Raw genomic sequence first — 144179 nt, 5'->3', positions numbered from 1 at the left:
ACTCTTCTTCTTCCTCCATGGCCTCTTCCAGTGCTCTGTCCTCAGAACCAGCGGTGCTCCGTAGGCGTTCCAGGGGCTACACAAGTATGCAGGCAAAACGATGCCATGCCGTGCTTGCGCTGGTTTGTTTGGGGGACAGGAGCCACACTGGGGCGGATGTTTTGTCAGCTCTGCAGGGGCAGGCCGAGAGGTGGTTGACGCCACGCCAGCTTCAGCCAGGAATGGTGGTTTGCGACAATGGCACCAACCTCCTCTCCGCCCTCCGACAGGGACAACTGACCCATGTGCCCTGTGTAGCTCACGTCCTTAACCTGGTGGTGCAGCGGTTCTTGGGCAGGTACCCCGGCTTACATGATGTCCTGAAGCAGGCCAGGAAAGTCTGTCTGCATTTCCGCCGATCATTTAATGCCTGTGCTCGGCTGGCTGAGCTCCAAAAGGAGTTGAACCTGCCCAAGAACCGCCTTATATGTGACATGCCCACCAGATGGAACTCAACATTGGCCATGCTGCAGCGGCTGCACACACAGCAGAGGGCCATCAATGAGTACCTGTGCGACTACGGCACCAGGACAGGGTCAGGGGAGCTCGGTTTTTTCTCACCATGCCAGTGGGGCATGATCAGGGATGCATGCACTGTCCTGTCACCGTTTGAGGAGGCCACAAGGATGGTGAGCAGTGACAGTGCATGCATCAGTGACACTGTACCTCTTGTCCACCTCTTGGAGCATACGCTGCGTGGAATAATGGACAGGGCACTTGAGGCAGAACAGAGGCAGGAAGAGGAGGACTTCCTTGCCTCTCAAGGCCCCCTTTATCCAGACAGTGTTCCTGCTGTGCCATCCATCACACAGGAAGAGGATGAGGAGGAGGAAGAGGAGGAGGAGGATGATTGTGTCAGCATGGAGGTGGAGGCTGGCACTCAGCATCAGCATCAGCAGCAGCAGCAGCAGCAGTCTTATAGGGATGATTTACAGTCCCAAGAAACACGTGGACTTGTACGTGGCTGGGAGGAGGTAGCTGCGGATCATGTTGTCCTTAGTGACCCAGAGGACTCCGGACCGAATGCCTCAGCTAACCTACGCTGCATGGCCTCCCTGATCCTGCAAAGCCTGCGGAAGGATCCTCGTATTCTTCGGATCAAGGAGAGGGACCATTACTGGCTGGCCACTCTCCTTGATCCACGGTACAAGGGTAAGGTTGCCGACCTTATCTTGCCATCGCAGAGGGAGCAGAGGATGAGACATCTCCGGGAGGCCTTGCAGAAAGCTCTGTTCAATGCGTTCCCAGAGACTGGGAGGTTACAAACTCCTGGTCCTGGACAACGTGTTGCTGAGGCATCGGTCAGAAGGAGCGGTGGAGAAGGTGGCCGTCTGACTGATGCTTTCAGACAATTTTTTAGTCCGCAGCCCCAAGGTATGATTGGTTCCAGCACCCATCGCCAGCGTCTAATTTACATGGTGCAGGAATACCTAGGGGCAAGGTCAGACTTGGACACCTTTCCCACCGAAAATCCTCTGGCTTACTGGGTCTTGAGGATGGATCACTGGCCAGAGCTTGCACAGTATGCAATTGAGCTACTGGCCTGTCCTGCATCCAGCGTTCTTTCGGAACGCACCTTCAGTGCTGCTGGTGGCTTTGTTACCGATCACAGGGTGCGCCTGTCCACCGAATCAGTTGATCGACTGACCTTCATCAAGATGAATCAGTCTTGGATCACCCACAGCTACCAAGCACCTGAAGCTGATGTAACCGAATAATTTTTTTTGAAATACCACATCCCTTCAAGACTGCCTATGCTGATGCTGAGTGACTGTCCTGTTATGTTGATTGTCTATCCTCTTCCTCCTCCGCTGATATGTTGGAAGAACATTTTTGGTTCTGGGTGATGCCAGCAGCCCAATTTTTCTGCCCCTGTTTAACAGGGGCGTTTAATTACAATTTTTGATGCAATGCTTTGCAGCAGGGCTAATTCCTGCAATAAAACTAGAGTATATGGCAGAGGTTGCAGTGTGGTGGCACCAGCACCAGTGCCTAAGGCCCAATTTTTCTGCCCCTGTTTAACAGGGACATGTAATTACAATTCTTGATATAATATTTCAGAGGAGGGCCCCTTCCTGTGCCCACCCAGAGTAACGGTGAGGACTTATAGTGTTGTGGCACCAGCACCACAACCACCAAAGGTCAATTTTTCTACCACTGTTCAACAATGGCATGTAATTACAATTCTTGATATAATCGTTCACAGCAGGGCGCTCCAGCGCCCACCAAGAGTCACTTTGAGGGCTTACAATGTTGTGGCAAAACCAACACCTTGTTCCGCCATTTCTGCAGAGCATATAGGGCAGGCCCCTACTTTCAAACATCCAATTTACAAACATCTCCTACTTGCAAACGGAAGGAGACAACAGCAAGTGAGATGAAAAAAGATGTACGACAAAACAAATTATACATGGGTGATAACCCTTCCCTATGTTTTCCAAAAAGCTTTAAAATAGTTTTTTTGACTGGAGCTACACAATGTACCAGTTGAAAATTACAAACAGATTCAACTTAACACAACAAACCTACACAGTCCCTGTCTTGTTTGCACCGCCTGTATACTGCTGTTCTGAGTATATAGGGCCTGGGGGCCACACGCATTTCCTTTTTTTAATATGGGTACAGGGTTCCCCTTAATATGCGTACAAGACCCAAATAGGCTGGTAATGGGCAGGGAGGGCTACCCATGCCATTTTTCTCAATGATTTTCAACCATATTGCAGGAACCAGATATAACATTAAAACCGCAAGCAGTTTTAAATGGTGTTATTTCCGTTTAATGTCATTTTGTGCAGGGACTGTTCTAAACACGGGAAACACGTGGCACTTCACAGGCATACTACAGACACCCCCCAGGCACCATATTTAAAGGAATATTTCACTTTTTTTTTTCACTTTAATCGTCATTAAAATCAGTGCTCCCGCCAAAACAGCCGTTTTTAAAACTTTTTTTTGCATTGACCCATGTCCCCTGAGGCAGGAGTCAGGTCCCCAAACCCTTTTTAGGACAGTATCTTGCATATTAGCCGTTAAAATTAGCACTCTCCATTTCGAACGTTCGAGTCCCATAGACTTCAATGGGGTTCTAACGTTCGTAACGAACGCGGGGTCCGTTCGAAAGTTCTGGTGCGAACCGAACCGGGGGGTGTTCGGCTCATCCCTAGTCCCTGTTGGAGGGCGGAGAGGAGGTTGGTGCCATTGTCGCAAACCACCATTCCTGGCTTAAGCTGGCATGGCGTCAACCACCTCTCGGCCTGCCCCTGCAGAGCTGACAAAACATCCGCCCCAGTGTGGCTCCTGTCCCCCAAACAAACCAGCGCAAGCACGGCATGGCATCGTTTTGCCTGCGTACTTGCGTAGCCCCTGGAACGCCTACGGAGCAACGCTGGTTCTGAGGAAAGAGCACTGGAAGAGGCCATGGAGGAAGAAGAAGAGGAGGGGGTGGAGGAGAGAGGTGTGTCACAACCAATAGTAGCATTTTGGAGGCGTGGTGGCGGAACAACCTCCAACACTACTGCACCTTGTCCTGCATCCTTCCCAGCTGCCAGAAGAGTGACCCAATGGGCCGTGAAAGACAGATAACGTTCCTGTCCATGCCTGCTGGACCATGAGTCAGCGGTAATATGCACCTTACCGCTGACCGCCCTGTCCAGCGAGGCAAGGACATTGCCTTCCACATGCCGGTAGAGAGCCGGAATCGCCTTCCGTGAGAAAAAGTGGCATTTGGGGACCTGCCACTGAGGAACCGCACATTGTACAAACTCACGGAAGGGGGCCGAGTCTACCAACTGAAAAGGCAGCAGTTGAAGTGCTAGCAATTTAGCCAAGCTAGCATTCAACCGCTGGGCATGTGGATGGCTGGGAGTGAACTTCTTTCGCCGGTCCAGCAGCTGGGGCAGAGACATTTGCCTGCTATAATCGGACGTGGGTGTACTGCTAGCAGAGTGCCCAGAAGCACTTGGCTGTGACACACCTAATTCTACACCTTCATTCCTCTCAGAGCAGGTTTCAGAGAGGACTGAAGGTCTAGTGGGGTTGGAGATGCCAGCTGATGAGGAGCAAGGAGAGGTCCGCTTTATTCTTTGGTGTGGGTCTTTGCGGTACGCTTGCCAATGAGCTGCATGGCAGGTCAACATATGTCTGGTCAAGCATGTGGTGCCCAAGCGGCTGATGTTTTGGCCACACGAGATACGCTTGAGACATATGTTGCAAATAGCAGCGGTGCAATCTGATGTACTCGTTTCAAAAAAGGCCCACACCAAAGAACTTTTAGAAAATAACGCGCAGAGGCAGCGCCCTGCACAGGCGGAGCTCTGCGGTGTGATTCAGTCGGTGTGCTGCCCCTAACCTGGCCCCCGGAGGGCATCCTGCCTCGTTGGACATGTGCCTCCTCCTCCTCCTCTCTCCTACCAGGCACCCACGTGGAGTCAGTGCCCACATCATCCCCTCCCTCTTCATCGCTGGAGCAAACCTGGCAGTATGCTGCAGCTTGTGGAACATGACTGCCAGATTGCTGTCCTTCTTGAGCATCCCCTCTCTCTGCATTCACGCTACTGCCTTCCTCTAGCTGAGTATCATCATCAGAGCCTACAAAACACTGGGCATCCTCCTGGAGCATGTACCCAACACTGGGTGTTGGGTATGCAATACAAAATGCTCCACTAAATAAACACCCACCAGAGTCAATATGCTATCTAATAGCCTATAGACATATAAACTATGAAAACTAATGAAATCACTGATGATAATTTGTAATGAAGATATATACCTAAGAGTCATTAATAAAGGCATTAATATCCCACTCCACATTCATTCTGAAAGGGGAGTAGGACTGGAGCTCATAGATCCAGAATGTCCCTAAACGTGAAACACCTCTGGTCATAGCTACAGAGGGACATACTTATCTATAGCAAGAAATTGTGAAGTGCGCATGCGCGAGGCTTCCAAGATGGCCGCGATCATCTAAAGCTCCGCTACCTCGCGGAACGACGGAACCCCTACCGCACGACACGGCTACCCTTCCGCTTCCCGAGCTATAGGGGCGGACTCCCGAAGTGTTGGGGCACATTTCTGAATGACCGGTGGACTGGCTAAACGCAATCTGGGCCCGCTGTTCGCTTCATTGGACGTGAGGGAGAAATCCAAGATGGCCACCGCAGCACAGCTCCTGTCTCAGGATCACAGATCCGCAAGCACAGTGGATTTCAGGTCAGATACAGACTTTCCTCCTCTCCACGCCACCCCAGGCAACCCCAGGGGTCTCCCCAAGGAAGCCACACCGTCCCCGGCCTCCACGGTCTCTCTGCTGGAACGCACCATCCAGGAGTTCTCCCCCTCCCCAGCGGGGACCTACAGGGTTACCCAGGCCGCCATGGCCCCCCACGAGGCTGCTCATGCAGACCCAGTCTCCCACATGGATGCCCTGTTTGGCAAATTCTCTGAACTATTAGAGAGGGGCCTCTCCCAAACTGCCTTGCAAATCACGGGGGAATTGAAAGCTGATTTTATTAACCTAGGCTCCCGGATCGAAACGATCGAACATAAAATGGAGGATACCATAGCCAGATCCATCCAAAACTCCAGGCACATTTACTCAGTACAGGAGCAATTGGACATAGCCATGGCCCGTATAGATGACCTCGAAAATAGGTCACGCAGATATAACGTCAGAATTCGCGGGCTTCCAGAATCAATAACTGATGTGTCCAGGGCGGTGCAAGACCTCATTCAACAGCTAATCCCTGACATCCCAGCTACTAAGCTTGAACTTGACCGGGTCCATAGAACCCTCGGCCCCCCTAGGAAGGATGGCACCCCGCGAGATGTTCTGGCCAAGCCACATCACTTCTCGGTGAAAGAAGAAGTTATGAAGAGAGCCAGATCCCTGCAACACGTCAATTACCAGGGTCACCAGGTTCAGATCTTTGCGGACCTCTCCCCCTCCACTATACAGAGACGGAGAGCTCTAAAACCCCTCTTGCTTGCAATGTCACAGAAAGACATAAAATACAAATGGGCATTCCCATTTGCGGTCAGGTTCACGGACAAAGGGAAGTCTTTTGCCTTCTCCACTTTCCCCGAGGGGGAAAAGCTCCTCACCAGGCTGAAAATCATTTCTCAAGAAGCCGACATGGACACTTCTAACCCTAGCCAAGGATCCAACAAACGACCCACTCCTAACAGCCCACAATCCCCGTTGTGGACCTCCGGAAAGAGCCAAGAAGGTCAAGGATAATGCACCCACCTGAGCAACTTCCAGTCCCATTTTCAGACTCTCCATTCTGTGCCTGACCGTCCGAGGTCCTGGAGAGGGCCGGAGGACTGCTCCCCAAACATTGAAAGTTTGGCCCTCCAACCCTTTTTGCCCTCCCCTTGCCTAGGACTTGTGCTACCCTTGTGCTACCCTTCTCCCCATTGCCTCCAATATTCCGGGACGCTATGCAGTACTTCGTCCATCTACTGGACAGCCCGTAACCCCTCATATTTTTTTACATCCCCTCGCAATGGGCCCTAAGGTTGCTTTGAGGATTTCCCAGGGGGCTGCATTCCACAGCACCCCCCCTGGATATACCATCCTACCTTATGCCTAAAGAACAGCATTCATTGTTTAGCCCCAGTGTCTTCTAGACATTATGTTTAGCCGTGCCTCAAGAAAAATTCCTTTTTTTGTGTATTGCTGCTTATATGTTATTGCTATTTAAAGTTGATTTCACAGCTCGGGTAGTTACCCGACTAGGGGTCCCCAGTTCCGCGAGGGACCACATGTGTAACTCTCCCTCCCTCGGCCTATCCCAGGCGTCTGAGGGTCGGGACTTCTGACCTTATGGGTCGGTTGTCTTCATTGTTTTTTCTTGGGATTTCGGGGGGTGTCTCCTGCCCTGATCTCCTCTTTCTCTTCTCAGGAACCCTTTCTTTCCTTGCCCTTTCTCCCCCTCTCTCCCCCCTTGATGGTAAGCTACCCCCGTTGAATGTTTACATGACACTACTTTTTCTCTCCTCAGGTTGGGCTGAGCCAACCCAGTCGACATGGTATCCTGAGAGACAACCTCGGGCCACCGATCCCAATGCCCTTACCGAGAACCCCGCTATGGATTGGGTAAGTGAGGTCGCTTTCAGATGCTGGGCTCCCCCTCTGCTCCATGGCTGATCCACAGGCTGCTAGGCTTAAGATAGCCTCCCATAACATTCAGGGTCTTAATTCCCCCATCAAACGGAGAAAAGCCCTTGATTACTACAAATCCCTGAAACTAGATATAATTCTACTTCAGGAAACCCACCTTCCTATCCGGTATGGTCCCAAGTTCCTACATGCCCACTTCCCTCAGTTCTTCTTAGCCAACGCGGAATCCAAGACCAGGGGGGTAGCCATTTTGATTGCCAAAACATGCAAATTCAATAAAAGTTTTGAAAAAGCGGATCCGGAGGGCAGGTATTTACTTGTAAAGGGCACTGTGGGGGACCAACTTTACTCCTTGGTCTCCTACTACGCCCCGAACACGGGTCAGGCCAAATTCTTCGAATCCCTGCTGCGCACCTTAGCACCTCTTTTAGAGGGAACGGTTATTGTCGGAGGGGACTCTAACGTCGCCTTTGATCAAGGACTTGATAAATCCTCCCCCTCACGTTCCCGCTTAACCAGGCCCACGAAGGCAAGCTTACGGATCGCCAAATTGCTGCACGCTCATGGGTTATCCGATGTCTGGCGGGAATTAAACCCCACAAAGAGAGACTACACTCACTTCTCAGCGCCTCACCAATCATATGCACGCATAGACCACATACTTGTCCCCTCCTCGCTCCTTCCCAGGATGCTCAAAGCCTCCATCACTGACACAGTGATCTCGGATCACTCACTGGTAATTGTGACGGCCCTGGGGGGTTCGAGTGGGAGACACCCTAGGCATTGGAGGTTAAATGAATCCCTCCTTTCGGAGCCATCACGAGTTATGGATCTCGACAAAGCATTGCAGGAATATTTCTCTATTAATGCGACTACTGATGTCTCCCCCGAAACCCTGTGGGCGGCGCACAAAGCATATATTAGGGGAAAATTCATGCAATTAGGTTCTCAAATAAAACGGGAAAGGCAATCAACCATCCTGAAGCTAGAAGAGGAATACTCTAAACTCAGGGCTCTTCACAAAAAGGACCCCCTCCGCACCCCCACCTCCATACTAGACAAGACTCGCTTAGAACTCAATCTCGCCCTCACCACGAAAGCTGAAAAATCGGTTAGGTGGTCTGGCCACAAATTTTACTCACAGGCGGACAAAATAGGCACACTCCTGGCTAATAGACTCTCCCCTAGAACCAAGCTGAGCACCCTCCCTCGGATCAGAAGCGCAGGACTCCCGCCCACGTCTAATCCGGTCACAGTTCTGAATGCCTTTCAGAACTTTTACACCTCTCTCTACAGTAGCTCCCCACCTCCCAAAGATAACCTCCTTCCAAAGTTTTTGGAGGGACTTCCCATCCCGGCCTTATCGGACGTTCACAAACAAGTTATGGAAGCCCCCTTCCAGGCAGAGGAGATACTGGAAGTCATAAAGGCTCTTAAAAAAAGCTCCGCCCCTGGACCCGACGGTCTTTCGATCCCTTACTATAAAGCCTTTGCCAACACGCTAGCCCCTCACCTGGCCAATCTCGGTAATCATAAAGCTAATGGAGACCCCCTGGATCCCCACCTTAACACGGCGTATATCACGGTCATCCCCAAACCTGGCAAGAACTTGGAAGATGTCAGCAACTACAGACCGATTTCCCTTATTAATAATGATCTCAAAATTCTCACGAAAGTTATGGCCAATAGGTTAGCCTCCTTTATCGGACGCTACGTCCACAAGGACCAAGTTGGTTTTATCCCCGGCAGACAGGGACCTGATCAAATTCGGAGGGCGATTGATATTATCTCCATTTTGCAGTCTAATTGGGAAGGGGGACCCGGACAATCTGGCTTCCTCCTTTCCTTAGATATTCAGAAGGCTTTCGACTCGGTCTCATGGCAGTACATCTTCCAGCTCTTTGACAGGTGGGGATTTGGGGCTCGCTTCCTGGGCTTATTACGGGCCTTATACTCCCAGCCGAGGGCCCAAATTCGAATGCAGGGATACCTCTCTGAGCCAATTCCCATCACCAGGGGGACCAGACAGGGGTGCCCCCTGTCCCCCCTCATATTTGCAATAGCCATTGAAACACTGGCGATCGCAGTCCGCCACAATATGGACATTGGAGGTGTCCAATGCGGTAGTCAAACGCACAAATGTGGACTCTTCGCGGACGACATACTGTTGTTCCTCACTTCCCCCCTCACAACCCTGCCCAACTTATCCCGGGTATTGGACGACTTTGCCAAGGTCTCAGGCTTGAGGGTTAATTACTCCAAGTCTGTGGCGTTGAATATTTCTCTCCCCACCCACCAAGTCCTCTCACTCAAACAATCCTTTCCGTTCCAATGGAGTGACACTGCCATCCAATACTTGGGTATCTCCCTTACACCTAAAATAGAGATGTTGTATGCCCACAATTACCCCAAATTATACAGACAGCTGGAAACTGATCTCTCCTCATGGTCTAAACACGAACTATCCTGGCTTGGCCGGATTAACTCCATAAAAATGACCCTTCTCCCCAAAATCCTCTACTATTTTCGAGCCCTGCCAATACCAGTTCGGAAGGACCACCTTTGCTCTCTACAAAGCAAAATACTGAAATATATCTGGGGTAATAAGGGATACCGTCTACCGCAAAACACGCTCTTCCTGCACAGACGCAGGGGGGGGTTGGGTCTGCCTAACCTCCACAAATACTACCTTGCAGCTCGCCTAGCCCAACTCTCCTCGATCTACTCCAAATATGAGAAACCGGATTGGCAGTCCATAGAACGCTGTTCGGTACCCTCCTTTACACTAGATTTTCTATTATGGTGCCCGCCCAAAGCCAGGCCGCCCATCATGTCCCCATCCCTATCTCACTCCTGCGCCCTATGGGACGGTCTTCGCAAAGAGCCTTCCCTAGTCTCCACTTTAAGACCCCTTGCTCACATGTTCCGTAATCATGACTTCCCCCCTGGTCTGAACATTGAGGCCTTCAGATGGTGGTTGGACAAGGGACTATACCGGATAGGTCACTTTTTCAATTCCAGGGGTCCGATTTCCCTAGCTTATTGTATCGAACACTTAGAGCTACCAGACACAGAGAGGTTCCGCTTCCAACAAATATCTCACTTCTTGAACTCACTTTGGAAAAACAAACCCCTTCCTCCTCCCTTTACTGAATATGAAGCCTGGTGTGGTAGGATCGGGGAGCAGAGGGGTGGTATTTCAGTGATCTACGCGGCTCTCACTTCCCCAATGGGCAAATCCCCCTATATGACGGCTTGGGAATCTGATCTCCAGACCACTGGCAGTCTCGAAACCTGGCAGCTGGCCCTAGCCAGATCCTTTCGTGGGATCCAGAACACCTCACTAATGGAGGCTAGCATCAAATTGATAACCAGGTGGTACCTCACTCCAGTCAGGCTAGCCAAAATATATCCCACGGCTAACCCCTTATGTTTCAGGGGGTGCCAACTTCGTGGCTCCATGATCCACATCTGGTGGGAATGCCCTAGACTTCGTTCGTTCTGGACTAAAATCTTCAACTTGATTTACTTAGTCACAGGCTGCCGGGTTCCGAGAACTCCAGAGGTTGCGTTACTCAACACCCCGGTTCCTTTGATGTCTGGTAACATTCAGAAACTAACTTATTTTATCCTATTAGGAGCCAAAATTGCGATTGCCTCCGCATGGAAGCAACCCAAGCCCTCCTTCCTCGCAGTTAAGAGGAAGATATCGTGGATAATGTCCCAAGAAAAACTGTCAGGTATTCTGTCAGACACCACACCTAAATTCCGAAAGGTGTGGGACCCTTGGGCCCGTTACATGGGAATCTCTCTGCTGCCTGGGGTACCCCCAGGCTCTCCCCTAGTGACCAGACCTCACCCCTAAAGCGCCCTCTCTTACATTGAATGCGAAACATTCCCCCGCTATAACCTTCCACCCTTTCAGGACATAGCTTACCTCCCCTTACCCCTCTGTTCTCCTCTTCTCCTCCTCTTTTCTTTTCTCTGTCCTTCTAGTCGTTCTAAGTTTTTGGTTTGCTCAACAGAGCTGTAATTGACAGGTTCACCATACAGTCCAATTTAATGTTGCGGTACCCACTGCAGACGGTCCTCCAACTGCTTTATCCCTCTGAGAGGGAGGGGCCTGGGAGGATACTCCCCCATCCTGGCACAGCAAGTTCCCTATTAGGGGTGTCGGGATGGGGGCTCCTGGGAGCTACCCCTAATAGTTCTATTTGGTGGGCTCTCCCGGGGGGGTCACCCTCCGTTTACCTCTTTTTCATGTAGCCCCTCGATGAGGAAGGGCATGCCGACTGTACCCTTTTGATATTGTCTGTCTTTCACTAATGTCTCCTGTTTTCATTACTTACATTGTGACAGCAGGCCCTCCCTGCTGCAGTTAGTTTATGTACTGTTATACGTATGTAAGTGCCTTTACTATAAAATAAAATATTTTGAAAGTAAAGAAATTGTGAGCGAGCAGGGTTGTTGTTGTGAAACTCCTTATAATTCCTAGGGACAGTATGTTTGGAATCCCTACTTTTAATGAGAGCTATGTGTTCACCAACTCTCACCGAAAACATCCTGATTGTACGGCCTACATATTGTTTGCCGCAAGGGCAGGTTATCAGGTAAACGACATACTTAGTACAACAAGTACAGAATTGTTTAATCTTGTACTTCTTCTTAGTTACTGTTGATGTAAACCCCAAAGGTTTGCGTCTCCCTGAAGTGTTGTGTTGACACACAACACATTTCCTGCACGGAAAATAACCTATTAAATCAGGAAAGAAAGAGGGGCGGACAGGCAGGTTCACAATGTTTGGTGCAATACGATTTTGCAAAGAAGAAACCCTCTTAAAAATAATTTTAGCTTGTTCCGGTAATAGTGTGCCAAGAAGGTTATCGTTTTTAAGAACCTCCCAATGTCTGTTGACAATAGTTTTAATTTGTTTATGTTGTGTTGAAAATGTTGCCAGCATAACCCATTTAAAACTCTCATCTGGTTCTTGTTTAGACTTAACCACAAGTAGGGACTTCCTGTCCAGATTGGTGACTCTCTGAATTTCAGAATCTAATGACTTGTTGTCATACCCCTTATCCAGGAATCGCTGTCTTAAAATGTTGGCCTGCATGTTAAATGTGTCTGTATCAGTACAGTTTCGACGGAGCCTAAGGAACTGACTCCGTGAAACGGACCTCAGCCATGATTTGTGGTGGCAACTATCAATAGGGATGAAGCCGTTACGGTCTGTGGGTTTGAAATAAGTTTGAAACCTGAAATGGTTATCGACCATCTCTATTTCTAAGTCCAAAAAATGTATCTTACTCAAACTGGCCTCATATGATAGGGTAATACTCCTATCATTGGAATTGAGGAGTTTGAAAAAAGATCCGAGAGAGTCTATGGTGACACTCCATAGGAGGAGGATGTTTTCTATATACCTAGCCCAAAGAACCAATGATGGGTTCTGTTGGGCATAGATGACATCCTCCTCCCACTTAGCCATGAAAAGATTTGCAAGGCTCCGAGCGAATTTGGCCCCCATTGCTACCCCCTTTGTTGTAAATAATAACGTTCATTAAACCAAAAGTAACTATGCTTGGTAGCGATTTTCAAAAGTTCAATCAAATACTCGCATTGAACGGATGCCAGAGAGTGCTCAGGACCCAAAAAAGTGGCGGACAGCCTCTATGCCCCTCTCGTGCGGTATACATGTGTACAAGGACACCACATCTGCCGGGGCTATGATATAATTGTCCTGTACCTCAATATTTTCTAGTAGTCTAATGGTAGAACCCGTGTCCTTCAAATATGACAGAGTTTTTCTAACTAAAGACTGTAAATAAAAATCTATATAACGGCCTATACGTGATGTGACCGAGTTAATGCCACTCACTATAGATCATCCTGGGGGTTTCACCGGATCCTTGTGAATTTTGGGTAAATAATAAATGGTGGGGATTCGTGGAGCTATGGGTATCAAAAAAGTATTTTCTTTTTTATTTAAAATGTTAAGGTCATGACCCTTATTAACAAGGTCAACCAATTGTCTTTTATATAAACTGGTGGGGTTGTTGGGTAATTCTTTATATGTACCCGGTTCGCTGAGAATTCTGTACATTTCTAGTTCGTATTGTTCTTTGTCTAAAATGACAATACCGCCACCCTTATCCGCTGAACGTATGACCAGATCCTTTCGATCACACAAGGATCTGAGTCCAACATCCGAGACTGGCTGGCGGTGGATAGGTCTCTCTGGAAGTTTAGCCAAATCTTTAAGCACTAAATCTTTAAAGATCTTAACAGCTGGTGCAACTGGGATGGGGGGGGGGGGGGGGGGGGGTGAAAAGGTATGGATTAGACAGTCCAGAGTGGACAGCCCCTGATGTCCCAGCTTGGTAATTAGTTCAAAAAGGATTTTATACAAAGTACCTCTGGATATTGATATTCCGTACAAACTTGTGAACATCAATGAAGGTATTGAATTTGTTCAATTTTTTTGGGGGCGCATATTTAAGGCCTTTATCCAGGACCGATATCTCATCTCGGGTCAGTGATTTAGTGCTTAGATTAAAAACACCTTGCCCTGCTAAACTCTTTTTCTCTTTCCTCTTTGTATTCTCCTCCCCCCTCTGCACCCTCTCTTAGGTCTGGACTTGATTTTTTTATTGTATGCGGGCCCTTGTGAAAACCCTGATCAACATATGTATCTGAGTTACGCTGATTTTGTGTATAGGGATATGGCCCATACTTATTCCTCATAGATTCAAAACCACGTGTATCCATAAGTGGAGAAAATCTATTGTAAGTGGAGACCGGAGGTGCATTATGATATTGGAGTTCGGTATAGTATGAGTCAAAACTACCACAATCCCTTGATGGAGAGGGATAGTAGGGTTGGTTGTCATGATCACGTTGAAGGTGGGAGCCATTATAAGAATTGAGTGTGTATAAAGACTTCCGCGCTCTATGGGAAAAAAATAGGAGAGGGCGAGAATAGCAAATGAAAAAAAGCAGCAATCACTGAATGAGTTGTCTCTCACTGGTAAAAGTAAATAAATAAAGATGTGATGCGCTAATTACAAAACATTCAAATAGCCACAATAAAACTAAAATTGTGCAATTATAGAGCTGTATAAAGTGCAACCGTGCATAAATAAATCAGAGAATAACACTATACATATATAACAATGAACTATAGTGGAATTGCAAATGAACCATAAGGTGATTACCTAGTGCAAAAAAAAGTGACTCTATGTGCAAAAAACATGAATTTAACGTATATATTAAAATATAAGGTGTATGCACGTATTAAACGTGTAAAAAAATGAAGCCGAAAATATATATGTGCAAAGAAAAATAAATAAATATTAAATCCAAGTGACAATTGAGATTTGTATAAAATGTCCCATACACAATCAAATCAAAACGTGCAATTCGGTAGGCACACTCAATTAAACGTGCAATGTGCTGGGTAGTAAATCCATTCGTGGTGATCCGTGCAGGTAGTGTAAATGCTATGCAATTACCTCACTGCTGTGGGTAACACAGCAAAATTAATAATGGACACAAATCAAAACGTGCGATTCGGTAGACACACAAAATTAAACGTGCAACGTGCTGGGTAATAAATCCATCCGTGGTGATCCCTGTAGATAGTATTAATGCTATGCAATTACCTCACTGCTGTGGGTAACACAGCAAAAATTAGTAATGGACACCAAGATGATTGCAGGGATGGCTGTATAAACAAATTTCTTTGGGAGACTTCTTTTAGCTTCCTCATGGATGGTAGGTAGACTCAGGGGAATAAATCAGAGAAAACCGCCATAGTGTAGTTGTTTTAAAATATAACAATTTATTTAAAGAGTTTAAAACTACTCACAAGTGAAGAAAAAAAGTAGGCACATTTGACAGACAGCAAGCAAAACCGGATACGAACGTCACTTCCGGGTGTCCTACGCGTTACGTCGTCGAGACTTCAACTGGGATATTTTACCAGGGTACAGGAAGTGATTTATAGGTGTACTGGGCGGACCTACGCCGCCCATTTCATTAGCATACCATTGCACCGCTGTACACAGCGCAGCGATGCTAGTGGGGGCGGACTGAAATGGATATTTTGATGATAGGCAACTCCTATCCTCATATTGATTAGTGGTTCCAAATTAATAACTACTGCAGTAGGGAACAGACACAAAAGATACGCTCAGCATCTTTCCAAATAACCGTTCTCCTTTATTATGACGCATGTGAAGGCTTTTATACACATGATTACGTAGGTATCACATTAATATTACAATTGTACGTTTATGGTAACAAGGGGCGTTACATAGGCAGGCTTATTCTAATCAGAACTCGAAAGAATGCAAAACATGTACTGAAAACATTGTTAGTGCCGTGTGCACAGTGAGGGCATTGTGCAATACATATAAAATAGAATACAATTATATACAGAACCTACAAATTTCCATTACAGTCTCCTCTCTTTTGATCAATATTTTGATCACTAACCATACCTGCTATCACCTTTAACCTGGAACCTCCACACGCTTAGGTGGAGGTAATCCTGGCCAAAGAGGCAAAAACTCCATTGTGGAGAAAATAATAGCTGAGCAGCTTTTTTCATTACAAAACGACTTTTCACTGTGAAAAACAAATGATTGATAAGACATATTTACAGAGTACTGGCTGTGCACTCCTGTGGCCAGAATGGCCTTCTAGCTTAATTGCTGGTATGCTGACTTATCAGCATATGTAAACACATACAATTCTACATAAAATGGAAGAGGTACAAAAGACAAATATGACTTCAACATGGCTAAACTACTTTTCAAATATATATATCCCTTACAATTAAAGTAATTGAATCAAAAATTGCCCTAGACTGTGATCGCAAGAAGGAAACAAATCAAACACAGAGATTTCTTTCATTTAGTCATTTTTGCAGTGTCTGGTGTGGATCCAGGTCACTTTTCCTTCAAGTTTTGCAAAACTGTACATGAAATAGATGCTGTATTGAGTCTCCAAACATCTCCTTATATATAAATGTCTCTTAACAATCCACAAGTCAACTGGCTTTAGTTTTAGATCCTTCCAAACTTTTAGGATCTGGAATTGGGGAGAAAACACATAAATGAGTTTGTCAAAAAACTTAAAAGATCAGCAACATTCTCTGTGAGATCCGAATGGAGGACTTCAGCTGCTGAGACAAAATGTAAGAAAGTGAGTAACACACTCCCAAACCAATTCCCATAGGGAGAGAGTCCAACATCCCCCTACGGGCTTGATAAAATATAATAAAACATTCAGGCAAAAGTTTTCTAGTTTCTTACTCTACTTTGTCCGCTACATTATAGACAGTAGGGGGTGTAATAATAAAACCTCAAAACTTCTAGTAAGGACTCTCCTATAAAAATGATTTCCTCTGTTATTCTCTGTAGATTCTGCACTCTGTACTTAAAAACTACTTCTGATAACACTTTTTTACTGTGGCCTTTGCAGTAGCATTTGCCACTGGACATCCAGAAAACATGTCCATACAAACAAAATACATACTCGTAAGATCCTGACTCGGGCATCTGGATATATCTTTTTGTTATCTCTGGAAGGGATGTTCAGCTTTTGGTAACACCTTTGGTAACAGGTAAAACAAGAAGTGGTATGTTATAAAAACAACTGTGGAGAACCCTGGCACTATCCCACGCTCATTTACTAAGGCAGCCATAACTGCTTGTGACTGATGACACGGTCCACGTGTCAAGCTGAAGGGAAAAGAGTGTCTGGCAAACATAAATGATCACCTTTTCCAAAGTCCTGTTTCGTAAGAAGTTGCCCTCTGTGGACCACTTGTGCTTCTCGTTCTGGGGTCCTTAAAGTTGAATTATTAATCCCAGCTATACTGGGCCAGAACTAGGGTGGAATCTGTGAGTTGCACAGACCCAGCAAGTGTCCGGGGCTGTAAATGCAGCATCCTTAGAGTCGCCTGGTCTGCTTCCATATGTGAGTTTTTTCCTGTTAGTATGGCTACCTCAGCAAGAACCTGGAAGGCTGAAAACAGCCGATCAAATTAACTTGGCATGCTTGATTGGTTTACCTGCCGAAGTAAAAACAAACTTCTGGCCCTTCAAATGGAACCAAAAGCTCTCTATATCTTGACTATCTATATAAATATATACTCTTTTTATAGCTCACAGGTTTTTCTAAAACATGGAGCTCTGCTTCTTGAGATGGGGAAAAAGGATCCAATGACTCTGAATACAGGGAAACCTTCTGGGTGATAAACTTCATCCTCGGTATAAAACCAGGAATAACACTACAAAAAAGTAAATACTCGGGTCTTCAGGGAGTGTGTCCTGCACTGGGCTCACAGCAGCTGATTCCTACATCATCAATTTAACACATGTGCTTTTTCTTTGTCTCCAGCCTCCTCCAATAGAGGCAATAAGGTGGCTGGATTCAAATGTACTCATTTTTCATTGTTAGATTTGTACATAAACACACAAAACAAATTCATATTTTGAACCTTTCATTAGACAAACACTTAGCTATATATTTGCTGTGCAGAATGTCGGACTATTAAAAATTAAATATTCAACCAAAATAATATCTGTAACTTTGTCTAATAGCAACTTTGCATAAAGCTACAGCTCTGATACATCGGAGTGAACCCTTCATTACTGGGTCCAGCTTGCATAAATATAACAATGGCTTGTTTTCTATCATGCTGTTTGTGTAAGAACTCCTGTTTCATGTTTCAAAAAGACAACTTTTTCCTAGCAATATTATAATAAATGATAAGAATACCCTGCAGTCATGCAGAGATTTCCATAAACCCTAAGTATTCTTATACTTATACCCACTGCATTATAAGGAAAAGGGACACATCATTTCACAATCCACACATTCTGCTTTGGATTTCAAAAATAAAAATACATAAAAACAAAAGGACCAACAATATGTATGAAGGACCAGAAAGCACTCGGCCATCAAAAACTATAAACCAACTGGCTGCAGGCAGCAGCTATCCTAACAGGGTGTGTGGACTTGATGTGATGGGTCTGTTATATTTACATGTTATTATTACTCTCACATAATGGACCGCACATCAAGTTATTATCAGACTTTAAGATTTCATTTCTGTAGAAAAACTTCCTTATGTATCCCATTCATCTTGGCTTTGTTAAACATTATTGCAGCTGTATTCAAATTAACAACTTCATCTTAAACTTTTTTTCTTTCCACTCAATAAATGTAAAATTACAAAATTGTTATCTTAATCTAAACTAATTCCATTTTTACCAATTTTCCCATTAACCTGTATTTCATTTCCAACCAAAGGTTGTCTAAACCAGTTTCAATATATCTATATTTATTAATAAAATTGTTAAACTCATATTAATACTCATATGATAATTTCAATATCACACACTAATATATATACACAGATAAATGTCCTTAAAGGAGGACATATTACTTAATTTTACTCAATTTCTCTCTCTTTTTTTTAAATGCACTGTTTCCACTATCAAAAGATATTCAATTTGTGTAAGACATGGTTAATTTGTAACCTTCATGTTACCATGTTTGGAAAACAGATTCAAAAATAATTGTGATCACATTGTTTATCATTAGATTCGTTAACCCGGCACATTTTGTTATAAATGTTTTGTCTAAAAAACTGAAATTGGCATGGTGTCTTCCCAGCTTATCACCAACTCTCATCCCAGCTACATTCTTTGAGGAGAGCACAAAGGTGGGGGTCACATCTGCGTACATGACACAAGCGAGCGAACTAAAGGTTCCAGCATTCACAAACATACTCAAATATATCTCTAAAATTGCTTACATTATTCCCATTTGTACACAACACATGCATATCATTCTCTCGCTTTCTTTTAACGCTTTTTAATACTTCCTTGCTTACATGTCTGCTTTATTTTGTTCTGATATCCTTTGCATCCAATGTATTGTAATTCCATACTTCACATACTGTACCTTCTATGATCAGACGGGTAGCTATAGTGCTCATCCCATCTTCCCTCTCTGACAACATACAAAGCATTCTGTTTTAACTCTCATTACTGTTTCTTGACTTTACTAGTTGTAGTGCCTGACCCCAAATTCATCCCACAACTTAACATCAAAAAGTCCCTTTCTGTCTAGTGTTAATGTCACTCTTGATCCATCCTGCTCACATAAATAGCTGTTTCTCTAGCTGTATACTCTGCATGATTCTTTGTCCCTGCGGACTTTGGTGGTAACCCAGTTACCCTTTGTGGATCCCTGTCCACTTTAACCATTAATCTAGGGGCTCAGTATAGGCGGAACCGCACCTTCGGTTCATATATAGCGCTCCTCTTGCGCTGGGCATTTTTGAGGGTCTCTTACCCATCATTCCCTTACTTAATTTAATGCCCATAATGACTGGCCAGTCTTCTCTACATGTGCCTATACCCTCTTGCCTCTAAACTACTTTATGTAGCAGATGTACTACATTATACTCTGTGAACAGCACTATTCTTCTCTTTCTCTATAACACTCTGATGGACAGTAGACAGTGACAACATAACATATAACCACTAATCAATACAGTTCGATTAAGGGGAGTAAAATAGGTACCCTTTGTCCCGAAAATGCCTTACCGATCAAGGAAGTCTGATAACTCAAATGTAAGCAAAAGGCTTACCTCAGCCGGCTGATTATCAGAAATTCCCGGATCGTCTCAAGCTCCTTGTTTCGGATACTCAGGGTCACCTGATAACCCCTGCTGGGCTGGCTTCGCCACCTGAAATGGATATTTTGATGATAGGCAACTCCTATCCTCATATTGATTAGTGGTTCCAAATTAATAACTACTGCAGTAGGGAACAGACACAAAAGATACGCTCAGCATCTTTCCAAATAACCGTTCTCCTTTATTATGACGCATGTGAAGGCTTTTATACACATGATTACGTAGGTATCACATTAATATTACAATTGTACGTTTATGGTAACAAGGGGCGTTACATAGGCAGGCTTATTCTAATCAGAACTCGAAAGAATGCAAAACATGTACTGAAAACATTGTTAGTGCCGTGTGCACAGTGAGGGCATTGTGCAATACATATAAAATAGAATACAATTATATACAGAACCTACAAATTTCCATTACAGGACCAATACACAAAAGACAAGCTAAATGCCCTCCCATCTGGGAGTGAGTAACATATATGGGCAGCAGCGCAGAAAAGGGGAACGAATGAAGGGGCGGGGGGAGGGGGCGAAACGAGCGTTCTCCTTATTCAGTATACTGAAGCATGACTAAATATAAAATAATATCAGCTACACATAGTGCCGTACTGAAATTTAGAGCGTACTGACTATCGCTCTAATAATATAGAGCGATAGAGCACGCCCGGCGGCCATTTTGTTGGAGTTAATTTAAAATTATGCAAGTGGCCATATTTTTGGTGGTCAGACAGCATCTGGGGAGACAGTTTCATGTCAGCAGTAGCTGAAACCGAAGTTTTATGAGAAAAAACATGAAACCACAGCAAACAAAAAACTACACATCAAAAACTATTATATCCTGATAGATCAAGAAGGATGATGACTAATGAATAAGAAAATATCAAAATTATAAAAAATGTCCAGCTCGTATCTATAGGTAAAAATACAAGAAGGTGTGCATAGGCAGCTATATTGGAAAAACGAATAATAATTATTTAAAAAAGAAATATTTTTTTCAAAATATTTTGAAAAAAATATTTCTTTTTTAAATAATTATTATTCGTTTTTCCAATATAGCTGCCTATGCACACCTTCTTGTATTTTTACCTATAGATACGAGCTGGACATTTTTTATAATTTTGATATTTTCTTATTCATTAGTCATCATCCTTCTTGATCTATCAGGATATAATAGTTTTTGATGTGTAGTTTTTTGTTTGCTGTGGTTTCATGTTTTTTCTCATAAAACTTCGGTTTCAGCTACTGCTGACATGAAACTGTCTCCCCAGATGCTGTCTGACCACCAAAAATATGGCCACTTGCATAATTTTAAATTAACTCCAACAAAATGGCCGCCGGGCGTGCTCTATCGCTCTATATTATTAGAGCGATAGTCAGTACGCTCTAAATTTCAGTACGGCACTATGTGTAGCTGATATTATTTTATATTTGGTCATGCTTCAGTATACTGAATAAGGAGAACACTCGTTTCGCCCCCTCCCCCCGCCCCTTCATTCGTTCCCCTTTTCTGCGCTGCTGCCCATATATGTTACTCACTCCCAGATGGGAGGGCATTTAGCTTGTCTTTTGTGTATTGGTCCGCCCCCACTAGCATCGCTGCGCTGTGTACAGCGGTGCAATGGTATGCTAATGAAATGGGTGGCGTAGGTCCGCCCAGTACACCTATAAATCACTTCCTGTACCCTGGTAAAATATCCCAGTTGAAGTCTCGACGACGTAACGCGTAGGACACCCGGAAGTGACGTTCGTATCCGGTTTTGCTTGCTGTCTGTCAAATGTGCCTACTTTTTTTCTTCACTTGTGAGTAGTTTTAAACTCTTTAAATAAATTGTTATATTTTAAAACAACTACACTATGGCGGTTTTCTCTGATTTATTCCCCTGAGTCTACCTACCATCCATGAGGAAGCTAAAAGAAGTCTCCCAAAGAAATTTGTTTATACAGCCATCCCTGCAATCATCTTGGTGTCCATTACTAATTTTTGCTGTGTTACCCACAGCAGTGAGGTAATTGCATAGCATTAATACTATCTACACGGATCACCACGGATGGATTTATTACCCAGCACGTTGCACGTTTAATTTTGTGTGTCTACCGAATCGCACGTTTTGATTTGTGTCCATTATTAATTTTGCTGTGTTACCCACAGCAGTGAGGTAATTGCATAGCATTTACACTACCTGCACGGATCACCACGAATGGATTTACTACCCAGCACATTGCACGTTTAATTGAGTGTGCCTACCGAATTGCACGTTTTGATTTGATTGTGTATGGGACATTTTATACAAATCTCAATTGTCACTCGGATTTAATATTTATTTATTTTTCTTTGCACATATATATTTTCGGCTTCATTTTTTTACACGTTTAATACGTGCATACACCTTATATTTTAATATATACGTTAAATTCATGTTTTTTGCACATAGAGTCACTTTTTTTTTGCACTAGGTAATCACCTTATGGTTCATTTGCAATTCCACTTTAGTTCATTGTTATATATGTATAGTGTTATTCTCTGATTTATTTATGCACGGTTGCACTTTATACAGCTCTATAATTGCACAATTTTAGTTTTATTGTGGCTATTTGAATGTTTTGTAATTAGCGCATCACATCTTTATTTATTTACATTATAAGAATTACCTCTAAATTGGTCTCGTCCACCTCGCTTTCCCGATGATTGCCTGTACCTCTTGGGACATTTTTCGGGGTATGGGGGCTGTAATGACGTACCGATTGTGAACCCTGAGAGTCATTACTATATACATCATTCCTACCCTGGACTGCTCCACTATAAGAAAGTGGTGGTTTTAAACCTCCCTGTACTGGCTTAGAGCTAGAAGGAAATATAGACTCCGCGCCCCCAGGGGGAGTTGTGTCCATTGTGGGGGAGGTATTCAAAAGTTTTTGCCACCCAAAACCCGAACCTGCTTTATAGTCCCCTACATCCCTAGAGTACTTCTTTTGTTTCTTGTATTTTTGATCCCTATCCTTTCTCAAGGTGGTTTAACAGATTGGAGGAGAGGGATTTGTACTCAAAGGAATTTTTATGTGTCAAGAGTTTTTCTTTGAGTTCCTTAATTTCTTTATCTACAGAGAGTAGCCTACTTTGTGTATTTTTGAATTTGATATTATCACTTTTTTTGTAATTTTATTTGATATTTTTTTTAGTATATGCCACCAGTTCATTACGGTATCATTTCATGCACGTTTATAAGTCTGGGGGTCCTGACATGTTCTAACCAGATTATCATATTTAGCGCTACACTTTATATACCTATTTACTTTTAGAAACAAATGTATCTGTTTATTGTGTTAGCTGCTTGATTTTGCTTATTTAAGAGCTTTTAGGCAGTGCAGTTTTCTTTTGAGTGTATTTTTTTAAATACCTTTAACTCAGGGAGCAACAATTGACGAACACCCTCTGGCTCTTCAGAAGGGGCTCTCCGGTATATGACTCCATCTTCTAATCGCATTCGTTCCCACCCTCTATGGACTACTTTTACTCCCTCAATGGAACTATTCAACAGCATCTGAGGGTCTTAAATGGATAGGGACTTCTTCAAAAGCTTTCCCAACAGATTTTCCGGTTGGTCCCACCTCATATCTTTTCTTGGCAATTCTTGACTGCGCATTTGTGACAAATCACAATAATATTTGGGGACTCCAGCAGAGTGACTCCTACAGCTTCAGTTACAACCACTTCGATGTGCTTGTGTTCGAATCCCTGACACACAGCCAATACTCTTTCCAGAGGTAAATGGATCCAAATCTTTTGGCCAGCATTTTTGGTATGGGGTGTTAGAGGAAGGGCATCGGCATCCTGATTTCCCACTCCTGGTCAGTATTTCTGACTGAATCAAAACTCAGGCAAAGCGACCAGCCATCGATGTCCAGTGGTATCCAGCTTGGCAGTGGTTAATAGGTAAGTCAAAGGGTTATTATCACTCTTCACCACAAACGTGGCCTCGTACAGATAGTCACGTAGCTTATCTACCACTGCCCACTTGAGGGCCAAGAACTAAAATTTGTGTACAGGATAGTTTTTCTCAAGGGGGCTGCAACTCATATAAGCTACTGGATGGAGTCTTCCCTCCGACCCTTGATACAGCACTCCCCCAAGGCCATCTCTGCTAGCACCCACGTGCAACTCATAAGGCTTAGATGGGTACGCGTAGGCAAACACTGGTGCTTCCTCAAGGCTCCCCTTCAGTTGTTCAAAAGGACTTTCACACTTCACTGTCCATTGTTCCTGAATGAATTCCCATGACCTCCCTTTGGGGTTTTCTGCAGGTCCCCTTCCATCTGTTTTTGTAAGTGTTCATTCAACGGTCTAGCAAACTGTGGGAAGCTCTTCGCGAATATCCTATAATAGCAGCCGAACCCTAGAAACGACCTCAATTTAGTGACGTGCTCAGACGAGGGCCAAGAAGTAACGGCTTCCAACTTCCGAGGGTCAGTAGCTATCCCCTCTTCTGAAACTACATGCCCAAGATACGTAACTGAGGTCTGGTAGAACTGGCATTTTTCTAGCGACAGCTTCAGTCCCTTTGTGTGTAACCATTGGAAAACTTTCTCCAACCGAGCTTCATGCTCCTCCAATGTTCTGCCAAACATGATGATATCATCGAGGTACACTAGCACTTCCACCAAGTTCATATCCCCCACAGTGTTCTCCATCAGTCTATGGAAAGTGGTGGGGGCCTAAGCTAATCCTTGTGGCTTTCAGTCAAATTAGAAAAATCCTAGAGGGCTGATGAAGGGCGTTTTTTCTCGGTCATCTGGATGCATGGGTATCTGGTAGTATCCACACTATAGATCCAGCACACTGAACCACTTGGCCCCAAACAGACATTGCAGGGCCTTTTCTATGTGGGGGTAGTGTACTGGTCTGGGATAGTCCTTCGGTTCAAGGTTCGGTAGTCAATACACATCCAGAGTGACCCAGTCTTCTTTCTCAGTATCACAATTCGGGATGCATAAGGGCTAATGGACTCCTTAATGACCCCAGACTTCTTCAGCTCGGTCAGCTGGTCTCTAAGGTGACAGAAAGATCACACAAAGGGATCTGCCTGGCCCTTTCATGAAAAGGTTTGCCTTCAGTTAGCCAAATTTGATGTTGGGCAGTCCTGGCACAGCAAAGTCATCTTTGTAGAACATCTTCTCCCATTGGGCTAATTGGGCTTTAATCTTCTCCTCCCATCCTGAGGGTAGATTTGAGCAATTATTTTTTCCAAATTTTGCTAATTTTTTTTAATTATTCAGCTGTCAATGGGGAAGCCCATTGACAGTCGATGACTTCCCGTCCCTGCTCATTAACAACCAGTCGTTATTGCACCCTGAATGGGCAAAGCTTTTCCCAATCAGAGTGCAGAATGCACTGTGAAAATCTGGGTGTTTCCCAATATTCAGCCAGAACTCATGCCCGGGCCGAACCAAATCGCCCAACTCTAATCTCTACCACACTGTCCCTAACCAGAAGGAGCTCTATGCCTGCAATGCCCACTTCACAAAATGTGTGTCATTTTGTGTCACTAAAGATGGCTGCAGAGGTCACCCAGGGTTCCAGCGCCCAATCTGACATCTACTCCCCTGATGACACTGACGGAAGCTCCAGAGGGACAAAGTTCCCCATTCCTCCCTCCTGTACAGTGGCCATGATACAATGCCATCTACAGCCAGGAGGCCACATTGACCCGCCTTATGTACTAATGCATTCATCTTCTTTTTCCTTAACCACTTCAGCCCCGGACCATTTTGCTGGCCAAAGGCCAGACCACTTTTTGCGATTTGGCACTGCGTCGCTTTAACTGAAAATTGCGCGGTCGTGCGACATGGCTACCAAACAAAATTGACGTCCTTTTTTTCCCACAAATAGAGCTTTCTTTTGGTGGTATTTGATCACCCCTGCGGGATTTATTTTTTTGCGCTATAAACAAAAATAGAGCGACAATTTTGAAAAAAATGCATTCTTTTTTACTTTTTGTTATAACAAATATCCCCCAAAAATATATTAAAAAAACATTTTTTTCCCTCAGTTTAGGCCGATACGTATTCTTCTACATATTTTTGGTAAAAAAAAATTGCAATAAGCGATTATTGATAGGTTGCGCAAAAGTTATAGCGTTTACAAAATAGGGGACAGTTTTATGGCATTTTTATTAATATTTTTTTTTTACTAGTAATGGCGGCGATCAGCGATTTTTATTGGGACTGAGACATTATGGCGGACACATCGGACATTTTTGGGACCGTTGTCATTTATACAGCAATTACTGATATATAAATGCAGTGATTCCTGTGTAAATGACACTGGCAGTGAAGGGGTTAACCAGTGGGTGGCAGTGTAGGGGTTAAGTGTTCCTAGGGGTGTGTTACTAACTGTTGGGGGCTGGGCTTTCATTTAGTGAACACTGATCTCTGCTCCAATCACATGGAGCAGAGATCAGCGTCACTAGTTGCTAGGCAGAAGGGGGAGATGCTGTTTACAACGGCATCTCTCCGTTCAGCCGCCCTGTGAGATGATTGCGGGTATGCCCGTGGCGATCGAATCTGCGGAACCCGCGCCCGGACTCACAGGGGTCCCGACCAGCATGCGAGTGTGCCGCTGGCAGCGTGCTCACGATGGCAGGGCGGCATTAAAGATTGGACGTACCTGTACGCCAATATGCCTGCCCGTGCCATTCTGCCGATGTACGTCGGCGTGCGCTGGTCAGGAACTGGTTAAAGAAGACTTCAAGGTATAGCATTTTTTTTACATATCTTGGACCAATCTAATGATGCATATACCATACCAGTGGAATCCCTCTAGAATCTGGAAATCACTTTAGTAGACAACCCTACTGCAGTGATCTGCTCTAGCTTCTGCGTCTTGTACCAAGTGGCTGCCTTGCTGCATTGTAAACACAGGAGTTTCTGATATTACTGCCTCACCTGCCCACCTTATCCAATTAGAGAATGCTTTGCGAATGAAAATGCAATGCAAAACATTCTCTGAATGAGATCCTTGCTGTGTGGCTGACCACCTGTGTTTAGCATGCAGCTGGGAAGCCATTCAGCACAAAACCTAGAAATGAGTGCAGATCACAGTAATAGACACTGCTACTAAGTGATCTCTACAATAATTTGGGCCCTGTGCTTCAGCTTGTAGAGGTATGCCATGAGTATGGTATGTGCATTGGTATATTGGTCCAAGCTGCTATACTTGGAATTCTTTTGTTAAGACAAATTAAAACCAGTAATTGAGACTACTAATTCTTTGTTTTCTTCTTGCACAAGGATACATATCAGTAATTTTTTGGATTGGTAGTGTACACGTTTTCCTCCTCCCTTTTTCTGTGTCATGTACTACACAATAGAAAGTACCCAACCATCATTATTTTGACCCAAAGTTCAAGCCAGTGCCATTATTTTGCACAAAAGGCCATTCCGTGGTATGTGGAATGCCCTAAGGCAGCAGGAGGTAAAGGTGTAATATGAAGAGGAAGAGTGTTTGGGTGCTGAGGGTTAGGAGAAGTGTTGAGTGATGAAGATTAGGAGGAGAAGTGTTGGGTGATGAAGATTAGGAGGAGAAGTGTTGGAATTCTGGCAACAGCAGGGAATATAGTGGGACGTTTCAAGGGAGATATTTCACCTCTTCTTGATACAAGGGGAAAACTCTGGTAGATCTACTGCCATCATTCCAGAGGAAGCCCAAGTATAACAATTACTGTAATAAAACAAAAATGCAAAGTCATTACTGTTTCATGAGCGTAAATACAGAAAACATGGCAAAGCAGGTATTCACACACTTAAACATGTTTGCAGGTAAGGGACAAAGAAAAAAAAGGTTAGTAAAGACTTTTTTTATTTTACAGGCCTTGCTTACTTTACAGGGTCAGAACAATATAGAACAGTTATGTGCATTGTTAATGTGAGCAGAAATCATTAAATAAAAATAAAAATAAAAATTGGTACTACCTGTGCATTTCAATTGTATGATAATATTTAGCATTGATCCTTGCTGAATAGGAGTTTATTTTAAAGAAATTCTGTGTCTTGGTTTAGAGTTGTTAGAATATGAATAATAGAGGACTAAACTTAACAACTCAGAAATAAACTACCTGTACAAACAACTAAAAGTAGATAGAAGATGATGTCAGTATATTGAGAACAAAGAGAGATGTATGGTACTGAACTGTATAAAAGGAGGGGAGAGAAGCCATTTCATTGTATTGCCATTGTGATACCCATGCTGTAGAGGTCTGTGTCACAATGGAGAATTATAGGCTCTAATTAAAGAAGAACCCAGTGATCGGAGCTATGGGTGCATCATATATCTACATCTTCCAGTTCTGTGTGATCTTGCAATGTATGACACTCTGGAGATCAGGAATGCAGAGTCCGGCCTGTACCCTTCATTTTACTGATGTATCTGATGAGTTCCAATATTTTCAGGATGGAGATTTGATCATTGGAGGAGTGTTCACTGTGAGGTCAAAAGGAGAATATCAATATTCACCTGAAGAAAAGACATACAGGTATGTAACTTACTTGCTATGGAGAGGAAAAAGTGATCAGGGTGACAAAGAACAACAAATCGGAATTTACAAAATGATTGTAAGAAATACATGTGATGGAAATATTATAAGAATGTATATATTGGATATGAAATGTCTCTTCGTTTACATGCAAGCCAAGCTGAAAGTGTCAGGGGGTGGGCTACAGTGACAAACTATAACAGTGTCAGGGTGGTGGAGAAGTTGCTGGAAGAGTCTTTTCTTTAAAGCTGAAAAGTGTGGGGATTCCTCCATTGGCTCTGTTTGTGTGGATCTGTCATTTTTTATTTGTTGTAGCTAGGGTTGCACTGATACTAGCATCGGTATCGGTGTTGATATTGAGTATTTGCACAAGTATGGGTACTCATGCAAATTCACCAATACCTTAAACCAATACTTTCAGGCTCGGTTCTTTGAGCTGTCAGTGGGTCTCACCCTGTTGACAGTTGAAGTGTTAAGAAGTCTGGTAATTGGAGGTGTCAATTTTTTTTTTTTTAAAAGCAGCCGGCAATGTTTATTAACAACATGGCTCAGCCGCTGAAACACCAAAATAAAAAGAAACATTGTTCCTTTTTGTATCTTTCTGTTCCTTCATCTGCAGATCAAAGGGATTAACAAATGTTCCTCTGTTTAACCCATTATTAACCCTAAATTTGTTCTAATCAGCCTTAATTAACTCCCTATTCTCCTCCATTTAATTATTATTTCCTGCTTTTTTTTTGTTCACGTCTATTTTTTTTAAAACAATAAGCAATTAAAACTGTTTTCTTTGTTAGTGAATATTTTTACATTTTAAAAAATAAATTAGATTTTTTTTGCACTTTTTCAATGTGAAATGTGTAAATATATATATATATAAAATAAATTTACACATTTCACATTGAAAAAGTGCAAAAAAAATCTAATTTATTTTTTAATTTGTAAATAACTTTTCAATGCTTTGTACCATTGCTGACAGCTGAAGTGAAAAAAAAAATAAAAAAAATCATTTGCGGTGGGTATCAGGAATTGGTATCGGCAAGTACTAAAAAAAAAGTATCTGTACTCGTAAAAAAAAAATTGCTATCGGTGCATCCCTAGTTGTAACAGTGGTCACTTTACAGCTGTCCTTGGATGATTTTGGATGATTTTTGTTTCATTCATTGGGTAGATGGTGGGATCCTCCCTTTAGAGACATTGTATTCTGGAAACGAGACTCTTCACTGTCAGAACACTCTGACTTCTGTTCTACTAGGCCTCTGCCTTCAGAAAATATATTATGTTCTGGGGATTTAGGTAATTTTCTTTTTTTGTTTACAAACGATTTGTATTATGAAAAAGGTCAAGGTATAAAACAATTACAATGATGGAACAGGTACAAATACAAATGATTTTGACAGTGAATGTTGTACAGAAAGAGGAAAAGCGTTATGGTTGGTCAGGTAAGAGAAAAAAAGAGTTATAATCAGGTCAATCAAGAGTATTGTAGTGGAGGGAAGAAATAAATAAATAAAGAAATAAATAAAGACAATTACGTATATGTTAAGGAGGGGAGGCGAGAAAAAAAACACAAAACCGAAAATCACCCTTTTTTTTCCCCACCCTTTCATCTCTCCCATCACCTCCACCCCCCCTCCTAAATCGAAGAGGTGGTGTCCCAAAGAATCAATTTTTTTTGATAGAGGGGCATTGAATTATATAACGTGTGGTGAGTTATTTCAGAAAGTTTGATGTTATTCATGCGGTTGAGAATTTGTGGCCAAGGTACTGTAGTGGAGCGCCAATTAAAGGCTATGGCCCAATAAATAGAACTAAGGAATCTATGGATTAGCATTGTGTTAATATTTGGAATATCTTCTATAGGGAAAAACAGAAGACATATTTGAGGTGTAAGAGGAATCTTTCTGCCGGATATTTTTTCTACGATTAAAGTTTTGATCTTTAGCTCAATTTGGGGGGGAGGGGGGTGGGAGATGAGGGTCACCTAGAAAGGAAGCTGGGGGGAGTGTCAGAGAATATCTTGAATTTAGTGACTTGTCTGTTCAATAGTTGAAGGGTGTGAGTGATGATAAGGTTTAAGGGTCTTAATTTTTTGTGGTGGGATAGTCTTGGACCAAAGGAGTCCTTGTAGATTGTAGGGTAGGATAGATTCTTCCTCAAAACAGAGCCATGGGATTTGGAATGAAGGGGCATACCATTGTGCTGATTGAGTGAATCTGGCTGATAAATAATAAAGCCAAAGATTGGGAATGCTGAGGCCTCCTTTTATTTGGGGTTAAACATAAGAGAATAGTGAAATCTGGGTTTCTTGTTTATCCAAATAAATCTGTTAATTTCTCTCTGTAAAGAATCTAATGGTTTTTTTTTTTAGGTAGAATAAGAGGAAGGGATCTAAAGAAAAATAAAAGTTTAGGTAATATCATCATTTTTGTGGCCACTATTCTTGTTAAATCTTTTTATTGAATTTCAAGAGAAAAAAAAAAGGGAAGTTTACAGATCATAACGAGCATCATATCATGAGTATCGTAAATTAACAATATAGTTATAATCAGGTATTGATCACATAGATTAGGTATGTTATAAGTGAAAGTATAAGTAACATAGAGATTGTATACTATAATATTATAAGTACTGAACTAAATTAGGAACGAACTATATGAGAGAATTAATGAAATATGCCTCCAGACCACCTGTTCACCCCGAATGAGTTCAAGCTGTGAACAGGTGGGGGCAGATATAATTAAAAAGTAAAACTCTTTTCCTGGTTAACTTTAGCTCAGCACAACCAGTATTTAAAGAAAGTTTTGAAGAATAGACCCTCTAAAAGAGAGATCGATTCTCTATATTGATGAGAAATAAACTAACTTTTGAAATATAAAACATAAATAAAAGAAAAAAAGAAAAAAAGAAGAAGAGGGATAGAAAAGGAGGAAAAGAGAGAAGAAAAGGGATGAGATGAAAACTCTCGAGGTAGTGACCTGGTACATGACATAAATAAAAAGCACAACAGAGATACACAAGGATTTTATTGTGGGAACAGCAATGACTGGTCAAAATCAGAAGGAAAGAAATGTTTAACCCATGGTTGCCAAATCATGTGAAATTTGCGGCCACTATTCTATCTGAGAATGAAATCTGGTATGTTGACCAGAGTTTAAGTAGATTTTTAATACTGTTAAATAAGGGAGGGTAGTTTGCTTAGTATAATGTTTTATACAACGATGTAATCTGAATACCTAGATATCTAAATGAATCTGAGTTCCAATTAAATGAGAATTTGTCTTTAAGTGAAGATATTAAGTCTGGGGGAATATTGATTGGTAAAGCCGAGCACTTAGATAGGTTTACACCCAGGCCTGTCAGGTCATGAAAGATGTCAAGGGTTTTCGTTAGATTGGGTAGGGAGATGAGAGGGTCAGTTATAAATAGAAGAATGTCACCTGAATAAAGACTCAGTTGTATTCTCTGGATCCCCTAAGATATCCTTTAATGTCTAAGTTATTTCTAATAGCGCAGGCAAGGGGCTCTATCGCTAGGGTGAAAAGTAGAGTGGAGAGGGGGCAATCCTGTCCAGTGCCTTTGGTGAGTGGGAAAAAGTCAGAGTTGTTGCCTGGGAGTTTGATGCGTGTTTGCGGATTGTGATAAAGAGCCTTAAAGCCAAGTAAGAAATCATTGTTAATGCCATATTTGGGGAGTAGATTGTCAAGATATGAGCAGGAAATGCTAGCAAAAGCTTTGTGTATATCAAGGCTAAGTAGTAATGTGGATTTGGAATGTATATTGGAGTCTTGAATGATTTTTGAGGTCAGTCGTATGTTATCTGTTATTTGTCTGTTAGGAATGAAGCCTGTTTGGTCAGGATCAACTAATGGGGAGATAACCGCAGATAATCTGTCTGCCAAAATACGGCCAAATATTTTTAAATCGTTGTCAATAACTGATATTGGGCAGTAGTTTTGAGGGGTGGAGTGGTCCTTATTTGGTTTGGGAAGAAGGAACATGTTAGCTAAAAGCATTTTAGATGGGAAATGGCCGCCTTGTAAGATATTATTGTATAGTTTAGTAAGGTGTGGGGTAATAGTAGAGGCAAATTTTTTATAGCACGATGTAGAATAACCCTTCGATTTAGGTCATTTTCTAACCACAAATGCAGATTTCAAAATGTATGCAAAAAATAAAATAAATGTTCTAGATGGGACATAAAAACTCAGGAGGAAGTTTTTGGGGAAAGTGTGATGTGCGTTTTAATCCCGATTGTTCTGTTACCATTCTTAATAGTATCACACATACAATCTGTTCTGTTATTTGCTGTTTTTTTTTTACAAACTCCAGCACAGGGCACAATGAAGAGTTCATATACTAAAGTCCTGCCCCTGTCCCGTTTTTTCGGGAGCACTGATTTTAATGACGCTTAAAGTGAAAAAAAAAGTTAAATATTCCTTTAAATATTGTGCCTGGGGGTGTCTATAGAATGCCTGTGAAGTGGCACATGTTTCCCATGTTTAAAAAAGTCATTTAAAACTGCTTGCGGTTTTAATGTAATGTCTGGTTCTGGCAATACGGATGACAATCATTGAGAAAAATGGCATGGGTAGCCCCCCTGCCCATTACCAGCCCCTTTGGGTCTTGTACGGATATTAAGGGGAACCCCGTAGCCATATTAAAAAAGGGAAAGGCATGGGGCCCCCAGGCCCTATATACTCAGAACAGCAGTATACAGGCGGTGCAAACAAGACAGGGACTGTGTAGGTTTGTTGTGTTAGGAAGAATCTGTTTGTAATTTTGAAGTGGTACATTTTTGAAGTGTAGCTCCAGTCAAAAAATAAATTTTTAAGCTTTTTGGAAAACATAGGGAAGGGTTATCATCCCTGTATAATTTTTTTGCCATCCGTCTTTTTTCTTCTCATTTCCTGTTGTCTCCTTTCCATTTGCAAGTAGGAGACGTTTGTAAGTTGGATGTTTGAAAGTAGGGGCCTGCCCTATATGCTCTGGATAAATGTGGGCCTAAGGTGTTGGTGTTGCCACAACACTGTAAGCCCTCAAAGTGACTCTTGGTGGGTGCTGGAACGTCCTGCTGTGAACTATTATATCAAGAATTGTAATTACATGCAATTGTTGAACAGTGGTAGAAAAATTGGGCCTATGGTGGTGGTGGTGCTGGAGCCACAACACTGTAAGTCCTCACAGTTACTCTTGGTGGGTGCTGGAACGGGCCCTGCTGTGAAATATTATATCAATAATTGTAATTACATGCACCTGTTAAATAGGGGCTGAAAAATTGGGCCTTAGGCACTGGTGCCACAACACTGCAACACCTCACAGAAACTCTAATTGGAGTGCAGGAATGAGCCCTGCTGCAAAGTATTGCATCAAAAATTTTAATTACACGGCCCTGTTAAACAGAGGCTGAAAAATTGGGCCTTAGGCACTGGTGCTGGTGCCACGACACTGCAACCCCTCACAGATACTCTTCTTAATGTTTCTATACGTTGTGATGTGCACCGTAATAGTCCCCCTGATCGTTCCTCTATGTTGACATTTCTGGCTGGGGACCAGATCTTTCAAATACCTATTCCACTTTACGGTCAACACTGAGTACAAGGGGGTACCCTTTTCGTCTAGAGGAAAAGAGATTTCATCTCCAAATATGGAAAGGTTTCTTCACAGTAAGATCTGTGAAAATGTGGAATAGACTCCCTCCAGAGGTGGTTCTGGCCAGCTCAGTAGATTGCTTTAAAAAAAAAAAAAAATTCAATTGACTCTATACAGCAATATACAATTTAAAAATATACAAAAAAACAGGCCCTTTGGATCTGGTATGGATTTTATGGGGAACCCCATGGCAAATAAACCCCTGCCCCTCAAAATCCATACCGAATCCTTATGCATGGGGGAGGATGAGTGAACGCCCCCACTCCTGAACCATACCAGGCCACATGTCCTCAACAAGGGGGGTGCTTTGGGGTGGGGGACTATGCACATTGTACTGTACTCGCTTTTGTTGCCAGCAGTTTAGACATTAATGGCTGTGTGTTGAGTTATTTTGCGGGAACAGCAAATTTACACTGTTATACAAGCTGTACACTCACTACTTTACATTGTAGAAAAGTGTTATTTCTTTAGTATTGTCACATGAAAAGATCTAATAAAATATTTAGAAAAATGTGATGGGTGTACTCACTTTTGTGAGACACTGTATATCTGTATAACACACAGATAACCTTATTTCTATCTGTCAAATTACTCTCTCCAAGAAGTCAATATGCAGTTCAGTTTGATCACCAATCCTCAGGAAAAATATCGCTGAATTAGAAAGAGTTCAGCTTTGGGCAAAACCAATAATAATAAGGATGGAGGGTCTCAGCTATGAGAATCTATTACATCGATTACAGTTATTCTCTCTGAAGAAGAAGCATTTAAGCCGGGATAAGATTACAATGTACAATGTAAAAATGTGAAATTCCCTCCCCCCAGGAAATGGCACCAGCTGAGGGTGACAACTTAAAAAAATTGAAGATGTCTTCTTAGGAAGAAGAATATACAGGGCTATGAGAATTGTTAGAGAATAAATATCATACATACATACTTGGGAAACTACATTGTCTATCCACTGTCAGCGTCACTTCTCATTTGTTTTGGTCTGAATGCAAATTCAGACAAATTTTTGGTTATTTTGAGATTCAGATGTCTCCTAATCTCCAAATGAAATATTAACAATTTTCATTAAAAAAACATTAAAATGTGTCTTGTTTATTAGTTTTCTAACAAATTCCAAAACAATTAGCATTTGGGTTGGTCAAAAAATGAACGATCGATTCAACTTCTGTTTAAAGAATAGCTGGTTGTTAAGCAGCGGGCCAGGAAGCCCCCCCCCCCCCCCACCATTAACAAACAATGACTCATCAACTGTCAGTGGGCTTTCCCACTGACAGCTTAAATGTAATAATAACAATGCCGGCAATACAAAAACGTAAAAAAAAAAACAACATGGAGGGAACCCCAATCCATATTAGGCCCTCCGGGTCTGTTATGGATTTTAAAGTGGTTGTAAACCCTTACAAACCACTTTGACCTACAGGTAAGTCTAGATTAAGGCTTACCTGTAGGTCCAAGAAATATCTCCTAAACCTATACGGTTTAGGAGATATTTGCCCAAAAGCAGGCACCGTAGACAGCGGCGCGCAGGCGCACTGAGCGCGGCATTCTCAACGACGGGCTCCCGTGCGCATCGCGGCTTCGCCGAATGACAGCGGCAGAGCTGCGAGACCCCAACAAAAAGATGGATGCGGCGGACTACAGGGGACAGCGGCGACTTCGCTGGCTGCTGTGTCAGGTAAGTGACACATAATGGGCTACTATGCGATGCATAGTAGTCCATTATGCTTTGCCTTTGCAGGGAATGAAAGAGGAAGTAAACTCATCAGGGTTTACTTCCTCTTTAAGGAGAACCCCATGCCAAAATGTAAAAAATAAATGGCGTGGGGTCCCCCCCAAATCCAGACCCTTATCTTATCATGCAGCCCGACAGCTCAGGAAAAGGGGGGATGAGTGAGCAGCCCCCCTCCTGAACCATATCCGGCCACATGCCCTCAACATGGGGGGTGCTTTGAGGTGGGGGTATGTTGTCAAACGTCGTGATTGACAATGGATCTACATCGGGGGACATTGTGTTTTTATTTATTTTTTACACTTTTTTTGGTGAATGAGTAGGGGTACAATGTACCCCTACTCATTCACCTGGGGGATTTGGGACTCCTTGTTAAAGGCGTCTTTCATATTTTGGGGGGTTTTAGGGGGAGCTCACATTTTTGTGTGGAGGTCCCTTTAAAACCTGTACTAGAATCAATGGGTCTGTTATATACAGTATATCCTGGGGAACCTCATGCTTTTTTTTTGTGAAGTACGCTCTTAAAATCCATGCAAGACTCAAATGGGTTCACTTTAATGCCTTCCCGCACAGCCTATTGTAAAATGATGGTGGGATGGGAGCACTGTTGTTCTGGGAGGACGTCATCTGATAACCTCCCAGGATTGAGCCTCACCTTGCATTGTTCTCACCCACTCCCTTTTTTTACACCCTCTTGCCTATTAGAGCAGAAAATTTGCATTTTCAGTTTAACTGGTTTCAATAAAGTTCACCTAACATCTGCTGAACTGAATATTGGAAGTTTGGCTGATCACTACCTGCCAGACCTATGCAGAATATACCAAAACAGTCCACATGTAGGTGTTCTGGATTTTTAAAGGCCACATGATTGGTTTAAACTTTCAGTGGTGAGACCTTAATTTACAGACCTGCTTTGTGAAACTTATAATTAACTCAACATTGTTTCTGCTGTTTTATTCATTCCCCAGAAAGCATTGCCCAAAAGCTTTTCCCTCTGTATTTAATGCTGATCACATGTATAAATATTTGTAAAACATTTGACATATCTGTATAGAAATTGTTAATTTACTGTTTTGGAAAAATCTTTTTGTAGGCCATCTTTCTGGTATTATGCAAACCTCCTAGCTTTCCTTTACACAATTGATAATATTAACCAGGATCCAGACATCTTACCCAATATCACTCTCGGCTTCCATCTATATGATTCATGGTTGGAACCCAGGAAGGGTGTACAGAGTGTTCTGCAGATCTTATCTGGACCAAATGGGACATTTCCTAATTATTCCTGTAAAGGACAAGGCAAGCTGGCTGGTGTTATTGGAGATCACCATTCATCCACTACAATCCCAATCGCCCAAATCCTTGGATTGTACAGATACACACAGGTGAGTGAAAAGTACTTGTATATTTGTAATAATATTCTAAGTCAACAGAGAAAAAAATATATACATTTTACAAAAACATGACAGTCCAACGGGAAATGTTGGCTGTGAAGTTGTTGGCGGAAAATCCAACCATGTGTACGCTCCATTGGACAATTGTTGTCTGAGCCCTTGTACACACGGTCGGACATTCTGACAACCAAATCCGTTGGATTTTGTCCGACGGATTTTGTCCAACGGATTTTGTCCGAAACTGTTGCATACACACGGTCGGACAAATTTGTCGGAAAATCCAATTGTACATAACGTGATGACGTTATTTCGTTACGACAGGACTACGTTCAGGCTAGTAGCCAATAGCTTTGGTCTAGGAATTTGATCTGAGCATGCATGGCACTTTGTCCGTCAGAGTAGGCTACACATGATCGGAGTATGTCCGATCGGAGCATTTTGTCAGAAATTTTTTTACAGACAAGTTGGAAAACTTGGTCCGTAGGATACTCCAACGGAAACATTCCGATGGAGACCACACACAGTCGGATTATCCGACAAAATGGTCCGATAGGACACATTCCATCGGAATCTCCATGTGTACAAGGGCTGAGTTTCCACCAACAAATGTTGGCTAGCATGTTCTCAAATTTTCCGCCAACAAATGTGCATTGTCAGCCTTTCTGATCGTGTGTACACAAGTCTGTCGGACAAACGTCCAAAGTACAAACACATATGCTCAGAAGCAGAAGTGGTCAGTCTTGTAAAACTAGCGTTCGTAATGGAGAATTAACATTTGTAATGTGACAAGTTAGAAATCTCCAAATGCAGTGCACAATTCTCTTCTTCTTTAATGGGATAATAATGAAGCTGCTTTACTGGTGATACTGATGGAGTTATTGAAAACAAATTTTCAAAGGCTTTTTTTTTCTAGTGATATCAAGAATGATATTATTATTATTTTTTTTATTATTTGTGCAAGTTACCACAGCACCATTACCCCGTAGTTTTCAAGAACAAAGATACCACTATGTTGGTGCCCCTTTTTAATTTTACATTGTATTTTTTAAAATGTAATTGCCTACTCCCAAACTAAAATACATAGCCAAGTATTATTCCCCCAAATTTTTCTATGGTGCATTAAAAAAAAAAAAAATTGGACATGCTGTCTGCAAATAGAACTTAACCAAAATGTGAATTCTATGCATCCAAAAATATAGAAAATATACCAAATCAAATCATTATTCAACCAAAAAAAATGTCAAAGCAATAACTCCAAGGCCAATAATAAATAACACATTATCTCCTCCGATTCCGCAACATGTCTGGTTGACAAATGGGCATTCAGGAACGAACTGAAAAGCACAAAATGAAAAACGTGAAAAGAAAAGAGCGAATCAACACTCACCAAATTCCACTAACATGAAATTAGCAGAAGGAGCCCAAAGGGTGGTGTTAAAGAGCTGACAAACCATGTAGTACATCTTGTACGTCACTATGTTCATAGTTGTTGGCCAACATTTGTGTGACCGCGTTTATGCAAGACAAGTTTGAGCCAACATCCTTCAGCCAAAATTCCACGGTTTTGTTGTCAGAAAGCATGATCGTGTGTGCGGGGCATAACAATTAAAGTTTTTGTAAATGCAAAGTCGGTCAGACAAATGAAGACACACCTAGCACAATCACTAAGGATTTTGTACCATTTTCCATCATTCGGCTTCATGCACATCAGTTAATCCGAAATAAAAAAGGTCTGCACCAGATGAAGGCTCCAGACAAATGACAGCTTCACCACCTCACGCCGCTAAATACATGAAAAGTTGGGGTCACCCGATTATGTCACTGGGTGACCCCACCCCTTGTTATGTCATCAGCCCAGCATGTCCCAGTCGATGACGTCACAAGGATGCAGGGCCAAACGGTGACGTCACCAAAGCACCTTATCCCCATGTTGAACCCTGGCCAGTGATTGTGGGGATCTGTGGGTGGAGGGCTTATTGGAATCTGGAAGCCCCCTTAAACAAAGGGGCCCCCAGATCCTTGTCCCCCATGTGAATGAGAATAGTAACCCTACTCATTCACCAAAAAAAAGTGTTGTGTAAATAAACACAGGGGGCAGTTTTTGATAAGGCCTTTATTAAAAACAAATAAAAAAACTGTCCCCAGGAGTAGTTCCAACGTCAATCACGATGAATGCTGACCCAAAAAAAGCCTGCAGCCGACAAAGGTTTCAAAAGACTGACAGCTCCGCCGCTAAAAAAATTAAAAGGCAGGGCCACTCAATGATATCACTGGGTGACTCCACCCCATGTGATGTCATCTGCCCAGCATGCCTTAGTCAATGACATCAACAGGGGTAGGGCCATACGGTGACATCACTAAATCACCTTGTCCCCATGTTGATGGGTACAAAGGGCCTTTTCCTTAAAACTCTGGCCGGTGGTTGTGGGGGCTGCAGGCAGAGGGCTTATCTGAACCTTGAAGCCCCCTTGAACAAGGAGGCCCCCAGGTCCCGTCCCCCCATGGGTATATAGTAAAAAATGGAGGGGCTATAAGGGGGCTATACAGTGATATCACCGGGTGCCCCTGCCCTTTAGTTTATTAGTGGTGAGAGATGGCAGAGCTGTCAGAGCCTTCATCGCATGAGAACCTTTTTTTGGAGGGGTTAGTGACCAGCGTTCATCGTGATTGATGATGGATCTACACTGGGGGACATAGTATTGTTTTTTTAGTACTTGTGAGAAACTGTGTGTTCTGTTTGTAACCCATACTCATTCACATAGGGGGTGCTGAATCTGTGGACCCTCTTGTTAATGGGGCTACCAGATCCGGATAAGTCCCCACCACATCCCCACAACCACTGGGCCAGGGCTGTGACGAAAAGGCCCTTGTCCTCATCAACATGGAGACTAGGTACTTGGGAGGGGAACCCCCTACTCCAAAGCACCCCCCCATGTTGAGGGAATGTGGCCTGGTATGGTTCAGGAGAGAGAACCCTCGCCCACCCCACCCCCTTTCCTGATCTGCCAAGCTGTATGCTTGAATAAGGGTTTGGTATGGATTTTGAGGGTACCCAACGCTGTTTTTTTTATTTTGGTGTGGGGTACCACACCTGAAGTGCATGCTATGGAATGGGAGGGACCCCGCTCTTTTTTTTTATTTTTTATTTTTATTGCTGGCATTATTTTTTTACATTCAGCTGTCAGCAGGGAGCACCAGAAACATAAAGTAGGCTTCAACTAGGCTTTAAGCAAAATGAATACAAAGCTGTGCTAGAGTTTGTAATTATAAATATAAATTACATCTTTATGCATATATACCGAGAGAAACGTAGTTTATCTTTTGCTGACTTATTTTTTAAAATGTGGGGAAACAGTTTTTTTTTTCTGGCAAGCCAGAATCAGTGATCCCAAAAAGCAGATCACAAGTAAAGCCAGGTTGATGTTGGTCTCCTGATTTGCATAGTTTTTCTGGGTATGGGTACTCAGGCTCTGGCTGCATTCTACAGTATATAGAAATAAATGTTTTACTGCCCCTGAAATGTATTTAGCTGATTTATTCTAAAAGATCAGTTGTATTTTTAAATATTTGTACAGTGCAGTCTCTAATTATAATTTTAGTGCCAAGTAGATATGAATGGAACTTTGAAATATAGTAATGTTATAGTTAATAGCCAGGGCCGGTGTGAGGATTGTTGTCTTCACAGGCAATAGCATTTTTGGTGCCCCCCCCCATCCTCCGCCCAACCCCTCTTCTGCACAATGCATACCCCATGTCCTCTGCTCTGACCATCCCACAGTGGAAGTCAGCAGAGAAATGGACAGTGGCAGTATGGCTGCGGACTTTGTCAGTAGAGCAGAGAACGGGGTCAAACGAACAATAGAACAATGGATGGTGTCAATAGGGCAGTGGACAGTATCAGTTGTTTTTACCTTTGTTAGTATTTTTTTTATTATTTTCAACAATTTTTTATCAGCCCTTAAAGGAGCTTTGGGGAAATATCACCAAGAAATTAGATTGAGGACAGAATCCCCAATCTCCATCACTGCACCCTTAGCTACAGGAATGAACAGGAAGAGCACATCCTCCCTGTTCATTCACAAACCAACCAATCACTCACGGTTTTCATTCAGAAATGGTAGGGGCCAGTATATTATGAATTTACCATACCCTTCCCCGTTCTACATCCTGAAGCAATCCTGTGCCGCAGCTGGTGGGAGAAGAGATGAAGCTGGCAGCGCTATGGGAGGGGTTACCAGGGGAGCACATACAGTAAGTAGCCCGGGCAGCAGAAGGATGTAGAACCTGGATATGAGGAGTGGGAGGGGAAGCATATAGTGGAACAGATCCCCTGTATTTTCCTCCAGCAGCCGCAGAATGACGACGGGACAGAAAGGAGGAGAAGCAGTCTTTCAGAGGCTGCAGGAGGAAAATGCAGAGATCTGTTCCAGTGAATGCTAAAGTGTAAAACTTAATGTGAAAAGAAGGCCTCATGGTCCCTTAGAGCACAGGCAGGATCACCATTGCGATCATCAAAGCTCCACCAGCTCCACTCCCCATTCTGATGCCCTAAAGCGGGGGTCTAAGTAGACTTATGCTGGTGTCAGCCCTGTTAATAACTAATCCTCCTCTTTTCAGATCAGCTATGGAGCCACCGATTACTCTTTAAGTGACAGACTCCTTTACCCACATGTGTTCAGGACCGTTCAGAATGATCATGTCTATTATTTAGCAATTTCCAAACTAGTGAAACATTTTGGCTGGAATTGGGTTGGAATACTTTTTTCAGACAATGATACCGGAGATAATGAAGTGCAAATTCTGAAGAGACATTTGACTTCCCAGGAGATTTGCGTGGCTTTTGAGAAAAGAATGACCATGAATACAATGGATCAGTGGACAGACACACTTAGTAAAGTGCAGTGTAAAGTTTTAATATTTTGTGGTTCCTTCACAAGCAATGCTCGGGAATACCTTAGTGAATACTCTCAGTTCAATAGAAACAATATGATTATCCTTCCCCCAGGCTGGATTACACATGAAATCGGGATGATAACCATTTTGATAAATTTTATAACAAGTTTGTCTTTAAAGTTGAATGATCCGCAAATTCTTATTGATGAAAGTTTGTTTGATGACAATCTAATGACAAGACATTCACAAATTGGACTGTTGCTGGATGATCTGATCATTACATTTTACAATATAACATCAACTCAAAATGGGAAAAATATTTATTTCCAAAACGTTACTATTTTTGGTCAGAGTTTCATAAAAGTCTTCTTTCCACATATTGAAGGAAGTATGCTTTGCGAAGAATCTGTAAGAGTGTATATTGCAGTAGAAACTATGGTTGAAGCTATACATTTTTTCAACAAGTTTAATCACCATTTTAATATTAACAGATTTAAGCAGGTAAAACAGTATAGTGCAATAGTCTGTAAATTATTTTTTAGAATTTTTTTGTATAGGAACATAAGAAGGTACTTTGACAAGGGATGAGCCGAACACCCCCTGGTTCGGTTCGCAGAAGAACGTGTGAACAGGCAAAAAAATTTGTTTGAACGCGCAAACACTGTTAAAGTCTATGGGACACAAACGGGAAAAATCAAAAGTGATAATTTTAAGCGTTATTATGCTTTCATTTCATTTCATAAAATGTGTTTGGGGACCCGGGTCCTGCCCCAGGGGACATAAATCAATGCAAAAAAAAGTTTTTTTGGAAGCAGTGATTTTAATAATGCTTAAAGTGAAACAATAAAAGTGAAATATTCCTTTAAATTTCGTACCTGGGGGGTGTCTATAGTATGCCTGTAAAGTGGCACATTTTTCCCATGTTTAGGACAGTCCCTGCACAAAAGGATATTTCTAAAGGAAAAAAAAAAGTCTATGAAAAAAACGGCATAGGGGAAGGTGTTATAGTCGAGTGAGGGATACTAACATAGTGAATTTGTATGTTGGTGGTGTCATTTGCAAGAAGGAGTGCATTTTGGAGATACTATGGAGATTAAGGTACCGTATATACTCGAGTATAAGCCGAGATTTTCAGCCTCTTTTTTGAGGCTGAAAGTGCCCCCCTCGGCTTATACTCGAGTCATCGCTGTCTGCCCGCTCGATCAGCGTGTCGAGCAGACAGACAGCGGCCATTCTATTCAAAAGCCGCGCCTCCGGCTCCGCCTTCGCCTGTGATAGGCGGAACACTGAATTTCCCAGCAGCCTGTGTTCCGCCTATCACGGACATCGTATCATCCTCGTACTACGGACGAGGATGATACGACATCTGTGATAGGCGGAACACAGGCTGCTGGGAAATTCAGTGTTCCGCCTATCACAGGCGAAGGCGGCGGCGCAGCTTTTGAACTTTACAATGGCCGCCGACGAAGAGGGCACGGGACGGCACGGCACGGGACGGGACGGGACGGGGGCAAGGCAAGGCACGACACGGGACGGATGCAAGGAGGCAAGGCACGGCACGGGACGGATGCAAGGAGGCAAGGCACGGCACGGGACGGAGGCAAGGAGGCAAGGCACGGGACGGAGGCTCGGGACAAAGGTAGGCTGGACACACACACACACACACACACACACACACACACACACACACACACACACACACACACACACACACATGGAGACACACACAGGGATGGATGGATGGAGACACACACACACAGGGATGGATGGATGGATGGATGGAGACACACACACACAGGGATGGATGGATGGATGGATGGAGACACACACACACAGGGATGGATGGATGGATGGACACACACACACACAGGGATGGATGGACGGACACACAGGGATGGACGGACACACAGGGATGGACGGACACACAGGGATGGACGGACACACAGGGATGGACGGACACACACACAGGGATGGACAGGCATGTCTCACCCTCGGCTTATACACGAGTCAATAAGTTTGCCAGTTTTTTTGGGGGTAAATTGGGGGCCTCGGCTTATATTCGGGTCGGCCTATACTCGAGTATATACGGTAACAAGATTTGGACAGTGTTTGGCTGTGGAATCAAAACGAGAGGTCAGAGTCCAGGATTACACCTAGCGTGCTGACATGAGGGGATGGACTAATGATTGTGTTATTTATCTCGAAGGAAAAGTTTGGAGAGGCGAGATGGTCGAAGGAAATATATACTTTTTTGGGGGATAACCAATGCCCAAACATGCACTGGTAATCCCCATACTCAAAAAACCCTCACTAGAGCCCACCTGTTTGAATAACTTAAGACCCATCTCCCTGCTCCCGTTTGAACGCCTTGTCCATGACCTCACGGACAATAAACTTCTCATCCCCTACAGTCTGGCTTCAGCCCATGACATTCTACTGAAACTGCCCCTACTAAAACTCGTCAATGACCTACTAACTGCTAAAACCAATGGCCACTACTCCATACTCATACATTTAGACCTCTCTGCTGCCTTTGACACAGTTGACCACCTACTTCTCCTCAGCAAATTACACTCCCTTGGCCTCCGTGATTCTGCTTTATCCTGGTTCTCCTCCTAGCTATCTCAGCGCACTTTCAGTGTCACTCACAACTCCATCTCCTCCACTCCCCTTCCTCTTTCTGTTGGGGTACCCCAAGGTTCTGTTCTTGGTCCTCTCCTATTCTCACTCAATACCTCTTTCCTGGACCAGTTGATAACCTCCATGGTTTCCAATACCACCTCTATGCCAATGACACCCAGATCTATCTCTTCACTTCTCAACTCATTCCCTCGATCTCCTCACGGATCTCAAACTTACTGAATGAAATATCGATATGGATGTCACACCACATCCTCAAACTCAATCTAAAACTGAGCTTGTTACATTTTCTCCTTCACGGTCCCCCCCCCCCTCCCCGTGACATCACCATTAATATCAACAACACAACCATTGGTCCCTCCACACATGCCAGGTCCTGGGTGTAATCCTTGACTCTGACCTCTCCTTCAGCCCCCATATCCAATCACTGGCTAAATCCTGCCGCCTTCACCTCTGCAACATCTGCAGAATTTGACCCTTCCTGACTAATGACACCACAAAGCAACTCGTTCACTCCTTGATTATTTCCCACCTTGACTACTGCAACTCTCTCCTTAATGGCCTGCAACTCTCTCCTTAATGGCCTAGCCTTAATCAGGCTATCTCCCTTCAGTCTATTATGAATTCTGCTGCAAGAGTAATACACCTCACTAACCGATTCATTGCTGCTCCTCTCTGCCAATCCCTTCATTGGCTTACCCTACCCCACCGTGTAAAATTCAAAATGCTAGCCATAACATACAAGTCCATTCACAACATTGCCTCCATCTACATCACCAACCTCATCTGCAGATATCGCCCAAATCGTCCCCTCTGCTCCTCCCAGGACCTCCTGCTCTCTAGCCCCCTTGTTACCTCCTCCCATGCTCGCCTTCAAGACTTCTCCAGAGCTTCTCCCATCCTCTGGAACTCCCTGCCCCAGTCTGTCCGATCAGCCCCTACCCTGTCCACCTTTAGGAGATCCCTGAAAACTCATTTATTCAGGGAAGCCTATCCCACACCCACCTAACTGTCCCCGAGCCACCCCCATCAAATCATTCTCTGCAGCTATTACCTTTTGTACCACCACTACACTTTAGAATGTAAGCTCTATGAGCAGGGCCCTCCTGTACCTTTTGTATTGAACTGTACTGTAATCATGTTGTCCCCCCTATACATTATAAAGACCTGTGTAAACTGTTGGCGCTATATAACTCGTGAATAATAATAATAATAATAATAATAATAATAATTTTGCAACTTTTAGCATCTGACCAAATCTGAGGGCTGCAAAGGGAATTGGTTCTGAGACTTCCCTCTGCCAGACTTTGTGATCTCATGTCTGAACAGGGAAAGGGTATAGATTTTATCATATTTTACTAAGTGCAGGTCCTACTTTGGCCGCTGTCTGAATAGTAGCTTCATTGGGGCCCCAAAAAACAAACTGTATCTTTTTAGTAGAAGAATTAAGTTGGCCGTATACCAGAGCAGGAATAGGCTTAACTTTGAGCTGTGAGTGATCCTATCAGCACCTTGACAAACTTCTACTGAAACATTAAAAAAGGTGAATGGCCAATTGTTCATGCATAGATTTCTCTACACCGAATCTGTACGGCTGGATATTGAATTCAGACAGCCAAAGAACGCACGTCTGTCGACTATAGTAGCTGTCATTGTAGATTCATCCATCCATGATGTTTAGAGTATAAATCTGTGCATGAATACAGAAGATAAAAGATTAGAGGATCCAGAATGTGGTATTTAGGTCTAACATAGAGGCTTTTACACTCCTGTATTGGCTGGCGGACATGTAGGGCCCTCTCAAACATAAACATTTTACACATTAAAGCATACACTTAAGAATTTGCACAAGCAACACATTGTTCAGAGAGAGACATGCATCCCTGTTATCTTGGAACAACTTATCAGACAGACCTCTAGATATCCAAATTCCTTATGTTTGATAGCAGGTTCTCAAAATTTCCACCAACAAAACTTTGTTGTCGGAAAGTCCGATCGTGTGTAAACAAGTCAGTCACACAAAAGTTTGCGCATGCTCGGAATCAAGCAGAAGGAGCCGCACTGGCTATTCGACTTCCTTTTTCTTGGCTCGTCATATGTGTTGTACGTCACTGTGTTCCCATGTTTGTAATTGTTGGCCAACATTTGTGTGACCGTGTGTATGCAAGACAAGTTTGAGCCAACAACCATCGAATAAAAATTCACTGTTTTGTTGGCGGAAAGATTAACTTGCTCCATGATCCACATACAGTAAAAGGTTTTCTAAGAACATTTTACACATTAAAGTTTACACTTAAGAATTTGCACAAGCAACATATTGGGGTTGATTTACTAAAACGGGAGAGTGTAAAATCTGGTGCACCTGTGCATGGTAGCCAATCAGTTTCTAAGTCCAGCTTCTTCAATTAAGCTTTGACCAAAAAAAATCAGAAGCTGGTGGGTTTCTATGCACAGCTGCCAGATTTTGCACTCTCCAATTTTAGTAAACCGACCCCATTGCTGTTTGCAGAACAAGAAGATTAACTGTTTCCATGTTACAAACAAAACGCGTTCTAAGAATCTAGAGAAGAGCCATGTGTTCTAACATCTTTCTTCAAAACAATCTAACATTAACTTTTGAGCACTGTAATGTTATTTAATCATTAGCAAAATACATAGAATTATACTTCTTTATCAGAACTTTTGTGATAGATAGATCTGCACATGTACAGGCATACCCCTCTTTTAAGTACAAAGTTTATTTACTAAAGCTGGAAAGTGCAAAATCAGGCTCACTTCTGCATAGAAACCAATGAGGTTCTAACCCCAGCTTGTTCAATTAAGCTTTGGTAATAAAACCTGGAAGCTCATTGGTTTCTATGCAGAAGTGAGCCTGATTTTGCACTTTCTAGCTTTAGTAAATAAACCCCGTTGTGTACTTAGAAATGGGTTATGCCTGTATTCACCCATATCATACAGTGCCTTGAGAAATTGTTTCTACCTCTTGAAATTTACCACATAATTTATCATGTTACTACCAAAAACTTACATTTATTTTTTATGTGATAAACAATACAAAGTGGCACGTAATTGTGAAGTGGAAGGAAAATCATAAATGTTTTTCAATTTTCTTTACAAATCTTTGAAAAGTGTGCATTCAGCCACCTTTACTCTGATACCCCTAACTAAAATCTAGTGGAACCAATTGCCTTCAGAAGTCACCTAATTAGTAATAGAATCCACCTGTGTGTAATTTAATCTCAGTATAAATACATATGTTCGGTGAAGACCTCATAGATTTTTTTTTTTTTAGAAAGCCTTAGTGAACCAACAGCATCATGAAGGCCAAGGAACACACCAGACAGGTCAGGGATAAAGTTGTGGGGAAGTTTAAAGCGGGGTTAGGTTATAAAAATAAACAAAAAACAAGCTTTGAATATCTCATGGATCACTGTTCAATCCATCATCCGAAAATGGAAAGAGTATGGCACAACTGCAAACCTACCAAGACATGGCCGTCCACCTAAACTGACAGGTCAGGAAAGGAGAGCATTCATCAGAGAAGAGCCACGAGGCCCATGGTAGCTCAAGTGGGGGAATCTGTCCACAGGGCAACTATGATGCCTCATACACACTATCAGTTTTTCTGCTGAGTTTTTCCTTCAGATTTACCAAAACCATATAATATGACATCAAACCTTAAAGAGGAAGTAAACCCTGATGAGTTTACTTCCTCTTTCATTCCCTGCAAAGGCAAAGCATAATGGACTACTATGCATCCCATAAGTGCCCATCAGTGCAGCCTCACCAGCGAATATCAATGAAGGAGAAAAATTATCCGATTGCAAAATTTTATAACAAACTATGAAACATGTTTGTTTTTTTTTTAAAAAAATCTGTCTTTTTTTGTTTGTTTAGCAAAAAAACAAAAACAAATGATGATTAAATACCACCAAAAGAAAGCTCCATTTGTGTGAAAACAATGATAGCAATTAATTTGGGTACAGTGTTGCATGACCGCGCAATTTTCATTCAAAGTGCGTCAACCCTGAAAAGCTAAAAATTGGTCTGGGCAGGAGGGGGGTTTAAGCGCCCAGTAAGTAAGTGGTTAATAAATAAAGTGATCTTTGTGATATCTTCAAAGTATAATTTACACACCGCTCCGTGCTCCGCATTCATTATTAGCACTTCACCAGAAATACGCGCTTCTTGAATTCTTCACTTGAATTTGTTGCACACGTTCACTAGTATGAAAGCATTGGTGGAAATTTGGAAATAATTTTTAGTGTACTGAATGATTGTTTTATTTTATCCATACAGCGCTGCAATTGTTTGATGCATGATGTATTGGGTTGGCGACGTTCAACGCAGCTGCAGTAAAATGTTGAAGTTTGTTTGCACGCTTTGCTTTATTTATCAATAAGTGCAAAGTATTTAAAGTAAATGCCTACATATGTAATATATATCTGTAATCATTTGCAAAGTTCATTAAAAAAAAAAAAAACAACAAAAAAAAAAAAAAAAAAACGTGTTATACTTACTGTGTAATGGGTTTTATTGCATCCTCTTCTTCTTGGGTCCCCCACAGGTGCTCTTGGCTCCTCCCCTTTGACCAGCACTCTGAATAGCAAGCCGATTACTATAGGAGCACTGGTGTGTGCTCGCTACTGAGCCCTCGCTCTATGTGTCCTTAAGACACATAGAGCCGTGACTTGCCCCCCCCCCCCCCCCCACTCTCTACTCATTGGCTCACTGGCTGTGACTAACAGCAATGGGAGTCAATGGAATCATGTACAAAAACTGTACTGCGTCGCTTTTATCCGACAAGTGTGCGTTGATGCAACTCTGTACCCAAACAAAATTGGCATCCTTTTTTTCCAACAAATAGAGCTTTATTGTGGTGGTATTTGATCACCTCTGCAGTTTTTATTTTTTGCGCTATAAATAAAAAAAAAGAGCGACAAGTTTGAAAAAAAAATATATATATTTTTTTTACTTTCTGTTATAAAACATACCCAATAAAAAAAAATTAAAAATCAAATATCTTCATTAATATAGGCCAATATGTATTCTGCTACATATTTCTGTTAAAAAAAAACAAAAAAACAATAAGCGTATATTGATTGGTTTGCACAAAATTTATCATGTCTACAAACTATGGGATATTTTTTGGCTTTTTTATTTTTACTAGTAACGGTGGTGATCATCGATTTTTTTAATGGGACTGCTATATTGCAGCGGACAGATCGGACAATAAAGCCCCGTACACACTATCAGATTGTCTGCTGAGTTTTTCCTTCAGATTTACCAAAACCATGTAGTGGAAGGATCTGCCTGATTGCATACACATTGAAACTCCTAAGGTTTGACCTCATATTACATGGTTTTGGTAAATCTGAAGGAAAAACTCAGCAGACAATCTGATAGTGTGTACCGGGCTTAAGTGATACTTTTTGGGAACCAGTGACACCAATACAGTGAACAGTGCTAAAAATGCACTCTCACTGTACTAATGACACTGGCAGGGAAGGGGTTAACATCAGAGGCGATAAAAGGGTTAAGTGTGCTCCTAGGGGGAGGGATTACTAACTGTGTGGGGGATGGCTTAACTGGAGGAAAAGAGATCTGGGTTTCTGCTTAGCAGAAACACAAGATCTCCATCTTGCTCTCTGACAGAACAGTGGTCTGCCGTGTGTACATCTCATCTGCCGGACCCTACTAATTGGCTCCCGCTGTGTCCAATCACATCGGGAGAGGGGTCGCGGGTGGCGCGCATCCCCAGACCCGGAAGAAGAGACAACGTACATGTACGTTGTTTTCCTGCAGCCGGGCAGCCCTGCTGCTGTAAATATGCGGCGGCCGCTCTGGAAGCAGTTAAAGTGGTATTAACCCCTTCCCGACCGTCTCCCATACATATATGGCAGCAGGTTGGCTCTCCTGCGGCTCTTTTAAGAGACATAGCAGGCGCGAATGCCGTCGGCCACCCGCGATCGTGGGCACGAGAGAAAGAATGGGGATAGAGAAAGAATGGGGATTTGCATATGTAAACACACAGATCCCTGTTTTGACAGGGGATGAGAGACAGATCATGTGTTCCTACTAAGAAGGAACAGCGATCTGGCTCCTTCTCTAGTCAGTCCCCTCCCCTCACAGTTAGAAACACCCCCCCAGGGAACACATTTGACCTCTTGATCGCCCCTTAGTTTTAACCTCTTCCCTACCAGTGATATTTATACAGTAATCAGTGCATTTTTATAGCATTGATCGCTGTATAATTGTCACTGGTCCCAAAAATGTTTCAAAAGTGTGCGATCTGTCCGCCGCAATGTTGCAGTCCCACTAAAAATCACAGCTCACCTCCATTACTAGTAAAAATGAAATAAATAATAAAAATGCCATGAATCTATTCCCTATTTTGAAGACGCTATAACTTTTGAGCAAACCAATCAATATAAGTTGCATTATTATTGGGGTATTTATTATAGAAAAATTAAAAAAAAATTTTTTCTAAATTATTGCTCTTTTTTTGTTTATAGCGCAAAAAATAAAAAGTGCAGAGGTGATCAAATACCACCAAAAGAAAGCTCTATTTATGGGGAAAAAAAGGACATCGGTTTTGTTTGGGTACAGTGGCACACGACTGAATAATTGTTTTTCAAAGTGACGCAGTCCCGTATCGCAAGAAATGGCCTGGTTATTAAATCTTTCTAGGACTGAAGTGGTTAAACCTAAAAGCAAAAACATAATATATTGCATCTTACCAATCATTAGATGTGGTGGCTGCATTACTTTTCTTTTCTTTGGCTTTTCCTCTCCTCTGTTTTCACCTGGAGATCTGGTCCTTAACACGCCTCCTCTATTAGAGCTCCTCCCACTTTGGTTGAAGGATCACAGGGGGTACATTTGGACAGCAGCATTGTCAGTATAGGGGGAGGGGAGTGTTAGATGATTTAGATACAGCAAAAAAATTAAAACCATTCTCCAGTGAATGAATTATAATCAGTTACAGCAAACTGTTTTTTTTTTCCTTTTGGGATAAAGGTTTTACATAAATATAAAAAGCTGGTCATTGTAAGCACCCCCTACCAGTGTTAAATGGTTTGCCCCATCTTTGTAAACTGATGCATTCTGCAGGAGAGCCTGTTCTATTGAAAAACAACAGGCTTACTGGCAGGATCACCAGATCATCACACCTAAGATTTTGTAAGCTGCAATATAAACATAAAACATATTTAAACAATGGAGTCTCAGCTTCACATATGGGTGTTACCTACATACAAATACAGCCTGCCTAGGAATGTCCACCCCTCCAGACTAATATCCATCGGGGCATTCTGATATGTACATACCTCCTCCCAAGAGACTTGAGGCACAGTGCTGTGATGTTTTAGGAAGCTATCTACCAATCTGCTAGTCCCTCCTACCAGCCATGATCTGCCTTCATTTCACAGAAAGCCACAGAGCCCCAGTGATGACATCAATGAATCAAAAATAAGGTACATAATAGACATGTGCACTGCTTAAAAATGTGTTCATTTTCGTTTTATTCGTTTTTTGTTTTTTTTCCGGAAATTCGAAAATTTGAAAAATTTGAAAATTTGTAATTCGTGAATTCCTTAATTAGAAAATTTAAAAATTCGTAATTCATAAATTAGAAAATTTGGAATTCATAATTTTCGTAAATTCTTAAATTCGAAAATGTGAAAATTTTAACATTTGGCAATTTGAAAATTTAAAATTCGTAAATTTGGAAATTCGAGAATTCCGAATTTGTAAATTCAGAAATTCAAAACTTTGAAATTCAGAAATTCGAAACTTTGGAATTCAGAAATTCGAAAAATTCGGAAATTTGAAAATTCGACAATTCGTAAATTTGGAAATTTCAAGAATTAGTAAATTTGAGAATCCGAAAATAAGAAAGGAAAATCTCAAAATTAGAAAGAACGAAAATCCAAAAATCCAAAAAATCTAAATGATAACTGACTAACTAACTAATAATAACTAACTATTAAATTATAGGTATTGGAATTTCCTTTCAAATTTGGCTGTTAGTGAATGTAACAAATACAAATTTATCTGAAGTTACGAGTTATCCAAAATAAAGAATGCTGCATCTAAACAAATGGAACAAAACGAAATAATAATAAATAGTAATACATTATTATTATTACTGTTTATATTTATTATTATTAATTTGTTACATTCCATTTGTTTAGGTAAGGCATTCATTATGACAGATAATTTATAACTTTGGATAAATATGTAACAGCCAAATTTTAAAGGAAATTGTAATACCTATAATTTAATAAGTTATTATAAGTTAGTTATTATTTCAGATTTTTGAGTTTTCATGTCTTTTAAATTTTCAGATTTTCATTCTTATTTTTAGATTTCCGAATTTCTGAATTTTAGAATTTCCAGATTTTCTGAATTTTTGAATTCTAAATTTCTGAATTTTTGAATTTTGAAAATTTGAAATTAAAAAATTCAGAAATTCAAATTTTCTCATTTCCAAATCCCCGAATTTCGAATTTCAGAATTTTCTCATTTCCAAATTCCTGAAATTACCAATTTCCAAATTTTAAACTTTTTGAAAATCCGTATTTCCAAATATTCGAATATTCGGAAATACGAAATTCTGAAATTCAAATTTTCGCACTTCCGAATCTACGAATTTCCAAAATTTGAATATATATCCACACTGTATATTACATTGATATAGGGAGATGGAGAAATAAGGGACAGCAACATATAAATTGTTTAAACTTCCGTTTTAACTTGTTTGAGGTTTTTCTGTTTCCTCCAGTTGCATAAATATGTGAAACAAATAAAAAATCCATATAAGACGGGAGACAGAATGACCTTGTTTGATGAAAACGGTGAATTTCCTTTCCACTACAAAATAGTAAATTGGGCGAAGTCTAATGGACGCTTAAGATCAGTCGATACTGATGTTGGTTGGTACACACCATGGGCTAAAGATGAAGACCAACTTCACATTGACCCCAACAAAATAACATGGGATGAAGACAACAATACGGTGAGGAGGAGAACCTGAGGCTCTCACTTTTCATGACATTGGCTGCCGAATGGACAGTTTTCTCACCAGATGTGTAACAATTATAGTCATTCAAAGACATTTCATAATGTTACCCATGAACTTTATTACTTCAAATATTATATTAGTCTCATCTGCCCTTCACATATAAGTATAAATAACACCATAAATTAACCACTTGCCCACTAGACACTTTTCACCCCTTCCTGCCCAGGTCATTTTTCAGCGCTGTCACATTTCAAATGAAAATTGCGTGGTCACGCTGCACTGTACCCATATATAGATGTTATCATATTTCTCATCCAATTTTTTTTTTTGGGTGGTATTTAACCAGTTCCCGACCAGCGCACGCCGATGTACGTCGGCAGAATGGCACGGGCAGGCAAATGGGTGTACCTGTACGTCCCTTTAAATTTGCCGCCCTGCCATCGGGAGCGCGCCGCCAGCGGCGCGCTCCAAATGCTGATCGGGACCCCCCGTGAGTCCGGTCGCGGGTCCCCCGGACTCGATCAACGCGGGCATACCCGCGATCATCTCACGGGGCAGCCGAATGAAGAAATGCGGTTGTAAACAGAATTTCTCCATTCTGACTAGCAACTAGTGACGCTGATCTCTGCTCCATGTGATTGGAGCAGAGATCAGTGTTCGCTAAATGAAAGCCCAGCCCCCAACAGTTAGTAACACACCCCTAGTAACACTTTACCCCTACACTGCCACCCACTGGTTAACCCCTTCACTGCTAGTGTCATTTACACAGGAATCACTGCATTTATATAGCAGTGATTGCGGTATAAATGACAATGGTCCCAAAAATGTGTCAAAAATGTCCGATGTGTCCGCCATAATGTCGCAGTCACAATAAAAATCGCTGATCACCGCCATTACTAGTAAAAAAAATTATTAATAAAAATGCCATAAAACTATCCCTATTTTGTAAACGCTATAACTTTTGCGTAAACCAATAAATAATCGCTTATTGCAATTTTTTTTACCAAAAATATGTAGAAGAATACGTATCGGCCTAAACTGAGGGAAAAAAATAGTTTTTTATATATTTTTGGGGGATATTTATTATAACAAAAAGTAAAAAATAATGCGTTTTTTTCAAAATTGACGCTCTATTTTTGTTTATAGCGCAAAAAATAAAAACCGCAGGGGTGATCAAATACCACCAAAAGAAAGCTCTGTTTGTGGGAAAAAAAAGGACGTCAATTTTGTTTGGGAGCCAAGTCGCATGTCAGTTAAAGCGACGCAGTGCCGAATCGCAAAAAGTGGTCTGGTCTTTGACCAGCAAAATGGTCCGGTCTGTAAGTGGTTAATCACCACTGGGGTTTTTATTTTTTGCTAAATAAACAAAAACATTTTTTTTTTTGGAATTTTTTTTGCAAACAGGTAATTTTACTCCGTCACTGATGTGCACTGATGAGGCTGCACTGATGGGCACTGATGGACACTGATATAGCGGCACTGGTATGCAGCACTGATGGGCACTGATAAAGGGGGCACTGATAAGTGACACTGATGAGGAGGCACTGATGGGCACTAATAGGCAGCACTGATGGACACTGATGAGGCGGCACTGATAAGTGACACTGAAGAGGAGGCACTGAAGGGCACTGATAGGCAGCACTGATGGGCACTGATGAGGTGGCACTGATGGGCACTGATAGGCAGCACTGATGGGCACTGATAGGCAGCACTGATGGGCACTGATAGGCAGAACTGATGGGCACTGATGAGGAAGCACTGATGGGAACTGATAGGCAGCACTGATGGGCACTGATAAGGTGGCACTGATGGGCACTGATAGGCAGCATGATAAGTGACAATGATGAGGAGGCACTGATTGGCACTGATTGGTAGGACTGATGGACACTGATTGGCAGCACTGATAAGTGACAATGATGAGGAGGCACTGATTGGCTCTGATTGGCAGCACAGATGGGCACTGATAGGCAGCACTGATTAGTGACACTGATGAGGAGACACTGATGGGCACTGACTGACAGCACTGATTGACAGCACTGATGGGCACTGATTGGCAGCACTGATGGGCAGTGATTGGCAGCACTCATGAGCATTGATTGGCATCCCTGATTACCAGTGCTGATGCCCCTTTAACACAAGACAGTTATTGGCTCTCTTCTACTCTCTTCACAATGTCAGCATGAGAAAAGAAAAGCCCATAACCAGCTTGTGTTTACATCCTGTGATCAGCTGTCATTGAACACAGGTGATCACTTGGAAAAGGGCTACTATGATTGGCCCTTTACCCTGATCTATGATCATCTGAGTCCCATGGACTCAGTGATCAAAGAGGACAATCCCAGGAGGTTGTCCATGGATGACCACCCAGCAAAGTAATCCTGCGCAGTAGTCATCTATAGTGTGGGCAGGATGTGGTTAAAAAATGAAAGTAAAGTATTTTTCGGGATTATTTCTTACTCTTACTCATAGACTATGGGGTTCCCCATGGGGAATAACTTCTGTCCCCCCAGGTTAAAATAATTAACATGTTTGTAAACCGTAAGAGTGAAATTCTCTTTTTTCCTTGTGTTTGCTCTATTAAATATACAATTGTAAACATTTTGTTATACCTGTTCAAATTACAAAATAAAAAATAAGGCAAGGCTGACACCAGTCTACAGAAAACAAATATTACACTTTCAAGTGCAAGTAAACCTGAAATACATATTATATATATATATATATATATATATATATATATATATATATATATATATTTTTTTTTTTTTATTTATTATTTTTAATATGTTAGGCATCACTATATCACTATTTTCGGTTTTCATTTTTTGGGAATCCTTTGCAATTTTTTACCCGGAGATCACACCAGTAGCAGCACTTCCTATAGCAGGCTGACAACACCAATCAACTTCCTCAATATTATCATCAGCATTGTAAGTCTGCCATGAGTTCTCCTCCAGTGTGAGGCGGTGGCTTAGTCTTGTCTAGTGATGGCCGAACGGTTCGCCCGGCGGTCGTTTCGCGGCGAATTTCCGACATTCGCGGTCCGCACGTTCGAACGCCTTTTTCCGTCGTTCGCCGCGGCGGACTTACGTGTTTAATGTATACAAGAACTTTAACCTTTGGTGACACGTTTATCATGTGATACAGGACAGCCAATTGAGACATGACAGCACATGGACACTTGTACATTCCCCCTAACCTATAAATACACCCGATCCGGTGGCCATTTTACATTCTTTCTTCTGTTACGATAGGGACAGGTTCCTGTGTGGAGTAGGGAGAGATAAACCACTAGCTATTTGGTACACAAAAGTTCTTTTCAGGACTGGTATAGGTGTTAGGTGTTGATAGGTTTGCTGTGCTGCTGATTCTTGCAGCAGCCTGAGTGTCTTTTGTTAGTTTAGAGAAAGGGAAAGGACGGTGTATGCTACAGGGACAGCCAGATTAGTCTTTCATCATCATCATCATCATCATCATCATTAGCTGTTACTATCAAGGTCCACAAAAGAGCTGTTCCAGTAACCACTAATCGTTCTCTTTTTTTGCCAATTTGTATAGGGACAGGAAGGAAGCAGTGTTGTCAGGCAGTGAGGGTAATTTTAAAGACTTGCTGTTATTATTAGTTCCACAAAGGTTCTTTTCAGGACTGGTATCAGTGGTACAGTAATAGGCTTGTACATGTATAATATTCTTTCTTCCAAATATAGAAAGGATATTATACTTGACTGCTGCCCTTCTGCTGCAGTCTGCTAAACATTCACAACTCACTTGTTCCACAAAAGTTCTTATAAGGACTGGTAACTTGGTATAGGGTGCTACGGTACATAGGCTTGAGTGCGGTACAGTCTGCTGTTCTGTAAGGACCGCTATCGGTCCACAATAGATAGGGTTGACGTGCACCACTGCTGACCGCTCACCTATACTGCAGCAGTCCTTCAGCGGTATAGGGACTGACGTACAGTCTGCTAATCACTAACACACAACCTGCTTGTTCCACAAAAGTTCTTATAAGGACTGGTAACTTGGTATAGGGTGCTACGGTACATAGGCTTGAGTGCGGTACAGTCTGCTGTTCTGTAAGGACCGCTATCGGTCCACAATAGATAGGGTTGACGTGCACCACTGCTGACCGCTGCCCTATACTGCAGCAGTCCTTCAGCGGTATAGGGACTGACGTACAGTCTGCTAAACACTAATACACAACCTGCTTGGTCCACAAAAGTTCTTATAAGGACTGGTAACTTGGTATAGGGTGCTACGGTACATAGGCTTGAGTGCGGTACAGTCTGCTGTTCTGTAAGGACCGCTATCGGTCCACAATAGATAGGGTTGACGTGCACCACTGCTGACCGCTCACCTATACTGCAGCAGTCCTTCAGCGGTATAGGGACTGACGTACAGTCTGCTAATCACTAACACACAACCTGCTTGTTCCACAAAAGTTCTTATAAGGACTGGTAACTTGGTATAGGGTGCTACGGTACATAGGCTTGAGTGCGGTACAGTCTGCTGTTCTGTAAGGACCGCTATCGGTCCACAATAGATAGGGTTGACGTGCACCACTGCTGACCGCTGCCCTATACTGCAGCAGTCCTTCAGCGGTATAGGGACTGACGTACAGTCTGCTAATCACTAACACACAACCTGCTTGTTCCACAAAAGTTCTTATAAGGACTGGTAACTTGGTATAGGGTGCTACGGTACATAGGCTTGAGTGCGGTACAGTCTGCTGTTCTGTAAGGACCGCTATCGGTCCACAATAGATAGGGTTGACGTGCACCACTGCTGACCGCTGCCCTATACTGCAGCAGTCCTTCAGCGGTATAGGGACTGACGTACAGTCTGCTAAACACTAATACACAACCTGCTTGGTCCACAAAAGTTCTTATAAGGACTGGTAACTTGGTATAGGGTGCTACGGTACATAGGCTTGAGTGCGGTACAGTCTGCTGTTCTGTAAGGACCGCTATAGGTCCACAATAGATAGGGTTGACGTGCACCACTGCTGACCGCTCACCTATACTGCAGCAGTCCTTCAGCGGTATAGGGACTGACGTACAGTCTGCTAATCACTAACACACAACCTGCTTGTTCCACAAAAGTTCTTATAAGGACTGGTAACTTGGTATAGGGTGCTACGGTACATAGGCTTGAGTGCGGTACAGTCTGCTGTTCTGTAAGGACCGCTATCGGTCCACAATAGATAGGGTTGACGTGCACCACTGCTGACCGCTGCCCTATACTGCAGCAGTCCTTCATCGGTATAGGGACTAAGAGTTTTGTCACAGGGTCATTTAAAAAATGACAGGCAGAGGAAGAGGCAGGCCCTTCCGCAGGGGTGGTAGGGGTAGGGCAGGAGCAACAGGCTTGAGCCAAAGTGGGAAGTTGCAGAAGGTGCGTTCAATTACTTTAAAGGATGCACCAGACTTGGTTGAGTGGCTCGCTCAGCCTTACTCTTCTGCACCCTCCTCATCCTCTCGATCTGCACCCTCTTCTTCACTCTCTGCTATGTGCACCCCCAAAGACACTACCACCAACAACACGACCACCACCACCACCACCACATACCTTCCGCTTGAGTCACTGGAATTATTTTCCGATCCATATCAAGAGGACATTTCTGATGCGCAGCCACTCTTGGTATTGGATCAGGAAGAGGAGGTAGCAACAAGCGCTACTCAGCAGTCTGACGCCAGTACCCAGATCAGCCCAAGGAGGAGGTTGGTCCCCGGTGTTGCTGCCTACTCCGAGATCTCTACTTATAGCGGTGGGGAAGGTGACGTTGATGATGACGTGTCTAGTGATGTCACGTGGGTGCCCACAAGAGAGGAAGAGGAGGGGAGTTCAGAGGGAGATATGGACCAGCAGATAGGGAGGAGAAGCAGCAATGACTTACATTGCACAGCAGGGACAAAGCAGACTGCAAATGTATCAGGAGCGAGTCATCGACCATGTACGGTCACATCTGGCGCTCCCAGGACACCGGCACATGGCTCCGCAGTGTGGGCTTTTTTTAACGTGTCCGCTGCTGACAATAGCGTTGCCATCTGCAATCTTTGCAGTCAACGCGTTAGTCGCGGTAAGCCCAATACTCACCTAGGGACGACCGCCTTAAGAAGGCACATGAGCAGCCATCACCGAGCCCAGTGGGAGCAACGGAACACACAAAGCCACACTGCAGGCTCTCACCGTCCAGCCTCGTCTTCTACTTCTCCTTCTCCTCTCTCCTCACAATTGTCCTCCACTCCACCTTCCATCACGCCAAGCTCACATTTTTCTGCAAAAAGGCAGGCTTCCGTGGGCCTAATGTTTGAGCGTAAAAAAATGATGACGCCGGATAACCCTCTTGCCCAACGGTTGGCGGCTGGCTTGTCAGAACTCATAGCCCGCCAACTACTGCCATATAAACTGGTGGACTCGGAGGCCTTTCGCAAATTTGTGGCCATTGGAACACCACAATGGAAGGTCCCAGGAAGGAAGTATTTCTCAGAGAAGGGCATCCCAGAGCTATATGGCCATGTTCAGCGGCAAGTGAATGTATCTCTGGCACACAGTGTCGGTGCCAAGATACATCTGACCACAGACACGTGGTCTAGCAAACACGGGCAGGGAAGGTATATCAGTTTTACTGCCCACTGGGTGAACCTTCTGACGGCCGTCAAGCATGTAACCCGTGGCACCCGTGTAGATTTGGTTTTACCGCCACGGATTGCATGCAGGCCTGACTCTTCTTCTCCTCCTCCTACTCCATCCTCCTCCCTCTCCTCCTCAGCTGCCTCCTCCTTTTCCGCTGCTAGCGTCTCTTCCACTGCACCGCCCAAGCTCCCCAGAACCTATTCCACATGCCAGGTGAGACGTTGCCATGCCGTGCTGCGTCTGTTGTGCCTGGAAGCAAAGAGCCACACTGGCCCGGCACTCCTTTCAGCTTTGCGTTCACAGGCAGATGAGTGGCTAACACCGCTCAATTTGACAGTTGGTAAAGTGGTGTGTGACAACGGTGCCAATCTGCTTAGCGCATTGAAACAGGGCAAAATCACGCACGTGCCGTGCATGGCACACGTCTTAAACTTGGTCGTGCAGCGATTCCTTGTCAAATACCCTGGGGTCCAGGACATCTTGCGGCAGGCAAGGAAAATCTCGGCCCATTTCAGAAGATCTTACACGGCCATGGCTCGCCTTGCTGACATTCAGCGGCGACACCATCTGCCGGTCAGACGTCTTATTTGCGATTGCCCGACGCGATGGAACTCAACCTTCTATATGCTTGATAGGCTGCTCCAGCAGAAACGTGCAGTTAACGTCTACCTGTATGAACTCTGCGAAAGAAACGGTTCTGGGGAGCTGGGTTTTTTTTCACCGCGCCAGTGGCTGCTCATGCGCGACACATGCAGACTTCTGCGGCCATTTGAGGAGATCACCAAACTGGTCAGTCGCAGCCATGGCGCCATCAGTGACATGGTACCTTATGCCTTCTTTCTGGAGCGTGCATTGCGTCGTGTCATTGATCAGGCTGTGGAGGAGCAGGAGCGGGAAGATGAGGAAGTCGCAATGCTGGATGAATTCCCAGGGGGGGCTACTCTATCTGAGACAAGTCAACAACAGGAGTCTGATGAGGAGTCAGAGGAGGATGGTGCCGGGGCGGATGAGCAGGAGCAAGAAGAGCATGCTTTAAACCTTTCTGGGATCCCTGTTGTGCGAGGATGGGGAGAGGAGAATGAAGAGGACGACATTATCCTGGATGATGAGCAGGAGCCAGGCCACCACACCGCTTCCACTTTAGTGCAAATGGGGGCCTTCATGCTCCAGTGTTTTAATAGGGACCCCCGTATAAAAAGCATGAGGGTCAAGGACCAGTACTGGGTGGCAACGTACTTAGACCCCCGGTACAAACACAAAATGGCGGAAATGTTACCGCCGTCGCAGAGGGCTGTCAGAATGCAGCACTTCCAGGCCTTGCTTCGAGAAATGCTGCATTCTGCTTTTGCGTGCGCTGGCAGAGGAGCAATTCCCACTCCCAGAGAAGGATTTGCGGGTACCAATCCAACAGCGCCTGCAAGAAGAGGCCGGTTTGAAGATGTGTTGGTGACTTCGGATATGAGGTCATTCTTTCAGCCGACCCATCGACAGGTGTCATCCGGATCCAGCATCAGGGAACGCCTAGACCGTCAGGTGTCCGACTACATTGGGTTAACGGCCGATGTGGACGCTCTGAGGAGTGATGAACCCCTAGACTACTGGGTGGGCAGGCTTGACCTCTGGCCAGAGCTTGCCCAATTTGCAATCGAACTGTTGGCTTGCCCCTCATCCAGTGTCCTGTCCGAAAGGACGTTCAGCGCAGCAGGGGGGATTGTGACCGATAAGCGTACTCGCCTAGCTCACCACAGTGTTAACTACCTCACATTTCTAAAAATGAATGAGGCATGGATCTCGGAGGAATTCAACACATGTGACCAGTAGACCATGTATATGTCTATAAACTATTTTTTTAATCAAGCACACAGACCTTCTTAATTCATTTGGCTCACTTCCTTGACCCAAAAAAGCACACCGTACTATATGCCCCTACCCTCCTCTTTGAAGAGGTTGAGCGGTGTCATATTTCTACTGGGGCTGCTTATGATATCCCTGTGCTGTGCTGACTTCCTCCTGGGGGTTCTTATTATGAAGGGATCACACTATCCCTGTGCTGTGCTGACTTCCTCCTGGGGGTTCTTATTATGAGGGGATCACACCATCCCTGTGCTGTGCTGACTTCCTCCTGGGGCTGCTTACGGTGCTGCTGTCAGTGCTGTATGTCACGGTGCTGCTGTCAGCGCTGTATGTCACGGTGCTGCTGTCAGCGCTGTATGTCACGGTGCTGCTGTCAGCGCTGTATGTCACGGTGCTGCTGTCAGCGCTGTATGTCACGGTGCTGCTGTCAGCGCTGTATGTCACGGTGCTGCTGTCAGCGCTGTATGTCACGGTGCTGCTGTCAGCGCTGTATGTCACGGTGCTGCTGTCAGCGCTGTATGTCACGGTGCTGCTGTCAGCGCTGTATGTCACGGTGCTGCTGTCAGCGCTGTATGTCACGGTGCTGCTGTCAGCGCTGTATGTCACGGTGCTGCTGTCAGCGCTGTATGTCACGGTGCTGCTGTCAGTGCTCTGTATTACGGTGCTGCTGTCAGATGCCTCTATCACGGTGCATGTGTCATTCCGGTATGTCACGCTGCTGGTGATCATCTCCTGCACCCTCTTCTTTGCCTACCCTGGTCCCTGACCTTCCCTCTCCTCCATTGCCTTCATTAGCTCCATAGTCCTGAATTGTTAGAACAATTTCCCAAATAAAATAAAAATGCTTGTAGTTATCGATCCCAAATTCACCTCATACATGTATTATGTCATTGTCCAGATGGTGGGACTACGTTTTACCCCCTAATAATTACCACGTGGCCGCAAATTCGACATGAAGGTTTGCAAAGTTCGCCTCCCATTGAAGTCAATGGGGCCCGCGGCGAACGTTCGGTTTCGCGAACGTTTGGGTCCGTTCGCATTTCGCGTTCGCGAAACGTCCCGTCGGAAGTTCGTCCATCACTAGTCTTGTCAGCCTGAAATAAGAAGAGTAAGATCCCTTCCACACTTCGCTGCCTAGGGCGTCAGTGGTAAAGCGGCTCTATTTTTAGCAACTCTTTACCGTAGTTTTAGCGACGCTATTCAGCCGCTTTTGGGACAGTTTTAACCCCCGCTAGTGGGCTAAAAGGGGTTACATCTGCCCGCAAAACACCGCCGGAGCGGTATCACAGCGCTGCCCCATTGATTTCAATGGGGAGCAGTGGTGGAGGAGCGGTGAGCTCCAAAGAAGCTGCTGGCAGGACTTTTTCTGACGTCCTGCCAGCGCACCGCTACGGTGTGAAAGTCCTCGGGCTTTCACACTGGAGGAATGGAGACGCTTTTTTTAGGCACTATGCAGGTGCTATTTTTAGCGCTGTAGCGCCTGAAAAAATGCCTCCAGTGTGAAAGGGGTCTTATTCCTGGCAGGAACTCCAGACTGTACACTGAGAGACTTGCTGGCAGCTCTACTGAAAAATAGAAATATGCAATGGAAGACACATATAAGGAGAGACAGAAACAGTTTTCAACACACTCTTATTTAATCTCCAATGTTATTTCTCACAAGTCAATTTTTTTTTTTCACTTCCTGTTAGAAGCTGGAGTCTCGGTGTGTGGTCTCTTGTTTGCCCGGATACAGAAAAAAGCCAGGATCATCAATCCACACTTGCTGCTATGACTGTGTCCCATGTTCAGAAGGGCAGATATCCAATATGACTGGTATACCTTATATTTTTATATACATACTGTATATACAGTATATATACACATATACTATGTTTTGTAATATGAATTGCTTTTAACTTTAACATGAAATTCACAGACGTGCAAAAGCTGTAACATATATATAGTATACTGTATAGGTATGTACTATATATATATATATATATATATATATATAAATATATATATATATATATATGTAAGAAGGCCAGTATGGTGGCCTGAATTTATGGGAGGAACCCGGGGGTTATTTAACCAGCCCACTCGCCTGTGGTCTTTGTCGGTTTCCTGTGCGCAATACTACATCACTAGGCCGACTACTCGAGTTTCGCTGCCATTCGGATAAACTTCTCTCTACAAGAAGTCTCGTGGTTTTGTTCCCGTTCGTGTTTTTTGTACAACGTCTCTGGCTCGATTGGTAAGGGTCTCGATTGACCTTCCTTTACTAAAAACATTTCTATTGAGTGTCTCTCGAGTCATTTGTTGTGAAACCGGGTCGTTAGTCACTCGTACGCACTACGTATTGCAGCTCGCTTCATTGCACGGGCCTCATTTCAGTAGAATTGCTTAAACTGAAAATATTGCACTATTTTCGTCGCTTATTGTATTGTCTGCCTCGACACCGTGTTCCACAGACAAATTGTTGCCAGTCGCATCGCATGGCACAACGATTCGTGCCTCTGCCACGGCTGGCTCACTTGGATCATTTCATTTATAATTTCAAACATTTCACTCATTTCTGTCACATACTGCTCTCCGATTCGAACCCAGTCGCATCCGCAATGCGCCGATTCGTCCCGGTGTGCCCCAAGTTGCTCGGCCTCATTTCGGTACATGCTCCAGAGCCCGCTCGTTGTTAGTCATAGCCTTTGGCTTATCGATCCGGGTCTCTGTCATGGGAATCATTTCACTGTCACCTATTACGTCCTTGCTCGAAACCAGTCGCATTCACAATGCACAGGTTCGATCGGCGTGTCCCAGTTGCGTTGGCCTCATTTCAGTACATGCTCTAGAGCCCGCTCGTTGTTAGTCGCAGGTTTTTGCGACCTCCCCGATTCGTGTCTCTATCATGGGAATCATTTCATTATCACGTAATGCGCTCCGTTCGAATCCAATCACATCCCTGTGCGTCGATTCGTCTGGACGTCCCCCAGGTATTTTTTCAGCCTCATTTCAGTGCATGCTCCAGAGACCAGTTCGTTTTCCAGTCACAGTTCGCAGCTGGCCGATCTAGGCCTCTGTCATGACATAAGTTGTTTGTTTCATTTCACTGTCACGCTCCACGCTCTGGTTATTATTATTATTATTATTATTCAGGATTTATATAGCGCCAACAGTTTGCGCAGCGCTTTACAATATGAGGGCAGACAGTACACTTACAATACAAATCAATACAGGAGGGATCAGAGGGCCCTGCTCGTTAGAGCTTACAATCTAGAAGGGAGGGTCAAGTTGAAACAAAAGGTTTTAACTGTGAGGGGGGAGAGCTGATGGAGAAAATAAAAATACAGTTAGGTGTGGGTGGGGTAGGCTTCTCTGAAGAGGAGTGTTTTCAGGGATCGTCTAAAAGCTAATAAAGTAGGAGATAAGCGGACAGATTGGGGTAGGGCATTCCATAGGATTGGGGAGGCTTTGGAAAAGTCCTGGAGGCGAGTATGGGAGGAGGTGATGAGGGAGCTAGAGAGCAGGAGGTCTTGAGAGGAACGAAGAGGATGAGTAGGTTGGTATTTAGAGACTATGCTAGTGATGTAGCTGGGGGCAGAGTTGTGGATGGCTTTGTATGTAATTGTTAGTATTTTGAATTTAATTCTTTGGCTGAGCGGAAGCCAGTGGAGGGATTGACAGAGAGGAGTAGCAGACACCGAGCGATTGGTAAGGTGGATGAGTCTGGCAGCGGCATTCATGATGGATTGAAGAGGTGATAGACTATGTAGAGGTAAGCCAATGAGAAGGGAGTTGCAGTAGTCGAGGCGAGAGATGACCAGCGAGTGAATTAAGAGTTTTGTAGTCTCATTGGTTAGAAAGGGGCGTATTTTTGAGATGTTGCGGAGGTTGAGGCGGCAGGATTTGGACAGTGATTGGATGTGTTGCTTGAAGGAGAGTGCAGAGTCCAGGACTACACCTAGAACCTTGGCATGAGGGGATGGACTTATGGTTGTGCCATCAATTTTGACAGTGAGATCAGGGGAAGGGGCAAATGGGGGAGGAAAAATTATAAGTTCGGTTTTGGATAGATTGATTTTGAGGAAGTGATGTGACATCCAGACTGATATATCTGATAGTAAATTAGTGACACGTGAGGAGACAGAGGGAGTGAGCTGAGGGGTAGAGAAATAGATTTGGGTGTCGTCAGCATAGAGGTGGTATTGGAAGCCGTGGGAGGCTATCAGTTGACCCAGGGAGGAGGTATAGATTGAAAATAGGAGTGGTCCAAGGACAGAACCTTGGGGGACCCCAACAGAGAAAGGAAGAGGAGATGAGGAAGTAGAGTTGTAGGAAACACTAAAGGTGCGGTTGGATAAGTAGGAAGAGAACCATCGTAGAGTAAGGTCACGGAGACCAAAGGTGTGGAGTTTTTTGAGAAGGAGGGGGTGGTCAACCGTATCAAAGGCAGCAGAGAGGTCCAGGAGGAGGAGTACAGAATAATGTCGATTGGTTTTGGCCGTTAGTAGATCGTTTGTTAGTTTTAGGAGAGCAGTTTCTGTGGAGTGTTGAGGACGAAATCCAGACTGAAGGGGATCAAGAAGGCTGTTATCAGCGAGGTGGTCACTCAGTCGGTTGTAGACCAGACGTTCGAGTAGTTTGGATAAAAAGGGGAGCAAGGAGATGGGGCGTAGGTTGTTTGGATTGGATGGGTCCAGTGAGGGTTTTTTAAGTATGGGTTTGACAAGTGCATGTTTTAGAGAGTTGGGGAAGATGCCAGAAGAGAGGGAGAGATTGAAGATGTGAGTTAGAGAGTGTAGCATAGAGTCAGAGGGTGAACGCAGCATTTGCGAGGGAACAGGATCCAGAGGGCAAGTGGTAAGGTGGACATTACCAAGTAGTTTAGCAACTTCGTCTATAGTGGTGGGGTTGAAAGAAGGAAGTAATGATTGTGACTGTGGGCATGATGTGTAAAGCGTGGAGGGTATCAGAACAGTAGAAATCTCTGCACAAATTGTATCAATCTTCTGTTTGAAGTGATTAGCAATCTCCTGGGCAGTGAGTGAGTTGGCGGGTGGAGGCGGTGGAGGACGAAGTAGAGAGTTGAAAGTAGAGAAGAGTTGACGGGGACGGGATGATAGGTTGCTGATGAGAGTGATAAAATAGTTCTGCTTGGCAGAGAGGAGGCTAGAATTGTATTTTTGGAGGGCAGATTTATATTGGTTGAAATCTCTCTGAGACTTGGTCTTGCGCCACAGGCGCTCATGAGCACGACTATGTTTTTTCAGACCTCTAGTGACATCTGTTTGCCAAGGTTGAAGGGGTCGGGGCTTGATTCTGTGTGTAGTGAGGGGGGCCAGTGAGTCCAGAGAGGCCAGAAGTGAAGTGTTGTAGACAGAAGTGGCTAGGTTGGTGCAGGATAGGGGTGAGATTTTGTCGTAGAGGTTGTCAATAGCAGAGTAGAGAAGAGAAGGCTTGAGATGATGTAGGTTTCTGCGGGTAACTTTAATGCGGTTGGAGGGAGAGGAGGTGAAGGAGAGGGAGAGAGTGAAACTAATGAGGTGGTGATCAGAGAGAGGGAATGGATAGTTAGAGAGGTTGCATGGAGTGCAAAGGTGAGAGAAAACAAGGTCAAGGATATTGCCTTCGGAGTGAGTTGGATCATGTATCCACTGTTTCAGGTCAAAGGAGGAGGTTAGGCTGAGAAGTTTGGAAGAAGCAGAGGTGTTAGTATTAATAGGGATGTTGAAGTCCCCGAGAATGATTGTGGAGATTTCAGAAGAAAGAAAGTAGGGTAGCCAGGCAGAGAAGTCATCAAGAAATGTTGATACTGGTCCAGGGGGCCTGTAAATCACGGCTATTCTTAAAGAAATGGGAGTGAAGAGACGAATGCAGTGTGCTTCGAAAGAGGAGAGTGACAGAGAGGGAGGTGGGTGAAGTACCTGGAAGGTGCTATGTGGGGCTAGAAGGATTCCAACACCTCCTCCCTTATGTCCATTGGATCTGGGGGAGTGAGTCCAAAGAAGACCACCATGGGATAGGGCTGCAGAAGATGCAGTGTCTGATTCGTGGAGCCAGGTTTCGGTGATGGCGAGTAGGTTAAATGAGTTGGCGATAAAGATGTCATGGAGAGAGGTGAGTTTGTTGCAGACAGAGCGGGAGTTCCAAAGGGCACAAGAGAAAGGGAGTCTGGTCTTGGGAAGAATAGAAATGGGAACTAAATTGTGTTGATTGCGGCTGCTGGCAGAGGGTGCAGGGTGATGGGTACAGTTTAATGATGGAGGTCCAGGGTTTGGGGATATATCTCCAGAGGTTAGGAGAAGCAGGAGGGTGAGGGAGGTAATATGGGAGTGGGATTTATATAAAGGGGCATGGCCCAGGGTCTTGGAGATTTTTAGTGTGTGTGGATTTAGAATCAGCAGGAGTTGGTGGGTGCAGTAATAAGGAGAGGACAGAAGTGAGGGTGATATATATATGCTGTGGGGGGGAGAAGAGGGGTGGAGTTGGGAAAATTTTAGTATAGAGGACAGAGCAGTCAGAAGGAGTGCTAGAGAATGCATGTTATAAGGAGAAAGAGCTAGACGGTTAAACAAGGTCACCTGGTGTCTTTGTGGTGTTTTTGAAAGTATTTTCTTGTGCACCTTTGCTTTGTGCATTCGCTTAAGTGCAGAGTCAGAAGTGCTTCCACTTATTGAAATCCCCCCACTTGGCGAAAGACCCCCAGTTGCAAGTGTGCCCCCAGCAATAGCTTCCCCCAAAGTGAAGCTTAGCTTTATACTGATAGGGGTGGGGTGTGGGTGGATTTCAATTATCAATCAGGAGGTAATAAAGCTTGGATGGTTAACAGGGCTAAATTCTAACTTCAGAAACAGGCTAGCAAGAGGACACTAAAGTTAGAGGGGCCATAATTGTGGGTAAGACAAGGCAGATAATAAAGCATTTTAATGTGGACAGGGCTACAGACTGTTGAGCAAAAACAACAACATACCAGCATTTTTAAAAACACACAAGAAAAGCAGATAGCAGTGTTTCAGTTTTTGGGTGGAGATGGTTCAGTTAGCACATACCAGCATTTTTAAAGACACACAAGAAAAGCAGATAGCAGTGTTTCAGTTTTTGGGTGGAGATGGTTCAGTTAGCACATACCAGCATTTTTAAAGACACACAAGAAAAGCAGATAGCAGTGTTTCAGTTTTTGGGTGGAGATGGTTCAGTTAGCACATACCAGCATTTTTAAAGACACACAAGAAAAGCAGATAGCAGTGTTTCAGTTTTTGGGTGGAGATGGTTCAGTTAGCACATACCTGTAGGGTGAGAGAAGAGATTCTCAGATGAGACAGTCAGATAATCAGTTAATAAGTGCAGAGTCAGAAGTGCTTCCACTTATTGAAATCCCCCCACTTGGCGAAAGACCCCCAGTTGCAAGTGTGCCCCCAGTCGCGTCTAAACCCGATTCGTTCCGGTCCGCCCCAGGTTTATTTCCCACATTTCAGTACATGCTCAAGAGTCCGGTTTGTTGTCAGTCGCTCTGGTGACACGACCATTTCGTGCCTCTGTCATGGCAATCGTGCTTCATTTCACTATCACTTACCGCGTTTCGATTCGAATCCAGTAGCATCCGTGATGCATCGATTCGTTTCGGCGTGCCCCAGATGGATCGGCCACATTTCACTTTTTCCACAGGTTGTCTTATTTTTACGTTCACAATTACAGCACTTATTCGTGCTCCCACGCTTGACACGGATCATCCCACATTTCGTCCTTTGCGCAATGATATGTCGGATTGGGACAGGAGAATACAAAAAAAAAAGGAGGGAAGGGAAAAAAAAAAGAGAGAATTACTGCGGAAAACTGTCTACTCACCGGTGCACCTCGGTCATATCAGCCAGCCGTTTACGTCACCCATCAGTTTACTTGTCAGGCTCCTCATCAGTTGTCATCTGTTGTTTCTCTCTCCAGGTCAGTCAAGTTCAGTAGGTCCACCCTGCACCAGCTTGGACGTTATTGTTCCCAGTTAAAAAAAAAAAAGAGAGAGGGGAAGGCGCAGGCAAAATGCGACAGCAACCATTCTGGCATACGTATATATATATATATATATATGAATGCACGTGATGATATATATATATATGTATACACGTTCGCTCCCGCCTTAGCGCACAGCAACAGACGGATTTGCTTGGTAAGATAGAGAAACAGTCTTGACTTATGTCACCCTCTATAGGTTCCGGTCGTCCATCTTGCGACCCCAAAGAGATAGGACATCACTCCTAGGGCACAATCCACCTGGAGCTATGTCTCAAGTTGGCAGCGAAGACCTTACCGCCCCCTTGTCTCCTCGCCCACCTTCAGTGAGCGACAGCATACAGTCCTTCAGGGGTTGGACTATCCCCAGGCTGACGGCAGAGCTGAGACGCAGGGGCATTCCCTTCCCCGCTACGGCTAGGAAGGCAGAGCTTTTCAGGCTCCTCTCTACCCCGCCAGCTACGGCCAGGCCCAGTACCCCACCTCAGGCCCTCTCCAGTCCATCTCAGCGGCTATATCTCAGCTACATTCAATGGTGTCGTCCTTAGCCAACATGGTCACGGACATCCAGGCCAGAGTGATGCTCCTAGAGGCTCACCCAGCCACAACCACCCCTGTTCCAGTTGCAGTCCCGTCACCACTGCCGACAGGTACCGCAGGGACATGTCCCGTTGTCTGCCCAGCACATCTGGTTCTGGCCGGCATAAGGAAGGACATCCTGGATGGCAAGGCCTACACCTGGGGAGATGTCTCCGTAGTCCTCAAGGCCAAGGATCCCAGGCTGAACCGCAAACTTTCCATTCCAGAGTTTGCCCTAGCCTTTGGGATGCTAAGGGACGTCATTTGCTCAGCATCACCCGCCAGAAGGGAAGAGCTGGACTTGTACCTCCACACCGTGGTGGACCTAGGGTACAAATACGGAGGCTTCTCCTTCTACGATTATCATCGTTCCTTCCCTGCCAAAGCAGCCGCTAGGCTGGCACAGTTTCAGTCACCCACAGACTGGAGCCTTATGGACACCGAGTTGTTCTGCCGGCATTTTTCCGGCCTACGCTCGCCCCTGTGTGCAATCTGCCAGTCCTCCACCCACACCGCCTTCTGGTGCGCCAACATGGCGGTTAGTCGCCCCGTAGAGTTCCCCTCCACCTCCGGTACAGCCCAAGGCCCGTCAGGCCCCGCTCTGAAGACACAAGTAGACAAGTTTGGATGTTCGGTTCGAACCATGGGGGGGGTGGCTATTTGTAATAACTACAACTATGGCTCATGTAATTTCAGCCAGTGCCGCCTACTGCACGTCTGTGTCTTATGTCACAGAGCGCACCCCAGGAATTTGTGTGAGGTTAAAACTCACAAGGGCTCATGACTGAGCTGCATAGACGTCCTATGGTTGGGCTTCTACCTCACCTTGCACCCCACTCCCTCACTAGCCACCTTCCTCATCTGTGGCTTCACAACAGGATTTCATCCTGGCCTTATCTCTCTGCCCCACACAACCTATGAGTGTAGAAATCTCCGCTCAGCAGCCTCCGACGAGCAGGCCATAGACCGGCTGCTGCAAACCGAGGTGGAATGAGGCTTCGTCATAGGTCCCTTCTCACAGCCCCCCTTCAATATGTGGAGAGTTAGCCCTAGTGGGCTTGTCAAGGGCAAATTTTCAAATAAAAACCGCTTGGTGTACGACCTGTCTGCGCCTCATTCTTCCCACATTCCCAGCCTAAATTCCCTGATCCCCTCCGAAGAATTCTCATTAAAATACGCATCTGTTGACATGGCGATTCAGGCCATCCTTAAAGTAGGCACAGGTGTGTGGCTGTCCAAAGCCGACATTTCTGATACCTTTAAGCTGTTGCCTATCCACCCGTCCCTCTGGTGCTGGCACGGCATTAAATGGAGAGACCGATATTATTTTGCCACTAAACTAACATTTGGCTCTAAAAGCAGCCCCTGGCTGTTTGACACGTTTGCACAGTCTCTTGCCTGGATCCTCTTGCACAAGGCTTGTTGTCAGCAAGTTATCCATTACCTGGATGACTTCCTATTGATTGAGCAACCGGGCGTACCTCCAAGGGACCTCGACAAACTAATTACCGTCTTTGGGAACCTCAATGTCCCCATCGCCGAACATAAGGTTGACGGGCCCGCACAATTCATCACCTTCCTCAGAGTCAATCTCGACACCAGCTCCATGCAGGCCAGCCTGCCCCTTGACAAACTGACCCGCATCAGGGCAGTTCTCCACGAATTCACCCGCGCTAGGGGATGTACAAAGAGGCAGCTACAGTCGCTATTGGGCATGCTTAACTTCGCCATGCGAATAATTCCACAGGGTCGCTCCTTTATCTCGCTCCTGTTGGTCTACCTTTCTCAGGCACAAGACCTGGATCAAGTCCTCAGCCTGGATACCGCAGCCATAGCAGACCTGTCAATGTGGGACGAGTTCCTGTCCACCTGGAACGGTATCTCCCTGTTCATCCCGTCCATCTCACCTCTCTCGCCACAGGTAGTGACACAGGGTTTGTGGCTATTTTTGGCCACCATTGGTTCGCTGGACCCTGGCCTTCTCAAATACTCTTGATCCCTGGGTTTAGCCAGTCTTCATCCCTCTTCGAGCTCTACCCCATTGTAGCAGCCGCCCAGCTCTGGGGTCATACCTGAACAGGACAAACCGTAGGTTTTACCACCGATAACCAGGCCACAGCCGAAATTATCAACAAAGGCAGGTCTAAGTCTCTCACCGTGATGTCCTTCCTACGCAGGCTGGTGCAGCTGTCTCTGCAGCATCAATTTAATGTCTACTGCACGTTTGTCCCAGGAAAGTACAACCTTGCAGCTGACGCACTGCCCGCTTTAATTTCCTTTCCTTCTTTTGGCAGGTTCCCGAAGCCGATACAGTGTCAGCTCCTATCCCGCTTTGGTCTCAGTTGACCCTGGACTATTGCCGCATCTACATGGAGCCACTCAGCTCATCAACCAATCACTCTCAGACAACACTCTGAAAGCCTACCGGGCAGCCTGGAAAGCATTTAACAAATTTCTGGTTGCCTCCACAGTAGGCACCCCCACAGATGCCAGGTATATACTAGCCTTCATCTCATATTGTCATAGTCGACTGGCCTTGTCCTTCAACACCATCCGGTTATACTTAGCTGGCATACAGCACTTCCTCTCACTCCAGGATCCTACCAAACCATCCATCTTCTCGTCCCACGCGATCCGAGCTGTCCTGCGCGGCATCCAGAAGCAGCAACCGCCAGTTAAAGTCAAACGGCTCCCCATCACCAGTTCCATCTTTAGGGACATGTCCACCATGCTTACCAGCTACCCCTTCGGTGTTCTCCCCAGTCTGGTCATACAGGCGGCCATTTATCTGGCCTACTATGGCTTTCTACGGCCCAGCGAGTTCACCTATAACAGCTCACACAGTCCAGTCCTTCGCAGACGTCATCTGCTCCGTCGCGAGGACCACTTCGTCCTCCACCTCTCGGTAACCAAAACCCAGCAGGCAGGTGCCCGCGTAGATATCCACCTCTACAAAACCAACAACGCCTGGTGCCCGGTCGCTGTGCTTACGCAGTTACTCTCTCTACTACCCGAGCTCCCGGACTCTAGTCCTCTTTTGCCCTTCCCGGTCAAACCGTTAACGAACTGTCAGTTCATAAAACACGTAAGGATTCTCCTCTGCAACTTGCTTCTCAATCCCGGTGAGTACTCCGGCCATTCCTTCTGCATCGGAGCAGCTTCATCTGCATCCCGGCACGGGATCCTGGACTACGTCATGAAAAGATTGGGCAGGTGGAAATGGGCCTGCTTCGCACGATACATCCCTAACCCACAGGCAGAGATGTCTCGGGAATTCACCCAACTGGCTCAATAAAGATAAAGCTGGAAACAACAAAGTTCTCTTACCCCTACCTAAGTGTTTTTGCCCCCTTATTTTGGTATACCGTCCATTAGACCAGGGCACACTTCAGGTCCATTTCATATAGTGTATCTTATGATAAGTTTGTATTGTTCGGATACGTATCGGTCATAGGGCTTCGGCCATAAATATATATATATATATATATATATATATATATATATATATATATATATATTATACAGGCGCCAACAGTTTGCGCAGCGCTTTAAAACATGAGGGCAGACAGTAGACTTACAATACAAATCAATACAGGAGGGATCAGAGGGCCCTGCTCATCAGAGCTTACAATCTAGAAGAGAGGGTCAAGTGAAACAAAAGGTAATAACTGTGGAGGGGTTAGCTGATAGAGAAAGTTAAAAAACAGTTGTTGGATGTGAGTAGGGTAGGCTTCTCTGAAGAGAAGGGTTTTCAGGGATCGTCTAAAATCGAATAGAGCAGGACATATGCGGACAGATTGGGGTAAGGCATTCCATAGGATTAGAGGCTTTGGAAAAGTCCTGGAGGCAAGCATGGGAGGAGGTGACAAGGGAGCTAGAGAGCAAAAGGTCTTGAGAGGAATGAAGAGAACGCATAGGTTGGTATTTAGAGACTTAAGCTAGTGATGAAGCTGGGGGCTAAATTGTGGATGGCTTTGTAAGTAGTTGTTGGTATTTTGAATTTAATTTGTTGGGTGAGAGTAAGCCAGAGGAGGGATTGACAGAGAGGGGTAGCAGACACAGAGCGATTGGTAAGGTGGATGACAGCATTCATGATTGATTGAAGAGGTGATAGACTATGTAGAGGTAAGCCAATGAGAAGGGAGTTGCAGTAGTCGAGGCAAGAGATGACCAGCAAATGAATTAAAAGCTTTGTTGTGTCATTGGTTAGAAAGGGGCATAAAGAAAAGTGTCAATTGGTTTTGGTCGTTAGTAGATTGATTGTTAGTTTTAGGAGAGAAGATTCTGTGGAGTGCTGAAGACGAAATCCAGACTGAAAGGGGATCAAGAAGGCTATTATCAGGAAGGTGGACGCTCAGTCGGTTGTAGACCAGACGTTCAAGGATTTTGGATAAGAAGGGGAGCAAGGAGATGGGGCATAGGTTGTTAAGATTGGATGGGTCCTGAGAGGGCTTTTTAAGTATAGGTCTGACAAGTGCATGTTTTAGAGAGTTGGGGAAGATGCCAGAAGAGTTGGAGAGATTGAAGATGTGGGTTAGAGAGTGTAGTATAGAGCCAGAGGGTGAACATAGCATTTGCAAGGGGACGGGATCCAGAGGACATGTGGTAAGGTGGACTTTAGCAAGTAGTTTAGCAACCTCGTCTATAGTGGTGGGGTTGAAAGAGGGTAGCAATAATTGTACCTGTGACATGAAGTGTGAAGTGTGGAGGGTATCTGAACAGTAGAGATATCCTCGCAAATTGTATTAATCTACTGTTTGAAGTGATTGGTGATCTCCTGGGCAGGGAGTGAGTTGGCCGGTGGAGGCAGTGGAGGATGAAGTAGAGAGTTGAAGGTAGAGAAGGGTTCATGGGGACGGAATGATAAGTTGATAATAAGAGTGCTAAAATAGGTCTCCTTGGTAGTGAGGAGGCTGGAATTGTATTTTTGGAGGGCAAATTTATATTGGTTGAAATCATTTGAAGACTTAGTCTTACGCCACGGGCGCTCATGAGCATGACTATGTTTTTTTCAGACTTCTAGTATCATCTGTTTGCCAAGGTTGAAGGGGTCGGGGCCTGATTCTGTGTGTAGTAAGGGGGCCAGTGAGTCCAGTGAGGCTAGAAGTGAAGCATTCTAGACAAAAGTGGCTAGGTTAGTGCAGGATAGGATATGAGATTTTGTCATAGAGGTTGTCGGTAGCAGAGTAGAGAAGAGAAGGGTTGAGATGACACAGGTTTCTGCGGGTAACTTTTAGGGGGTTGTAGGGAGAGGAGGTGGAGATAGAGAGAGTCAAACTAATAAGGTGCGGATCAGAGAGAGGAAATGGATAGTTAGAGAGGTTGCATGGAGTGCAAAAGTGAGAGAAAACAAGGTCAGGGATATTGCATTCAGAGTGAGTAGGTGCGTGTATCTACTGCTTCAGGTCAAAGGCTGAGAAGTTTGGAATTGGCAGGCGTGTTATTATTAATAGGAATGTTGAAGTCACCTAGAATTATTGTGGGGATTTCAGAAGAAAGAAAGTAGGGTAGCCAGGCAGAGAAGTCATCAAGAAAGGTTGATACTGCTCCAGGAGGCCTGTAGATCACAGCTATCCTTAGAAAAACTGGAGTGAAGAGACAAATGCAGTGTGCTTTGAAAGAGAGTGACAGAGAGGGAGGTGGATGAAGTACGTGAAAGGTGCTATGTGGGGCTAGAAGGATTCTGACACCTCCTCCCTTATGTCCACTGGATCTGGGGGAGTGAGTCCAGAGAAGACCACCATGGGATAGGGCCGCAAAAGACACAGTGTCGGATTCATGAAGCCATATTTCGGTAAAGGCAAGTAGATTAAATTAGTTAGCGATAAAGAGGTCATGGAGAGAGGTGAGTTTGTTACAGACAGAGCAGGAATTCCAAAGGGCACAAGAGTCTGTTCTAGGGAAGAATAGAAATGATAACTAAATTGTGTTGATTTCAGCTGCTGCCAGAGGGAGCAGGGTGATGGATGCATGGGGTACAGTTAAATGATGGAGGCCCGGGGTTTGGGGATATATCTCCATAGGTCAGAAGAAGCAGGAGGGTGAGGGAAGTAACATGGGAGTGGGATTTATATGAAGAGATTTGGCCCAGGGTCCTGGAGATTTTTTGTGTGTGTGGATTTAGAATTAGCAGGAGTTGGTGGGTTCATAATAAGGAGAGGACAGAAGTGAGGGTGAGATATATATATATGCTGTGGGGTGGGGGTGGGGTGAAAGAGAGATAATTTAAGGATTAGTGATGGACGAACGTTTCGCCCGGCGGTCGTTTCGCGGCGAATTTCCGACTTTCGCCGTCCGCGGGTTCGAACGCCTTTTTCCGTCGTTCGCCCCGGCGGACTTACGTGTTTAATGTATACAAGAACTTTAACCTTTCGTGACACGTTTATCATGTGTTACAGGACAACCAATTGAGACATGACAGCTCATGGACACTTGGACATTCCCCCTAACCTATAAATACACCCGATCCGGTGGCCATTTTACATTCTTTCTTCTGTCACTGTAGGGAAAGGATCCTGTGTGGAGTAGGGACAGAGAAAACGCTAGCTATTTGGTACACAAAAGTTCTTTTCAGGACTGGTATAGGTGTTAGGTCAGCAGCCTGAGTTTCTTTTGTCAGTTTAGATAAAGGGACAGAGCGCTGTATGCTGCTATTTTAGGGACAGCTCAGCCAGATTAGTCTTTCTTCATCATCATCATCATCATCATCATTAGCTGTTACTATCAGGTCCACAAAAGAGCTGTTCCAGCTAATCGTTCCAGCCTACTCTTTTTTGCCAATTTGTATAGGGACAGGCAGGAAGCAGTGTGTCAGGCAGTGAGGATAATTTTAAAGACTTGCTGTTACTATTAGTTCCACAAAGGTTCTTTTCAGGACTGGTATCAGTGGTACGGTAATAGGCTTGTACACGTATAATATTCTTTCTTCCAAATATAGAAAGAATATTATACTTGACTGCTGCCCTTCTGCTGCAGTCTGCTAATCATTCACAACTCACTTGTTCCACAAAGCTCTTTATCAGGACTGGTAACTTGGTCTGTCTAGGGTGCTACGGTACATAGGCTTGGGTGCGGTACAGTCTGCTGTTCTGTAAGGACCGCTATCGGTCCACAATACATAGGGTTGCCGTGCACTACTGCTGACCGCTGCCCTATACTGCAGCAGTCCTTCAGCGGTATAGGGACTGACGCACAGTCTGCTAAACACTAATACACAACCTGCTTGGTCCACAAAAGTTCTTATAAGGACTGGTAACTTGGTATAGGGTGCTACGGTACATAGGCCTGAGTGCGTTACAGTCTGCTGTTCTGTAAGGACCGCTATCGGTCCACAATACATAGGGTTGACGTGCACTACTGCTGACCGCTGCCCTATACTGCAGCAGTCCTTCAGCGGTATAGGGACTGACGCACAGTCTGCTAAACACTAACACACAACCTGCTTGGTCCACAAAAGTTCTTATAAGGACTGGTAACTTGGTATAGGGTGCTACGGTACATAGGCCTGAGTGCAGTACAGTCTGCTGTTCTGTAAGGACTGCTATCGGTCCACAATACATAGGGTTGCCGTGCACTACTGCTGACCGCTGCCCTATACTGCAGCAGTCCTTCAGCGGTATAGGGACTGACGCACAGTCTGCTAAACACTAATACACAACCTGCTTGGTCCACAAAAGTTCTTATAAGGACTGGTAACTTGGTATAGGGTGCTACGGTACATAGGCCTGAGTGCAGTACAGTCTGCTGTTCTGTAAGGACCGCTATCGGTCCACAATACATAGGGTTGCCGTGCACTACTGCTGACCGCTGCCCTATACTGCAGCAGTCCTTCATTGGTATAGGGACTGACGTACAGTCTGCTAATCACTAACACACAACCTGCTTGGTCCACAAAAGTTCTTATAAGGACTGGTAACTTGGTATAGGGTGCTACGGTACATAGGCCTGAGTGCGTTACAGTCTGCTGTTCTGTAAGGACCGCTATCGGTCCACAATACATAGGGTTGCCGTGCACTACTGCTGACCGCTGCCCTATACTGCAGCAGTCCTTCAGCGGTATAGGGACTGACGCACAGTCTGCTAAACACTAATACACAACCTGCTTGGTCCACAAAAGTTCTTATAAGGACTGGTAACTTGGTATAGGGTGCTACGGTACATAGGCCTGAGTGCGTTACAGTCTGCTGTTCTGTAAGGACCGCTATCGGTCCACAATACATAGGGTTGACGTGCACTACTGCTGACCGCTGCCCTATACTGCAGCAGTCCTTCAGCGGTATAGGGACTGACGCACAGTCTGCTAAACACTAACACACAACCTGCTTGGTCCACAAAAGTTCTTATAAGGACTGGTAACTTGGTATAGGGTGCTACGGTACATAGGCCTGAGTGCAGTACAGTCTGCTGTTCTGTAAGGACTGCTATCGGTCCACAATACATAGGGTTGCCGTGCACTACTGCTGACCGCTGCCCTATACTGCAGCAGTCCTTCAGCGGTATAGGGACTGACGCACAGTCTGCTAAACACTAATACACAACCTGCTTGGTCCACAAAAGTTCTTATAAGGACTGGTAACTTGGTATAGGGTGCTACGGTACATAGGCCTGAGTGCAGTACAGTCTGCTGTTCTGTAAGGACCGCTATCGGTCCACAATACATAGGGTTGCCGTGCACTACTGCTGACCGCTGCCCTATACTGCAGCAGTCCTTCATTGGTATAGGGACTGACGTACAGTCTGCTAATCACTAACACACAACCTGCTTGGTCCACAAAAGTTCTTATAAGGACTGGTAACTTGGTATAGGGTGCTACGGTACATAGGCCTGAGTGCGTTACAGTCTGCTGTTCTGTAAGGACCGCTATCGGTCCACAATACATAGGGTTGCCGTGCACTACTGCTGACCGCTGCCCTATACTGCAGCAGTCCTTCAGCGGTATAGGGACTGACGCACAGTCTGCTAAACACTAACACACAACCTGCTTGGTCCACAAAAGTTTTTATAAGGACTGGTAACTTGGTATAGGGTGCTACGGTACATAGGCCTGAGTGCAGTACAGTCTGCTGTTCTGTAAGGACCGCTATCGGTCCACAATACATAGGGTTGACGTGCACTACTGCTGACCGCTGCCCTATACTGCAGCAGTCCTTCAGCGGTATAGGGACTAAGAGTTTTGTCACAGGGTGATTTAAAAAATGACAGGCAGAGGAAGAGGCAGGCCCTTCCGCAGGGGTGGTAGGGGTAGGGCAGGAGCAACAGCCTTGAGCCAAAGTGGGAAGTTGCAGAAGGTGCGTTCAATTACTTTAAAGGACGCACCAGACTTGGTTGAGTGGCTCACTCAGCCTTATTCTTCTGCACCCTCCTCATCCTCTCGATCTGCACCCTCTTCTTCACTCTCTGCTATGTGCACCCCCAAAGACACTACCACCAACAACACCACCACCACCACATACCTTCCGCTTGAGTGCAAATGGGGGCCTTCATGCTCCAGTGTTTTAATAGGGACCCCCGTATAAAAAGCATGAGGGTCAAGGACCAGTACTGGGTGGCAACGTACTTAGATCCCCGGTACAAACACAAAATGGCGGAAATGTTACCGCCGTCGCAGAGGGCTGTCAGAATGCAGCACTTCCAGGCCTTGCTTCGAGAAATGCTGCATTCTGCTTTTGCGTGCGCTGGCAGAGGAGCAATTCCCACTCCCAGAGAAGGATTTGCGGGTACCAATCCAACAGCGCCTGCAAGAAGAGGCCGGTTTGAAGATGTGTTGGTGACTTCGGATATGAGGTCATTCTTTCAGCCGACCCATCGACAGGTGTCATCCGGATCCAGCATCAGGGAACGCCTAGACCGTCAGGTGTCCGACTACATTGGGTTAACGGCCGATGTGGACGCTCTGAGGAGTGATGAACCCCTAGACTACTGGGTGGGCAGGCTTGACCTCTGGCCAGAGCTTGCCCAATTTGCAATCGAACTGTTGGCTTGCCCCTCATCCAGTGTCCTGTCCGAAAGGACGTTCAGCGCAGCAGGGGGGATTGTGACCGATAAGCGTACTCGCCTAGCTCACGACAGTGTTAACTACCTCACATTTCTAAAAATGAATGAGGCATGGATCTCGGAGGAATTCAACACATGTGATCAGTAGACCATGTATATGTCTATAAACAATTTTTGGAATCAAGCACACAGACCTTCTTAATTCATTTGGCTCACTTCCCTGACCCAAAAAAGCACACCGTACTATATGCCCCTACCCTCCTCTTTGAAGAGGTTGAGCGGTGTCATATTTCTACTGGGGCTGCTTATTATGAGGGGTTCCCACCATCCCTGTGCTGTGCTGACTTCCTCCTGGGTGTTCTTATTATGAGGGGCTCCCACCATCCCTGTGCTGTGCTGACTTCCTCCTGGGGGTTCTTATTATGAGGGGATCACACCATCCCTGTGCTGTGCTGACTTCCTCCTGGGGCTGCTTACGGTGCTGCTGTCAGCGCTGTATGTCACGGAGCTGCTGTCAGCGCTGTATGTCACGGAGCTGCTGTCAGCGCTGTATGTCACGGAGCTGCTGTCAGCGCTGTATGTCACGGAGCTGCTGTCAGCGCTGTATGTCACGGAGCTGCTGTCAGCGCTGTATGTCACGGAGCTGCTGTCAGCGCTGTATGTCACGGAGCTGCTGTCAGCGCTGTATGTCACGGAGCTGCTGTCAGCGCTGTATGTCACGGTGCTGCTGTCAGCGCTGTATGTCACGGAGCTGCTGTCAGCGCTGTATGTCACGGAGCTGCTGTCAGTGCTGTATGTCACGGAGCTGCTGTCAGCGCTGTATGTCACGGAGCTGCTGTCAGCGCTGTATGTCACGGAGCTGCTGTCAGCGCTGTATGTCACGGTGCTGCTGTCAGCGCTGTATGTCACGGAGCTGCTGTCAGCGCTGTATGTCACGGAGCTGCTGTCAGTGCTGTATGTCACGGAGCTGCTGTCAGCGCTGTATGTCACGGAGCTGCTGTCAGCGCTGTATGTCACGGAGCTGCTGTCAGCGCTGTATGTCACGGTGCTGCTGTCAGCGCTGTATGTCACGGAGCTGCTGTCAGCGCTGTATGTCACGGAGCTGCTGTCAGCGCTGTATGTCACGGAGCTGCTGTCAGCGCTGTATGTCACGGAGCTGCTGTCAGCGCTGTATGTCACGGAGCTGCTGTCAGCGCTGTATGTCACGGTGCTGATGTCAGTGCTCTGTATTACGGTGCTGCTGTCAGTGCTCTGTATCTCCTGCACCCTCTTGTTTGCCTACCCTGGTCCCTGACCTTCCCTCTCCTCCATTGCCTTCATTAGCTCCATAGTCCTGAATTGTCAGAACAATTTCCCAAATAAAAAAAAAATGCTTGTAGTTATCGATCCCAAATTCACCTCATACATGTATTATGCTATTGTCCAGGTGGTGGGACTACGTGCTACCCCCTAATAATTACCCCGTGGCCGCAAATTCGACCTAAAGGTTTGCGAAATTCGCCTCCCATTGAAGTCAATGGAGCCCGCGGCGAACGGTCGTTTTCGCGAACGTTTGTGTCCGTTCGCGTTTCGCGTTCGCGAAACGTCCCATCGGAAGTTCGTCCATCACTATTAAGGATAGAGGAAATGAGTGGAAGAGAGTGCATGTTACAAGGAGAAAGAGGTGAAGGGGTAAACAAGGTCACCTGATGTCTGGGTGGTGTTTTTCAAAGTATTTTCTTGTGTTCATTTGCTTTGTGCATTCACTGAAGTGCAGAGACAGAAGTGATCCCACTTATAGAAATAGCCCCACTTTGAGAAAGAGCCCCATTTGCAAATGTGCTCCTTGCAAATGCTTCTCCCAAGAGATGCTTATATTTATACAGATAGGGATGGGGGGGGGGGTGCATTTTTAATTATCAATTATTAATAACCTTGTAACAATCATGTTCTTAGGCTTATAACTTTGGATCAATCAGTAAACATCGTTGGGAAGATTCCCCTTAACCCAAGAGCTCTGTCTGAGGTTAGGAATATAAGCAATGGAGGGGAGGTGACCTTGTTGTCAACGTTCAGGCCCATTCAAGAGGAAGTGGTGGTCTGTGTGGTTGGGGTTCAGTCTGCTAAACATGTGTTGCAGGATGGTCTCTTCTGAACGTCTAGTGTGCAGGGTAGAAACATTTTTTGGCGGTCAGCAAGGAAGGGGTGGTCGTCTGTCTGTGGGTATGGGGGTTATGCGTCTGGCATTGTGTCGTAGGGAAAGAGGGCAACTGTAGGGGTGTCTGGGGTGAAATAGGAAGGGGAAAGGGAAATGGGGAAGGGGGAAACAAGGGGAGGTGTGTTGGGGGAAGCGGGGGGAGGGGAAGAAGGGTAGGGATAAGGGCCTTAGGGGTCGACTCACCGACCCCCGCCGAGACAGATAGGACCAAAGAGGGACAAGTATGATGGCTTTGTCTATGGCAATGGGTTCCCCTGTTGATTCTGGGGCTCGTTTGAAAGGTTCCCTCTGCTCCCGGGTACACCACCAGATCAGGCGTATGTGGGACCATGTTTCTCTCAGATGCTTGTGGGGTTGGGAGCAGCTGGACTCATACAATTCTAATCTTTTCTATTAAAATTCAAATTTATTTTATACGAAATTCTAATTTCGGATAGAATGAATTTGAATTTGAATAGAAAAGATTCTTAAACCTTTAATAAAATCACAATAGCACACTATAGCATACTAACTCGCTAGTAGCAATGAACAGAGCCCTGTTCTATCTCTACCCACTTCAATATCATGCTGCAAATGGCTGCTCTGGGAAGGGGCGGGTCTATGAGTAATGAGCTATGATTGGAGAGAGTCATCATGACTGTGTCCAATTATGGCTTTAATAGTGCTATGAGCCCTGATTGGGCAAAGCCTTCTATTTCCTTCAGCCAATCAGGGCTTCCAATGCACATTTGATTTACAGGGGAGAATCTGTGAATTCCATACACTTGCACATATTACAGTATTTGATCTCACTGAAGTCTATGGGGGGGGGGGGGGGGGGAGGGTCGGTCTTGATACTACATTCTGCCTATTTTGTAGGTTAATAGGCTAATATGTTGTCAAAAAAAGACACGGGTGGCTGGGCACTGTAACTGGGGACATGGGGACTAAATGCTTGAGAGATGCCTTTAAGCTGTATATAATGTTATGAAACACTACAGCTTTCTTGGGTATGACCAGCAACACTGTATTCTGCAATGGCGCTCATTCAGAGGGTCTATTAATGCCATCCCCATGCAGAACCATTGACAGATGCATGTGCATCCACTTCAACTGCGTGTGCATCCACTTCCACTGATCACGTGTTGTACAGTGGCTAGACAGTACGTAAGCAGCTTGGAAAGGCTCAGACTTAAGATATGCAGTACGTTTATCTTGAAAAATACTTTCAGCGATTTTTAGTGGGACTGTGACATTTCGGTGGACAACTCTGACCCAAAAAGACACTTTTGGGGACCAGTGACATTATTACATTGATCAATAAATAAGAGGGCCAGTATGGTGGCCCGTAATTATGGGAGGAGCCCGGAGGGTATATAACCAGACCTCGCACACCGTTCAGCGTCGATTCCAGTGCGCGGTAAAACGTCACCAGGCCGACCGTTGCTTCTTACTTCGTCTTCGTAAGTGCGTACATACACCATCGCTATCCCGTCTCCATTCGCAAACTTTCGTCGACTGTTACGCCTCGTCGTCGCAGGTAGGACTATTCTCGTTATTCTTTACTCAAGTTGGTATCAGTTCGTTTTCTTTGCTAAAATTGTCACACCTTCGGCTAGTATCTCTTTTACGCTATCTTTCACGTATATTGTCTTCTACCTGCCGTATTCACCCGTACGTTCTCATTCTGTACTCGTTCACAGCTTTCGTTAAAATCGGCACGCATTTCCGTCACAGGCAGGGTCATCTTGCTTCCTTTACTCTGAATTCGTATCGATTCGTTACCATGTTTACTTTTTCAAAATCATTGCTCAGTTAGTACCCCCCCTTTTTTCTAACAGCATCTTCATATATGAAAAAAAAAAAAGTTCGGCCTGCCGCTAAGTAAACCGAAACCAGTTGCTACCCTTACACGGTTTCAAACATGCACCCCGCCTCAAAGTTGGCCTTCTACTCGCTCGTTCAGATCGCATACGCACTCCAGACTGCCGATTCGAAATCCGGTCGTCAAACCGTACGATTCGAATATTTTGGCATTTTGTCAAATACCCTTAAATATAAAAAATACACCTAGGCAGTCCGAACCCTTGTCATCGACTGACTCACAACTGGTTACGTGGGATTCGCACCTAGTCGCAGCTATGTTTCGAATCCGCACGGAACCAATTATAAAAAATACCGCACCGAGTCTTATCACATCATCGACCAACGGGCCAAATCTTTCACCAACCGTTCTTTCAGGGCTCGCATCCAGCCCGGTTCTAATAGTCACACCACAAGCTCTACGATACTTTTTCACCTTTCTCGAACCTAATTGCATGTTCATTCACAACTTCTGCACCAAATCGCTCGTAATACGCACGGTCAACCCCACATAATCATTTTTCTTACCTTTTATCTTTCTAAACTAAACCGTCTTGCAACCACGGCAAGTCTTTCTGCATTTGGCTCACAAAAACAGCCGAACGTCTCCAGTAGCAACACGGCTACTCATACGTTTTCTCTATCCCTGTTCCTCTTTTAGGTCAGTAAGTTTGCCATTTGGTCCATCCTGCAACAGGCTCGGACCACCCATTCCAGGTAAAAAAAAAAAAAAAAAAAAAGAAAAAAGGGGGGGGGAGGGGGTTAGAACACAGGGTAACCTCGTTAAGTTTGCATTTCTTCACCAGGGGGTCGGCTATGGCCCCGAAACAGCTTGTAAACCCACCTTATTACTACTCCCGTGTCACCCCGCTGTAGGTTTTCACACAAACTCAGTCCTTGACCCCAACAGAGTCGCCAGCACCAGGGCTTCAAGGCAGGTGCATCAGTAGAAGGTATGGAACGATAAGATAAAAAAAAAAAATATATATATTTTTTTTTTTCCTTTCTCTTACACACTTTCACGACATATTTAACTTCACACGCATAAATTTATTTTTGATTCCGAGGCGTTAGCAACTGTCACATACTTCTACGCATCTCACTCTGTTTTCGGAGCACAAGCCTCCACTACGCAGACAAGGTCGCCTAAACCCCCATTCTTGCTGGCAGTGCAAGCATTTAGCCGACCGAACACACGTCAAGTTTCTACAGACCGCAACATTCCTACTTAGCACAACAGACTTCCGTTACCCTCCCCGGTCCGCCCCGGGGACTCTGGTGCACTAGTCTGTGCCGAGCACAGTCGGACACCCGAGCTATCGGTTACCTCGGTTGTCACGCATTCTTATGGGTTTTATAAAAAAAAATTTCACTCAAACAGCGCTCAAGCACAAACCAACTGTCACTATGGCTGTCACTCCCCCTGATTTTTCCTACTTCGTGCTTTCCTCGAAATACCTTTCTGTCCCCTCCTGTATCCCCAACCTTTTCTTAAAACATATGCATTTCCCCTCTCGTTTAGCGGACGCCATGTCGTTGGCCGGCAGCGACATCTCTTCCCCCGACCCGTCATCACCTGGGGCGGGTTCAACCAATGATGACGGACAGCTCTACAGAGCCTGGACCATCCCGAAACTCACGGCAGAACTGCGACGTAGGGATATTCCCTACCCGGCTACAGCAAGAAAAGCCGAACTCTTCAAATTGCTATTTCCACCATCTACACCAGCCCCATCAGACTCCCAGGCGTCCCTACACTCCACCGCATCAGCAGTTGCTCAGCTGCACTCCTTAGTGGCTTCACTCTCATCGACAGTCTCTGATGTCCAGACCAGAGTAGTGTCTCTGGAAGAACGACAAGTGCTCCCCACGTCACCCGTCACTACCACCCCCATGCCAATGCCTTTAGGTACGCCCCAGTACAGCTCCACCATCTTCCCGGCACATCTCGTCCCAGCTAACATTAGGAAGGACATTTTAGATGGCCGGGACGTCAATCTCGCATCCCTCCTTATTTCAGTTCATGACGCAGCGGAGAACAAAGCCTATACATGGGGGGATGTCTCCGTCGTCCTAAAAGCAAAAGACCGTAGGCTCACACGTAAGCTCACAGTCACTGAGTTCGTGCTCGCCTTCGGCATGGTCAGAGACATAATTTGCTCCCTCAACCCCAACAAAAGGGAAGAACTAGATCTGTATTTACATGCAGTGACGGATCTAGGTTATAGGTATGGAGGGAGCACGTTCTATGACTACCACCGCTCCTTTTCAGCCAAAGCAGCTGCCAGGCTCAGCCAGTTTCAGTTGGCTACCGACTGGAGCGCAGTCGATACAGAACTATTCTGTCGCCATTTCGCGGGACTACGCTCCCCACTGTGCACCAACTGCCAGTCGGCCACCCACACAGCTAGCTGGTGTTCGGAAAACGAGGGCAGACGCCCCCCGTACTTTCCCCCCTTCTCAAACACAGCTCAGAGCTCAGGTACATCCACACAGCGCCCACAAGAAGACAAGTTAGGTCGACCCATTAAAACGCTAGGAGGAGCTCAAATTTGTAACAACTTCAATATCGGGGGTTGCCATTTCCCTCAATGCAGACTCCTGCACGTCTGCCTCGCTTGCCACCAAGCTCACCCCAGAATCGCCTGTGGGATCAAAAAACCTAACCACACATGACTGAGCCGCATACACATCGGATGGCTGCACTTCTACCTTCTTTCACACCCATCACCCTCACTAGCAGCCTTCCTACTACAGGGTTTCACTGTAGGTTTCCACACGGGGTTTATCACTCTTCCAGACACCACCCACGAATGCAGAAATCTTCTGTCAGCAGCCACAGACGAAGAAGCGATCAGCACCTTGCTGCAAAATGAACTTGATCGGGGATACATGATCGGCCCCTTCTCACACCCACCTTTTTCTGTTTGGAGAGTCAGCCCTATCGGGCTTGTGAAAGGGAAATTCTCAAATAAACTTCGTTTAGTCTATGATTTGTCCGCGCCTCATTTTTCTCACGTACCTAGTTTAAATTCCCTTATACCCTCAGAAGAATTCGGCCTCAAATATTCCTCCGTAGACCTGGCCATCCAAACCATCCTCAGCTTAGGAGCTGGCGCCTGGCTGTCCAAAGCCGACATCGCGGACGCTTTTAAGTTATTACCGATCCATCCATGCCTATGGCAATGGCACAGTGTCAAATGGAAGGACCAGTACTATTTCGCCACAAAATTAACCTTCGACTCCAAAAGCAGTCCGTGGCTCTTCGACACGTTCGCCCAGTGCCTGTCCTGGATTCTTTCACACCACGCGTCCTGTCAGAAAGTGATCCACTACTTGGACGACTTTCTGCTTATTGAGGAACCTGGGGAACCTCCAGTAGATCTAAATAGCCTTAGAGAAGTTTTTGCCAAACTCAATATACTGTAAGGGATCTTCCCGGGGTAGGGTGTGTTTGGACACAGTTCACAGCAGACTTGGAATTTATAAAGCAGATCTTGGCGTTTATTCGTGGTACAAACAGTCCAGCAAACAAAATATACAGCAACACCGTGCTTTCTAAGTACAACAAAAATAAAAGTCCTAGCCCGGCTGGGCGCTTACTAACAGGTTCTGCTCACCTATCTGACACTTACAAACACAGCGTCTTTCGCCTGGATGTCGCAGGGTGAGTTTTAGCTCCAGCAGTGGCTGTGCTTGCAGCTTCCTTCAACACACAGATTGTTCATTCCCTGGCTGAGAGCAATCACCTGCAGACTCTGCAGAGCCTTTAGCTTCCCAGGCTAATTAGGATCAAAGCTCACCTGATCCCAAACCCAGAACTGGATCGGGGGATGTGGAATGACAGGTCCCTCTACCAAACCTACCTGCCATTCCATATAAACCCAGGCCCGGCAAAATTAAATAACAACTCAGCAGCATATCGCTGCTGAGAAACTGATCCATCCTGGATTTACCATCTCACACTGTGTAGCAACCTAGGTGAGATGTACACCCCCTCGATCACTTCTCCAGTGACATGTCTACATATCCCCCCCCTCTTTTTCAGACCGGAGGGCTGAGCCTTTTGTCCCCACAGACAACTTACCCTCGACAATGCGTCAGCATTTGCCTGTAATTTCCCTGGCCTGTGTTCCACAGTGAAATTAAAGTTTTGTAGGGAGAGAAACCATCTAGTCACTCTTGCATTTCTCTCCTTGTTTAACTTCATCCATGTTAGGGGGGCATGGTCTGTCACCAACTTGAATTTCCTGCCTAGCAAGTAATACTTTAACGATTCTAGGGCCCACTTCACTGCCAAACATTCTCGCTCCACAATGGCATAATTTTTCTCGGCCGGGGTTAGTTTTCTACTCAAGTAAGTCACTGGATGCTCCTCACCATTCACTACTTGTGAGAGTACTGCACCTAAGCCTGTGTTAGAGGCATCTGTCTGGACCAGAAATTCTCGCCTGAAATCGGGGGTAACTAACACAGGTGGTTGGCACAAGGCAGACTTAAGGCTTTGGAAAGCCTTCTCGGCCTCTGGGGTCCACGTGACCATTGCTGTCTTTCCGCCCTTTGTCAAGTCAGTTAGTGGAGCAGCAACTGAGGCAAAGTTCGGCACAAATCTACGGTAATACCCCGTAATACCCAGGAAAGCTCTAACCTGTTTCCTTGTCAGGGGTCTAGGCCAATTCTGTATTGCCTCAATTTTATTTAGCTGTGGCTTAATCAACCCTCTCCCAATAATGTAGCCTAGATATTTGGCCTCTTCTAGGGCTAGAGCACACTTCTCGGCATTTATGGTCAACCCCGCATCACTTATGGCATCCAACACGGCCTGTACCTTACAGAGGTGACTTTCCCAATCAGGGCTAAAAATGACCACATCATCGAGGTAGGCAGCTGAGTAATCACGATGTGGTCGCAGAATCAAGTCCATCAACCTCTGGAAAGTTGCAGGCGCTCCATGTAACCCGAATGGCATCACTACATACTGGAATAGCCCATCAGGGGTGGAGAATGCAGTTTTCTCTTTAGCCTCACCAGAAAGTGGAATCTGCCAGTAGCCCTTTGTGAGATCGAGGGTGGTTATGTACCTGGCGTTACCCAACTTCTCAATCAACTCATCTACCCTGGGCATAGGATACGCATCGAACTTGGAGATCTCATTCAACTTTCTGAAATCGTTACAGAACCTCCAAGTTCCATTGGGCTTTGGGATTAGCACAATTGGGCTGGACCATTCACTCTGTGACACCTCAATTACCCCCAGAGCAAGCATACGTTTTACCTCGGCAGATACGGCTTCCCTACGTGCCTCGGGTATCCTATAGGGCTTAAGGTTTACTCTGCTTCTAGGCTCAGTTTCAATGTGATGATGGATGAGGTGTGTACGCCCTGGGAGGTCAGAGAACTTGTTTTTGTTTTTCTGTAAAAATTCCTGAGCCTCCTGTTTCTGTGACACTGATAGAGTATCACCTACTTTGACTGGAGGGATTGGTGGTGACAAATTATTAACAGTATTTGTCGCCACCAAGGATTCCCTGTCTTTCCAGGGCTTGATCAAGTTTATGTGATAAACTTGGAAAGGCTTCCTTCTACCTGGTTGGTGCACCTTGTAGTTCACCTCACTGACCTTTTCAACAATTTCATAGGGACCTTGCCACTTCGCCAAGAATTTACTCTCAACAGTGGGGACTAGTATAAGGACCCTATCGCCTGGGTTGAATGTCCTGATTCTTGCGGACCGGTTCTAAATTCTACTTTGGGCCTCTTGAGCCCTCTGGAGGTGTTCCCTTACCAGGGGCATTACAGTGGCTATACGGTCCTGCATTTGTGCTACATGCTCAATAACACTCTTGTATGGGGTGGACTCATTCTCCCATGTCTCTTTTGCAATGTCTAGTAGACCCCTAGGGTGATGACCATAGACCAACTCGAATGGTGAGAACCCTGTGGACGCTTGGGGCACCTCCCTAATAGCAAACATGAGGTAGGGTAATAAATGATCCCAGTCACGACCATCTTTTGCCACCACTTTCTTCAACATATGTTTCAAAGTTTTATTAAATCTCTCCACCAATCCGTCCGTCTGGGGGTGGTATACAGAGGTACGGATGTGTGAGATTTTAAATAGTCTGCATAATTCCTTCATTACTTTCGACATAAATGGCGTACCTTGGTCAGTTAGGATTTCTTTGGGGATCCCAGTCCTAGAGAACATATAAAACAACTCACGTGCAATTGTTTTAGATGCAGTGTTTCTTAAGGGTACAGCCTCAGGATAGCGGGTCGCATAATCCAGGACTACCAAAATATACTGGTGTCCTCTAGCTGACTTTACAATGGGACCCACTAAATCCATGGCAATACGCTCAAAAGGCACCTCTATAATAGGGAGCGAAACCAAAGGACTGCGAAAATGTGACACTGGGGCACTAACCTGACATGTGGGGCACGACTCACAGTATTTTTTAATGTCATCATATATGGCCGGCCAAAAAAACCTCTGGAGAACCCTCTCTCGCGTTTTGTCAATCCCCAAGTGTCCCCCAAGAACATGGTTATGTGCCATGTCAAGCACCTGACGCCGGTACGGCTTAGGTACCAGAAGCTGTTCCACAATCTCATCCTTAATCTTATTGACTCTATAGAAAAGATCATTAGTCACCGAAAAATGTGGAAACCTTTTTTCAGCATCTGGTTCCTGAGGTACCCCATTCATTACAGCAACCTGCTCTCTCGCATTTTTGAGAGTGGGGTCCTGTAATTGTGCAGCCCCAAAATTATCCCTAGACACCTCTAAGTCTAGTATATTTTGCTCAGTGGGAGGAGCCTCCTCCTCCCCAGCCAGGACCTGTAAAGGAAAACAATCATTTTCATCCTGCATACTTTTATCATTCACAGTGGACAAGGCAACCACCTTAGAGGTATCCTCACTCCTTTTGGGGATTTTTCTTTTTTCCCAGAGAGCCCAGAATAAAGGAAAATCGCGCCCCAATATTACATTATGCATGAGGTTTTTAACCACACCCACTTCATATTGTACTGTGCCTTGTTCAGTCCCGACTTTAGCCAGCACTATAGGGTACACTTTTGTATCACCATGTATACACACAACGCTCATATGCTTTTTAGACTCTAAGTCCCCAGTCACCAGGCTAGCATGCACCAAGGTTACAAGGCTTCCTGAGTCCATTAACGCTTTAACAGGAAAGTCATTGATTGTGATGTTGCAGATTTGCAGTTCAGTCTCTAGTCCAGGAACTGCAGCACAAGATGGTTCCGCAAATAGCGACTGACGCCGGCTAGCGTCACATTCCATGGGTTCAGAGGTAAGAGGGCAATGGGCCGACACGTGTCCCGCCTCATGGCATCTCCAACACTGGATAGGGCCTGGTCTCTTTGGCAAGGAGTCCTTTTCAGAGCCCCTTAGCCACCCGGGACCATCACCAGTCTTTTGTCCCTGAGACACCATTTGAGCCCTTTTCCCTCTATCAGCACCCCTCCACACTCCCCCAATAGATGGAAGTCTCTTACCAGCTGACGGCACAGATCTGGCGCTCCGGGGAGGTGAAGATGCTGCAGGAACATCACGGAGGTAGGCCTCAGTCGCCTGGAACCTCTCCACAAGGTTGACAAGTTCGTTTGCATTCTTAGGATCACCTTGTCCCACCCAGCGTTGCAGGTCAGTAGGAAGCGCTCGGAGGTAGCGATCCATCACGATCTTCTCTAGGATTTGTGCAGGAGTAGAAGTGTCTGGCTCCAACCACTTTCTTGCCAAATGGATTAGGTCATACATCTGGGACCTCGCTGATTTGTCCAGACTGTAGCTCCAGTTGCGTACCCTCCGGGCACGGACTGCAGTAGTAACTCCTAGTCGGGCAAGTATCTCCTCTTTTAGCCGAGTATAGTCCTTAACCTCTTGCTCACTGAGGTCATAGTAGGCCTTTTGGGGTTCACCTGTTAAATAGGGCGCAATTACCTCTGCCCACTCAGCGGCTGGTAACTTCTCTCGCTCAGCCAGGCGCTCAAATACTGTTAGATAGGCTTCAACATCGTCCTCAGCAGTCATCTTTTGCAGCGCTTTCTGCACAGTCCTTCTCCCAAAAAAAATCTCTGGAGCGGCTCCCATCACTATGGGTGGATTAGTAACCACAGGCGCCTCACGATTTACTATCAGGTGCTCGATAAGTTGTTGTTGGCTTTGGCGCAAAGCTTGCAACTCTTCCTTATGCATCTGCTGTTGTGCCGCCATGGACTGTTCATGTCGTCTATTGGCCTCTGTCTGAGCCTGCTGTTGTTGCAAACTCACTTGCATAAACTGCTTCAGCATCTCCTCCATGTTGCTGGACTGTTCTTGGAGTGTAGTTGCAGCTTTCACCCAGGACATCAGCAGCTGTAGCCAAGTCTGTCCACACCGTTGCCCCTAGCAACCGTGTTGCCCGCATTCTCCACCAATTGTAAGGGATCTTCCCGGGGTAGGGTGTGTTTGGACACAGTTCACAGCAGACTTGGAATTTATAAAGCAGATCTTGGCGTTTATTCGTGGTACAAACAGTCCAGCAAACAAAATATACAGCAACACCGTGCTTTCTAAGTACAACAAAAATAAAAGTCCTAGCCCGGCTGGGCGCTTACTAACAGGTTCTGCTCACCTATCTGACACTTACAAACACAGCGTCTTTCGCCTGGATGTCGCAGGGTGAGTTTTAGCTCCAGCAGTGGCTGTGCTTGCAGCTTCCTTCAACACACAGATTGTTCATTCCCTGGCTGAGAGCAATCACCTGCAGACTCTGCAGAGCCTTTAGCTTCCCAGGCTAATTAGGATCAAAGCTCACCTGATCCCAAACCCAGAACTGGATCGGGGGATGTGGAATGACAGGTCCCTCTACCAAACCTACCTGCCATTCCATATAAACCAAGGCCCGGCAAAATTAAATAACAACTCAGCAGCATATCGCTGCTGAGAAACTGATCCATCCTGGATTTACCATCTCACACTGTGTAGCAACCTAGGTGAGATGTACACCCCCTCGATCACTTCTCCAGTGACATGTCTACAATACCCATAGCGGAGAAGAAGGTGGAAGGCCCCGCACAATGCATCACCTTCTTGGGTATCATCCTCGACACTCAAACCATGCAGGCTAGCTTACCTCTCGACAAACTAACCCGCATCAGGGAGGTCATCCATACCTTTACGGTTACCCAAGGGTGCACCAAGAGACAACTTCAGTCTTTGCTCGGGATGCTCAACTTCGCGGTAAGGATCATCCCCCCAGGGTCGATCTTTTGTCTCCCGCCTCTTGGTATTTCTTTCCCAAGTCCAAGACCCCGACCGTGTCTTCAGGCTAGATCAAGCAGCGACCGCCGATCTCAACATGTGGGACGATTTCTTAGCAAATTGGAACGGCATCTCAATGTTTATCCCATCAGTATCCCCCTCTTCACCCCAGATAGTCACTGATGCTGCAGCCTCCACAGGCTTTGCAGCGATCTTTGACCGTCACTGGTTCGCAGGCCCATGGCCGCCAGAAATTCTCGCAATCCCCGGCTTCAGTCTATCATCCTCGCTATTCGAGCTATATCCTATAGTGGCGGCAGCACAAGCCTGTGGCAGTAGCTGGGCAGGACAGACAGTTACAGTTGTCACAGACAATCAAGCCACAGCCAACATCATAAACAAAGGCCGTTCTAAGTCACTGGCCATAATGGCATTTCTTCGCAGGCTGGTACAATTGTCCCTTCAGCACCAATTTAATCTTCTTTGCATCCACATCCCAGGCAAGTGTAATACTTTAGCTGATGCCCTGTCCCGCCTTAATTTCGAATCGTTCTTTTCACAGGAACCTGGAGCCGACCCAACCATGACTACTATCCCACACTGGTCTCAGCTAACTCTGCATTGAATCCATACCTACGCAATGCTACCAAGCTCATTAACCTTTCGTTATCTCACAACACGATCAAGGCCTATCGTGCTGCCTGGAAAATGTACAACAGATTCCTAGCAGCCTTTCCCGGGGCGAGCCCAGGCGATCTCCATCATATCCTCGCTTTCATTTCATACTGCCACACGCAGATGACTTTGGCTCACAATACTATCAGACTCTATCTGGCAAGCATCCAACACTTTATTTCTTTGCAAGACCCCGCCAAGCCGTCCTTATTCGCCGCTCATGCAGTCAAGACAATTCTGCGTGGTATTCTCAAACAGCAGCCGCCAGTCAGCAGCAAACGTCTTTCCGTGACCGGCGCCATCTTTCGTGAGATATCGCTCTTCCTCTCTCGTTCCCCTTTTGGCCCCTTTCCTAGCCTGGTCATTAAAGCAGCCATTTACCTAGCCTTCTATGGTTTTCTGCGCCCCAGCGAATTTACAGTCACCAGCTCCCGCTGTAAGACGCTATTCAGACGGCACCTCACTCGCCACCAAACCTTCTTCACTCTACATCTAGAGGTATCTAAAACACAACAGGTGGGCCCAGGGACGGACATCAAGTTTTTCGAAACCTTCAATACCTGGTGCCCCGTGGCCATCTTGGACCAATTACTAGCGCACTTATCCGATCCATCACCCGACAGCCCGTTATTACCATTTCCGGTTAAACCTCTTAGCTGTAATCAGTTTATCAGCCATGTCAAGATCCTCCTACGCAATATAGGCCTCGACCCAGCTCGTTATTCAGGACATTCTTTTCGCATCGGAGCAGCATCAGCAGCCTCGCGCAACGGAGTTCCAGCACACGTAATCAGGAAGTTGGGAAGATGGAAATCCACTTGCTTCGCTCAGTACATTCCCTACCCACAGTCAGAAATGGCTCAAGCCTTTTGCGGCCTTGCTCTCTAAGCATATTGTCTTACTATAATAAACTACTTTGTCCCTAAATCAAGTCTTTTGTGCCCTTCTCTTAGCATACCGCCCAGTAGCACAGGGCTCACTGCCCAGCTCACCTGGGTTTACCTTACCGCAGACCAGGGCACACTTCAGGTCTATTTTATGTTGTTCGTCATGTGGCGTGTTTATGTTTTCCTTCCATATCTTTGAGGACGAAGGGTTTTGACCATAAATAAGAGGGCCAGTATGGTGGCCCGTAATTATGGGAGGAGCCCGGAGGGTATATAACCAGACCTCGCTCACTGTTCAGCGTCGATTCCAGTGCGCGGTACCCTCCCACCCATTTCCCTTTCTCACAGCACTCAAAAAACAAGTTTCTTTACAGGAACATCCATTACTTTCTTCAGGTATGCGCCCTTCTCTTAGCATACCGCCCAGTAGCACAGGGCTCACTGCCCAGCTCACCTGGGTTTACCTTACCGCAGACCAGGGCACACTTCAGGTCTATTTTATGTTGTTCGTCATGTGGCGTGTTTATGTTTTCCTTCCATATCTTTGAGGACGAAGGGTTTTGACCATAAATATATATAATAATAAAATGTATAAATGACACTGGCAGGGAAGGGGTTAACATTAGGGGGTGATCAAGGGTTTAACTATGTCCCCATCAGCGTGTTCTAACTGTAGGGGGGGTGGGCTCACTGGGACATGACAGAGATCACTTTTCCCGACCAAAGGGAACAGAAGATCTCTGACATGTCCTCTATCAGAACGGAGATGCGCCATGTTTACAAAGGCAGATCCCCATTGTGCCTCAGTACTAGGTTATCGCGGGTCACTGGCTGACTTTAACCACTAGAGATCAACGCTATAGCCAAATGACGGCTACAGCGTGGACCTCCTTTGCCGGAACTACGTCTATTGACGTCGTCCCGTGCACGAGTGGCCTGCGCGCCCCCTGAGTCCCAATCACGGCCAGCTTACCAGTGCCCACCTGCCCCCTGCCAGTGCCACCTCAGGAATAAATAAGTTCCCCCCATCAGTGCCCATAGTGCCACCCAGCAGTGCCCACAGTGCCACCCAGCAGTGCCCACAGTGCCACCCATCAGTGCCCACAATCTGCCTCAACAACGGTGCTGCACCCCAGTGCCACATATCCGTGCCCATCAGTGTCATCTACCAGTGGCCATCAGTGCCGCCCATCAGTGCCCAGCAGTGCCACCTATCAGAACCACCTATCGGTGCCCATCAGTCCCATCTATCAGTGGTACCTAACAGTGCCCCTTAGTGCCACCCATCCGTGCCACCCATCCGTGCCATCTTATCTGTGCCCATCTTTGCCCATCAGTGCCGCCTTATCTGTGCCCATCAGTACTGCCTTATCTGTGCCTATCGGTACCACCTCTGTGCCTATTAGTGCCGCCTTAACTATGCCTATCAGTGCCCACCAGTGCAGCCTATCAGTGCCCCCCAGTGCAGCCTATCAGTGCCGCCTCATCAGCGCACTTCAATGAAGGAGAAAAATTACCTGTTTGCAAAATTTTATAAAAAACGATTAAATATGTTTTTTTTGTTTTTTTGCATCTTTTTTTGTTTGTTTAGCAAAAAATAAAACTCCCAGCTGTAATTAAATACCACCAAAAGAAAGCTCTATTTGTGGGAAAAAATGATAAAAATTTCATTTGGGTACAGTGTTGTATGACCGCGCAATTGTCATTCAAAGTGCATCAGCGCTGAAAGCTGAAAATTGGTCTGGGCAGGAGGGGGGTTTAAGTGCCCAGTAAGCAAGTGGTTAAGTACACCCGACCCGCGGGTACGCTCCCGCAGCATGCAGTGGGAGCGAGAGCCTGCCGCCCGAATTTGCGCCTGCGCGAGCCGCCCTACAGGTACTGTGATGCGTGCAGGACAGCCGTCCTTCTGCCGTATAACGACGGAGGCTGGTCGGCAAGTGGTTAAACAACAAAACCTAGAATCTGATCGGTTTCTTTGTGGGGGCTGCACCTGATACTGTCTTAGTAAATAAGCCCAGGGTATTTTCTGAGATTACAAAGAAATTCATTATGCGTGGATTCCATAGATTTTCCCTCATGGGGTGTACCAACATTCTTGGTATATTGTGTAAAAAGAAAAAAAAGAAAAAACAAAACAAACACATGGGACTTTACAGGTACAAACAAGTGTCACTGCTAAAATTGTATTATCAGATCATAATAAAACCCTGTAAAAAGACTGATGTATGTTAACGTTCTATATTCTAAGATACCTCCATGTATACCCTATTATTCAAAAACAATATGTACAATATTTTTTTACCTCAATATATACTGTCACTGCATGGATCAATGAAAGGAATACAAGAAAAACTCAACATGAACCAAGAACCAACTTTTTCGTGAGAGCACAGTATTTTTACAATCATACAATACATTAATAGAAGAAAGAAACATGAAGATGAAAAACATTAATTTAATATGATGGTAAAGTTTACATGTATAACCTGGTAATAAGCCACAGCCAATACAATAAAACCATTAACACTACTCCTATGTGCAAAATTCCAACTGTCTGGATGGGGGCTATGGGAGATAGATGAGGTAGTCCACTCCACTCCACATTAAACCTGTGGGTATTATAATAATGATAAATTGAATCTGTTAATTACAAGATAATCTAGTAAATTAAAGTTATAGCAAACTTCCCAAAAATATCTATCTAAATAGATATCTATCTAAATTAAAGAAAGGGGTAAATCCTCAGTTAAGATATATATCCTCTAGAGACCGCATTCTCACATTACTCCTGCCAAGTTGTATAAAATGGGGTTTCCCCCTCTGCAGAATGTTTTAGAGGTTGTGGCCAAAATGGTGACTTCATACACTGCTTCTAGACCTGCCCCATTTTTGGGCAGACATTGGTTCCTTTATTTCCTCCACACTGGGCCTGCCCTATATCCTGAATCCCAAGAACTGCCTTCTAGGCATTTTTGGTGACCTGTCTATTCCCACTCATGCCAAGAAACGACTCTGCATTTTATACTTTTATGTAAAGTCCATATTATTATCATGGAAGGGGTCACAATCCTCAACAAGATCCACATGGTTGAAACTAATTAACGACTCTCTACCACTATATAAACTTACATTTGAGATCCGCAAGAGAGCTAAAACATTCCAAACAATTTGGGGCAGATGGATAGCCAGCCCTCTGACTCTTACTCAAGGGTCTACCTGTTAGCTTTATTACTCTTTGGTTGTAATAACCACCTTATTCAGTTTTCTTTATGTCTGTATGTAAGTTTGTCTTCATAATCAATAAAAACATCTTTAAAAAAAAATTAAAAATGAAAGAAAGGAGAGGTATATGCAGTTAACCTTTATGGGTTTATGCAGACTCTCCTCTTGTTGGTGGACAACTGGGCAGCCTCAGGAGAATACATTTGGCCCAGTGTTTCTCAACATTTTGCAGACATGGCACCCTTGTTTAAAAGTATGCAAAACCCCAATCTAATATATAAAAAATACATACGTTGCTTATCAATGGGGAACCTGAGCCTGTGATGTTGCAGTCACTCACCTTGAGGTTCCCCTAAATTCAATTACCAGGCCCTTCAGGTCTGGTATGGATATTAAGGGGAACCCTGCGTCAAATTTAAAAAAAATTGACGTGGGGGTCCCCCTAAAAATCCATACCAGACCCTTTATCCGAGCATGCAACCTGGCAGGCAGCAGAAAAAGAGGGGGGGGGACATATTTCCCAATGACGTATGACATATGGGTGACCCCACCCCCCTCTGATGTAACGCAGGTTTCCGTTACATAAGAGGGGGCGGGGTCACCCATATGTCATAGGGGAACCCCTGGCTTCCCTCACTAGCGTTAGAGGGGGCGGGTCAGGTGACGGGTGGCCCCACCCTCCTAATATAAGAAACGTTAGTGCTGGGATCCCCGCAGTGTCTCCTCAGTGGAGACAGAAGACGGATGCATGGATAGACTGCACTGGACTGAAAATCACCTGTCGCTGGATCAGATCAGCCATCGCTGGACCCTGGAATCTTTTTTATTTTTTAAATTTTTAATAAAGGAATTTTTCAAAAGTGTGTTTGTCTTATTTAACCATTTTTTACACTTTCTTTGTGAAATGGTAGGGGTACTTTTGTACCCCCTTACCACTTCAAACAGGGGGGGTCGGGATCTGGGGGTCCCCTTGTTAAAGGGTGCTTCCAGATTCTGATAAGCCCCCCACCCACAGACCCCCACAACCACCAGCCAGGGTTGTGGGGATGAGGCCCTTGTCCCCATCAACATGGGGACATGGTGCTTTGAGGGGTCACAGACCCCCAAAGCATCCTCCCAATGTTGAGGGCATGTGGCCTGGTACGGTTCGGGAGGGGGGCACTCTCTCGTCCCTCCCTCTTTTCCTGTGGCCTTCCAGGTTGCATGCTCAAATAAACGGTCTGGTATGGATTTTTAGTGGGACCCCACGTCAATTTTTTTTTTATTTGACGCGGGGTTCCCCTTAATATCCATACCAGACCTGAAGGGCCTGGTAATTGAATTTCATTTTTTATCAATGAATGAATTGTCGGCTCCCGTAATACAGAGAACACTCATTGTTTGTTCTCTGTATTACAGGAGACAATTAATTATAGCCGCGAGTGATTTTAAAAGAGTTTTTTTCCTGCAGAAATGACACTTTGTGCAGGGACAGTTCTAAGCACGGGAAACATGCGCTCCTTCACAGGCATACTATAGACACCCCCCAGGTATGAAATTTAACCACCCTGGCGGTATTCCCGAGTCTGGCTCGGGGTGGAATTTTCATACCAAAAGCGGTAACCCCGAGCCAGACTCGGGACCGCATTGCTGGATCCAGGAGGTTTACTTACCTTCTCCCTCGGATCCAGCGTTGTCTCCCCGCTGTACGAGCAAGCCGTGTCTCGCTCGATCTATCACATCACCGATCTCCGTTACCTGCGAGCGTTGCGACGCACGGGGACGGAGATCGGCGCCAAATTCAAAAAGTGAAACACACAGTAAACATACAGTATTATGTAATCTTACAGATTACATTGCTGTATGTAAATATTTCACATCCCCTTTGTCCCTAGTGGTCTGCCTAGTGTCCTGCATGCAGTTTTATATAATAAAAACTGTTCTTTATGCCTGGAAACTGGAGATTGTCCATAGCAACCAAAACTGTCCTTTTACATCAAAAATGATTTTAGACCAGCTAGAAAACAGTGATAATAAATTAGAATCACTCGCAGAATTGAGCGATAGCGATTTGTGGGGAGATCCATCATCAAATACTGAAAAGTAATGACAGTGACAATTCTGCAGCTGAGCAAATTTCAGTGTTTTTGATTTGATTAAATTATTGAATAATTTTTATTATTGTTATATTATTATTTGGTACAATTATTTATAATTATTTATCATATTATAATTTATGATTTCATTTTTCAAACTTTATTATACCCGGGATGTCTGCTAGACTCTGGTTTGGACAGATTTAAGAGAGTTATTCCTAAGAATTGCAGGACTACTATATAAAACGCCAAATTTTCATGAAAAATAATGGTACCGCTTTTAGCACCTAAAAAATCCGAAATAATCGTACCGCCAGGAAGGTTAAAGGAATATTATACTTTTATTGTTTCACTTTAATCATTATTAAAATCACTGCTCCTGAAAAAACGGCCATTTTTAAAACTTTTTTTTGCATTGATCCATGTCCCCTGGGGCAGGACCCAGGTCCCCAAACACTTTTTAGGACAGTAACTTGCATAATAGCCTTTAAAATTAGCACTTTAGATTTCTCCCATAGACTTGTAAAGGGTGTTTCGGCTTTTCGAATTTGCCACGAACAGCCCAAATTGTTCACTGTTCGCTGAACAGGCGAACAGGCAATGTTCGAGTCGAACATGAGTTTGACTCAAACTCGAAGCTCATCCCTAATGCTGAACAGGTGGATTATGGGATGTGTAGTTACATCACCATTAGGTGGGACTGCTCTCTGCTGAGGAAAAAACAACAGCTCCCTGAAACTGTGGAGGAGTGGAAGAGAAAACGTTTACAAAACTGCCTGGAAAGATCCAGGGCACTTGGCACCAGACCAGGGAAGGAATGTTGGGACAGAGTGCTGTCTGCCAGCACAACCTATTCCATAGACACAGAGTGGAATCACTAGTCTGTCCTCAGCTATTCCAGAAACACAGAACAGAGTTGCCAGTCCACCCTCAGCTGTACCAAAGACACGGAAACCATCAATCTAACCCCAGCATTCAAGGAACACAGAGCAGGATCGCCAGCCCATCCTCAGTGCCCCATAGACACAGAACTAGGTCGCCAGTTTGCCCCAGCTGTTCCAGAAGGGCCAATTGGGTTCTCCAGAGTCATCACATTAGTGTATGTACCTACATCTGAGTTTGGTAAGAGGGTTGTTTACCCCCATCCTTGTACAGTATAGCAGACACTGACGCACCAGCTCATTATTACCTTACCTACCACTAGAGATGGACGAACTTCCGACGGGACGTTTTATGAACGCGAACCGCGAACGCGGTCGAAAGTTTGCGAACCGCAATGTTCGCGGTGGGCACCATTGACTTCAATGGCATGCGAACTTTGAAAACCTACAGGTCATATTTCCAGCCGCAAAATACTTACTAGCTGTGCACACATAGTCCCACCACATGGCCACTGACATAACACATGTATGAAGTGAATCTGGGATCGACAACTACAAGCATTCTTTTTGACAATTCAGGACTCAGGAGAGCATGAAGGCAATAGAGGAGAGGAAAGCTCAGGGTAGGCTATGAAGAGGGTGCAGAAGATGATCACCAGCACCGTGATATAGAGCACTGACACCAGCACCGTGATATAGAACACTGACACCAGCACCGTGATAGAGTGCACTGACACCAGCATCGTGATATAGAGCACTGACACCAGCATCGTGATAGAGTGCACTGACACCAGCACCGTGATATAGAGCACTCACACCAGCACCATGATAGAGTGCACTGATACCAGCACCGTGATATAGAGCACTGACACCAGCACCGTGATAGAGTGCACTGACACCAGCACCGTGATAGAGTGCACTGACACCAGCACCGTGATATAGAGCACTGACACCAGCACTGTGATATAGAACACTGACACCAGCACCGTAATATAGAGCACTGACACCAGCACCGTGATAGAGTGCACTGACACCAGCACCGTGATATAGAGCACTGACACCAGCACCGTGATATAGAGCACTCACACCAGCACTGTGATAGAGTGCACTGACACAAGCACTGTGATATAGAGCACTCACACCAGCACCATGATAGAGTGCACTGACACCACACCAGCACCGTGATAGAGAGCACTGAAACCAGCACTGTGATAGAGAGCACTGAGACCAGCACTGAGATAGAGTGCACTGACACCAGCACCATGATATAGAGCACTGACACCAGCACCGTGATATAGAGCACTCACACCAGCACCGTGATAGAGTGCACTGACACCAGCACCGTGATATAGAGCACTGACACCAGCACCGTGATATGGAGCACTGACACCAGCACCATGATAGAGTGCACTGACACCAGCACCCTGATATAGAGCACTGACACCAGCACCGTGATAGAGTGCACTGACACCAGCACAGTGATATAGAGCACTGACACCAGCACTGTGATAGAGTGCACTGACACCAGCAACGTGATATAGATCACTGACACCAGCACTGTGATAGAGTGCACTGACACCACACCAGCACCGTGATAGAGAGCACTGAAACCAGCACCGTGATAGAGAGCACTGAGACCAGCACTGAGATAGAGAGCACTGACAGCAGCACTGATACCAGCAACTCGCTGCTGGGCCCCAAAAATATGACACCGCTCAACCTCTTCAAACAGGCGGGTACGAGCATATAGTACTGCCCACCCAGTAGTCCAGGGGTTCATCACTCCTCAGAGCGTCCACATCGGCTGTTAACCCGATGTAGTCGGACACCTGACGGTCTAGGCGTTCCCTGATGCTGGATCCGGATGAGACCTGTCGATGGGTCGGCTGAAAGAATGACCTCATATCAGAAGTCACCAAGACATCTTCAAACCGCCTTCTTCTTGCAGGCTCTATTGGATTGGTACCCGCAACTCTTTCTCTGGGAGTGGGAATTGCTCCTCTGCCAGCGCACGCAAAAGCAGAATGCAGCATTTCTCGAAGCAAGGCCTGGAAGTGCTCCATTCTGACAGCCCTCTGTGACGGTGGTAACATTTCCACCATTTTGTGTTTGTACCGGGGGTTTAAGTATGTTGCCACCCAGTACTGGTCCTTAACCTTTATGTTTTTATACGGGGGTCCCTGTAAAAACGCTGGAGCATGAAGGCCCCCATTTGCACTAAACTGGAAGCGGTGTGGTGGCCAGGCTCCTGCTCATCATCCAGGATAATGTCGTCCTCCTGGTTCTCCTCTCCCCATCCACGCACAACAACAGGGATCCGAGAAAGGTTTAAAGCATGCTCTTCTTGCTCCTCCTCATCCGCCCCGGCACCATCCTCCTCTGACTCCTTTTCAGACTCCTGTTGTTGACTTGTCTCAGATAGAGTAGCCCCCCCTGGGAATTCATCCAGCATTGTGACTTCCTCATCTTCCCGCTCCTGCTCCTCCACGGCTTGATCAATGACGCAATGCACGCTCCATAAAGAAGGCATAAGGTACCATGTCACTGATGGCGCCATGGCTGCGACTGACCAGTTTGAAGATCTCATCAAATGGCCGCAGAAGTCTGCATGCATCGCGCATGAGCAGCCACTGGCGCGGTGAAAAAAAAAACAGCTCCCCAGAACCTGTTCTGCCACAGAGTTCATACAGGTAGACGTTAACTGCACGTTTCTGCTGGAGCAGCCTATTAAGCATATAGAAGGTTGAGTTCCATCGCGTCGGGGCAATCACAAATAAGACATCTGACCGGCAGATTGTGTCGCCGCTGAATGTCAGCAAGGCGAGCCATGGCCGTGTAAGATCTTCTGAAATGGGCTGAGATTTTCCTTGCCTGCCGCGAGATGTCCTGGACCCCAGGGTATTTGACAACGAACCGCTGCACGACCAAGTTTAAGACGTGTGCCATGCATGGCACGTGTGTAATTTTGCCATATTTCAATGCACTAAGCAGATTGTCACACACCACTTTACCAACTGTCAAATTGAGCGGTGCTAGTCACTGATCTGCCTGTGAACGCAAAGCTGAAAAGAGTTCTGGGCCAGTGTGGCTCTTGGCTTCCATGCACAACAGACGCAGAACAGCATGGCAACGTCTCACCTGGCATGTCGAATAGGTTCTGGGGAGCTTGGGCGGCGTAGCGGAAGAGACGCTAGCAGCAGAAAATGAGGAGTCAGCCGAGGAGGAGAGGGAGGAGGATGGAGTAGGAGGAGGATATGAAGAGCCAGGCCTGCATGCAATCTGTGGCGGTAAAACCAAATCTACACAGGTACCACGGGTTACATGCTTGACGGCCGTCAGAAGGTTCACCCAGTGGGCAGTAAAAGTGATATACCTTCCCTGTCCGTGTTTGCTAGACCACGTGTCTGTGGTCAGATGTATCTTGGCACCGACACTGTGTGCCAGAGATACATTCAGTTGCCGCTGAACATGGCCATATAGCTCTGGGATGCCCTTCTGTGAGAAATGCAAAAAAGGGGGGGAATTTTGGGACTTTAAATGAAGCACAAGTATGTGCCTCCATCCCGGTAATCGGTACGTAATAGAGGACGTTTGGGACTTTAAAATGAAGCACTTGGATAATGGAGGTAGGTTTTAACCATATTTTAAAAAAAATAATTAAATAAAAAAAAATATATATTTTTTATTAATTGTTCGGTAACAGATCATAAAAAATAATAAAGATCAAATTCATAAAGTATATAGGCGTAAATACAGTAGAAGCATGATATATAGTATTCACATATAGCAGCACATAGTAGTAATAAATAAAATAATTGGGTAATATGGCATGGTAGTGCCTATGACAGCAAAACCGACATCAGCAAGTACATCCACATAATAGATATGCATCCACTAGATGTAAAACAAAAATAAATTTAGTATATAGTTAAAAAAGTAAATTCATAATAAAATAAATATAGTTCCGTATAAAGTATAACTGGGACATCATTTCAAAAGCTCGACGCGTTTCGTGGGTGTCTCCCCACTCATCAGGAGCTGATGCGACCAAAAAATTCCTATGGAATAGAATAAAAATTAATATAATATACTAACCATATAAATAAAAATAAATTAATGGGGATTTAATGCGTGTAAATGGTTAGCCAGGGCAGACTCACCAATCCGGATGGAAAGTGCAGTGTGCGGCAGTGGGCGTAGGGTGGGCCATGGGCAAGATCCCTCCCCGGGAACTGAGGCGGCATAGACATGGATGCGATATCAGGCAAAACCAAAAAGATACAGCAGTGTTGAAGAGTATCAGATATGGAGTGTGTGGCAATTGTTGAAAACAACATATCTAAAAACAAAATGTTAATAGTATGTATGATTAATGAGAATAATGTGATGCAAAAGTAATTAAAAATTGATAGTGACCCTCAAAGAGTACAGAGAGAGTGCTGGCAATAAGCCAAGTATATACTATGTAGTAAGTATATGCAGATGAATGTAAACAGTGAATGGTGTGCAAAATTAAAAATAATGTGATAGTGTGAAAGTATGAGTGTGCAGGTTAACAAAAAGTGAAGAAAATTGATGAAGGGGTATACATAGACCATGACAGACAAGGAGAGTGACAGAATTACCAGTCAGCAAGAAAAAAAAAAAAAAAAAAGGTGTGAGTAGTAGGAGAAAAAAGATTTTTCACCTAAACATCGCTCCTAAAACACCAGCAGACAAGATATTAGGATGAGAGATCCGTCCAGCCGGCGTCCTGCCAATAAGGTCTGCAGACACCGGTCAGGGCGGCTCTGATAATAAAGGCCCCTTTAACTATCAACAGCTGATGCTGATTGCACAACCAGCATGGAGAAAAAAATAATAATATAAGGTAAACTTTAGTGATAGTAATGGTAATATTTATAAAAGCTAGTATAATAGCTTAAGACAAAAGATAGTAACCATGAGCATAGGCAGGGTCAAGTACAATCAGAACAGAGATGAAGTGTGAGTAGAAGGAGAAAAGAGATTTTTCACCTAAACATCGCTCCTAAAAACAACACCAGCAGACAAGACGGCTAGTGTGTGCACACACTAGCCGTCTTGTCTGCTGGTGTTGTTTTTAGGAGCGATGTTTAGGTGAAAAATCTTTTCCTGTCGCATCATGGCAGCATACACCTATGGGGTTGTGGCTCCGCCCCCGCAACCTGATAGGACCGTTTAACTATTAAATCTTGAGAGGGCCCCTGCTTCAGCATTCTCCTTTTTTTCCTCACCTGAGAAGACCGTACATCACCCCTTACCGCTATCGCCCCAACCTGGTTCAAGCCTCTCCTGGGTGGAAGTCCTACCTGTACAGACTCTAAATGAGCTTAATGGAGGAATCCCCACTCTGATGGTCTCAGGGATATCGTTTTTTTATCCTTACAAATCTTAAACAGATTTACTATGCAGCGGCCTCTAACCTGTGCTTTCTTGGTATTTCCTGTACCTTTCTTTGCTGAACTCTGTAGAACCTCGCTCCTCGGGCGCTGATGTTTGAACTCCTCTGCACATGCGCTGGCGTTCAGTACCTCGTTGTCTTGTCGGTTCGCCACTTTCCAAAATGGAGCCAAACGTCGCGGGACATTTCTGCGCATGTGCGGGACGACGTCGGCGTTGCGTCGGCAATGGCGCGGGATTTAAAAATGGCAGTTTTGCTTTGTGTACTGTGGCTGCTGCTGCTTTGCCATCAAGATCGTCTTCGAAACATTCCGATCGTTTCGACCGTTCTACATATTGTTCCCTTCGGATCTTAAGGTCAGTCCCTTCGTTTCCAAAGTTCTTTTTGCTACTTGCATATCTCCCTACCTGTCTTTGCACACCTGATTTCCGTTCGTTTTTAGGATTCACTCTTCATGGAGGCCGCTGCCCCAGTAGACCATCGCCAGCCTATTAGGTAAGTGGGGTCAACTTGGTAAGTACGAAGAGGAAAAAGAGAGCATGCCACTAACGCTGTCTAAACTGCACAGCCCTATCAGGTCATCCAGATCATCGCACTCAAGGCGCTCAAGAAGAAGCCGCTCAAGTCATAGACGGGACCGAGACCATAGCAGAAGCCGCTCAAGACGCAGAGAGAGCGGAGATCACAGGAGGAGTCGATCAAGGTCCTACTCTCGACGTGGCCACTCCTACCACAGAAGATCCCCCACTAGCAGACATTCTTCTCGCGCTCAAAGTCTCCATCCCTCTGGAAACTCATGCTGGGTTTGTGGCGCAATAGCACTCCCAGATAAGCTGGCCTGTCGTTCATGCTTCAATGAAGCAACCAAAGACAGGGAATTAGATCCTAGTATTCCAGCTACTGAATCGCCCCTCCAAATCGCAGGGCCGGAAACTAGCAGACCTTTGCAAGGCACCACATCTGCTGCTCCCTCCACTTCAAGGATGTCAGATCCTTTGTCAGATAATGATGACATTGACGCCTCTACCGGCTTCGACTTTGCATTAGTTGAACCCTTCATTAAATCAGTGAAGGAAGCGATCAATTGGGTGGAAGAGAAACAAACTCCTCAGAAGCTGAGGAAATATTTTCCAAATCTCAAGAAAGATCCTGAGACCTTCCCATTTATTGAGGAACTAGAGGATTTGATTAAAGAGGAATGGCAAAAGCCAGATAAGAAGATCAGTCTAACTAACAGGTTAGCAAAACTTTATCCCCTGAAGGAGCCTAGTGTCACTCCATTAGTGACCCCGCCAGTGGTGGATTCTTCTCTGATGCGTCTTGCCAGACATGTGACACTTCCAATCGAAGATGCTGTTACATTTAAAGATGTGCTGGATAGGAAAATTGACCTAGATCTGAAAAGATCTTACCTATCAGCAGGAGGCGCATGCAGACCAGCTGTGGCCCTAGCAGCTGTCGGTAGAGCCATTTCCAACTGGTCCGCCAATACCGAGAGACTGGTGTCAGAAGGAGGGGAACAAGAGAAGGTAATCTCAGCCCTACAGGAACTATCTCTCGCAGGCGACTTTGTCGCAGAAGCCTCTGTAGATATAATTAAATCTACATCTAGAGCAATGCTGAGCTCAGTAATGGCCAGAAGGGCACTTTGGCTGAAACCCTGGTCTGCAGACCCATCCTCGAAGACAAACTGGTGCAAGATTCCCTTTGACGGAGCAAATCTCTTTGGAGAAAAGCTAGACTCTGCGATTTCTAAAGTTACCGGGGGAAAATCGGGTCTGATCCCTTCAGATAGAAGATCTAAACAGCAAAGACCGTCAGCCCCCAGACGAAACCTCCCAGACAAATATAGGGAGGCAAGATCCTATAGACCTGGCAAAGAGTACAGGAGAAACTGGAAGAACCCTCAATCATCCTTCCTCAAGCTCCAGAAAGCCAAGACCCCTACTACAGGGGATCAAAAGTCTTTTTGAAGGTGCGCCCGCCCAACCAGCTGTAGTAGGAGCCAGGCTCAGGTTGTTCAAGCAGGTATGGGCGGGGACAATAAAGGATCCATGGGCAGTGGCGACTGTCCAATTCGGACACAGATGGAGGTTCCGAAAGCACCCAAGGGACCATTTCCGAGTAACAAAGATACCATCATCTCACCAAAAGAGAATACTACTAAACGGATATGTTCAGGACCTAATCCAGAAGCAAGCTATAAGGGAAGTTCCTATACCACAGAGAGGGAGAGGATTCTATTCTCCTCTATTTTTGATAAAAAAGAAGACGGGAGACTTACGTCCTGTCATGGACTTAAAAAAACTCAATCACCGAATCCTGGTGGAGGCATTCAAAATGGAGAGTCTGCAGACAATCCTCCAGGCCATCAACATAGGAGATTGGATGCTCGCCATCGATTTACAAGACGCCTACCTGCACGTTCCCATTCACACCTCATTTCAGAAATTTCTCCGCTTTGTTGTAGGTCATCAACACTTACAATTCCAAAGTCTCCCGTTCGGAATATCCACTGCTCCAAGAACATTTACAAAGGTGTTACTGCCAGTAATAGCCCTATTAAGGGAGCAAGGCCTGAGGGTGCACCACTATCTAGACGATATCCTTCTCTTGGCCGACAACTGAGATTCCCTCCTACTTCATCGCGCAATCCTAATCTCCACCCTGCAAAAATTTGGGTGGCTGATAAATTGGGGGAAGAGCAGTCTAAATCCCACACAGCGAATGATTTTTCTGGGGGCAGAGCTGGATACCCGACTCAATACAGTAGAACTCCCGGAGGAGAAAGTTCCCATCCTAATCCGGAAAGTAAAGAGATTACTCGTGGCCACTACCATTCCCGCCAGGGAATGTCTCAGTATTTTAGGGTCGTTCTCGGCAACTATCCCAATGGTACAATGGGCCCAGTGGAATGCCAGGCCTCTTCAAATATCATTCCTCAAACAATGGAACGGAGTGTCAATGACCCAGCCGATAGTGATCCGGAGAGAGGTAAAGCAATCGCTATCATGGTGGACCAAACCACACAATCTGAAGAGGTGCAAACGCTTAGTCCTTCTCTCTCAAGAAGTAATCACCTCGGATGCCAGCATGGAAGGATGGGGAGCACACTATCGTCACCACGCAGCCCAAGGTTGTTGGCCATTCAGGACACACGATGTGGTTTCCAACTTATTGGAGATGAAAGCAGCATTTCAGGCACTACTAGCCTTCAGCCCATTTCTGGAGGGAAAAGATGTCCTACTAAAGATGGACAATCGAGTGGCTGTGGCCTATATCAACAGACAAGGAGGCACCAGGAGTCGCTCCATGTTGCAAGAAGTCCAACCAATCTTCCAATGGGCACAACTGAATTTAACCAGTCTCAGGGCAACATACGTGCCAGGTGTCCAGAATCAGATAGCAGACACCTTGAGTCGACAATTCGTATCCAACCACGAATGGGCCCTAAGCAGTCAGGCTTTTTCTCTGATAACGAAGACTTGGGGGGTTCCGGATATCGATCTGGCAGCAACTCCGAACAACGCGAAGTGTCAAAGGTACCTGGCGAGAGTTCCCTTTCCTTCGGCAGAAGGCACGGATTGTTTACAAGACAACTGGAATTTCCACCTAGGTTATGTGTTTCCACCAACTCCAATCATATCGAGGCTTCTACTCAGACTCAGGAAATCAAGTTCCACAGTATTAGCAGTCCTGCCCTTTTGGCCGAGGAGACCGTGGTTCACGACCCTACTCCAATTGAATACAGCAGAACCATTGCCGCTTCCTGTGACAGCGGATCTACTCTCTCAAGGTCAATTCCTCCATCCATGTCCAGAGAAGTTACACCTAACAGCATGGAGACTGAAAGGGCTAGGTTCATAGCTCAAGGATGTTCCCACAAAGTGATAAACACCCTTCTCCAAGCCAGAAGGTTTACCACTAATAACACCTACAAGAGAATCTGGGATAAGTTCCTCTTGATCGCACAACAACAAGCCTGGGACCCTTCATCCCCTACAGTCGCTCAGGTCCTAGAGTTCCTTCAGCTAGGCCTCGACAAAGGTCTTGGTTCAAGCACCCTGAAAGTGCACGTATCAGCTTTATCCGCCATAACGGGGGTGAAATGGGCTCAAGAACCTCTTATTTCTCAATTCCAGAAGGCTTGTCTAAGATTGAGACCTCCCAGAAAGCCCTCATTTCCAACTTGGGATCTTTCGATAGTACTGGATTTCCTATCCCATGATCCATTCTTTCCAGTTGAAAAAGCTTCCCTTTGGAATCTAACCCTCAAAATCACCTTTCTGATAGCAATTACATCAGCCAAGAGGGTGTCGGAAATGCATGCACTAATGGCAAAGGAACCATACCTTACCATCTACCCAGACAAGGTAGTTCTGAAACCTTCAGACCGCTTCATCCCCAAAGTGGCTTCCTCATTTCATTTTAATCAGGAAATATGCCTTCCCACTCTTTCTACAGAGCAGGGCGACCCTCATCCACTGGATGTAAAATCTAACTTACTGGCCTACCTCTCGAAGACCAGTGACCTCAGGAAAGTGAAAAACCTCCTAGTCATCCCTCATGGCTCCAGAAGAGGACAGGCAGCTACTTCCCGCACCATCGCAGCATGGCTTGTGAAAATCATAAAGAAATCCTACTCCTCTAATCAAGCTCAGATACCTGAGGGCTTAAAGGCGCACTCTACAAGGGCGATGGCAACTTCCTGGGCAGCTTTCTGCAAAGTCTCCTCAGAAACCATCTGCAAGGCAGGACCACATGGTCTTCAAAAAATACTTTTATATCCCACTACAAAGTGGACTCCGCTAGGTTGTCCACGGTGGAATTTGGAAGAGCGATTATTCAGTCCAATTCCTCCATTCCTTGTAAATAAACTTTTTCTGCTCAGACCCACCCAGTTTTTGCGAGTTATTCCCCATAGGTGTATGCTGCCATGATGCGACAGGAAAACGGAAAATTGTATACTCCCCTTTCCGTAATTTTCCTTTCCTGTTGCATCTCATGGCAGCATACAGATGCCCACCCGTCTAAGGTGAGGTATCTATATATTGAGAATGCTGAAGCAGGGGCCCTCTCAAGATTTAATAGTTAAACGGTCCTATCAGGTTGCGGGGGCGGAGCCACAACCCCATAGGTGTATGCTGCCATGAGATGCAACAGGAAAGGAAAATTACGGAAAGGGGAGTATACAATTTTCCGTTTTTTCTCCTACTACTCACACCTTTTTTATTTTTTTATTTTTTTTCTTGCTGACTGGTAATTCTGTCACTCTCCTTGTCTATCATGGTCTATGTACACCCCTTCATCAATTTTCTTCACTTTTTGTTAACCTGCACACTCATACTTTCACACTATCACATTATTTTTAATTTTGCACACCATTCACTGTTTACATTCATCTGCATATACTTACTACATAGTATATACTTGGCTTATTGCCAGCACTCTCTCTGTACTCTTTGAGGGTCACTATCAATTTTTAATTACTTTTGCATCACATTATTCTCATTAATGATACATACTATTAACATTTTGTTTTTAGATATGTTGTTTTCAACAATTGCCACACACTCCATATCTGATACTCTTCAACACTGCTGTATCTTTTTGGTTTTGCCTGATATCGCATCCATGTCTATGCCGCCTCAGTTCCCGGGGAGGGATCTTGCCCATGGCCCACCCTACGCCCACTGCCGCACACTGCACTTTCCATCCGGATTGGTGAGTCTGCCCTGGCTAACCATTTACACGCATTAAATCCCCATTAATTTATTTTTATTTATATGGTTAGTATATTATATTAATTTTTATTCTATTCCATAGGAATTTTTTGGTCGCATCAGCTCCTGATGAGTGGGGAGACACCCACGAAACGCGTCAAGCTTTTGAAATGATGTCCCAGTTATACTTTATACGGAACTATATTTATTTTATTATGAATTTACTTTTTTAACTATATACTAAATTTATTTTTGTTTTACATCTAGTGGATGCATATCTATTATGTGGATGTACTTGCTGATGTCGGTTTTGCTGTCATAGGCACTACCATGCCATATTACCCAATTATTTTATTTATTACTACTATGTGCTGCTATATGTGAATACTATATATCATGCTTCTACTGTATTTACGCCTATATACTTTATGAATTTGATCTTTATTATTTTTTATGATCTGTTACCGAACAATTAATAAAATTTTTTTTTTTTTTTTTATTAAATTTTTTATTTTTTTTTAAATATGGTTAAAACCTACCTCCATTATCCAAGTGCTTCATTTTAAAGTCCCAAACTTCCTCTATTACATTCTGTGAGAAATACTTCCTTCCTGGGACCTTCCATTGTGGTGTTCCAATGGCCACAAAGTTTCGAAAGGCCTCCAAGTCCACCAGTTTATATGGCAGTAGTTGGCGGGCTATGAGTTCTGACAAGTCAGCCGTCAACCGATGGGCAAGAGGGTTATCCGGCATCATCATTTTTTTACGCTCGAACATTTGGCCCACGGAAGCCTGCCTTTTTGCAGAAAAACGTGAGGATGGCGTGATGGAAGGTGGAGTGGAGGACAATTGTGAGGAGAGAGGAGAAGGAGAAGTAGAAGACAAGGCTGGACGGAGAGAGCCTGGAGTGTGGCTTTGTGTGTTCCGTTGCTCCCACTGGGCTCGGTGATGGCAGCTCATGTGCCTTCTTAAGGCGGTCATCCCTAGGTGAGTGTTGGGCTTACCGCGACTTATGCGTTGACTGCAAAGATTGCAGATGGCAACACTATTGTCATTAGCGGACACGTTAAAAAAAGCCCACACTGCGGAGCCATGTGCCGGTGTCCTGGGAGCGCCAGATGTGACCGTACATGTTTGATGCCTCGCTCCTGATACATTCGCATTCTGCTTTGTCCCTCCTGTGCAATCTAAGTTCTTCCTGCTTCTCCTCCCTATCTGCTGGTCCATATCTACCTCTGAACTCCCCTCCTCTACCTCTCTTGTGGGCACCCACGTGACATCACTAGACACGTCATCATCGACGTCACCTTCCCCACCGCTATAATTAGAGATCTCGGAGTAGGCAGTAACAGCGGGGACAAACCTCCTCCTTGGGCTGCACTGGGTACTGTCGTCAGACTGCTGAACGTCGGTTGTTGCTACCTCCTCTTCCTGATCCAATGCCAAGAGTGGCTGCGCATCGGAAATGTCTTGATATGGATCGGAAAATAATTCCTGTGACTCAAGCGGAAGGTATATGGTGGTGGTGGTGTTGGTGGTAGTGTCTTTGGGGTGCACATAGCAGAGAGTGAAGAAGAGGGTGCAGATTGAGAGGATGAGGAGGGTGCAGAAGAGTCACTCAACCAAGTCTGGTGCGTCCTTTGACATAATCGCACGCACTTTCTGCAATTTGCTACTTTGGCTCAAGTCTGTTGCTCCTGCCCTACCTCTACCACCCGTGCGGAAGGGCCTGCCTCTTCCTCTGCCTGTCATTTTTTAAATTACCCTGTGACAAAAGTCTCTAGAGAAGTGCAGTATGTATGTGGAAGAAGGTATATAACACCCTGATTCAATATGTCGTTTTTGGGGGCCACTGGTCTATCACACCCGTTATAATACTTTTTTTTTATTGCGTTTGTCGCTCTCTGTAGTATCGCTGCAGAAGCGCTCAGCAGTCACAATGCTGCACAGTGGAAATGCACTATACTATGCTTTCTATATGTGCAAGTATTTTATATGTGTATTACACCCTTATATACTGCACACCAAATAGTACACCTATACCAGTCCTTACAAGGACCTTTGTGGACCGAGTAGCTAGTGATTTGCAGACTGTACCTCAGTCCCTACACTGATAAAGGACTGCTGCAGAATAGGGCAGCGGTTAGCACAGCCCTGCACCAGCACCCTATATATTGTACAGCTATACCAGTCCTTACAAGGACCTTTGTGAACCAAGTAGCTAGTGGTGTGCAGACTGTACCTCATTTCCTACACTGATAAAGGACTGCTGCAGAATAGGGCAGCGGTCAGCAGTAGTGCACCAGCACCCTATATATTGTACAGCTATACCAGTCCTTACAAGGACCTTTGTGAACCGAGTAGCTAGTGATGTGCAGACTGTACCTCAGTCCCTACACTGATAAAGGACTGCTGCAGAATAGGGCAGCAATCTGCAGCAGTGCACCACAACCCTATATATTGTACCGATATACCAGTCCTTACAAGGACCTTTGTGAACCGAGTAGCTAGTGATGTGCAGACTGTACCTCAGTCCCTACACTGATAAAGGACTGCTGCAGAATAGGGAAGAGGTCAGCAGTAGTGCACCAGCACCCTATATATTGTACAGCTATACCAGTCCTTACAAGGACCTTTGTGAACTGAGTAGCTAGTGATGTGCAGACTGTACCTCAGTCCCTACACTGATAAAGGACTGCTGCAGAATAGGGCAGCAGTCAAGTATAATATTCTTTCTATATTTGGAAGAAAGTATATTATACGTGTACAACCCTATATACTGTACTACACCTATACCATACCAGTTCTTAAAAGGACCTTTGTGGACCTAATAGTAACAGCTAGTGATTAAACTGACTGTCCCTGCTGCACTAACAAAAGACAGGCTGCTCCAATCACAAGCACAGCAGTGCACTGAACCCTATATACTGTACACCAATACCAGTCCTTAAAAGGACCTTTGTGGACCTAATAGTAACAGCTAGTGATTAAACTGACTGTCCCTGCTACACACAGTGTCCTGTCCCTCTCTTCACTGACAAAAGACAGGCTGCTGTAACAATGACTAGCACAGCAGTGCACTCAACCCTATATCCTGTACTACACCTATACCATACCACACTTTTGTGGACCTAACAGCTAGCAATGACACAAGAGAGAATGTAAAATGGCCACCAGATCAGGTCTATTTATAAGTTAGGGGGAATGTCCAATTGTCCATGTGCTGAAATGTCTCCATTGGCTGTCCTGTACCCCATGATGGATGTGTCATCATGGGTCAAAGTTCTTTCACACTGTAAACACATATTTCCGTCGGGCGAACAGTGGCAATAGTCCGCTGATCGGGCGAATCGCGAAAACACAAAATTTGCGCGAAACGACCGCCGGGTGAACAGTTAGGCCATCCCTACCTACCACCCTTTGGGTGTCATCCATCCTATCTAGACTATTCTCAAAGCTATCCTAACACCCTAAGGCTACACTTCTTCCTGCAATACTACTCCTTTGCTAATTTCCCCTCCAGTCCCAAACATATTGTAGCTCCGTGAATGATTTGAGTTAAACCCCTCCAGATACCTCTTCTACAATTACTGACTTTAAACAGGTAAGTATCATTGAGCTCCACCAATTGTGTACCACCAAAAGGGCTCCAACCAAGCTGTCAAAATGAAATTCTTTTCTCCCGCATTCTCTGGGAATTTGTCTTTTATATATAAGCATATATTGATTGGTTTGTGCGTACATTATAGCGTCTAAAACAATAGTATATATACTGCAATTTTTTTTAAAACTTGTAATACTAGTAATGGTGGTGATCTGCAACTTATACCAGGACTGTGATAGTATGGCGGGCAGTCAGACACTGACACTTTGTGGGAACCAGTAACACTAATACAGTAATCAGTGCTAAAAATATACACCGACACTGCACTAATGACACTGGCTGGATAGGGATTAACATATAGGGCAATCATAGGGTTAAATGTTTGCCTAACAGAGCTTGGTACATTCATTGTGAGATGCTTTTACTAAAGGATGTGCCGGTTTTAATTCCCTGCTTTGCAGAGAAACAAAAACTGGCACATCCCCACTGGCAGGACAGAGCTCTGTAATGCTCACAGTCAGAGAGCTCTGTCCTGTCATCTTCTATGCCAATCAGCAGGTGCCAAATGTCATCCATTGGCCGGGACCCACTGATCAGCTTGTGCTGTGACTAATGACAGAATAGCTGGTGTGGCTCTCATGCGCTCACACGACCCCTACCCGGAAGTGCTGGATTACGTATATAATAATGTGATCCAGTGCAGGAGAGCCACTGGGCTGCCATACTCCTATATGAGGTGGTCGACAAGTGGTTAAGCTGATCTGAGTGGTTGGTGGTAATATAACTACAGATTCAGCTCAAGTTGGTGTCTTCTAACTCATTGTCAGGAGTGTGGCAGAATGGTTAATTGATAATATGAATAGTCCATACACCAGATTAGTCTCAGGGGGCTTATCCACTCACTAGCTCCTTCAGGAGTGTGCTGCATATGTAAAAATTACATCCCCGCTGCGCCTCCAAAAATGACTGTTTAATTAAGTAGAATAACAATTAATCGGTGTTATATGTATTACTCTTGTCAGACAGTGAGAACTGTATGAATTGTCCAGAGGAAGAATGGCCCAATGAGAAGAAAGATCGGTGTATTCCAAAACACCTTGAATTCCTTTCCTACACTGATGCCATTTCTAAAGTATTCCTAACAGTTTCTACTGTACTCTGCATTGTGACTGTTTTAATAAAGAGGATTTTTATTTTCTATCTGAACACCCCGATCATCAAGGCTAATAACAGAAATCTCAGTTTTGTGCTTCTTGTCTCCATTTTGTTGAGCTTCCTCTGTGTGTTCTTGTTCCTTGGTCAGCCACTGGATATAACATGTATATTGCGTGTCATGACGTTTGGAGTCATCTTCTCCATAGCTGTCTCCTCTCTTCTTGCTAAAACAATCATGGTTTATATCGCTTTCAAAGCCACCAAACCTGCCAGCTACTGGAGGAAATGGCTTGGAAGCAAACTGGCCAATTCCATAGTATCAGTGTGTTCATCCATTCAAGTGATAATATGTATTATTTGGTTGTCCTCTTCTCAGCCTTTTAAGGAAATTGACTCTCACTCTTATCAGGACAAGATCATTATTCAATGTAATGAAGGGTCTGTTATCGGGTTCTACTCTGTGTTGGGTTATATGGGGTTTCTGGCAGCTGTGAGCTTTGTTCTGGCTTTCATGGTGAGGACATTACCGGACAGTTTCAATGAGGCCAAATACATCACCTTCAGCATGCTGGTTTTCTGCAGTGTCTGGATTGCCATGATCCCGGCCTATCTGAGCACTAAAGGGAAATACATGGTGGCTGTGGAGATATTTGCCATATTGGCCTCAAGTGCTGGACTTCTAAGCTGTATATTTTTTCCAAAATGTTTCATTATCTTATTTAAACCTGAATTAAATACACAATCATGTTTGATAGCAAAAATAGACATGAATAACTACTCCTAGGAATTTGTTTATAAATGTTTTCATCGAAAAGAAGAAAAGTATCAATGCTCTCTGCAGGGAGAAATCAAGCTACGACTAAGGCTATTGCCGAAACGCGTCAGTTTTTTTGTTTTACTGTCACTCTGATGTACCAATAAATGACACTTCAAGGATTACAGTGTTGCCGGCTCTTCTTACTACTATAAATGTTTTCACACAAGAATCAAATAGCTTTCACTCAAGTCTAATGAATTTCAAATGTTAAACCTCGGTCAAAGTTGTGTAAACCTTGTGCAATTTTTTATTTTTCAACGTAGATAGAGATGAAACCTGGGGCTGGAAATGGGTGGTTTTCAAATGAATGTCATTGTTATGTTGGTTTATTCCTTGTAGGTCATTTGATTAGTAAATAGGCAGCTTCTGCAAGCCAAGCATGTCCAAAATGATGTTTTTTTTTCAAGATTAATTAGGTACTGATGAATTAATATGTGTGGGATGAGCTGAAATCCCCCCCTCCCCGTTCGGTTCGCATCCAAAACATGCTAACAGGCAAAAACTTTGTTCGAACACTGTTAAAGTCTGTGGGACACGAACATGAAAAATCAGTGCTAACTTTAAAGGCTTATATGCAATTTATTTTCATAAAAAGTGTTTGGGGACCCGGGTCCTGCCCCAGGGGACATGTATCAATGCAAAAAAAAGTTTTAAAAACAGCCATTTTTTTCAGGAGCAGTGATTTTAATAATGCGAAAAAAGTGACAATGAAAAACAATAAAAGTGTAATATTCCTTTAAATTTCATACCTGGGGGGTGTCTATAGTATGCCTGTACAGTGACACATGTTTCCCGTGTTTAGAACAGTCTGATAGCAAAATGACATTTCTAAAGGAAAAAAAGTAATTTAAAACTACTTGCAGCTATAATGAATTGTCAGTCTGCCAATAGACATAATTGTTCATTGATAAAAATGGCATGGGATTTCCCCACAGGGGACCCTCGAACCAAAATGTAAAAAAAAAAGCGTGGGGGTCCCCCCAAATTCCACACCAGACCCTTATCCGAGCATGCAACCTGGCAGGCCACAGGAAAAGAGGGGGGGCGAGAGAGTGCCCCCCTCCTGAACCATTGGGAGGGTGCTTAGAGAAAGCACCCAAAAGCACCTCGTCCCCATGTTGATGGAGAGAAGGGCCTCATCCCCACAACACTTGCCCGGTGGTTGTGGGGGTCTGCGGGCAGGGGCTTATTGAAATATGGAAGTCCCCTTTGACAAGGGGACCCCTAGATCCCCTGTGTGAATTGGTAATGGGGTACAAATGTACCCCTACCATTTCACAAAAAAAGTGTGAAAAATGTTAAAAAAAGACAAGAGAGAGTTTTTGACAATTCCTTTATTAATTTCTTCTTCTTTCCCCGCTTCTTCTTCCATCTTCGTTCTTCTGGTCTTACTTCGGTGTTCTTCTTCTTCCCTCCACTTCTTTCTCTATCTTCCTCAGGTCTTCTCGTCTGGCATCTTCCTCCGGCTTCTTCTTCTCCGCTTCATCCTCCGCAAGATCCGCCTCAGTGGGAGTCTTCAGCTGTGTGACACTTCTGTTCAGCTGACAGTTCTTATATAATGGAGGGCGGGGCCATCCGATGACTCCCACCCCCTCTGACGCACAGGGCTTTCCCCGTGTTGTCAGAGGGGGCAGGGTCACCCATTTACGTAATCATTTGATGTTAGCTGTAAGCAAAAATCACATACGGGAAAGATAAAAACACTTAATTTCAAGAGAGCAATTTTCCAAAGATGAGGGCTGCTCTCCAAGACTGGGAGAGAATACTGGCATCAATGGACACAGAACAGAAATGGTAATACTTCAAAAAGACTGTTTGTGAACTTACTGCAAAGTATATTCCCATGGGCAATAAGTTTAAATGGCTAAATATAAAACCTCACGGCTCACGGCCAAAGTTAAAAAAGCTATAAACTATAAGAAAATAGCCTTTTAAAAATATAAAAATGAAGGAACACATTCATCATTTAAATATTACAAAGAATATAACAGAATATGTAAAAGGGAAATCAAGGATGTAAAATTTCAAAACGAAAGACAGATTGCAAAAGATAGTAGGACAAATCCCCAAAATTTCTTCAAATATATTAATAATAAAAAGGTCAAGTCTGAGCATGTAGGTCCTTTACAAAATAATCTGGAGTGGGTGACTGGGGAAGAGAAGGCTAATTTATTAAATACTTTCTTCAGCTCTGTGTATATAAAGGAGCATGGGGGAGCTCATGTCCATAATGGGGGTGGTAGTGATACAGCCTCAAATCCACAATAGATCAAAAGTGATATGGTCCAGAAATATTCGGACAGAATTAAGGTGGATAAAGAACCTGGACCTGATTGCATCCACCCACGGATCCTAAAAGAATTGAGCTCTGTAATTTCAAAGCCATTGTATCTAATTTTTAGGGACTCATTAATGACAGGAATAGTACCACTGAATTGGCGCAGGGCCAATGTGGTGCCTATATTTAAAAAGGGAATAAAGTCTTTACCAAGTAACTATGGACCTGTTAGGTTAACTTCTATAGTTCGGAAGATACTGGAGAGATTAATAAAAGACCACATAGACGAGTTCTTGCAAGAATAAAATATTTTAAGCAACAGACAGCATGGATTCATGAAAGACAGAAGTTGTCAAACAAACCTGATTTCTTTTTATGAGGAGGTAAGTAAAACCTTGGACAGAGGGGTGGCGGTGGACGTGGTATACTTGGATTTTGCAAAAGCGTTCAATACAGTTCCGCACACACGACTCATGTGTAAGGTAAAGTCTACAGGTTTGGAAATATTAGTTTGTAAATGGATAGACAACTGGCTAAAAGACAGAATTCAGAGAGTAATGGTTAATGATTCTTACTCTGAGTGGTCTAAGGATATCAGTGGTGTACCCCTTACTTTTTAATATCTTTATAAATGATATTGGGTCTGGGATCAAAAGTAACATTTCCGTCTTTGCAGATGACACCAAGCTATTCAGTGGAATAACGTCCTTACAGAATTTCTCCAATTTACAAGCTGACCTCAATTCTCTGTCTAATTGGGTGACTATGTGGCAGATGAGGTTTAACCACTTACAGACCGGACCATTTTGCTGGTCAAAGACCAGACCACTTTAACTGACAATTGCGTGGTCATGCGACATGGCTCCCAAACAAAATTGACGTCCTTTTTTTTCCCACAAATAGAGCTTTCTTTTGGTGGTATTTGATCACCCCTGCTTTTTATTTTTTGCGCTATAAAAAAAAAATAGAGCGACAATTTTGAAAAAAACGCATTATTTTTTACTTTTTGTTATAACAAATATCCCCCAAAAATATATAAAAAAACCATTTCCTGACAGACTCCATGGCAGCCAACGTGTGGGTTTCGTCCTGCCTCCATTACCCTATAGGACGATACTCCCATAAATCTTTGCTCCCTGCCAGAGGCCGTGTTCTTTTTTTGTCCTCCTCCATAGGACCTAGCATGTGTCTTTTTACCCTGAAGACTTGCATTTTTTTCTACGATAAGGACCGGCTGAGCGACTTGGAGTCGCATATTTCCAATAAGCTCTAGCTACTAGCGGAGTATGAAAAAGGAGCATATGGACGAGGCGCTGAAGAGGTGTATGCCTGGTCACTGGCAGGTGAAGCCGCGTGTTAGTCGTGAGCCTAGCTACTAGCAGGTGACTATCGCCCCCCCCTCCCCCCCAGAAGTCCGGCATGTGTGTGGGGACCTACCTCGGCTGGTGTCCATCTACAGGAGTGGTGAGCTGTATGTTGTCCATGGCAGCCTTTCTGTGTCATTTTCTGTGTTTGCTTGTTTTTAATGCTGTGTGTCTCTTTTTTCCCCATACAGCGCTGTGCGATGTATCTGGCAAGCTGGGCGGCTGGTTTCCTTGCGTTCCAGCCGCCCAGTTACTTCCTCGTTCGCCGCTCGGTCGTTCTGCGCATGCGCGAGACCGGCACGAGGACGAGGCTTGGTTCACGCATGCGTGTTGCGGGCTTCGCGTATGCGCACTAGCGTTTTTATGGCGTAATTTGTGACGTCATTAAGGCGGCAATTTTAAAAACAGAGAACAGCTTGCAGAGCCTCTGGGATGCTTGTAAAGCCTGCAGTGCCATTCCTGAGCCCTGGTTTCTTCAGCATTAGCTATGTGTCTTTGGGAAAGGTCAGTTTATCTTTGCTTATCCTAGCTGTTCTCACCGAGGAAGTGATTCGTCTAAATCCCACCGCCGGCATTCCTCTTCCAGATCCAGACGTCATGATTCTCCTGTGAGAACCAGTCTCCGTAGCCGGGAATCTTCCCGCCCTTCTACAGCTTGCCCAAGTCACGCAGCTGAAGGTTTATGCTGGGGGTGCAGGACGCAGGTTCCTGCTGACAAGTCCCTTTGTGATGCCTGTTATGTTAAAGCGACGGGTGAAAGGAGTGACTCTGACCAACAGCTGAAGTCTATGGTGGAAAGATTGGCCAAGCACAGTCTAAAGAAATTTGAAGCCCCCCATTTGTCTCCCATAGAGTCTCCAAGGTCTCCGGGGAGGGATGCTCAGGCCCAGGACACATGGGATTCCTCTTTGCCTAGCCATCCGTCTGCTGTCCTCTCAGATAGTGAATCTGAGGAAGAAGAGTCTGGTTCGGGTTTTGACTTTGCCTTGCTTCCTCCTTTGGTCAAAGCCATCAAGGAAACACTGAACTGGGAAGAGCCGGTAGTGGCTCCGGCGAAGCAAAGAAAGTTTTTTAAACAGTTAAAGAAGGAGCGTATTAGCTTCCCTTTCCTCTCAGAATTGGGAGAAGTGATCTTGGATGAGTGGAGCAAGGTAGAGTAAAAGAATTCTCTTCTATCTAAGATCCAGAGACTCTACCCTTTTAAGGAGGAAGAAGTTAAAAATTTGGAGTCTTCGCCTCTGGTGGATGCGGCTGTGATGAGACTGGTCAGACATGGGACCCTTCCTCTTGAGGACACAGTCTCTTTTAAGGATGCTCTGGACAGGAGAATTGATTCTGACCTGAAGAGGATCTATCTTACGGCTGGCATGGCCTGTAAGCCAGCTCTGGCCTTAGCGGCTCTGTCTAGAGCGATGGAAGTTTGGTCTGATAGTGTTGATGAAACACTCAGAAACGTCTCAGAAGATCTGGCCAAGGGTTCTCCCATTCAAGAACTAAGACTGGCTTCGGCTTTCTTGGGAGAGGCCTCGATCGATATTATCCGACTGGTGGCTCGAGTTATGCTCTCATCTGTAACTGCCAAGCGTGCCCTATGGCTCCGTCCTTGGCTAGCCGATCCCGCTTCTAAGCAGGTTTGGTGCCGTATTCCCTTTGATGGTTCTTCCCTTTTCGGCAATAAGCTGGATAGTGCTATAACTCGGGCCACCGGGGGTAAGTCGGGGTTTCTCCCCCAGGATAGGCGCCTGCAGAATCAAAGGAGATCGTTCCCAAGAAAGCAGGGTCAAGACTGTGACAGGGAGGCACGCACTTACAGGCCTGGACGGGAATTTTCCAGATCTTGGATGTCCAGACAGACATCTCTCAAAAAATCTGCAAAGGGCAGTTCGATGGGGGAAAAGGAGCCTACTAAGTCCTTTTGAGATCGGGCCCATCCAGGCGATCCGGGTAGGAGCTCGTTTGTTCCACTTTCGGCATGTCTGGACGGCCTCGATCCAGGATATTTGGACCGTCAAGACGGTCTCCTCCGGGCACACTTGGTCGTTCAGCAGTGTCCCCAAACTCAAGTGTGTTCCCACATCCATTCCAAGGTCGGAAGAAAAAAGACAAATTCTTTTAACCTACATAAAATCTTTGTTGGATCAAGGCGCCGCTATTACTGTTCCAGACAACCAACGCAGAATGGGAATGTATTCCCCTCTTTTCCTGGTCCAGAAAAAGAACGGTACGTGGAGACCCGTAATAGACTCGACGCGTCTAAATCGCTTCATAAGGAAGGAGAAATTCAAAATGGAAACTCTGTCCACGATTCAACAATCAGTGCAGCCAGGGGACTGGCTTGTCTCAATAGACCTCAAAGATGCCTATTTTCACGTCCCAGTGGCCACAGAGTACCAACAGTTTCTTCGTTTCTCCATTGGCCAGCTTCATTTACAGTTTACCTGTCTTCCTTTCGGTCTGCCAACCTCCCCTCGCACATTCTCGAAGGTCCTTCTAGCAGTTGTAGCATTGTTGAGAATCAGGAAAATCCGGATTCATCATTATTTATTATTTGCTTCTTCTGGCTCAGGACAAGGATTGTCTCTTGAAACACAGGGATCAAGTTATCGCAACCCTCACGGAATTCGGGTGGCTCCTGAATTTGGAGAAAAGCCAGTTAGTTCCTACACAGTCTCTCGTGTTCCTCGGTGCTCTGTTCAATATGGCAAAAGGTACCATCTCTCTGCCCGAGGAGAAGGTTGCAGTAGTACGGGACAGGATCCACCTGGCCCTCTCTTTGTCTCGTCTCAGTGCTCTTCATTGCCTAAAGATCATAGGCACCATGGTGTCCACCATACCGATGGTGAAGTGGGCACAGTGGAGAATGCGCCCCTTTCAAATGGGTTTTCTTCGCCAATGGTCGGGAGAAAAGGTCCAGTCCATCGAGATTACTCAGACCATGAAAGGTTCCCTCCTCTGTTGGCTTCGTCGGGAGAACCTGTTGAATTGCCACTCCCTTCTTCCAATCAAATGGATCACAGTGAGGTCAGATGCCAGCAACAAGGACTGGGGGGCACATTGTCTATCGGAAGTGGCTCAGGGCATTTGGGACTTTCCCTCTCGGGGAATAGTGTCAAATGTGCTAGAACTACGAGCGGCCTTCCTAGCGTTGTTGGCATTTCCGCATCTGATATTGGGAGCATCAGTAGTCCTCAGGCTGGACAATACGACTGCGGTCGCATACGTAAGGAAGCAAGGGGGCACCAGAAGTCGGTCTCTGCTGCGGGAAGTGGATCCAATAATGCGTTGGGCCCAGAGGAATCTGGCCAACCTAACAGCAGCCTATGTGCCTGGACTTCTCAACGTCAGAGAACTCACCTTGAAAACTGCATTCCTGGTGGTGGTCACCTCGGCAAAACGAGTATCAGAGATTCAAGCTCTAGGAGTCAAGGAGCCCTTTCTAACTTTTTTTCCGGACAGAGTGGTCCTAGTTCCAATGTTGGAGTCAAACCCTAAGGTCACCTCGGTTTTTCATGAAAATCATGAAATCTCTCTACCCATGTTCAGATCCTCGGATTCCTCGGAAGTTCATCCACTTGATGTTGGGCGCTCATTAAAGCTCTATTTGGAAGCTACATCTCCATTCCGGCAGTCGGACTTCCTGATCGTTCTGTTCTGTGGGAAGAACAAGGGCACTAGAACATCAGTCAGGTCAATTGCGGCATGGATAGTTCAAGCAATCCAGTGGGAGTACAGAGAAAAGGGCTTGGCTCCTCCTCAGGCGGTGACGGCGCATTCGACCAGAAGTCTTTCTACCTCGTGGGCGGCCTCTCGCCACGTGGCTCCTGACGTGATATGCAGGGCGGCCTCGTGGTCTTCAATACACACCTTTATGTCTCATTATTGTGTTGAGCCGGCGGCTCTATCCTCAGTTGACTTTGGAGTTAAAGTTTTGTCGGTTGACAGTGTCAAATAAATGTTTGTTAAGCAGCATTTTGCCCACCCGGGTGTGTTTTGGCGAGTTATTTCCCACACGTTGGCTGCCATGGAGTTTGTCAGGAAAACTGAAAATTTATGTCAAAATACTTACCGTAATTTTCCTTTCCTGATGGACTCCATGGCAGCAGGAGTTCCCTCCCAAATGGCTGGAGTAGGATAGTTACCGAACACGGCCTCTGGCAGGGAGCAAAGATTTATGGGAGTATCATCCTATAGGGTAATGGAGGCGGGACTAAACCCACACGTTGGCTGCCATGGAGTCCATCAGGAAAGGAAAATTACGGTAAGTATTTTGACATAAATTTTCAGTTTTTTTCCCTCAGTTTAGGCCGATACATATTCTTCTACATATTTTTGGTAAAAAAAGTCACAATAAGCGATTATTGATTGGTTTGCGCAAAAGTTATAGCGTTTACAAAATAGGGATATTTTTAAGGAATTTTTATTAATCATTTTTTTTTTTCTAGTAATGGCGGCGATCACCGATTTTTATTCTGACTGCGACATTATGGCGGACACATCGGACATTTTTTACACATTTTTGGGACCATTGTCATTCATACAGCAATCATTGCTTTATAAATGCAGTGATTCCTGTGTAAATGACACTGGCAGTGAAGGGGTTAACCAGTGGGTGGCAATGTAGGGGTTAAGTGTTCCTAGGGGTGTGTTACTAACTGTGGGGAGCTGGGCTTTCATTTAGTGAACACTGATCTCTGCTCTAATCACATGGAGCAGAGATCAGCATCAGAAGTTGCTAGGCAGAATGGGGAAATGCTGTTTACAACTGCATTTCTCCATTCAGCCGTCCCGTGAGACGATTGCAGGTATGCCCGCGGCGATCGAGTCCACGGGACCCACGACCGGACTCATGGGGGTTCCCGACCGGCGGCGTGCTCGCGAGGGCAGGGCGGAAAATTTAAAGGGACATACAGGTATGCCCATTTGACTGCCCTTGCCATTCTGCCGACGTACATCAGCGTGTGCTGGCCGGGAACTGGTTAATGTTGATAAATATAAAGTTATGCACTTGGGGGCTAAGAATATGCATGTATCATACATACTAGGGGAATACAACTGGGGGAGATCCATAGTGGAGAAGGATCTGGGGGTTTTGGTAGATCATAAGCTCAATAATAGCATGCAATACCAAGCTGCGATTTCAAAAGTGAGCAAAGTCCTTTCCTGTATTAAGAGAGGTATGGACTCCAGAGAGAGAGATATCATTTTGCCCCTGTACAAATCATTAGTAAGACCTCATCTGGAATATGCAGTTCAGTTTTGGGCACCAATTCTCAAAAAGGATATTGGGGAAATTGGAGAAAGTGCAGAGAAGGGCAACCAAACTGATAAGAGGCATGGAGGAGCTCAGCTATGAGTTAAGATTAGAGGAACTGAATTTATTCACTCTTGATAAGAGGAGATTAGGGGGGATATGATCAGCATATACAAATATATAAGGAGACCATATAGTGAACTTGGTGTTGAGTTATTCACTTTACAGTCAACAAAGAGGACAAAGGGGCACTCTTTACTCCTAGAGGAAAAGAGATTTCATCTCCAAATACAGAAAGGTTTCTTCACAGTAACAGCTGTGAAAATGTGGAATAGACTCCCTGCAGAGGTGGTTCTGGCCAGCTCAGTAGATTTCTTTAAGAAAGATCTGGATTATTTCCTAAATGTACATAATATAACTGGGTACTAACATTTATAGGTAAAGTTGATCCGGGGAAAATCTGATTACCTCTCGGGGGATCAGGAAGGAATTTTTTTCCCTGCTTTAGCAAATTGGATCATGCTCTGCATGCTCTGCATATTAACCTTTAAAATTAGCACTTTTGATCTCTCCCATAGACTTTTAAAGGGTTTTCCGCGGCTTTCAAATTTGCCACAAACACACCAAATTGTTCGCTATTCAGCGAAAGGGCGAACAGCCAATATTCTAGTCAAACTTATGTTCGACCCGAACATAAAGCTCATCCCTATTCACACTGCAAGACACCTTAATTCATTAGTTATGTCTGAGTCACCAGACTGTCAAACATATATTTTGCTAAGCCTTGGTAAAGGGGCTGATGTTGGACTTCTAAAATGCGTTGACGATTTTACCCATTTAATATTTGAAATAAACCTCATATCGGACTTAAACTATTTAGTGTGACAATATTCAGATTAAGATTTTTGAACAAACCCCCAGTAACCTTTTGTCATAGTTCTTCTCTCCTTACAAAACCTGCCTCTGATATGTGCCCATACTAAACCCAAAGTGTCTTTTCGTAAAAAAATAGATTTTTGAATGTTCAGTCAATGGTCTAGTAGTGAAAATTGAAGTGAGAAACTCAATACAAATCACAAAAAAAATACAAATCAAAAAAACATCCTGTGTGAAGTTCAATCAAGAAAACAAGGAGTCTTTGTAATCAGGGAATCTTAGTTCCAAAAAGAAGCCAACGAATAGGAAAATCAATCCTTTTTACGAATTCAGTGAAATCTTCCTGACTTTGCCACTATCACATCCAGATCTGAAAAAGGTTTGACTCTTACCGCAATGGGTGGACTCCAAACCAGCGGAGTCGTTAGCGTGAGCAGACAGCCCTCTGCAGGGTTCTTTTGCGTGTATTCCGTTCCGGTGTACTACTGAGGGCATGGACAGATACGGATCATTCGAAGGTAACCAGCCTAGATCGAAAAGTTCCGGAAACCATCGTACGTCCTACTTCTCCTCTCGGTCACCGTAGAGAAATGCAAAGTGGCCGTCCAATCTCCCTGTATGCCTGGAGTTATCTAAAGCTCCCCAGCGAATCGTCGGATGCCAAGGTTTTTCAATGTGCAAACCTGTGGTGAAACACAAAACACTCGGGCCTCCCGGCCACGAGCGAGGGGAAGGGGAAAACAAAAAAGGACTCCGATCGTGAACGTACCGTTAAACAGTCAACAATTTTATTAATAAAAAATATAAATACACAGCAGACCAAAGGTATGACGAATAGGTCAGATTCTAACAAATAAAAAATATGCATAAAAAAACGGTTAAAATTAAGAACAAATATACACCCATGCTAGGGAATATTCTAAGCGTGGTGGTATCAGCACAAACAGCCCAACATGTTTCGTAAAAACTTACATCCTCTTGGGGCACAGGTGATATGCTGATCCATCACATTAAATAGCGTCATGACTAAACCAAGCCTCAATTGCGTTCGAAAGAGGTCGAGGTCGGCATTGTGGCCAAACCAAGCCTCACTTCCGAATGGCTACCATTTTTTCGAAGACCATAGAAATGAATTGAATCCCTAATCGGCCAAACCACAGGCCGCGCTCAGTCGCCATTTTCGTGGAGACCGAACGCGATCCGGGTCTGAAACACAGTCCCAGCTCAACACGAGCTCCATTTACTTGTGGACTAAACCCATATCGGAAAATGTGTAACCACACAAATTCGAATGGTACACAGTATCCAATTCCTGTTAAAGAACCATCCTCCTTAAAAAAGTTAAGTTTAAATGGAAAAAAATAGTCTGTCCTCATTTGATTAATCGAAAAAGAAAAGAACAGGAACAGGAACAAATAAAGGAAAGAAGAAAAAAAGAACAAAAACCTACCGCCCCTCTAAAAGGAAACATATTTGTATCAACTATATTTTACATCCCTCATGCATTATCTATAAAAGCATTGATCTCTATATCTACGTTGAGTCCAAAAGGTTTAAGACTTTTAATTTTGTATATCTAACTCATTTCGAGTTTTGAAATCGCCCTCTTTTTAGGGCCTCCTCTCCAGGGTATCTGTAATTTATCGATTCCTAGAAGGCAAGTTCCCCGGGGATCACGACCATGTACTTCCAGGTTTTGTTTTTAGACTGCGTGTCCTTTAAATCCCCTTCTAATGTTACCCAGATGTTCCCCTAGTCTCACTTGGAGAGGGCGCAATGTGCGACCCACATAATGGAGCCCACAGGGACAAGTTAGGAGGTATACCACTCCCTCCGTGGAACAGGTTATAAATGATTTAGTAGGGAAAATTTGTTTAGTATTTCCTGAACAAAATTCTGTTGTTTTCTTTTTCTTTATATTATTGATGGAACATACACTACACTTATTACACTTAAAAAACCCTATTATGTTCTGAAAGAATATAGGTTTAATTGTCGGGCAATCGCACACATTGGGTGCGATTTTATGTCTAATAGATGGTACACCCCTAAATACCACTTGTGGTTTCTCAGGAAGGAATGAACCCAGAACCTGGTCATTTTTGATTATGTGCCAATGTTTACGTATAATCTTTTTGACTGAAAAATGTTGTTGGGAGAATCTAGTGATAAATGGACATTGAAAATTGCTGTTCATATTATTACTCTCCGCCTCCGTTCTTTCCTTAAGTAAAAGGCTACGATCAATCTCCCGCACTTCCCTCAATTTTTCCTTCAATTTTTGTTCATCATAGCCTTTAGCCAGTAATCTCTCCACAAGGACACCACACCGGCCTGCGCATCGAAATCACCCTCACGGGAACAGTTGCGCCTCATTCTGATAAACTGGCTCTTCGGAACCAACTGTAGCCACGCCTTATGGTGGCAACTGTCCCGTGGGATGAATGCATTACGATCAGTGTCCTTAAAGAACGTGGCTGTCAGTAGGGTATCGCCCTCATTCCAAATTTTAAGATCTAGGAAGTTGATGGTATGTTGACTCGCTTCATATTTGAATTCAATCCCTCTATCATTCCTATTAAGCTCCATCGTGAATCCCTCCAGTGACTCGAAGGAACCATTCCATAGGAGGAGGACGTCATCTATATACCTGGCCCAAAGGACCAGTTCTGGTCTTTTATCCAAATAGATGACATCCTCCTCCCATTTCCCCATAAAGAGGTTCGCCAGACTGGGGGCAAATTTAGCCCCCATGGCCACTCCTCTCTTCTGGAGAAAGAAACCACCCGCATGCCAGAAAAAAATATGCGTTGTGGCATATTTTAGAAGTTCCATAATGAAATCCTTCTGTATGTCTATCAAACCTGAGTTTTTATCCAAAAAGTATTTTACTGACCAAAGGCCCCAATCATGTGGGATCACCGTATACAAGGATGTCACATCTGCTGTGACCATCCAAAAACCCTCCTGATATTGACAATTCTTAAAGATATTGATAGTATGGCGGGTATCCTTAATGTAGGCTGGTAAAAGTTTAACTAAAGGTTGTAGGTAACCGTCTATGTACTTCCCTGCTCTTGATGTTAGCGAATCAATTCCGCTGATAATAGGTCTACCCGGTGGGTGAACCGGGTCTTTATGTATCTTAGGCAGGTAGTACATGACGGGTATCCTAGAAGAGACAGGGACCAAGAAGGACTTCTCCTTCTTGTTCACAATACCTGTTTAAAAACCTTGTTTGACAATATCCTCCAATTCCTTTTTGTATTTAAATCTTGAATCTCCAGATAGTGGTATATATGTATCAATATCCCCAACTATTTTATTAAGTTCAGCTAAATAATCCTCCTTATCAAATATTACTATCCCACCCCCTTTATCCGCGGGCCTAATGACCAGGTTTTTCTGGTTACAGAGTTGATTCAAACCCAATTGTAATTCCTTCATCATCTTTGCCTCTTTAATCTTCAAGCATTCAAGGTCCCTAAGGACAACGTCCCTAAAGACCCTGAGAGATGCAGACAGACCTCCTGGGGGATTGAAGAGAGATGCATTATTTAAACCAGAATGCTTAATGTCTGTCTGGCTAGCCACATTCCTCTCCTGTGTATTAGACAACATATACCTTTTAACATTTCATTTCCTAGTGTATTTTTGTATGTCCATATACGTTTCCGTAGTCATTCCCATACACTCCATTCGGTAATGCGGTGTACGGGTAATTACTCCCTTGCCTTATATCATTAAAGGGCTTCCTATTTTTTGGTTTCCAGTAAGGGGATTTTTTTCCCGGGTTCTTTGGGGGGTATCCTGGAGTTTTTGGTCTCAATTGAGGTGGTTTATAGTATCTCTCAAGGGATCTATAAGACACCCTCCTATTACTATCCTGTTGTTGGGATTGACTTGGTGGTGGTCTGTACTGGTTAATATCAGTTTTTTTGGCCCGACTAGTATTGCCCTGATTAATACGTATGTATAGGGTTAGGGATGTAGGAGATTACAAAAGTGGTTTCGTTTTCGAATGGCAAAGTAAAATTATTAATAATGAAGTGGAACCTATGGTCTGTTCAGAAATTTCAGAACCCTCTACGTCTAGTATTAATCAGGGCAATACTAGTCGGACCAAAAAAAGGATAATAACCAGTACAGACCCCCACCAAGTCAATCCCAACAACAGGATAGTAATAGGAGGGTGTCTTATAGATCCCCTGAGAGATACTATAAACCACCTCAATTGAGACCAAAAACTCCAGGATACCCCCAAAGAACCCGGGAAAAAATCCCCTTACTGGAAACCAAAAAATAGGAAGCCCTTTAATGATATAAGGCAAGGGAGTAATTACCCGTACACCGCATTACCGAATGGAGTGTATGGGAATGACTACGGACCATATGGGAACCCAGGCAATGTATATAGGGATGAGAGGTACTTGGAATATAATGTTCTAATTCAGAATAGATTCCAGGGTATGAACAACCAGGATGGATACTTCGAGAATAGGATGGATCAACCAGGAGAATATAGGGGACCAAGAGGAGGAGGACGAGAGAGGACTCCGTGGTACCAACACCCGTATCCTCAAAGAAGGGAATTAGAGTGGGGACCCCCTCAATATCCCCGATGGGACGAACAACAGTCAGAGCAGTGGGGTTTTCCCAGGGTAGAACAAAACTCAGAAAGACCATTAGAACCCAGAGAGGAAAGAGAGGTGGACGGAGATCAAAAAGCAAAACGAAAAAGGGAATAAATGGGGAGGGAATTTTCAATCTCAGTAGTGTCATTCTAACTGAGGCTGAGATTTCCATTCTAGATAAGGGGCTGAAGTTTTCCCCGCCTAAGGCTCTTAATAAATTTGAAGCGTATATGGACATACAAAAATACACTTGGAAATTAAATGTTAAAAGGTATATGTTGTCTAATACACAGTAGAGGAATGTGGCTAGCCAGACAGACATTAAGCATTCTGGTTTAAATAATGCATCTCTCTTCAATCCCCCAGGAGGTCTGTCTGCATCTCTCAGGGTCTTTAGGGACGTTGTCCTTAGGGACCTTGAATGCTTGAAGATTAAAGAGGCAAAGATGACGAAGGAATTACAATTGGGTTTGAATCAACTCTGTAACCAGAAAAACCTGGTTATTAGGCCCGCGGATAAAGGGGGTGGGATAGTAATATTGGATAAGGAGGATTATTTAGCTGAACTTAATAAAATAGTTGGGGATATTGATACATATATACCACTATCTAGTGATCCAAGATTTAAATACAAAAAGGAATTGGAGGATATTGTCAAACAAGGTTTTGAGACAGGTATTGTGAACAAGAAGGAGAAGTCCTTCTTGGTCCCCGTCTCTTCTAGGATACCCGTCATGTACTACCTGCCTAAGATACATAAAGACCCGGTTCACCCACCGGATAGACCTATTATCAGCGGAATTGATTCGCTAACATCAAGATCAGGGAAGTACATAGACGGGTACCTACAACCTTTAGTTAAACTTTTACCAGCCTACATTAAGGATACCCGCCATACTATCAATATCTTTAAGAATTGTCAATATCAGGAGGGTTTTTGGATAGTCACAGCTGATGTGACATCCTTGTATACGGTGATCCCACATGATTGGGGCCTTTGGTCAGTAAAATACTTTTTGGATAAAAACTCAGGTTTGATAGACATACAGAAGGATTTCATTATGGAACTTCTAGAATATGGCACTACGCATAATTTTTTCTGGCATGCGGGTGGTTTCTTTCTCCAGAAGAGAGGAGTGGCCATGGGGGCTAAATTCGCCCCCAGACTGGCGACCCTCTTTATGGGGAAATGGGAGTAGGACGTCATCTATTTGGATAAAAGACCAGAACTGGTCCTTTGGGCCAGGTATATAGATGACGTCCTCCTCCTATGGAATGGTTCCTTCGAGTCACTGGAGGGATTCATGATGGAGCTTAATAGGAATGATAGAGGGATTGAATTCAAATATGAAGCGAGTCAACATACCATCAACTTCCTAGATCTTAAAATTTGGAATGAGGGCGATACCCTACTGACAGCCACGTTCTTTAAGGACACTGATCGTAATGCATTCATCCCACGGGACAGTTGCCACCATAAGGCGTGGCTACAGTTGGTTCCGAAGAGCCAGTTTATCAGAATGAGGCGCAACTGTTCCCGTGAGGGTGATTTCGATGCGCAGGCCGGTGTCCTTGTGGAGAGATTACTGGCTAAAGGCTATGATGAACAAAAATTGAAGGAAAAATTGAGGGAAGTGCGGGAGATTGATCGTAGCCTTTTACTTAAGGAAAGAACGGAGGCGGAAAGTAATAATATGAACAGCAATTTTCAATGTCCATTTATCACTAGATTCTCCCAACAACATTTTTCAGTCAAAAAGATTATACGTAAACATTGGCACATAATCAAAAATGACCAGGTTCTGGGTTCATTCCTTCCTGAGAAAACACAAGTGGTATTTAGGGGTGTACCATCTATTAGACATAAAATCGCACCCAATGTGTGCGACCCCCCGACAATTAAACCTATGTTCTTTCAGAACATAATAGGGTTTTTTAAGTGTAATAAGTGTAGTGTATGTTCCATCAATAATATAAAGAAAAAGAAAACAACAGAATTTTGTTCAGGAAATACTAAACAAATTTTCCCTATTAAATCATATATAACCTGTTCCACGGAGGGAGTGGTATACCTCCTAACTTGTCCCTGTGGGCTCCATTATGTGGGTCGCACATTGCGCCCTCTCCAAGTGAGACTAGGGGAACATCTGGGTAACATTAGAAGGGGATTTAAAGGACACCCAGTCTCAAAACATTACCTGGAAGTACATGGTCGTGATCCCCGGGGAACTTGCCTTCTAGGAATCGATAAATTACAGATACCCTGGAGAGGAGGCCCTAAAAAGAGGGCGATTTCAAAACTCGAAATGAGTTAGATATACAAAATTAAAAGTCTTAAACCTTTTGGACTCAACGTAGATATAGAGATCAATGCTTTTATAGATAATGCATGAGGGATGTAAAATATAGTTGATATATGATACAAATATGTTTCCTTTTAGGGGGGCGGTAGGTTTTTGTTCTTTTTTTCTTCTTTCCTTTATTTGTTCCTGTTCTTTTCTTTTTCGATTAATCAAATGAGGACAGACTATTTTTTTCCATTTAAACTTAACTTTTAAGGAGGATGGTTCTTTAACAGGAATTGGATACTGTGTACCATTCGAATTTGTGTGGTTACACATTTTCCGATATGGGTTTAGTCCACAAGTAAATGGAGCTCGTGTTGAGCTGGGACTGTGTTTCAGACCCGGATCGCGTTCGGTCTCCACGAAAATGGCGACTGAGCACGGCCTGTGGTTTGGCCGATTAGGGATTCGATTCATTTCTATGGTCTTCGAAAAAATGGTAGCCATTCGGAAGTGAGGCTTGGTTCGGCCATAACGGAATTGAGGCTTGGTTTAGTCGTGACGCTATTTAATGTGGTGGATCAGCATATCACCTGTGCCCCAAGAGGATGTAAGTTTTTACGAAACATGTCGGGCTGTTTGTGCTGATACCACCCCGCTTAGAATATTCCCTAGCACGGGTGTATATTTGTTCTTAATTTTAACTGTTTTTTTATGCATATTTTTTATTTGTTAGAATCGGACCTATTCGGTCATACCTTTGGTCTGCTGTGTATTTATATTTTTTTATTAATAAAATTGTTGACTGTTTAACGGTACATTCACGATCGGAGTCCTTTTTTGTTTTCCCCTTCCCCTCCCTCGTGGCCGGGAGGCCCGAGTGTTTTGTGTTTCACCACAGGTTTGCACATTGAAAAACCTTGGCATCCGACGATTCGCTGGGGAGCTTTAGATAACTCCAGGCATACAGGGAGATTGGACGGCCACTTTGCATTTCTCTACGGTGACCGAGAGGAGAAGTAGGACGTACGATGGTTTCCGGAACTTTTCGATCTAGGCTGGTTACCTTCGAATGATCCGTATCTGTCCATGCCCTCAGTAGTACACCGGAACGGAATACACGCAAAAGAACCCTGCAGAGGGCTGTCTGCTCACGCTAACGACTCCGCTGGTTTGGAGTCCACCCATTGCGGTAAGAGTCAAACCTTTTTCAGATCTGGATGTGATAGTGGCAAAGTCAGGAAGATTTCACTGAATTCGTAAAAAGGATTGATTTTCCTATTCGTTGGCTTCTTTTTGGAACTAAGCATCCCTGATTACAAAGACTCCTTGTTTTCTTGATTGAACTTCACACAGGATGTTTTTTCGATTTGTATTTTTTTTGTGATTTGTATTGAGTTTCTCACTTCAATTTTCATGTATATTTAGCGCAACTTTATGTATAATTTTTTCTGATTTGACCCATATTTTGATATTAGATGGTTTTTAGTTACAGCTCTCAGGTTTGCCCCAAGCGCGATATTTTTGTTTTGTTTGTTTTCAATGTTCTAGTAGTAAATGGAGTCAAACGGATGTAGAAATAAAAAAAAATCAAAGGAAAAGGTTGGACATATTTTCTCCAAACAAGTAAAATTCTAATAATGATTGTGGTTTCCGTTTTAATAAGCAAATGTTAAAAGAAAATTAAATGTTGAAGTATTTTTGAGCGACATTTGTCAAGTTTTTGATGGCAGTATCAAATAAAACAGCAAGATTTTTTCTGCAAATTTTCGTATATAAATCTATTTCTATTTTAATATGGAAGAAAATTTTGCAATTATTCCCAAGCGCGGGAGATGATATATTCATATGTATGGACCCCCCCCACGACTAGGGTTGTTAATCATCCTCCAGAAGTGAAAAGTACTCACAGGACACAAAAATGTTTACTGTAACGTGACACCTCAATCTGAAAGGTATATAGAAATAGGGGTGGGTACCATCATCCTTGAGCTTAGGCCCCTTTCACACTGGGGCGGTGTGGGCGTCAGCAGTAAAGTGCCGCTATTTTTTGCGGTGCTTTAACGTCGTTTTAGCGGTGGTATGCGGCCACTAGTGGGGCGGTTTTAACCCCCGCTAGTGGCCGAAAAAGGGTTAAAACCTCCCGCAAAGCCCCGCAAAGTGGCGCTTTACCGGCGGTGTAGCCGTGCTGCCCCATTGATTTCAATGGGTAGGATCGGTTTAGGAGTGGTTTAGGAGCGGTGAATTCACCGCTCCTTCACCGCTCCAAAGATGCGGCTAGCAGGACTTTTTTCACTGTCCTGCTAGCGCACTGCTCCAGTGTGAAAGCCCTCCGGCTTTCACAATGGAGTGAAAGGGGCTGTTTTTTTCAGGTGCTACACAGGGCTATTTTTAGCACTGTAGCGCCTGAAAACGGCCCCAGTGTGAAAGGGGCCCTAAAGTGATGAAGGAATAGGGGTTGTCAGGAGCTACTCCAAATGATGCCCCACTACAATTAGGATTTATTTATGGACTATCTCGGTACCCAGGGAATGGACAATTGAGTATAAAAATATTAATTTATTTTAACCACTACAGATCCGCGCTATTGCCAAATGACGGCATTAGCGCGGACCTACATTTCCGGGACTACGTCTATTGACGTGGTCCCGGTTACGAGCGGCCTGCGCGCCCCCTGAGGGGCGCGCGCGGCGCGCTCTGTGATCGGCGAGTCCGTGAGACTCGCCTGATCACCGATCCGTGTAAGGGGTCAATCCCGACCCCTTATCACGTGATCAGCTGTCAGCCAATGACAGCTGATCATGTGATAGAACGGAGCCGGTAATCGGCTATTATTCCTCCTCGCGCTGACAGCGCGAGGAGAGAAAAAAAAAGCCGATCGCTGGCGGCCGTGATCGGGACATCAGTCCCGATCACGGCCATCAATACAAGGGACCACCTGCCACCTGCCTGTGCCCACCTGCCTCCCGCAGTGCCATCCTGAAATAAAATAAAAGCAAAAGTAAGTGCCCCCCGTCAGTGCCCCCCGTCAGTGCCCATAGTGCCCACAGTGCCACCCACAGTGCCACCCACAGTGGCACCCACAGTGCCACCCCACAGTGCCACCCACAGTGCCACCCACAGTGCCACCCAATCTGCCTCAAAGGTGCTGCACCCCAGTGCCGCCCATCAGTGCCCAGCAGTGCCGCCCATCTGTGCCCAGCAGTGCCGCCCATCAGTGCCCAGCAGTGCCACCTATCAGAGCCACCTATCAGTGCCACCTATCAGTGCCCATCAGTCCCATCTATCTGTGGTACCTATCAGTGCCCATCCGTGCCACCCATCCGTGCCACTTATCCGTGCCACCCATCCGTGCCATCTTATCTGTGCCCATCTTTGCCCATCAGTGCCGCCTTATCTGTGCCCATCGGTGCCGCCTTATCTGTGCCTATTAGTGCCGCCTTAACTATGCCTATCAGTGCCCACCGGTGCAGCCTATCAGTGCCCACCAATGCAGCCCATCAGTGCCCACCAATGCAGCCCATCAGTGCCCACCAATGCAGCCTATCAGTGCCGCCTAATCAGCGCACTTCAATGAAGGAGAAAAATGACCCGTTTGCAAAATTTTATAACAAACTATTAAAACATGATTTTTTTTGCATCTTTTTTTGCATCTTTTTTTGTTTGTTTAGCAAAAAATAAAACTCCGAGCTGTAACTAAATACCACCAAAAGAAAGCTCTATTTGTGGGAAAAAAATGATAAAAATTTCATTTGGGTACAGTGTTGTATGACCGCGTAATTGTCACTCAAAGTGCATCAGCGCTGAAAGCTGAAAATTGGTCTGGGACTGAGGGGGGTTTAAGTGCCCAGTAAGCAAGTGGTTAAAGAACAAAAATTGAAACACATAAATGCAAGCAATGTACTATGACAGTAGTATACAATAGTATAGACTAAACAGTCTGAACCCCACAATATAGTGGAGCCTCAAAATATGTAGGTCCAAAGCATGATCCTCAAAATGATTTGCTTCTTCAGGAGAGTTGACCTTAAACATCTATAAAGAGATACAATCTTAAAGTTAAACAGTCACACATAATGAAAGCGGGGTATGCTAAACATCAAAATAAGTATTCAATTCACTGACTTTGTAGATGCTTATAATGAGCTAGTGGATGCTCATAAAGATCATTCAGAAGACTTGCAGTGGATTAAGGATAAGCGTGCAAATCTTGAGGACCGTTCTTGTCAGACAAATCTCAAAATTAGAGGCATCGCAGAGTCGATTAGAGACCTCCCGACTTAATTCAGTACAGCAATTTTTTTCAGGCATTGATTCCATTGCTGTTCCCTCTAGATTGTGCCCACTGAATTTTTAAGCCACCGTATATCACTGCAGATAAGCCGCGTGATGTACTAGCAGGCCTGTACTTCTATCAAGCTAAAAGTCATATCCTGCTAGCTGCCAAAAACATGCAATTCTTTACAGAACCATACTCATTCTTTTCAATATATGCAGATATCTCACCCGCCACAGCACAGAAGAGAAAGAAATTTGGACCTGTTACGAAAATCTTATAGGAAAACAAACTTACGTACAAATGGGAGTTCCCTACAAAGCTTCTGGCAACCTTTAAAGGTAAAACCAAGACCATTCTTCACTTGAAACAAGGGCTGAGGCATCTACACAACTGGGGACTTGCTCCATCTCCAGATGCAGAAACTCTGCAAAGGGCTCCACCAGGCATGGCACCGAAGATTGGCATGTAGTGGATAACACTTGATAGTTTTTGTTTTCCTACCTTTATGGCCATAACCTGCTATTAACAATGTTCCTTTATGCATGGCTAAATGTTACTACTGGTTCTCTATATGTACAGGTTTTTGTTTTATCCTCCCTGAAGTGAACACAGGCATGCTTGTTCTTATTCTTGCCTTCCTTTTACTTTCATCTCTGATTCCATCCTTCTCTCCTTTTACTAGCCATTATAACACTTGACATACTTTTTGTAGCCACTGGAATGCTAGGAGTTGTGATGGGATTACACTGTGGTACATATTTGCAGAGGGTTTAGTCTTTTTCACTGTACATGTCATATGAGCATACTTTCATACATTGATGTCCCTACTCCATGGCTCTTACAATCTTTCTCTCAATGCTAAAGGGCTTAATAGTCCTTATAAAAGATTTCTTCTTTGGAAAGAAGCTTTAGCCTCTAAATGTGACATTCTTTGAGTCAAAGAGACCTATTTTGCAGCCTCTAAACCACCCACTTGTACCCACCCAAAATTCTCCAACCTCTAACTTGCTAATGCAAAAACCAAGCGCAAAGGAGTGATGATAGCTATTGGAGACATTGTTGCCTTCCAACTCCATGCCTTAGAAGAGGATGCCAATGGTCACTTTCTTTTTCTCTCTGTGTCCTATTACAATCATGAATATCTATGCCTCCAACACTCACCAGAAAACGTTTTATAAAACATTGATCCATAAACTACAACCTTAGAGAGTCTGCTTTATTATCATCTGTGGAGACTTCAATTAAATTATAGAACCTCCATAGACTCTACATGTTCTACCCATAAATCATCCTCCTCTCTATCCACTTTTTTAACAAATGAAGACCTATTCAATGCATGACGCTGTATCCATGGCAATAAAAGAGACTACACCTTTTATTTCAATATGCATGCATAAAGTATAATCTAGAATATACTTTTTCCTTGTTGATAAATTTACATTGCAATGTATTACTTCTGTCCAAATAGGTTTGATCACTTGATCGGACCACGCCACCATTTCTATCAATCTGCTCCTTAATAATGCCTTGGGCTCGCCTTCTCCTTGGCGGCTTAATTCTACTATGTTTTCTAACCCAATTTTTAGGAAGCAGATTGACTCGGAAATTGATTCCTTTTGTTCAAAATAATGCAGGATCAGTATCTAACCAGATGCTCCCATGGATTTTATTTTAAGCCTTTTGATTAAATAGTCAGCTCATGAGAAACGACAATGCATAAGACGGTTTCTCAAATCACATCTCAACTCCATACCCTTGAAGTCTGTAATAAAAACAAATCAGACCCTTCCCTAACACAAGAGATACGTGCACTCTGTGATCAGCTTAGCACCTTTGTTGAAAAATCATATGATTTCAATGACAAAGCATCTGCATCTTTGTTCCTGCCCCTGAATGTTACTTAATGCTGAAGGTGAACCCCGATAGGGCAGCCAATCACCTGTGACCAGTGGCATCCAACTTGGCAGTAGTGAGGATGTATGTGAGTGGATTATTATCTGTTTTGACCACAAAGTCCACTCTGTACAGGTGTTATGACTTATATGAATTTCTGATTGATGTTATTAAAAACAGAAATATGTTATTAAAAGCTAACAAATAGAAATATAGTATTAAAAGGTAGCGAATAGAACAATTGCAAAAGTAAAACATTGAGACGGGAGGTGGGAGTAGAGAGCATTTAGTAGGAGATGTGTCTGAGTTTTAGGTGAAGGTTACAGAACACATTTCAACAGTAAGAACAAAATGGAATCTCTTGTGATTAAATGAACAGTACAGTAAATGTCCATGTCACAGGTAAATACTCAGCTTATCTGTGGGAAAAATAGCACGCTACTACAAAAACCTCTAATAGTGAAAATAAATAAGGGGGTGGCGATGGGGAATAAATACGCTCCATCGTACGCCAGCCTGTATCTGGGGAGGTGGGAGTGCAAGATATTTTCATCCTCTGAATATCTTGAGATGTTCCAAAAGATTTTGATCTGGAAAAGATTTATTGACAATATTTTTATTGTCTGGGCGAGGAATGAGTTAACTATTTTTTTTTTAATCAGTTGGAGATTAATTCAATTTGAAATTTACAATGACTTGTGATCAGAGGTACATAAACTTTTCGGATATTGTTATCTATGTAAATCAAAATGGAACAATGGGTTCCTCATTGTATAGGAAACCGTTAGCAGGTAATACTATTCTACATGCTACCAGTTCTCATCCCGAGTCCCTTGTCCAGAGTATCCCTTACAGTCAATATCTCAGAATAAGGAGAAACTGTAGCAAGGATGAGGATTTCGAGTTGGAAGCAAAAGATCTTCAGTCACAGTTACTTGATAGGGACTATAGTAAAACTTGTCTTAAAAGAGCCTATCAGAGGGCAAAACAAAAACAGAGATGAGCTTTAATTAATTCGATAAAACGACCCAAAAATGAATCAAAAGTACATCTGATTACAAGTTATGCAGGTGAACACAAGAAGGTTCGCCGTATTTTTGAGATATACTGGCATCTTCTATACTCAGATGAGGTATTATCAAAATATGTCGAAACCTATCCACATATAACTTATCATAGGTCAAGTTCCTTGAGGGACAAATTAGTCCATAGTCATCTAACTTCTAAAGTTGGATCTGCACGTAGAGGGACATTCCGATGTGGGAAATGTGAGTTTTGTAGCCTTTTAATGAACACCACTGAGGTGATTCTCCCTAATGGACAGGTGTATAGACCTAATTTCTGTGCAACACGTAAGACCATAGGGGTGGTCTACTTCATAAAATGTGTGTGTCAAGCCTTCTATATAGGCAAAACAAAAAGGCCTTTTTTAAGGGGCCATGTTTACCTTATTAATAGGAAAAAGATGGAAACTTCGATTAGTAGACACATGGGACTTTATCACTCCTTTGACGTTTCTAAGATGAAATTCTTTGCCGTTGAATTTGTTCCTGATTTTGATAGGGGTTGATATTGATAAGATTCTCCTTCAATGAGAATTATCAGATCAGATGTGCCATATGGACACCCAATGCGCTTCTCTGTTGGTTGTTTTTTCTAACTCCCACAGAGGGTGCCATCCGAGTCATCATTAAGATGGTTTCCATATGCCATGGCTTAATATAACGGCGTACTGGTTTATTTATATCTAACAGGATATCACCACTCTATGACCCCGTAACTAGATAGTTAATATTAATTAATTTTGTCATCTTTGCCATTTAGCATTATTTTGGCGGTTATTTTTTTACATTCAATAAATTTTTATTGAGAAAAAAGTTTTTACATATAAGTACAAGTAACAACCTCCAAAGTTACATGTCGACAACGACAGGAAAGAATGCAATGTGCAAATATGCAGTACATACGTTCTTACATTACACTTATCTTGCGAGCGATATAAACCTAACTCTCAGGAAGAGCTTTACGCCTGGTGCCCTGACTGAATAGGTGAGCGGCCCAGCCCCCTCAACACCCCCACTGGGCTCTCGCTGTGTACGGGGGGAAGAGACCCGCCCCCCCTAGTGGCTCCACACAGAAATTATGCGGGCCCAGTCTGTGGATTCCAAACTGTGCTATGTGTTGAAGAACATTTCCAATAGTTAGACATAGAATACGCTGGATCAAGTGAATGCAACATGGGAGGGAGAAATAATTCCCCTACTAAACAAAAAAATAAAGAAATATTTCAAAAACAGAAGAAATAAAGAAAAAGCAAAAAAAAAGCAAAGAACAAATACTAAGTGCTGTCTAAACGACAAGAACAGACGGAGTTGTACAGAATTATACATGTTGTGATTCCTAATACCTATGTAACCTCGGTTACAAATGTTCCGACCCTTTATTCTCGTACCAGTCATTCCACGGTTTCCATAAGGCCTGCATCACAGGAAGCCTACTCTGGGATGCGGCGAACATAGTTTCATAAGTAGCGTGCAGTTTGGTGGTCATTATAATTTCTTTTAAGGTCGGAGGTTCCAGAGCTTTCCAGCGGTGAGTTATTGCCAATCTGGTGCTGAGCAGAATGTGAGAAACTATCAATCTAACATTGTGCGGGAACATCTCTATGCCCAGGGACAGGACAGCCAGGCCTGGACTATCTGTTATATGTAACGCCGTAATTTGTGATATTAAGTGAAATACACTGGTCCAAAGCTTGCGTAAG

The 144179-nt window shown here is 44.6% G+C and overlaps 1 protein-coding gene across 1 annotated transcript; it reads left to right on the top strand.

The window, feature by feature from the left end:
* Positions 1 to 28110: 28110 nt before the first annotated feature.
* Positions 28111 to 118655, top strand: LOC143940041 (vomeronasal type-2 receptor 26-like). Its single transcript, XM_077461089.1, has 6 exons — positions 28111 to 28402; positions 36880 to 37171; positions 41798 to 42574; positions 53499 to 53732; positions 63920 to 64043; positions 117606 to 118655. The coding sequence occupies exons 1-6, from the start codon at positions 28185 to 28187 to the stop codon at positions 118520 to 118522; spliced, it is 2562 nt and encodes an 853-aa protein (XP_077317215.1). The 5' UTR covers positions 28111 to 28184; the 3' UTR covers positions 118523 to 118655.
* Positions 118656 to 144179: the final 25524 nt, after the last annotated feature.

Source organism: Lithobates pipiens, unplaced genomic scaffold (genome assembly GCF_037356315.1).
Source record: "Lithobates pipiens isolate NorthernLeopardFrog02 unplaced genomic scaffold, aLitPip1_a1.2 Scaffold_3, whole genome shotgun sequence".
In the NCBI taxonomy this organism is placed as follows: Eukaryota; Metazoa; Chordata; class Amphibia; order Anura; family Ranidae; genus Lithobates; species Lithobates pipiens.
Note: the sequence above shows the minus strand (reverse complement) of the source record. Positions and strands in the feature narration are given on the sequence as shown.

Bases quoted from the DNA above. Each gene is read 5' to 3' on its own strand.
- LOC143940041 (XM_077461089.1), top strand. From the start codon at position 28,185: ATGGGTGCATCATATATCTACATCTTCCAGTTCTGTGTGATCTTGCAA. The intron at 37,172-41,797 runs GTGAGTGAAAAG...TCCTCTTTTCAG, and splicing joins GATTGTACAGATACACACAG to ATCAGCTATGGAGCCACCGA. The intron at 64,044-117,605 runs GTATACCTTATA...TACTCTTGTCAG, and splicing joins GCAGATATCCAATATGACTG to ACAGTGAGAACTGTATGAAT.